General features: G+C 44.1%; 4 protein-coding genes and 2 pseudogenes across 12 annotated transcripts; 2 read left to right on the top strand and 4 right to left on the bottom strand.

The window, feature by feature from the left end:
- Positions 1 to 17,016: 17,016 nt before the first annotated feature.
- Positions 17,017 to 17,354, bottom strand: LOC123453574 (annotated as a pseudogene).
- An 8,020-nt stretch (positions 17,355 to 25,374) lies between these two features.
- On the bottom strand, positions 25,375 to 50,973 carry LOC101607270 (myosin-3). The gene is made up of 39 exons (XM_004663127.2): positions 50,770 to 50,973; positions 48,880 to 49,023; positions 47,775 to 47,931; positions 47,080 to 47,107; positions 46,584 to 46,692; positions 45,640 to 45,732; positions 44,861 to 44,924; positions 44,682 to 44,780; positions 42,100 to 42,203; positions 41,880 to 42,018; positions 41,347 to 41,465; positions 41,113 to 41,262; positions 40,299 to 40,469; positions 39,904 to 40,210; positions 39,725 to 39,795; positions 38,741 to 38,828; positions 38,539 to 38,656; positions 38,061 to 38,184; positions 37,833 to 37,969; positions 37,496 to 37,751; positions 36,523 to 36,765; positions 36,257 to 36,433; positions 36,001 to 36,146; positions 35,833 to 35,923; positions 33,965 to 34,354; positions 33,752 to 33,878; positions 32,435 to 32,553; positions 32,075 to 32,271; positions 31,502 to 31,685; positions 30,698 to 30,863; positions 30,301 to 30,425; positions 29,126 to 29,434; positions 28,803 to 29,006; positions 28,601 to 28,726; positions 27,220 to 27,390; positions 27,024 to 27,128; positions 26,765 to 26,860; positions 26,536 to 26,673; positions 25,375 to 25,412 (listed from the first exon to the last, which is right to left on the bottom strand). Exons 1-39 carry the CDS (start codon positions 50,971 to 50,973, stop codon positions 25,386 to 25,388), a joined length of 5,823 nt encoding a protein of 1,940 aa, XP_004663184.1. The 3' UTR covers positions 25,375 to 25,385.
- Positions 50,974 to 74,513: 23,540 nt separating this feature from the next.
- On the bottom strand, positions 74,514 to 96,695 carry LOC101614608 (protein SCO1 homolog, mitochondrial). Its single transcript, XM_004663075.2, has 7 exons — positions 96,679 to 96,695; positions 94,343 to 95,018; positions 91,703 to 91,793; positions 87,769 to 87,966; positions 87,057 to 87,149; positions 83,826 to 83,941; positions 74,514 to 75,351 (listed from the first exon to the last, which is right to left on the bottom strand). The coding sequence occupies exons 1-7, from the start codon at positions 96,693 to 96,695 to the stop codon at positions 75,217 to 75,219; spliced, it is 1,326 nt and encodes a 441-aa protein (XP_004663132.2). The 3' UTR covers positions 74,514 to 75,216.
- LOC123453662 lies at positions 77,728 to 77,916 on the top strand (annotated as a pseudogene).
- Adprm (ADP-ribose/CDP-alcohol diphosphatase, manganese dependent) lies at positions 94,677 to 111,308 on the top strand. 8 transcript variants are annotated; one of them, XM_045130701.1, is made up of 6 exons: positions 94,677 to 94,772; positions 95,260 to 95,311; positions 98,583 to 98,925; positions 106,322 to 106,763; positions 107,807 to 107,923; positions 110,910 to 111,308. In XM_045130701.1, exons 3-6 carry the CDS (start codon positions 98,848 to 98,850, stop codon positions 111,209 to 111,211), a joined length of 939 nt encoding a protein of 312 aa, XP_044986636.1. In that variant the 5' UTR covers positions 94,677 to 94,772; positions 95,260 to 95,311; positions 98,583 to 98,847; the 3' UTR covers positions 111,212 to 111,308. The 8 variants fall into 8 exon arrangements, with proteins under 8 accessions (XP_044986636.1, XP_044986630.1, XP_044986631.1 ...); XM_045130695.1 differs by having other exon boundaries at positions 106,137 to 106,763; XM_045130697.1 differs by having other exon boundaries at positions 94,695 to 94,772; positions 95,260 to 95,337; positions 106,137 to 106,763.
- Positions 111,309 to 116,008: 4,700 nt separating this feature from the next.
- Tmem220 (transmembrane protein 220) lies at positions 116,009 to 127,471 on the bottom strand. 2 transcript variants are annotated; one of them, XM_004663073.2, is made up of 6 exons: positions 127,356 to 127,471; positions 126,037 to 126,066; positions 124,600 to 124,660; positions 122,081 to 122,204; positions 120,987 to 121,046; positions 116,009 to 116,974 (listed from the first exon to the last, which is right to left on the bottom strand). In XM_004663073.2, exons 1-6 carry the CDS (start codon positions 127,446 to 127,448, stop codon positions 116,839 to 116,841), a joined length of 504 nt encoding a protein of 167 aa, XP_004663130.2. In that variant the 5' UTR covers positions 127,449 to 127,471; the 3' UTR covers positions 116,009 to 116,838. The 2 variants fall into 2 exon arrangements, with proteins under 2 accessions (XP_004663130.2, XP_044987360.1); XM_045131425.1 differs by having other exon boundaries at positions 127,351 to 127,438.
- Positions 127,472 to 142,710: the final 15,239 nt, after the last annotated feature.

The raw sequence follows: 142,710 nt of genomic DNA, 5'->3' as shown, positions 1-142,710 counted from the left end.
TTCAACGGTCTCTTAGAGCCCCCGACATGCACTTCGTACAACAATGCTGGGAAGGCGGGTAGGACCAGGCTTCAGGGTCTCACGGTGGGGCAGGATCATAGTGGGAAGAGAAAACATCATTCTCTCAAGGCTAGAAAACGTTCCCCTGAGGGGAGAGCAATGCACGATTTTTATTCCTTTTTCTTTTAAGTTTTTAAAATATATTTATTTATTTGAGAGAGAGAGAGAGGCAGATAGAAAGAGAATGGGCTTGCCAGGGCCTCCATCCACTGCAAATGAACTCCAGACACATGTGCCCCCTTGTGCATTTGGCTTACATGGGTCCTGGAGAATTGAACCAGAGTCCTTAGGCTTTGCAGACAAACACCTTAACCTCTAAGCCATTTTCACAACCCTCCTTTTTCTTTATTGATGCAAGCCCAACAGACTGGCCTTTTTTTTATGTGAGAGAGAACTGGTGTGCCAGGGCCTCTAGTCACTGTAATCAAACTCCAGACTCATGTACCAGCTAACGTGCATGTGCAACCTTACATCACTTTGTGCATCGGACCTACCTGGGATCTGGAGAGTCAAATATAGCATCTTAGGCTTCACAGGCAAGTGCCTTGATCACTAAGCCATCTCTCCAGTCCCCTTCCTCCACCCTTGTTTTTAAAAAGCAATGGGAAAATATAGCCTCTCTTTTTTCAAATTTATTGGTTGATTTTATCAATAAAAAGGCTGAATTCTTATATTTCCCTGCCCCCCGTACCCATTCTACTGTGATAGTCATGTGCCTAAGGTGAGTTATTCCTGAAAGAGAGGTTTTTCTGATACAGAATGAAGGAGTGTTAATAGCAGGTGAAACACAAAAGCCATGTGTACCATCCACTCTAGGAAAATATGAAGAGTCTGGAGAAAAGTCCTCCATCAGGGTGGCTGTCGGGGAGACAAGGCAGGGAAAACGAGCACAGGAGAACCGGAGAACAGGAAGAGTCAGAGACGCGGGAGACAGCGGTCCTCCATCAGGCCAGTCATGGATGCCGTGAAGCAGATGCAACCTTCATCAACCCCGCAGCACTCACCCACTCATCCTGCTGTGCGTAGGTCACGTCCTGAGACGGCAGAGCAGTAGCGCAGGAGGGAGACGTAAGCCTTGGCCCATGCCCTCACTGAAGGTTTTTCTGAGCCCCCAAAACTTCATGTACTTGTGGTTTGGGCAATCTATTGACTGCCTCCAAGCTTCGGGCTCATTATTTGTAAAACAGGGATAAGACTAGCACCTGTGCCCTAAACCAGACCAAAGGGGGGTGCAAGAGCATATATGTGAGGGACTCCATACTGTGTGGCGCACAGGAAGTAATCAGCAGACATGGCTTGGGTTTGGGATCATGCACGATGAGCAATCATATCTGGTAAATAGTATGATCGATAATATTGTTTCCTTAGACAGGGTTAATAGAGACCCAGGAGGTCAGATAGATCAGTTGAGGTCAGGTGATCTGATCAGTTGGTTTATGAGAACAGCCCTGAAAGGATTTGCAGCTCCAGCTCTATCTCTCAGCCAGATTCCAAGTTGGGAGGACAGGCTTGGCAGGCTCATTCTGTCCTCAGATTTCTTACCCCCTGGGGATCAAGAAGGGGGAGCCCAGGCCGGAGATTATAAAGACATTCTTGCATCTCCCTGTGTAAAATGATAATGCCAAAGGGCCCTGGCAGTAGGCACAGGAATGTGGCCTGTCCAAGGCTCCTTGTCCTCACACGATTACTGGGTGCCTGCTGATATTTGGCCCTGGTATCTATCTTAAAAGTCTTGTTTCTTCCCCCAGTTTTTTTAACAGCTGTGATGAACAAGTGGGCACAGTATATTTTTTCTGCCTCCTAGGAGAGTTTGTTGACATCTGAAAAACACTTTAATACATTTTTGTGACAGTTTCCGTTTCAAAGTAAAAGTCTCAGTCCCATGCCTGTCTGTGTCCATTCTTCCCCACTCTCAATGCCTACATCAACCCACCACCTTCACAGCACATCCTCCCCATCCTAAGACCCTGCTTCACGTTAGGGCTCACTCTTGCTGTTGTACATTCCTGAGACTTGCTGACTTGTTAGACCAGCCATTGTTATCGTGTCCTGACACCCGGGTCTCCCCCCACACCCAAGCATGCCCACACAGCCTAGTGGTGCTGTTAATGTGCTTTCAAATAACATGTTTTGTCAAAGAATGTTTGAGATACGGAGGATGGGAGGAAAGACAGTAGAGGAAACACCATGGGCTCACCCAGGCAAGTCCCAGCCCACCTCTCAGAAGCTCTGTGGCAGGTAGTGGCGATTCTTCTGGTAGAGATGTTGCTGCCTGTGGGTCTTTTCCTTGGGGTGCCCTCCCCACTGTACATATTCTAAGACCACATGGTGAGGTGAACTCCCATACCCATAGTAATAGGGGAAGGTTTGATTTTTGACATGGAAACCTCAAGAAAGGACTGGTACCATCCTGGAAAGCTTTCCTCCACCACTTAAGAGAACATTTTAATTGCTCTTGCAAAGTTCTCCTGAGGAAATCTAAGTCAGCCCCCAGCTTGTACTGATGGAGCCTTGTGGGAAAGGCTTGTCCCAGGAGCCCAGGGCAACATTACAATGTCCTTCCAAACAGGGACCCAAACAGCTGAAGGGCTCCAGTTACCCAGGAGGTGAGTGACATGGACACTTATTTTGCCAGTTGGAGAAAGGGACAGAGTGGGACAAGAGAGGTGGTAAAGGAAAGGACAGAGGAGAAAGGGCATCAGAAGGAGGGGGTGTAATGAGCCACAGCCGACCAACAGTCTGGCAAAAGGCAGTGGAATATCCTGGTCTCTGACCATGAACCCTGGGGGACAGGGATGGCTTCCACTTTGAATCTCAGAGGATTTTTGGTAACTTTTCAACCAAAGTCATGGACTCCCCCAGGATCATCAACATGCACTCACAGCAAGTGACTATTTTACATGAAAATATGCGTATGTGTGCTAGCATAAGAGCCTATCCTAAATCTTTGATTTGGGATTTCATCTAGTGTAAAGCCTGTTCCAGCTGAATTTAAAATGCATGCCCACTTGACATGCTTTTAATTTCACTTTGCTTTTGCTCGTTTGTGTATTTATCCAAGATGACTATGGATTGCTTTGATAATAGTAAAAATAAGACACTCTTAATAATGAAAATTAAATTAGTTTAAAAAATTTGCAAACATTATTTTTAAAAATTGGAGAAAGGAACAAAAGGATTCATGTGAAATTATTCCTTGTGGTTAGAGAATGGGGTGTGGGGCAGGAAGGATGAGAGATGGGAGTCCACTTCATAAATATTGCTTGATTTGTCAAATCAATGTATGTCGCATATGTTCTTTTTAAATTTTTTTAAAATTTATTTACTTTATTTGAGAGAGATGGAGAGATAGAGGCAGATAAAGAGAATGGTCGGGCCAAGGCCTTTAGCCACCGCAAACAAACTCCAGATGCATGCACCACCTTGTGCGTCTGGCTTACATGGGTCCTGGGGAATCAAACCTGGGTCTTTTGGCTTTGCAGGCAAGTGCCTTAGCAGGCAAGCCATCTCTCCAGATCCATTTGTTGTTGCTTAAAATAAATTCAGGAAAGAAAGGAAAAGTTAACAATTATTTATTTTTATTTTTTTATTATTTATTTATTTGAGAGTGACAGAGAAAGAGGAAGAAAGAGAGAGAGAGAGAATGGGTGCGCCAGGACTTCCAGCCACTGCAAACGAACTCCAGACGCGTGTGCCCCCTCGTGCATCTGGCTAACGTGGGTCCTGGGGAATCGAGCCTTGAACCAGGGTCCTTAGGCTTCACAGGCAAGCACTTAACCGCTAAGCCATCTCTCCAGCCCAGTTAACAATTATTTTGTCACATGTTTTTGAAAAACATTATGGAAAACACTTTATTATTTTATTATTTATTTTATTTTATTTTTTGGTTTTTCAAGGCAGGGTCTTCATGTAACCCAGGCTGACCTGAAATTCACTGTGTAGTCTCAGGCTGGCCTCAAACTCATGGCAGTTCTCCTATATCTGCCTCCTGAGTGCTGGGATTAAAGCTATGTGCCACCACGCCCAGCTCAAGTAAATGCCTTTTTAAAATGGCATTTCTTTTTTTTTAAATATTTTATTTATTTATTTTAGAGAGAGAGAGACAGATAGAGAGAAAGGGAGAATGGGCACACCAGGGCTCCCAATCACTGCAAACAAACTCCTTGTGCATCTGGCTTACATGGATCCTGGGAATTGAACCAGAGCACTTAGGCTTCACAGGCAAACTCCTTAACCACTAAGCCATTTCCCCAACCCTAAAATGGCACTTTCATTATTTCATTTATCTGCACAACACAACATACCAGGATCTCTTGCTGCTACAAACAAATCCCTTTCTGGCTTTACTTAGGTGGCTGGAAACTTGAACTCAGGACAGCAGGCTTTGCAGGCAAGTGCCTTTAACTACATAGCCATCCCCCATCCCCAAGGGAAACATTTTCTAAGTAAGCATTTTTAAATTGTATAAACACTTTTGAACTGAACTTTATTTAATTGGCTCTTTGCCAAGTCCCTTTCTGCCAATTCTACATTTATCAGGGCATGTGACAAAAGCTCAGTTATGCGTTCGTTTCCCAGTATGGACGATGCAGGCCTTGGTGTCACCAATGGATATTTGCATTCAAAGAATTCATTGAGTATTTTGGCTTGAATCTTCTTGTGAAGTTGAATCATGAATCAAGGTTCATCCACATAATTTTTATTTATTTATTTGAGAGACAGAAAGAGGCAGATATATATAGAGAGAATTAGTGTGCCAGTTTCTCTAGCCACTGTAAATGAACTCCAGATGCATAAGCCACCTTGTGCATCTGGCTTACATGGATACTGGGGAATCAAATATGGGTCCTTAGGTTTGAAGGCAAGCTCCTTAACCACTAAGCCATGTCTACAGCCCCATCTGCATATTTTTTCTAAGAGCAGAATTACTGGGTTGGTTGGGAAAACCTGTTAAAGTACAGAGGAAGAAAGGAAGAAATGGGTACCCTTAGGTTTTCTTCATGATGGCTGGTTTTGACAAAGATTTTAGCTCCTCTCATTGGAGGACTTCTCTAATACCTTTCATCCTTCTCCCAAATTTGAAAACTAGAAAATCTCATCAAAACTTGATTATGAACAATTTGTTGGCCAGAACTCGAGTAGCTAATTCAACCTGAAACCAAGCTGAGGGCAAGACTGGAGAATGTTATTTTTTCTCTCTTCTCAGAACATTACATGTCAATTTAGACCATGCTAATTAAGATACCAAGATTAATGAGCTTATTCAAAAATGAAAGGAATATTGGTGAAGTAGAAAGATGAAGGACTCAAAGGTGGCATCTAATCTAAGCCATGTTTCTGTGGCTACTTTATGAGTATTGTGGAGTGGCATTTTCCCCTCCTTCTAAGTCCAGCAGATTCCAGATGATGGAGAGTCAAATGAACCTTATTTTTTTTATTTATTTATTCTTTGGTTAGGGTGATCTGACTTTTCCAGAAGAGGTAAAACAAATCCTCCTATCCCTGATGCTTCCTTCCTCATTCCAACCCATCCCCCTGAGCTGAGCGCCATTGAGACCTGATGGACTCCATGAAGATCATTGCTGCCTGGTTCCTGTGGCCATCTGCTGCTGGCTCAGCTGCTTCTGTAAGCCGCTGCCAGCAAAGGGCTGCACCCGGTTCCCCAGGCCTTCCCAAGCCTTCCAGTGCTCACAGGACCTGGGCCCATGTGCCCCCATCTGCCACGCAGGCCCAGCGTGCGACATGTAACTGTATCAAGGTGGTGGATGGCTAAACCAGTTGTATTTAGTTGTTATTAAATTTTAACTTCACAGGTTTTATTGCCAAGGACACACCTTAAATAGTGTTAAGTTAGAAGTTATATTTTAGAGGGCTAGAGAGATTGCTCAGTGGTTAAAGCACTTTTTTGCAAAGCTTAATGACCCAGGTTCAAGTTCCCCATACCCACATAAAGTCAGGTACGCAAAGTCACGCACGTATCTGGAGCTCGTGGCAGGAGGCCCTGGTGCTGCACCAGACTCATTGTCTGTCTGTCTATCTGTCTATCTATCTATCATCTATCTACCATCTCTTATCCATCGATCTATCTCTGTTTTTCTCTCTCAAATAAATAAGTGAAAATATTGAAAATAAAAGAGTTAATCTTTCAAGAGTATTAGGTATGTAGAGGTGCATGTGGCTATGAAATGTTATGAAGATCATATGCAAATGGCATGACTTAGGAGACATTGCCTGGAGCGAAGCACAGTCCACCATAGAGTGCCGTGAGCCATTGGGACTTATGTGAGCGTTACATAAAAGGAATGCTACTCTAATTCGACCTTTGGGTTCCTTGGGTTTCCATTTATTTACCTGGCTAGGTCAGAGCTTATGAGTCCTGCCTTCACCTGGACAGATTTCAGGAGAGATGGTTGGTGTCTCCAAATCAGCTCAATGAAATCCTGGGGGACTGCACCAAGCATCAGTATCTTTCAAAATTTTCCTTCAGTGATTATAACGTGCAAACAGAATCAAGAGCCACTAGAGAAGGTGATGTCTGAAGTTCCTCTCAATATGACTGACTGATTCCCTGATCACAGACCACGAGTGAGGAGTATGGATTTGCTGACAGTGCAGGAGGCGCACTGGCCCCTTCAGGTGTAGAACCCACGAATACGATGATTACCTGTTGATCAGGCCTGGATTGTCACTGGTCTGGAAGCTTCCTGCGAATATGTCTTTCCAGTTCCTACCCTAGTGCTTTATGTAGAGTATGTACTAAATAAATGTTGAATTAAAAGGTTATAGATTATAGTTCTGGAATGTGATTTTTATCTGGGCATCTAAAATTAGTCAAGTGAACAAAAACTGGCCTATTCTATCCAAAGTCACAGAAGACTGATTTTTGTTGCCAGAATCCCAGTTTACCTGCATGTAAGGGGAGCACCTCTGGCTTCAAGAAGCAGAACCAGTCTCTGTTCCAGAACATTCTTTGCCTGGCAAATGACATCAGAAGATTGCTTGGGCATTAGTCAGCTTTCTGCAACTGTATCAAATGCCTGAAATAATGAATGTAGAAAGATAAATGGTTTACAATTTCAGAGGTTTTGTTTTTCTATTTTTCTCTTTAATTGGGTGTAGATAGATGTATGTATATGTCACGTGTGTGCCACAGCATGTGTGTGAAGTTCGGAGGACAGCCTTAGAGTGTTTCTCTTCTCCTTTTGCCTTGTTTTTGAGGTAGGGTCTCTCTTGCTACTGCTACTTGCAAGCTTTTCCTGCAAGGATTCTCCTGGCTGTGCCTCCCATTGCCATGGGCCTGTTGAGATTAAGATGCGTGTGTCACTTGTGCATCTGATTTTACATGGGCAAAGCTCAAAATCAGGTTGGCAGGTGAGTAAATAAGTGCCCTTAACCATGGAGACATTTCAGCCCCAATTTCAGAGGTGTTAGCCCAGGATTGGGACAATCCATTGCTGTTTGTCTTCTGTTGTAGGAAGGGGACAGCACATCATGACCCGAGCACATGGCACACTAAACAGATCATTGTATGGCTAAGATGCAGAAAAGGAGTCGAAGGAGAGGCCAGGAGATTACAGTCTCTTTCAAGGGGCACAAATGATTCGCAGTCACTGCAAGACCTCCCACTGGACCCCACCACTTCAAAACTTCCCCATTTCCCAGTAGCTACTGGGCTGGAGAACAGGCCTTGCTTCGTGCGCCTGTTGAGGCCATTTCAGATCCAAATGGCAGTCCTTGGTGTACAGAGAATGTAAGTTGGGAGTTCTTATGGGTAATTTTCACCAAATTCTTGAACACCTGATAGTTTGGCCTCTTTTTTTTTTTGTTTTTGTTTTTGTTTTTTGAGGTAGGGTCTCACTCTAGCACAGGCTGACCTGGAATTCACTCGGTCAGGGTTGTGACATCCTTTTTCTTAAGGTCATTCTCCTGGAATTATAGTGTCTCTTGGGCCTCCTGGAGTCACACTGAAAGATTGCATTTTCATTTCCTAACTTCCCCTCTACATTCTCCAGCGACCACCCTGAGTTTACTCTCCCAGTTACCACAACAGTCTCTGAAGCATCGGGTTGTTGGGCTACTTGCCAGTGGCACACAGGGAGATGCGCGTTACTATCCCCAGCAAGGTTACCCTAGATCACTCTGCAAGACAGGACTCTTCTGGAAAGCTGCCCTGTGCACAGCTAATCCCGTCCTTCTTGCAGGCTTGACTTACGGAGGTGGCATCTGCTGACCTTACTTTTTGAGGGCTGTGGTGCTCTGCTCACCGTCTACAATTACCACAACTAAAAATACCTTGGAGAGTGAAGAGTCTTCAAGGGGACTTTGTGCTCTGGACCGTACTCCTTGTGTTTTGGTGCTGTGTTCCACAGCAACAGCCTTGTCCCCAGGCAGAGATGCCCATCCCCTGCCAGCTCAAGGCACCACTTCCCACTTGACCAGTCAACCTTCAAGATGAGCAATGTGTTTATGTTTCCTCACACCCCTTTCAAGATGAACCTGATGGTAATTTTCCTGATAGCACTATCACCACTTAGACACCAAAATAGCCATCTTCCCAAGGCATCAGACCAGGCATGACTCTTTTCCATGACTAGTAGGCTTCCATCCCCACAAGCCAGTAATAATCTTCCCACAGGCATCTCTACCTCCCACCTCCAGTGCTGTGACTTAGGAGCTTCCACAGTTTTATGCTTAGGACAGGGAACTTGAGATCATTATGTTAATTAAAATAAATCAGACACAGGAAGACAATTGCCATAAGATCTCACTCCTATGTGGAATTTTTTAAAAAAGAAAACCCTTGGCCAGGCATACTGGGGCATGCCTTTAATCCCAGCACTTGAAAGGCAGAGGTAGGAGGATCACCATGAGTTCGAGGCCACCCTGAGACTACATAGTTAATTCCAGGTCAGCCTGGACACCTTGGGAAAAAAAAAGTCCTTAAGGACTGGAGAGATAGCTTAGCAATTAAGGCACCTGCCTGTGAAGCCTAATGATCCAGGTCCAATTCCCCAGTATCCACGTAAGCACAAGGTGGCGCATGCATCTGGAGTTTGTTTGCAGTGGCTAGAGGCTCCTGTACACCCATTTCTTTTTCTTTCTTTCTTTCTTTCTTTCTTTCTCTCATTCTTCCTCCCTCTCTCCCTCTCTCTCTCTCCCTCTCCCTCTCTCTCTGTCTCTCTCTCTCTCTCTCTCTCTCTCTCTCTCTCTCTCTCCTGCCTCTTTCTCTCTCAAATAACTAAATTTTTTAAATTAGGCCTTAGAAGTTGACAGTACAATAATGGTTACCAGAGGCTAGGCCAGGAGAAGGGATGGGATGGGAAAGGTTAACCTATGGGCACTAAGTAATAGTTAGGAGCAAGAAGTCCTGGGGTGCTGTTGCATAGGAGGGTCATTACATCATTACAGGTAACAGTTACATACAATTACAGGTAACAGTCTCAAAAAGCTAGAAAGTAGGATCTGGAGGGTTTTCACCATGCAGGAATCATACATATGTGTGAAAGTAGATAGGGTTAGCTGATTTAAACACTATACAGTATATGCATACATCAAAACCTCATATGTAACCCCAGTGATAAATTCATGATTGTGTTTGTGAGTCAATTAAAAATAAACTAAAAGCCTAGGATCAGAGGAAAGGAGGCAGTCGTGCTGCTTGGGAACCGGGAATTGCATAGACTAGAAGAAAGTCACTACAAACATGGCTGCCACTTATGCCATTGGGAACCAGGATGTATCACTATCACTGAGATGCATTCATGTGCGAGGGGATTGCTAGCCTCTGATTTCAGGAATGAACTTAACATTTCCTAGTGGGTTAAAATAGAAGGGAGCACTTTTACTATAAAAATGTTAGAGTAACATCGAGGATGTGCACATATGTTAAGGAAGCCTTTCCTGAAAATTAATTTATATTTTTCTCCTGCACCTTTAGTATCACTGAACTGCTGTGTGTGTGTGTGTGTGTGTGTGTGTGTGTGTGTGTGCGCGTGTGTCCATGAATAAAACATTTATGAGGGAAAGCATGGGAACCCAGAAACAGTGCTTTATTCAAGGATCAGTGTTGATGAACTGAGGTACAAAAGAAACGATTTTCATTCTCAAACTTCTTATGCTATTTTATATTTTATTTATTCATTTGAGAAAGACAGAGACAAAGGCAGAGAGAGAGAGAATGGGCATGCCAGGGCCTCTAGCCACTGCAAACTAACTCCAGACACATGTGCCACCTTGTGCATCTGGTTTATGTGGGTGCTGGGGAATGGAACCTGGGTCCCTAGGTTTCACATGCAAGTGCCTTAATCACTAAGCCATGTCTCCATCACCTTTTATGCTGCTTTAGACTGCTTCTTCATCCATAAAATAAGAGATCAGATCTGAACAGTCACATGACCATTGAGTGCCTTAAGAGTCGATAATTCTACTGAGCTGAGTGTGAGCTTTATACGTTCTTCCTCTGATCTCCCCACTTTGAATTTACCCATGTTGGTGACATAAAAACACTCCATTTTGCAACATTGCCTGAGAACAAAAATTTCCACACTGTGGAATTCTCAGGCAAATGAATTTAATCCTTTCATATTGTGGAGGTCTGGAGTCACTTCTAATGGAATATTTATAGGTTGTATCACACACCTCCCTGCCCTCTTTCTTTGGAGCTTCATTAAACTATATTTCACATGCCATAACATGCACCTATTAAAAGTTCAGGTATTTTAGTGTATTCACAGAAATGTGCAGACATCAGTGGCTCTCTACTTTTAGGACATTTCCACACTCTAAAACAAACTCCATGCTCATTGAAAGCAGCCACCCTCTCACGGTTCCCTTCTCTCACCTTCTGGCATCTACTCAAGACTTTTCATTCCTGTATGCTTACCTACTGTGGACAGTTCACATAAATGGAATCGTATGCTCTGTGGTCTTTGGTTCCTAAACAGAGCACAATTCACATTTGCCTGACCTGGTTGCTTTAAGCTTAGTATTGTTGTTAGCTGGCCATACTCGGGATGACTTCAAGAAGTATTTAAATAGGTTGCTGTTTGCTTTGAGATCTCATGGCCCTTTGGGTGCATGCAAGTTTGTCAGGGCTTTGTTGCTGGACCATCAAGTGACTTCTTGAATACTCTCTAGTAGTCCTTAACTCTTGTCTTAGCTACCATTTCCCTTCTAGACCCCCTGTTTTGCATACCTGGTAGAATACGCACTACATCATGAGATCTCATGCCATCCCTTAACCAGAGTCATGATGAGATTTCATTGTGAATTTCTTTGGTGTGTTTCTGTCTTCCTCTGGAGTGATGAGAAAGAGCCAAAAGCCTTCTCTTCTTCTATTGCTATCTTGAGTGTCTTGTATCGTTCACTCAGCTAAATTCCATCTTAGCAGTAAATCCCCCATCAGGATTTTATGATCTCTCTGATTTAATCGGTGTCAAATCCTTTGATTCCCTGTATCCTTCCTCTCCCCTTTCTTAAAATAGTCTGAAGCACTCATGGCAGGGACCCCATCAACTTCCCTTCCTCTAAAATTCTATAATCAGACAAGAACAGATTTTTGTTCTCCTTGAAGAGCACCAAACATTCTTTTTTTTAAAAAAATTTTATTTATTTATTTGAGAGCGACAGACACAGAGAGAAAGACAGATAGAGGGAGAGAGAGAGAATGGGCGCGCCAGGGCTTCCAGCCTCTGCAAATGAACTCCAGACGCGTGCGCCCCCTTGTGCATCTGGCTAACGTGGGACCTGGGGAACCGAGCCTCGAACCGGGGTCCTTAGGCTTCACAGGCAAGCGCTTAACCGCTAAGCCATCTCTCCAGCCCGCACCAAACATTCTTAAATGCTGGCCTCTAGATAGGGTTTAGACAGCCCTGTGTCAGTGGGGCACGTGTCTGCCAAGTCCAGGGCATTTAAATGCTTGGTAGGGAGAGAGGATGTTGATATATAGACTGTCCTGGAAAGTAAGTCCTTGTAAGTATTTTTATTTTATTATCTCTTCGTAGTCACGGGATGATGGAAATGGAAGAGTTGAATTTAGGACATTGTCACAGTTCTTACTGGCTGAGCTTTGAGTCAGCATGGCAGTGAGCGGAAGCTATCTCAGATCTGAGTTTGGCTGAGGAAGGTCCAACCTAGACTGTGCTGTGGGAATTTGAGATGTGAGAGTTGTGTCAGGAGAAGCCTGGAAGGGAACCCTTGCTGAGCACGGCCTGGCCGTTCTGAGTCTGAGAAGTCACAATCGCTCAGTCTGTGTTAGAGAAACCATCCCTTTGTGAAGCCTGCCTCTGAATGAGGAAGGGACAATGTGTCAAATAGTGCCTGGTTCACAGCAGGAAACAGCGGCAGAGTGACCAGATCTCTGGTCACTGAGCCTGAGCAGTTGGTGGCGGCACTGGGAGGGTTCCCAGGCTAGACTCGGTAGGAAGCGCTGCACTGACGATCGATTCCACCACCACCCCCACACACACACACACAGGTGCGGGGGAGAGCGCAGAAGGGAACACAGCTACATGCCGGACCTGTTGTGAGATGAGAGCACAGAACCCAAACAGAAAGTGGTCCTAAATTGCAGACTGGCACCAGAAAAGAGTTTGTACGCATCTCCCTATGAATTACCTGACAGTAGGGGACTTACACGCCGACAGACGAGCAGATAGGACAGGCCCAGGCTCCAGCCCAGGTGGTTAGAATGGAGGCAATCTTCATAGCTGCTATGCTTGGATCATGAAGTCGTCCCTTCATAAGTGGCCCGGCACTGCCCTCTGATGGCGATCTCTATAAATGCAGCTTGGTTTAAAAGCGCGGGAGTTGGTGCCTGATTTTATTCACCAACATGGACCCAATCCTGCTGTGTGGGATCAAAATGAGCAAGGAATTTCAGCGCAGTTCAGGCCTCTGTCTGGCTCCAGCAGTTGTCTGAGATAATTCAGCTAGCCCTTGTGAACTGCCATTTCTATCAGACGATATTGAGCTAGGCTATTTGTGCTGTAGCATTAATACACAAGGGAAAGCCCAGCAGTTATTCACCTAGGCTCAGAGATGACATCTAATTCTTGACATGAAAATATGACGTTCAGGGCAGATGAGATGGCCCAGTTCATGCCGTGCAAGCATGAAGACCTGAGTTTGGGTTCCCAGCACCCACATAAAAGCTGACTGTGGTGGAGTGCACCTGTAATTCCAGCGTTGGGGAAGCAAGACAGGAAGATCCTTGGGACTGAATCCAGGTTCAGTGAGAGATCCTAGCCTCCACACATAGTGCATTACCACACGCGCGTTACCCACATACTACACACAGAGAAAAGCAAAGAACATGGCATTGGGTCGGGGTGTCCCCCGTCTGTTACTGGTACGTCCCCATCCTACTCCCAATCTGGACCAGTGGGAAGGAGAGTAGAATGAACAGGGCAATATGTTTTTAAAATGTATTTTTTTTTTATTTTTATGAGAGTGAGAGAGCGAGAGAGAGAGAGAGAGAGAAAACTGTTACGCCAGGGCCTCTAGCCACTGCAATCGAACTCCAGATGCATTTGCCACCTTGTGCACATGTGTTATCTTGTGTGTCTGGCTTATGTGGGTACTGGGGAGTTGAACCTGGGTCCTTAGGCTTCCCAGGCAAATGTCTGAACTGCTAAACCATCTCTCCAGCCCACAAATATATATATATTTTTTAATGAACACATATTACTTTTGTATTTTTTTTTAATTTCAGGTTTAATTCTGGGTGCATTGCCCTCTCACAAATGGGGATGAGAACAACCAAGAAGAAGGAAGCAGAGCACAAGAACAGAGACTCTCTCACCCTGAGAGGCCACAATCTCTTGTGAATACGGCCTCTGACTAAGGGGCTCGGAAGATCCCAGAGGGCACTTTCATTCCAAGTGTGGCTTCATGACTGGTGCTCTCAAGGTGGTTTTCAGTTGCTGGTCAAAATTCCTTGTGGCCTGGTGGATGTAGTTGGCTAATGTGAGCCAACACCTCAGGCAGCTGGTGGCAGCACCCACTCTAACCCGTAGGTGGCAGCGTCTCCTCAAGCCTGGTTTGGGTGTCCTGGTTCCCAGGGGTTGGAGGTTGTTTCCATCTGGAGGTTTGGAAGTGTAAACTACTAATACCTGAGGGCTGGGCCTCAAGCAATCTCATTTAATTGGTATTGGGTATGGCCCAGGTATTGTTTTTGATCTTGTAGGGTGTTTGGTTGGTTTTTATAAAATATTTTATTTATTGATTTATTTATTTGAGAGAGAGAATATGGACTTGCCAGTGCCTCAAGCCACTACAAATGAACTCCACATATGCACCACCTTATGAATCTGGGTTCTGGGGAATCGAACTCTGGGCCTTAGGCTTTGTAGGCAAGCGCCTTAACTGCTGAGCCACCTCTCCAGCCTGGCTGTTTATTTCTATTTTTTTTTTTTTTTTTTTTTGAGACAGGTTTTTGCTGTCGCTCAGGCTGGTCTCCAGCTCCTGAGCTCAAGTGATCCTCCTGCCTCAGCCCCACATGCTGAGAGTCCAGGAGCGTGCAACTGCCTCAGCTGCAAGCTTCTCCCCGGGGCGCTGCTCTGCCAAGGTGAGGAGTGAGCATTGGTAAACCAGGACCTTCGGATTCCAAGGGTAGTTTGTTTGACTTCCTGTTCTCCCCCTGAAGTAGGGCTTGGGTCCACAGAACGACGGTGGAAAGAGGTGTCAGCTGGAGCTGTGGAGAATGCCAAGTTCAGATGGAGAGAGAGCCCTTCTCAGAACAATCCAAACACAGCAGGGCAGCAGTGACCGGCGTTTGTCCCTCCAGAAAAGAGTTAAGACCCGCAGAGGGCAGGGAAATGCTCCAGAAGGTGAGGAATCCCGCCCCTTCCACTAACTGGGCAGCAATGTATGCAGGGGTGGCATTGTGGGACTCAGGGCTCTTTGGGGACCTGGCGGTGCCAATTGGTTCTTGCAGCTGCCCGACCCTTCCCAGGGCTTGTACAGCTGTCCTGAAATCCGCCCCAGCCCAGGGCCGCCGCCTCACAGGCCGGGCGGCAGAAATAGCTGGTGCTTTATGCCTCAAGACTCTGGGCACAGAACCCACTGCTGGGGCCCAAGGCAGGGTACAGGGGAGCCATGGCGGCTCCCCCTCGCACACTAAATTTAGGAGTCCAGAAACGCAGATTATACTGCATTGCAAGTATTGCAATGTTGGTTTTTAATCCATTTAAATTTAAAGCCCCAAATTCCATGATAGACAGATTTTTAAATTAAGATAGGATCTCTGTCACCAGGTATTTCCTTTTGCCTCCACTCCAACCTACAAGGGCAGCGCTCGGGGTCTGCCAGCGAACGCAAGCAGGAGGGGCACGGAGATCTGCACCTTCCACCACACCCTGCCAGAGCCACCAACCCACCTTGGCACCCTCGGAAACGAGAAATGTTAGCACTTCTGATGAGGCCCTAATGGGGACTACGTGCCTGGTAGACCAACAGTGCCACCTAGTGGAAGGTTCTAGGCCCAAGACACAAAAGATGATGCCAGCCACAGCAAGAGAGGCCAGGAGCCTCGGGGTAACAGAGCCTGGGAAGCCGTTTGAGAACTCACAGGGTGGCAGCTGAGGTGGGGCAGCAGGGAGATGGGTCAGGTGGCAAGGGTGCTGATAGGCTAGGTGCCACAGGGGCAGAAAGTTCCCGTGACCCTGGCGCAGTCCCTCACTCTCTACATCAGTGTAGAGGTAAGAGCGATGACACGGGCTGTCTCTAGCTCCCAAACTCTTCATCTTTCAGGCCCAAGTCTAGTTCCGGGAAGCATCTGAGAAAATCAGCCTCAAAACAACCAAGCACTCCCGTCAGGAGCTCTTTGGTGGCTTTGCAGGAGACAGTCCCAGGGGTAACGCCTCTAACCAGGGCATGAGCAAGCAGAGGGGCACTCCTATCTCAGTTCTTCCTGCGACTTCTCCAAACTGTGTGCATGTGCACATGCTCACGCACACGTGCGTGTTTAAAAATATAATGTACTGGGATGCAAAAAAAAAAAAAAAAGCAGTGAGACAGTGGCACCACTCAGGGAGAATGAAAGCAACTTGAAAAAGTGCCCCTTGTGGCATAGACCTGTAATTACAGCTACTGTGGCTGGGATGAGGGTGGAACTCAATGCAGAAGACCCTAGGTTCAATCCTCAGGACAACCAGGAACAGTGGGGGAGGAAGTGCCCCCTAGAAATGTATACAAAGCATGGGGTGGCTACCAGTGACTGGGAAACATCCTGAGACATCTTGGGATTTCAGCAAGTGGAAGCGACAGGGAGTGGGGATGGGATAAGAGTCATATTTGGAGGCAAGAGTGGAACCCAGGTTGCATGGCAGATTCCTTTGGTAGAAAGAGAGGCCACTGCTTGTGGCTCAGCAGAGCAGTGACAAATCATCCATGTTTCAAACAGACCCGAGAAAGCCTCAATTATGTCAAGTAATCCGGATGGGCTGAGCTGTGACAAGTTTGCCTGGACAGTGTACAGACAGCTCCTGAAACACTATGGTTCACTTCCACCATAAGAAGAAAGCAGAGAGCATCCAGTAGGAGCCAGACTTGGACTTTGAAGCTGGGATCTCAGCCTTGGCCAGCCCCATGCTGTTTGATCCTCCCTTTGGATGCTGGACAGCAGCCAAGAGCTATAGCTCCCAGTCCACACTGTGGCCATGAGGGGAAATGACTGACTTTACAAGTGTTCTGTGTGGCCAAGCTAGGATTCACTGGGTCTGACTATTAAATGCATGTTCGACTTCTGCCATTTTCAGTTTATAATTGGCAAAGCCATCTCAACCCCCTGGTGAGGCAAGGAGCACTTGTGTGCTCTTTTAAAAAAAAAATGTAACAATGTCTTGCATTAGCCATAGGGCTTTTTAAAGTTTCTCTCTCTCTCTCCAAGTATAGGAAAAAATAAGTGAGTCATTTATGGGAACCTACAAGCTTATTCATTACCTAGAGAAGGGAAAATTATCCCAAACAATCTTGACCAGGAGGCCAGTTCTTCGGCCGACCTCTGAGAACATGGAGATGAGTGTGACAGACAGACTGTCCCCATCAGCGCCTTCATTCACCACCATTCAATAGGCCGCGATCAGCAGTACATTTCTTGCCAACAATCATTAAATATCCAAGACGCCGGTCAGCCTCGAAGATAGTCTTGGCTGGGATTTCCTTGTGGATGATCTTCCCAAAGATTGTGTCGCTCCAGGCAGTGTGATCTGAGCCTTAGTGATTTCACTCACCACCTTCTCAGCCTCCCTGCCTGCTAAGCGGGAAGCCTCAGGGGAAGTCCTCAGAACCCACATAAAGTCAGAAAGTGGCACATGGGCCTCAAATGCACTTGCAAAGGTAGGAGGCTCTGACATGCCCATAACTCTATCTCTCAAATAAACCATATACATATACATATACATATACATATACATATACATATACATATACATATACATATGTAGTTTATTATATAATTTGAAAGAGAGAGAGGCAGGTAGAGAGAATGGGCATGCCAATGCCTCTAGCTGCTGCAAACAAACTCCAGATAGATGTGCCACTTTGTTCATCTGGCTTTACATGGGTCCTGAAGAATTGAACCTGGCTTTGCAGGCAAGCACTTTAATCACTAAGCAATCTTTCCAGCTCTAAATATACATACATACATACATACATACATATATACATATACATATACATATACATATACATATACATATACATATACATCAAATCTAATACATATACCCATATGAATCACACGTATTGCATGTGAGACTCTGTTAACATGGGGACGCTAAACCTCAGGCTGCGTTGGGAAGAGCTGCCTGTGCTCCGTCTTCCCAGTGACTTGACTCCCCTCTGTTTTTGTTTTGTTGTTGTTGTTGTTGTTAGTCGAAGCAGGATGTGATTAAAGAGAACATGACTACACTTCTTTTTTTTAATTTGTTTTTATTTTAGACAGAGTGAAAGAGAGAGAGGAGAGATAGAGAATAGGTACCAAAGGGCCTCATCCACTGCAACAAAACGCTAGATGCTTGAGCCACCTAGTGGTCATGGGCAAACCTGCACTTGCCTCACCTGTGTGCCTCTGGCTAACCTGAGATCTGGGGAGTAGAATGTGGGTCCTTAGGCTTCACAGACAAGCACCTCAACCACTAAGCTATCTCTCCAGCCCCATGACTACACTTCTATCAGCACAGAGAGGGACACATGTCTCAAACCTATCATCTTCTCAGAAATCTTCACATCACCTGCGAGAGGAGGCTTGGATGCCTGGGTTTGGAGGGCCCCTGCAGAAAAGGAGGAGTTCATGTGTTTCTAGTTGAAGACAAGTCATTGGAAGAAGGGCTTGTGTCCCTGGGAATGGTGTTTAGAAGACCTCAAAATCACATCCATGTGTCAGTGGACTGTTCTGAGGTCTTAATACCTGTCCCTTGGGACAGAGACCCCAGTGCAGTCTCTGTAGCTATCCATCTAACCCAGGGCTGCGGCTGGGCCATAATTAGAAATTTCTCTCCTCCACCCCCCTTTCTGACCTCTGTACTCTGAGCCTTGAGGTTTATGACATGGGGGCTGGAGAGATGGCTTAGCAGTTAAGCGCTTGCCTGTGAAGCCTAAGGACCCCGGTTCGAGGCTCGGTTCCCCATGTCCCACGTTAGCCAGATGCACAAGGGGGCGCACGCATCTGGAGTTCGTTTGCAGAGGCTGGAAGCCCTGGCGCACCCATTCTGTCTCTCTCCCTCTATCTGTCTTTCTCCCTGTGTCTGTTGCTTTCAAATAAATAAATAAAAAATGAACAAAAAAAAATTATAAAAGACCCCGGTTCGAGGTTTATGACATGGATTTCTCTCTCTCTTCCCTTTCCTTGTCTCACTTTCCTGAAGATTTCTGCTCCCGTTCCCTGATGCTTGATACATAGTAGACAATGGGTAAATGACAGATACATGGAAACACAGACCTGAAACCTCCAGCAGCCAGCCGTGCAGGGTAGAGGCTCTGGCCCCCAGACCTCAGGCGCTGATGGTCCCCTGCCCTCCCTGCCAGCACCTTGCGCCGGATGCCCTTCTCTCACACACTCGATCCTTGCACACAGCTATGCCCATGCCATTGTCTGAGAAAGCCAAGGAAATCAAGTTCGTGGTTAGGACTGCTCCCGGATTTGTAAATGGCTTGTACTGTCTCTGTTACTGATATGTGGAAGCAGAGCTTGATCTCCTAAGGGCAGCACTTTACTCTACCGCTTAATGTTGGCTACTAATAACTGGATTCAGCACATGCATTGAGTGTTGGTTGGTACCTCGCCTGGCTCATTGCTAACGCCATTGTCTTTCTTTTGGTCTGTGACCTTAAAAGCCTGTCACCTAGTCGCAGTCTTCAGTTATCCGCTACTTCTAGAGCTTTTTGTTTGATTTTTCATTTCCTCTTATTTTTCTGTGTGAACTTATACTCCTGTCGTTGTATCAGTGGGCCATACATATAAGGTCACTGGGGTTCCTGTGAGGTGACAGCACTCCTTTCCCTTTATCTATGCTACGTCATCTCGCAGCAAGCTGGTGTCAGAGGTTTTCCGTGAAAGCAGCCTGGGGGGGAGGGATGCAGTCTGTCACCTGCTTTCCTAAACTTCCTTCAGGATCCCCTGAAAAGAGGTCCGTGCCTCACTTGATAGGATTTGGAATAGACTCATAAGTGCCCAGAAGTTGGGGCTTATTGCTCCTTGCTGTCATGGAAAGCATGTACCATCTTGGATAAAAATACTCAGTGCCATCCTGGGCCTCTGACGCCGGGTGGCCTACAGCCAGGGGCACAGGAGCCTCTGGAATGTCTCAGCAGAGCTCAGGGTAACCAGATCGCTGCTCGGATACAGAAAGAACCCTCTGAGCCTCTCAGTTTCAGCTGTTTTTAGCAATGGGATTATTGAGAGAGAAGTGCAAAATAGACCTTCATGTTCTGTGAGGCTTTCTTCCCCCTCTGGCCCCCGCCACACACATAGTCTGAGGCACACTTGCCTGATTAAAACTCTCATCTGTCACAGTGACCCAGGCATGGAGAAATGAAAGGCTGCCCTCACCAGCTGCTGGTGGCTGCAAACAGCAACCCATTTCCCCCATAAGGACATATTACTCCTATTAGAAATTGTGTCCCTCAGGTCCTTAAGAGGGGGGCATCTGCCAATCATAAATCAAGAGCTCATCTCTTCCAAATAAAGAAGTCTGCCATCCCAGCTGGCAGGCCCCTTATAGTTGACAGGCCTTTCTTAAATCCCATTCTTCAGCATGGAATGTGTTTCTTGTATAATTTTTAAATATAAAAGGTAATAAAAATAGAAGAAATCCACTGCTGGGAAATTTTAGACCCAATAAAGAACTCAGCAAGCCTGAGGTTTCCATATTGTATGAGGATTGTATGAGGAGACAATAAATCAATCTTTTGCCAGAAAAAGAAAGTAAGATAAAAATGAGGTTGTTTTTATTTAAGAAACAGAAAGTAAGTAAAAAGGTTTGAAGACAGTGAGATCTCATTCAAAGAAGGGAGCTGGGCAAGGAGAAACCTTCAATCTTTCCCCAGCCTGCTTTGGAGCTCACAAGTACAAGAACCAGTGGACATAGCAAATTGTTGAAGGTCACCCACGTCCCTACTGATTGAATGGCCTATCTGAGGTAGACTCTCAAAGATAGAATAGGCCACATTGATGGGCAACAGAAGGTTTATAACAGAATGGTGGGGGACAGAAATAGTAAGCAAAAAGAATAGAAAAGCACACTTTGGGTTTTATGAGCCCGGTCTCAACACACCTTACTCTGTGCTCTTCCTCCTGAGGGATTTCTCTAGGGAACAGTGGGCTGCCCAAGTGTGTAGGCTTTGGAGGGCAAAGCATCTGAGAATCCAAAGAGAATCCCAGAGCTACAGTTTTGACCTTAAGCAAGTTGCTGTGCTTCTTCTTCTATAATAAGCAAGTATATTAAGACCTATCTCATCATGAAATCTTTATATGATGATGTAAGATAGTGCACACTGTAAGGTGCAGTAAATAGTGGCTGAGTTCATCTTCTTCCTCCTCCCTATCACCAGAGCAAACTGCCCCTTGCTGGCTAAAGTGCAGAGCAGCTCCTCATTTGGAAGGAGTCTCCTGCTTTCTTTTTGCTTTCATCAGTAACAGAACTTGTGCTTTTTTTATTTTTAATAATCATGGGCATGCTTTACTTAATGGGATAGGCATAAGTAAAATTTATCATAATAGTAACTCTTAGGAAATGGCTTTTTTTCTACACTTACAACCTTTACAGCCTAACAAAGATGGTTATGCATAGCTTCCAGAACCAAACTGCTTCATTGCCTTTGGGTTGGCTGATAAGTGATGTCAGGCCCCATAGCCTAAAAGATGTTCAGGGCTGCAGAGATGACTCAGTGGTGAAGGCACTTGCCTGCAAAGCCTAATGACCCAGGTTTGATTCCTTAGTACCCACATAAAACCAGATGCACAAAAAGTGGCACATGTATCTGGAGTCCATTTGCAGTGGCTAGCAGGAGTATACATTCTCTCATTCTTACTCTCTCTCTCCTTGCAAATAAATAATAAAAATATTTTTTAAAAAAGATTTCCAAATTTTGGACCTTATTCTGTATGAAATATGTTGGCAGAAGCCTCTTATTAATTTTGTAAATCTTAAAGTCTTTAAAACAAGTTATCTTGAAAGATAGCTTGCTCACTTGGCCTTCCTTTCTCATTTGTCAATATTATAGCATGGGCTTGTGAAAATAAAGACTGGCTTAGAAGCAGAATCACATTATCTCATTCTACTTTAAAATGAACAAGAATCCCTTATCACTATTAAGTTGTTTTCAAGTCTCAGTAAGAATTTAGCCATGCATTTATGTTCAACACTCTTTTGTACCAACCAGAATCCTAACAAGTTCATATAGTATAGTTGGTGCATAGGCTTAATAAATCTCATTTAATCTATAGGTCCCCTTCCTATTTCTTCTGTATTTTTATTTACTCAAAAAGTGTATATAATTTGTTCATATGAGCTTCCCACACTGTGAATTTTACTGGTTAGATCATATGTCTCTGTTGCAGTTACCTTCATGTTTATGGGACAAACCATCCAGACAAAAGCAGCTGAGGGGAGGAAAGAGTTTATTTCAGCTTACAGTCTGGAAAGGAAGCTTCATCATGACAGGGAAAGGATGTTCGAGCAGGGGCTGCGCATCACTTCTTGCCACAGCAGCTGGCAGAAAGTAGCAGCAGAGTGAGCTGAGCTCTGGCAGCGGGGAGCTGACTATAACACCCCATAGCCCTCCCCCAGTAACGCACCTCCTCCAACAAGGCTCCACTTCCCAAACTGCTACAAGCTGGAGAGCAAGCGTTCAGACCACCCGAGTTTACGGGGGACATCTAAGTCAAGCCACCACAGTCTCTATGCCCCAGATTACCTACAAATTGGTCGCCGTGAGTCGCATCTAAAGACTTGATCAGACCGGAGGGTGTGCAGGAACTTGTGGCAGGTGGTGGTGTGCACTTCTTTCTGGAGGCACATACTGTCTGACTGCTTACATTGTCTAGTAGTAGTGGTTCATGAAGAGCTCTTACTTCATAGGAAGACAGCGATAGCCTATTGTTTTGATCCTTCTTTGCTTACTAGCTGGGGTTGGTAGAGAAGAAGACTTCATTTGCTGTCTCTACTGCACACTTCCTATGGGAGGCAATCTGTGGTAGTCCTCCTAACTGCTGAGAAAAACTAAATGGCACCGGCCCTGTGGGCCCCACCTCAGGCCTGAGCGCACATCAGACTTAATGCCTTGATTTTCTCTCAACAACATGCTACTTCTTAGTCCTAGTGTTCTCATGAAGTATTGAAGGCAAGTCAAAGCAGTGAGGACTTGGAAACAAAATGATCTGGAGTCCCCAAGAGGTCAAATATGACATGGGTAGTGGCCTCCTTCCTTTCACTGTGGCCACTCCCAGGAGCACGGAAGAGAGCTCTTCTTGACTCTACTTCCACCTCAGTCAAATTAGGCTTCTCAGAAACTTCTAGATCTGAGTAAGGAATGGGACTTGCCAACAGTTTCTGGATGGGTTTAATCATGGCAATGATCAAATGGCCCCAGGTTTGAAGATACTAGTCCAGTGACCAGTTATAAAGATGGTTATTCTCACTTTCTGATGTATTTTTTTTTTCTTCTTCTTCAGGTAAACCAGGTTAACCTGGGTAATAGGTTTGCTTGTGTAGCTCTGAAACAGAACAGATTACACCAAAATAATAGGACTCAGTGGTAGATACAGACTAAGTCCTTCTTTGTATTTTCTTAACTGTTTTTGATTCTTTTATACTTTTTTTATTTTTTCAGAGAGAGAGACAGAACTGGCACACCAGGACCTCAGCCACTGCAATCCAGATGCTTGTGCCACCTAGTGGGCATGTGCGACCTTGCGTTTGCCTCACCTTTGTACATCTGGCTTAAATGGGATCTGTTGACCACTAAGCCATCTCACCAGCCCTTGATTTTTTTTATATAGTTCTGGGGGTTGAACCCAGGACCACATCTGTTGAGGCTAATACCCTACCACTGGGCCACATCCCCAGGCCCTGAGTTCGTGAAAGAACCAGACATTATATTCATTTATGTATTCCTTGTATCAGTGCTTACATGATCAGCTGTTGTGGTGGTTTGATTCAGGTGTCCCCCATAAACTTAGGTGTTCTGAATTCTAGATTCCCAGCTGATGGAAATTTGGGAATTAATGCCTCCTGGAGGGAGTGTATTGTTGGGGACGGGCTTATGGGTGTTTTAGCCAGTTTCCCCTTGCCAGTGTTTGGTACACTTTCCTGTTGCTATTGTCTACCTTATGTTGACCAGGGGGTGATGTCCACCCTCTGCTCATGTCATTATTTTCCTTGCCATGGTGCAGTGCAGTTTCCCCTTGAGCCCGTAAGCCAAAATAAACCTCTTTTTCCCACAAGCTGCTTTTGGTCAGGTGATTTCTACCAGCAATGCGAACCTGACTGCAACAGCTGTCGAACAAGTATTTGCTAAATTCCAGATACATTTCCCAACAGAATGTAGAAGAAAGAAATCTAGTTCCTTGCTTTATAACCCTATCCAACTTGAACCTAACCAGGTGTCCCCCTCCTGTGAGATTAATAGATAACTTTTGAAAATGTTCCCTTCCACACCTACCACAACAATGGTGAACCTAGAGCATTTATTTTTATTATTTATTTTTTTTAATATTTTATTTTTTTATTTTTCTTTTTTTTAATTTTTAAATTTTTATTAACATTTTCCATGATTATAAAAAAATATCCCATGGTAATTCCCTCCCTCCCCACCCCCACACTTTCCCCTTTGAAATTCCATTCTCCATCATATTACCTCCCCAGTACCATCATTGTACTTACATATATACAATGTCGACCTATTAAGTATCCTCCTCCCTTCCTTTCTCTTCCCTTTATGTCTCCTTTTTTAATTTACTGGCCTCTGCTACCAAGTATTTTCCTTCTCAGGCAGAAGCCCAATCATCTGTAGCTAGGATCCACATATGAGAGAGAACATATGGTGCTTGGCTTTCTGGGCCTGGGTTACCTCACTTAGTATAATCCTTTCCAGGTCCATCTATTTTTCTGCAAATTTCATAACTTCATTTTTCTTTACTGCTGAGTAGAACTCCATTGTATAAATGTGCCACATCTTCATTATCCACTCATCAGTTGAGAGACATCTAGGCTGGTTCCATTTCCCGGCTATTATAAATTGAGCAGCTTTCTTTCTTTCTTTCTTTCTTTCTTTCTTTCTTTCTTTCTTTCTTTATTTATTTATTTATTTATTTATTTATTTATTTATTAGAGACAGAGAGAAAGAGAGAGAGAGAGAGAGTGAGTTTGATAATGGGCATGCCAGGGCCTCTAGCCACTGCAAATGAACTCCAGATGCATGTGCCACCATGTGCATCTGGCTTACGTGGGACCTGGAGAATTGAACCTGGGGCCTTAGGCTTCCCAGGCATGCACCTTAACCATTAAGACATCTCTCCAGCCCCCTAAAGTGTTTTTTAATACTAATGTCAAATTTAAACCAAACTAAACACCACACATACCAATCTAATTTACCAAGCCATCTGCCTACTGGGATTTCAACATTTGACATAAAAATCACCAAAGGAGGAATTTCTACATGGGTAAGAGAGAAGCAGAAACAATAAAACGGCCTCAATGTGAAAACAAGACAAATTATTTTATTGCATGTGAAAAGGATTCACATGGAAATAAGTATAACGGCCAGGAGCTGTGAAAATACACATTCTGCATATCTTCTGTCTATCCTGGTCCTGGAAGCCTCGCTCATTCTTCGCTCTCGTGGACCACCATCTGGAAAGAAAGTGGGCACCCTTAGTCAGGTCAGGCAGTAAAGACACATTTCCTCTACTCCCTATTTCAGTTTATTTGTATAGTTCAGTGAGATACAGGATATTTTGGAAGCTTAAGGGAGTGTATGATGGTCCATGTGAAGTCACTCTATAGCCTGAGAAACTGGCCATCAGAGAGAGCAAGCCCCTCCTGCTAGGAAGCAACCCTGCTATCCACACAGTTACTGCAGACACCTTCAGGGGGACTCGAGGACACTTCTGCAACAGCCTCTCATACCGGCAGGGGTCGCCCGAGAGCAACAGTGGAACACTGGTCCTTCCTTTCAGAATATATATATATTTGAGAGAAAGTGAGAGAGGGAGGCAGAGATAGAGAAAATGGGCATGCCAGGGCCTCCAGCCACTGCAAACAAACTTCAGACACATGTGCCATCTTATGTTGCTGGCTTATGTGGGTACTGGGGAGTTCAACCTGGGTCCTTAGGCTTCATAGGCAAGTACCTTAACCACTAAGCCATTGCCCCATCCCAGGATTTATTTTTATTGTGACCTGTAGACCTGGCATCTAATGGGGCTCTAATAGGTAAGTGACTGTAAGCAAATCTCTTTCTGAGCTTGAGATTCCCCAGCTGGAAAGCTCCTTCCAGCTCAAAAGTTTCTGAAGTTACCATGGTTGTACTGTGTAGAAATTTCCTCCAGATGGAGACATTTCATCCTGGAGGAAAGTTCATGAAGACTCAGGAAATTCCTGAAATTTGCAAGATTCAGAAGACCCTTCCCAAGGTGATAAAAAAGAGTAGGAACTGCTTGAGAGAGACTGGCTGCCTGGCCAAGCCAGCTACATGCAAACCGGGCAGCGAGCACCAGAGATGCAGAGATTCTTTGGGGAGTCGCCACTTATGTGGAGGTGGGCATGGGGGTGATTCAGCTGCCTTTGAGTCATCCATGTTCCCGTAAGTAGCCCCTCACTCATACTCTTGTAAGTAACCTCAACAAACTCATTGGTTTGTTGTAATGATTTCTTGGGTCTGTGGTTGGTGCCCTAAATCTGGGGTGAACAGACATTTGCTCACATGCCCTCACTTCGAGTGTAATATAACAGGGCACCTCCCAGGTCCACTTACCCTGCTAGAGGTGAAGTCCCGGGTCTTGGCCCGAAGCTTATTGACCTGTGATTCTGCGATATCGGCACGTTCCTCAGCCTCCTCCAGCTCATGCTGAGCTTTTCTGAACTTGGTGAGATGAACATTGGCTTGTTCATCCTAAAGGCAAAGAACCCAGCAGGTAAGTTCAGCATGCTCCTCTCTCATCTCACCATGAGAACCGGGCCGGGCCATGCACACATCGACTTACAGCCTCCTCAGCCTGCCTCTTGTAGGACTTGACTTTGACTTGCAATTTATCCACCAGGTCCTGCAACCTCAGCACGTTCTTCCTGTCCTCTTCACTCTGCACTTAGAAAAGTGGGAACGTTGCTAGAGAAGAAGGGCAGAGCTGCAAGAGGGCTAGGCCAAGTTTAAGGGCAGAGCATTCCACATGGCTTGGGATGGGGGTGCAGGGTGACGTGTGCACCTTACTGAGAACATGCCCAGCAGGTCTTCTTTGCCCCCACCTGGTACGTGAGCTCCTTGACCCTCCGCTCGTACTTCCTCAGGCCCTTCACAGACTCTGTGTTCTTCTTCTGTTCCCCTTCCAGCTCAAACTCCAGCTCTCGGATCTGGGGGAAATGGTGGAGAAATCAGTCTGAAGCTGTGGCCTGATGAGAGCCCGGGGAAGCTGGCGTTGGCCGGGGCTCCTCCTGCCAGTACCCTCGTTTCCAGTTTCTGGATCTGCTTCTTGCCGCCCTTCAGCGCCAGCTGCTCGGCCTCGTCCAGGCGGTGCTGCAGGTCCTTGACCGTCTGCTCCATGTTCTTCTTCATGCGCTCCAGGTGGGCGCTCGTGTCCTGCTCCTTCTTCAGCTCCTCCGCCATCATGGCAGCCTGGGGAGCAAATTGTGCAAAGCTTGCCCTGTGGAAACCTCAGTGTCCCTGGGGCCAGGGAGCATGTTAAAAAGACAATGGCAGTGACCTTGGGATGGCTCGGAAGGTACCATGGTGCTGAAAAGAAGTGACAGAGGAGTGCTCAGCACTGCAATATCTCTATCACACCTTCCAAGGCTCGGGGACCATTGCGGAAGAGGTGGCAGGAAGAATGTAAGAGCCAAAGGAAGGGTAGGACTGCTTACAACGTGCTCCCCCAGACACAAAATGTCCTGGATATCCATGACCTCACAGTGCCTGACACTACCTACACAAGACCAGCATAATGGGAGGAAAAGATGATGACATCAAACTAAAAGACAGACTGATTGAGAGGGGGAGGGGATGTGATGGAGAGTAGAGTTTCAAAGGAGAAAGTGGGGAGGGGGGAGATTACCACGGGATATTGTTTACAATCATGGAAGTTGTCAATAAAAAATTAAAATTAAAAAAGAGAAAAGACAACAAGTAAAAAAAAAAAAATGAGCGAGCACACCTCCCACACTGCAACAGGACACCCAGGACATAAAATATACAAAATGGACCCTTTCTTTCCTGAAACTGGTCCCCTTGATTCTCCCCACCCTAGGGAGTCTCTTTCTTTTGTCATCACCAACATATATTTTGAAGAAATTCTGACACTTTAGACCTACTTGATATACAGTATCACCAACTTAGTGAATAAGAGAAGGGAACTGGAAGGGACTGGAGAACTAAGGGTGTGCACCAAAGGTACAGGAAAGTAAAATAGGTTTGAGGTGTCTTTCTCCCACCAGGCAGCAGGTGGCGCCATTGGAAGAAGGCTTCAAAGACCCATGAAGATTTAGAAGGTGAGAAGAGGTACATGCTGGGGCAGCAACATCCCTGGGTTTCATTCCCACACGTGGAAGAAGCCAGATGCTGAAGAACACACCTCTCCAAAGGAAGAACAGATAATATAATTCTTCCTGCCTCCCCCACCCCACCCTGCCTTTCAAGGAGGCAGGATGGAACAGCAGAGCTAGAGGGGAGGTGGGCGAGGTTTGGGAGTGGCATAAACACCATGTCTATGACGGGTGTGTGTGTGTGTGTGTGTGTGTGTGTGTGTGTGTGTGTGTGCCTTCTAATGGTTATGTCTGGGGGCCAGGGGAAGGGTGGCCATGCAGGAGGGGAGAGCAAGAGCCTCACTCACATCGGTGATGGCCTTCTTGGCCTTCTCCTCCGCGTTCCTTGCATCCCTGCTGGCGTCCTCCACCTCGCTCTGGAGCTGCGTGAGGTCTGTCTCCAGCTTCTTCTTCGTGTGGATGAGGCTGGTGTTCTGGAGAGGGGGCGGGGGTGTCACGCAGATGTCTCTGTGACAGATATATCCTCGCACCCCTGCTCCTTGCCCTCACCTGGGTGTGCAGCAGTTGCACCCTCTCATTGGAGTCCAGGAGCTCCTGCTCCGCCAGCTTCCGGGCCCTCTCCGTCTGCTCCAGTGTGGCCCGCAGCTCCTCCACCTCGGCCTGCAGCAGGTTGGCCCTGCGCTCCACGATGGCCAGCTGCTCCTTCAGGTCCTCCTGGCCCCGGAGAGCATCGTCCAGGTGCAGCTGGGTGTCCTAGCCATGGCAGAAGGGAAAAGTGTTTGAAGGGGGAGGCTCAAGGACCACGGGCCTCATCTAGTCTTGGCTTATTTGAAGCCTGATGCAGTGTCCCCCACCCCGGGGACCCCCTCCACCTTCAGCTGTCCCTGCACGCTCCGCAGGTGCTTGAGGGTCTCCGCGGCCTGGCGATTGGCATGACTCAGCTGGATTTCAATCTCGTTCAGGTCGCCCTCCATCTTCTTCTTGAGCCTGATGGCCTCGTTCCTGCTGCGCACCTCGGCGTCCAGGGCACTCTGCATGGTCTCCACGGTCCTCTGGTAGTTCCTCTTCAGCTGCTCTATCTCTTCGTCTTTCTCCGCAATCTTTCTGTCAATCTCTGATTTCACCTGGGTCAGTTCAAGCTGGATGCGCAGGATCTTGGCCTCCTCGTGCTCCAGAGCTGCCTTGAAAGGACAAAAGCCAAGCAAAGGTTTCTGTGCCGGTACGGAGCTGACTACACAGCCCCTGGACCCGGTGCTCCAAGGGGATATCCCTAAACCTAATTCTTAGAATAATCTGTCATGACCTTTAAATAAAACCTCTAATTTACCTTCAGTGCTGAAAGAAAATGTCTTTATTTATTATTTACTTGGAGTGTATGTAGTGTGTTTCTGTGTGTATGCATGCTTGGATGTGAATGGGCTCACACATGGGTACAGGTTTATATGTATGCATGTGCACATGGGAGGCTGGCAGACAACCTTGGGTGATATATCCTCCGGAATGCTGTCCACCTCTTTTGAGACCGGACCTCTCATGCTTAGAGCTCACCAATTAAACGAGACTAGCTGATCAGCAAGCTCCCATCCTCCTGTCTCTACCTCCCAAGCTCTGGGGAAACAGACATGCACTACCACACCGAGCATTTTCACTGGGTACTGGGGGGTCCTCATGTTTCCAAGGCAAGACACTTTACTCAGTGAACTACTTCCCTGGTCTGTTATTTATTCCTGAGTATGTAATCAAACACTAATAACATTTAAACTATCATCTTTATTGTGAGCAAGAAACACCTTGAGATATTTTACATTCAACTCCAATTTTGTAAAATTTCATTCTTGGACCTACTTTGGTGTAATGATTTTCTCCAATAAATTCAAGATAACTCACAGGTATTGTCTCAGTCAATTTCACAGTTATGGGAAAAGCTCAAGCATTTAGACCATGATTTCACAAAGGCAAAACGAAGGGGCAGAGCAAAAACAGCTCAACCCCCAGGATCCCACCATCACCTCTGTGCCTGCTTCCGGCTCCCTCCACACATGCTCACCTCTGCTTCCTCCAGAGCCAGCTGGATGTCAGCCTTCTCCAGCTCCATCTGCTTTCTAGATTTCTCCAGCTCATGGATGGTTTTACCATTCTCAGCAATTTGTTCTGTGAGGTCCGCTATCTCCTCTGCAATGAAATAAGTCTCCATGGCATTTAGACACCTCTACATGGGTCTCTAGGTATGCAAAACACTAAGATGGTGCTTATCCCTCCTTTACTGTAACAAGGACTCCTGTTCCCTAAAGATGGGATACTGTGAGGAGAAAGAGACCTTTCTGAAAGTGCATCAACAGATATGGTGAGGGACCTGAGGACTGGATTCATGGCCACCCCAGTGCACTCTGGCCATGGCAGGCAAGAGAAGTCAGACCATCTCAGACTGCGTGGAAATGGCTTACGCTCTAAGTTCTTATTTTCCCGTTTCACGGTTTCAAGTTGATCCAAGGCTTCCTCGTAGGCATTTTTCAGTTTAAAAAGTTCGGTGCTCAAGGAGCGGGACTCCTTCAGAGCCGCTTCCAGCTCTGCCTGGCTCTCCTCACACTTTGTCTTCCACTCGGCTAGCACCTGCAACACCAGGGAGGAAGGGGTCTGCTTACAAAGCTCCCCACCAAGCTTTCAGGCGAACATCACCATTGACGGAAACACTCTCAGTTAGGTCTACGGTCAGTGACTCTGTGTCGGCTCCTTGTTCTAGATGATTGGACTAGGTAAGAATTCACTTTGTACATTTACTCATGATATTCAGTAGCAACTACCATCTCTAAAAAGCAAATGGAAACTTGGAGAAAGAATTAGCTATGTATAATAGCCCATTTCCTGGCATGGAAAAAAAAAAAAAAACGGCCATTTCCTTCACTTACACTGTTCTGCCATACTGAAAGAGGAACATCCAATAACCTTTCCGATGAGGCCTAGGTTAGAGTCCCACAGGTCAGCCTCCTAGACACACTAGCAGTATGGAGGAAGAAAAGGGCTTAGGGCCGACCTGCACTGTGGAACAATGTTTAGAAGAGACTTCTACTCCATTCCATCTCTATTCCATGTCATAGATGAGGCAAATGCATCCTAGTGATGTTCTAGGACTTTTTTCAGTGCCATCTTGGTAGAGAGGGGTAGAGCCAAGCATAGGATCCAGCCTCCACCTGTGGCCATTACAATTGCCCACACCACAGCATCTAGCCAACGGGCAGCAGACCCCACACCTTGTCAAAGTTCCTCTGCTTCTTGTCCAGCGCAGCAGCCAGGGAGTTGGCTCTCTCCACATCCACCATCAGGTCCTCCACCTCTCCTTGCAAGCGCTGCTTGGTTTTCTCCAAGGAAGCACATTTGGCATTCACGGCCTCAACCTGCTCCTCTGAATCTTGAAGGCGCTGAGCAAGTTTTTTCCTTCGAGAATGTGAAAGAAAAGCAGATGTTATTTAAGTGTCAGACTTCTTGAACATCATTATTCATCAAGCTAGAATCACAAATCTGGGTAATTCAAATGCCTCTGCGCTTGCATAAACCCAAGCGAGTTCCCTGTCTGCTCAAAATCTGTGGTCAATAACCTGCCTCATGTCTAACCAAGACCCAAGTTGATGTCTTAATGAAAGATGCCAAAGCCAAGTTCCTATAGTGGTCCTGAGCTGCATTCAAAAAAGCATGTGCTGGGGAAACACGCAGGAAGAAAACAAACAGAATAGATTCATCCCACAGTCGCTCTGAGGCCAAGTGTACTCAGTCATGTGAGCAAGGAAGAATTCCAAGTTCATCAAGAAGAAATGACAGTCGCCTACTTGGCCTCCTCCAGCTCCTCCGTGCGCTGGATGGCGTCCGTCTCGTATTTGGTCCTCCACTGGGCTACCTCGCTGTTGGCCTTGGACAGCGCCCTCTGCAGCTCGGCTTTGCCCTCCTGCTCCTCCTCGTACTGCTCCCGCAGCAGGTCACAGTCGTGGCGGGCGGACTGCAGGGCGTGGGCCAGCGCGTTCTTGGCCTGCAGAAGTCAAAGTGGATCGGTACCATGTGTGCTGCAACAGGAATGTTCCTGCTGGCAGCACCAACAGAGTGGAATGGCATGTATTTTCTAGACTGTTTTGTTGTTATGTTTTGCAGATGGTAATTGAAAGTTAGATCAAAGAAACATATGGAAGAGTTACCTTGCTCTCTTCCTCCAACTGCCTCTTGAGTTCTTCAATTTGTTGGGTGAATGCTTGCTTGCTCCTGGAAAGCTGGGACACAATGCTTTCCTTTTCTTCCAGTTGACGACTCAGCTCCCCTGCGTCCAGGAAGACATATTTTATTGATTCATTCACTCACTCAAAGAGTCCCTCTTATAAGTCACTGTGAAAAGGAAGACCCGAGGAGAGGACAGATAAGATGTGGCCTCTTCTTCGGGGAGAAACGTTCATGAAGGGGAAACAGTAACCGTATGATACCAGAATAGTATTAACTGCAGGGTGCTCAGGCGACCTCTGTATGTGGAAGCCAAGAGAACTATTGTGAGTTTAACATCACAGGGGCACCCAGACACTCTCACAGACCTCCAGTGGCTGGTGTCTCCGGCTGTATCATGATGGGACTTTACCTGACCTGCCGTTTGAAATTAGACTTGGGTGAATGGCATAGGATCTCGTTTATATGCATATATGAATGAAAGAGAGAAGGGGGAACTTGTGAACCCAGAAGAAAAGTCCCCAAGGTATTGTTAAACTACACTTCTCTCCCTTTTCTTGCCTGTTGCTACAACAGAGAACTGGTTCACTTGCGATGAGGGGACACCAGTACCAGATGCAGCCACATTTTTCTAAGTGAATGTCCCAAGCAAAATCCCCTTACACCATTACTACACACCCAGAGCCTATGCAAATTAGCTGCCTCTGTCTTTATTCTCTTAAATGCCAGAATGCAGTTGGTGGATAGCAAAAAGTAGAAAGATCATGGTTCTTTGCTTCCAGTGCAGCTAGATTCTGTCAGACACAAGTTGATATAAATGGTGGAAGAATGAAGGTAGAGCCATTTTGAGTTCCTTCTTTCTGATCACTTCTTGTTTTTACTAAACTTGGTGTTTTTTTTTCTTTTCTTTCTTTCTAGCTGAGACTGCAGACTGACCTGGAACTCATTCTGTATTCTCCCACTGGCCTTGAACTCACAGTGATCCTCCTACCTCTGACTCTTGAGTGCTGAGATTAAAGGTGTGTGCCACCATGCCTGGCTGCATGGCCTCTTTTTAGATAAAATTTTTATTTATGTGTGTGCAATGTGTATGTGTAGTCTATGCACATGAGGGTGCATTTGTGCACACTGTGCACTTTATGTGGGTGCTGGGAATCCGACTCAGGTCCTAAGCCTTCTCCCCTGCCCCTGGACAGTCTTGTCTGTGGGCTGCCTCATTGCCTCCATGTGGAAAACACTTTTAGGAATCATCTCCCAAATCCTGCAGATCCAGATGGGTGCAGGTGCGTTTGGACGCTCACCTGCCTCTGTCTGCAGCCGGGACCTGTGTGTGGTCAGCTCACTCAGGCTCCTCTGACACTCCTCATTCTTGCCCCTGGCCTCGCTTAGCTGGTCCTCCAGAGTCCGGCACATCTTCTCCAGGTTGACCTGGAGGGTTGGCCATGGGCGAGCAGTCAGTCTGGCCCTCCCCTGGTATCCCTGCGGGAGCAGCAGAGGCCAAGCCGCCCTGGTACCTTGGACTTGGACACGCTCTCCACGCTGCTGGCGAGGTCGTCGATCTCCATCTTCATCTCGCTCTTCTCCTTCTCCAGCTTTTGCTTCACCCGCTGCAGGTTGTCGATCTGCTCCCCGAGCTCAGCCGCGCTGTCGGCGTGCTTCTTCCTCAGGGTGGCCACGGTGGCCTCGTGCTGCAGGGTGGCCTCCTCCAGGTCCCGGCGCAGCTTCAGGAACTCGGCTTCCCGCTTCTTGTTCAGCTCGATCTGGGTGGACGTGACGCCGCCCGCCTCCTCCAGCCGCTCGCTCAGCTCCTCCAGCTCCCGCGCGTAGTCACTGCGCTGCTTCTCTGTCTTGGCCCTAGTGGCCCTCTCTGCCTCGATCTCTTCTTCCAGCTCCTCGATGCGAGCCTACAGGGGCAGTCAGTCATCACCCATGGGCAGCCAATTCCCACAGAGACCGTCAGCTTTGCTATTCACAACATCTAGCATGAAGTCAGGATAGGTGCTAACAACTCATGAACGTATGAAGAAAATGTAGTTCATATGAGCAGTGGAAAGTTACTCAACCATAAAAAGACTGATGTACTGGGCTGGAGAAATGGCTCAGCAGTTAAAGGCATTTGCTTGCAAGACCTGACAGGCCAGGTTTGGTCCCCCAATACCCACATAAAGACAGCTGCACAAAGTGGTGCATATGTCTGAAGTTTCTCATTTGCACTACAGGGGGCCCTGTTGTACCCATATTCATTCTCATTCTCATTCTCTCTCTCTCTCTCTCTCTCTCTCTCTCTCTCTCTCTCCCTCATAAAGGTATTTTTAAAATAATGTTTATTTATTTGCAAGCAAAGAGAGAGAAAAGAGAGAGAGAGAATGGGCATGCCAGGGCCTCCAGCTACTGCAAAGAAACTCCAGACACATGTGCCACATAAATCTGGCTTTATGTGGATACTGGGGAATCAAACTTGGGTCATTGAGCTATGCAGGTAAATGCCTTAACCACTAAGCAATCTCCCCAGCCTCAAAGTATTTTTTAAAAATATTTTATTTATTTATTTATGACAGAGAGAAATAGGAAGAAAGAAAGAGGGGAGAGGAAGAGGGAGGAAATGGGCATGCCAGGGCCTCCAGGCATTGCAAAGGAGCTCCAGATGTATGCTCCCCCTTGTGCATCTGGCTTACATGGATCCTGGGGAATGAAGCCTGGGTCCTTTTGCTTTGCAGGCAAGCATCTAACTGCTAAGCCATCTCTCCAGCCCTCAAAGAAGTTTTTAGAAGAGAATTATGTCCTGTCATTTGCAGCAAAAATGGAGGACATGATGTTAAGTGAAATACACTAAATATAGGGGAGGCATGTTCTTATATGTAGTAGATATTTTACAGGTCAGATTGAATGTAAAACAGCAATTACTAAAGGCTGGGAAAGAGTGGAAGTGGATAGTGGGAGACTGGATGTATAGGGGCACACTGAATGCATGTGTTCCAACAGTGTATGGAACCTCAACAACATGCTAATGAAAGAATAGGCTAGGTTCCACCCTACCAGATGAGTCTATTCCCAGATGCTTCCACAGACAAGCATGAACATAACTCATGTCCTTTCAAATGGATGTTGCCTGCACCAATATGGTCATTGCCCTTGCAGTGACCCACCCACGATATTTCTCCATTCACCTTAATGTGGAACCAAATAGTTTATGCACTTTAGCCCAAGTTTGGGGTACAATGTCCATCACTACCAGCTCAGTCTGATAGAGAGCGACGCCGTGAGGACGTCAGCCACATGGTCCTGAGCACTTGCTCTCAACAAGTCTGAACCTCCACCCAGGTCACTGAGCAACCCACGTGTGCAAAAAACAACAAAAAGTATTTATATAAAGGCCTCTTACTTGTAACTCTTTGATTTTCTTCTGAAATTGGAGACCTAGCGTCTGCTCATCTTCCACTTTGCTTTGCAGCTGACTATATTCAAAGTCCTTCCTGTGGAGAAATGTGGGGTGTGAGGATGGACTACCCAGCAGCTCTTGGTGGGAGCCCAGCAGGGGGGCAGGTCTTACTTCTTGAGCCTCTCGTCCAACTGCTGCTTGTCATTCTCCAGATCCACTATGGACTCCTGGGCGAGCTTCAGGTCTCCCTCCAGCTTCCTCTTGTTCCTTTCCAGATCCACACGCAGCTTCTTTTCTTGTTCCAAGGAGCTTTCCAGCTGAAAAAGGCATCATTTTCCATTGGGCTCAAATGCTCTACAAGGGTACCACTGGGGGCTCTTCCATCATGAAAGTCTGGGGCTTTGGAGACGTAACACTATGTGCTTACATCATCTACTTGCTGCTCCAGCTTGCTCTTGATCTTGCTCAGAGAATTGACTTTGTCTTCCTCAGCTTGGAGATCGTCTAGAGCTTGCTGGTGGGCCTCTTGGAGAGCCTTCTTCTCCCTGGTTAACTTTGCAATAGTTTCATCTAACCCAGCCAGTTCCTCAGTAAGGTTTTTCACCTATGAAGGAACCACAAGCAATTATAAGAAGAAATGAAGCCGAGTTCATGAGTGCATCAAGTTGAAAGTCCCACGAGGAAAATGATTACCTTGTTCTCTGTGGCATGCTTCTCCTTCTCCACCTTGGCCAGGGTCAACTCAAGGTCATCAATGTCTTTCTTCAGTTCTGAACACTCATCCTCCAGCTTCCTCTTCTTGGCCGTCAGCTCAGCATTGATCTCTTCCTCGTCCTCAGCTCTCTCAGTCACCTCTTTGATTTTGGCCTCAAGCTGGAATTTGGCTTTGATCAACTGGTCACACCTTTCCTCTGCATCCAACAAGTTTTCACTCTCCTTTGAAAACATTAAAATACAAAGAGGGCTGTGAAGACCATTCAGCAATTAAGAGCATTTACCACTTACACATGAGAGGCCTCTGAGCCAGAGACTTCTGTGTTTGATTCCTCATAACACACACAAAAATCTGGGTATGCCAGGCATGGTAGTGCACACCTTTAATTCCAGCAATTGGGAGGCTGAAATAGGAGGACTGTTGTAAGTACAAGAACAACCTGGACTACAAAGTGAGTTCCAGATCAGCCTGGGCTAGAGTGAGACCCTGCTTCAAAAAAATAAAACAAGCTGGGTGTGGCCACACACCTCTGTAACATCAATTCATTTAGGGATGGTGGAGACTGGAGAATCGCTGGGGCTCACTGATGGATAGCAGTTACAGGTTAAGAGAGACCCATCTCAAGGAAAGGCACCAATGAGTGATAAGATAAGGACACCCAGTATTCTCCTCTGGTGACCACATACATGCATATGGGAGGATGCACATCTGCACACAGTGCATACAGCACACATCACACACCATACCCCACCACACGCACATAATAAAAATGAGAAAGAATCATAATTCCCTTTAAGGACCTATGGTTTGAGACAGTCCAGTATTTTGGTGTATGTAAGGTGTGCTATGAAGTATTCCAAGTACAAAGCAAAACACCTCCCCATTAATGCAGCTTTCCTAAACACAAAATCAAACCTAGGATATTTAAAAGACAGATCTCTGGACACATACAGCTTGTACTTGGAGCTGCAGGTCATTCTTCTCTTGTACCAAGGTCACCAACTTTTCCTCCAGCTCCTTCCTTTTCGCCTCCGACTTGGCGAGCTCATCTTTGGTTTTCTGGAACTCCTCCTTCATTGTGGCCATCTCCTTCTCGGTCTCTGCGCTCTTGAGCAGGGGCTTGATCTTGAAGAAGAGCTTCATCCAGGGCCAGTGCTTGACATTCATGAAGGAGCGGATGTTGTACTGGATGCAGAAGATGGACTCCCTGAAAGCAAAGCATAGCTTATTCCAACAAGAGCTTCCTTCTTACCCCAAAGCTCACATTTGAACAAAGACCCCACTCGACCTCCTCTGCACCATCTTCTGGAATTCCACACGCATAAGAAACCCTCTGCACACAGCTTGTGTCCGAGTGATCAGCTTTGCCAGGCGATCATCCCGCATCTCTTCCAGGGTTCCCAGCAAGCCAGCCTTGAAGAACACCTTAGAGAGGACAAGAGTAAAGAGTCAGTGGTTGGAGTTAGTTGCATTAGGAGGATGCAAAAGCTACTGTAAGTCAGAATTGATGTGTTACCTTAGTGTGTCCAAATTTGTACTGAGTGTGGTCAATATCAATGGATGCCAAGAGCTTTTCACAAGCTTTCTTGCTGTCAATGAATTGCCCCTCTGGGATAGCACTGGCGTTCAGCACTCGATATCTGCCATAGCAGGAACAAAAGTAATCATAGGCAATTGTCAAAGACATAACACTTGGAGAACAATGAGGCCAGAACTTTCTTCCTACAGGGGAGAAACCTAAGCCCCTGAGAGGACACTTCCAGATAGCATCCTGGAAAACAGACTTTGACACTCAGGGCAGTACTTTTACTGCTATACAGTACATACAAGTTCCAAAGGAAAGTGGAAGAAACAAGTGGTCGATTGTTTATTTTACATGGAAGCCCACAACTGTTCTTTTGAACTGGATCTTTTCATACCAAAAGTCCTTGTCTAAGATTCCATTCCAGGCCTTATACATATCAAAGGACAGTCCAAACATTTTTATGACTCACCTTTGTTTAAAATCCCCATAGAGGATCCTATTTGGGAATCCTTTCCTACAGATGCGAATCCCTTCCAGGACACCGTTACACCGCAGCTGATGGAGGACAAGGCTGTGTTCCATAGCCCCTGAGAACAGAGGCAAGACAACTCAGCTTCACACAGAGGGCCTTAGAAACTGAGCACCAACTAGAGAGTTGGCACATGACTCACCTGGAGTCTTAGACTCATTGGGAATTATACAGCGTACGAAGTGAGGGTGAGTGGTTCTCAAATTGGACATCAGCTTGTTCAGGTTTTCCTAAAAGAAAAAAGATGAAATTCAAAATCCTGTAGATCTTTAGAAAGCTAGAGGCATATGGTAATGAGAAACAAAAGTCTTAAACTTACTAAGAATTTTTAAAGATACTGAAATAACTCTGTTTACTATTAGCCCTAAGGATGGAGAGCTATAGAAATCTGACACATAGGTTGGACATCCCTCACCTGAAAGTCTGAGGTCTGAAATACTTTAAAATCTTCAACTTTTCACTTTTTCAAAATCTGATTTTTTTCAAATATCAACTTGATACCCAAGCAGAAAATTCTATTTCTGACTTCATGTGACAAATTATGGGTAAAACACAGGTGAGCTATGGTAGAAAATTACCTTGAGGCTATATATGAACAAGATATGTATGAAATATAGGTGAATTTCTGGTCTAGACTTCAGTTTCATTACCAAGAAATCTCATTATGTATTTGAAATATTCCAAGAAATCTGAAATAGAAAACACTTCTAGTGTTTTCTAAGTACTTCAGATAGAGAAAGTCAACCTGTTGTCTTGGCCTCCCAGGGAGCAAGGTGTTCACCAAGTACAAAATGGCTTCTGAAATCAACACAGGAGCTGTATCTGCATCTACCAGGACCATGAAACATCATTGTTGGTGTCCTTTAGTGTAAATCGGAGGGTTGAATTTGGGACCCCTCCATGGCCAGTGAACATAGCTAGTTGCAATAGAAAATAGAAAAACTCTGGTGCCATGTGTATTGGCCCATTCATGTATTATCATGTTGTCAGCAGATCACACTAAGTGACCTCAATCAGACTCAAGATGTATCGCTGTCCTTGAATAAATCTAGTTTAGAACCTTCCCCTTGCCCGTTTCCATACGGCTTGAGTGCACCACACACAGATGAGCTTGCATCTCTCTTACCCTGAAAAGTGCAGAGACTGTCTGGAAAGAAGACCCTTTCTTCTTGGCAACTTTCTTCTTTCCACTGTCAGCTGCAAGAAACAAAAGAGGAGAGGTGCTGGTAGTGGCTCTACCAGGCCCTGTGGGCACTGAGGGACAAATGGATGGGTGATCACCCTCATAGCTGGACAGTCTGTTACCATCTGTTGTTGCGAAGGTGGCGTAGAGGTGTGCCAGGAGCCTGTTGGAGGACTTCTGGTACAGCCCCACAACGGTCTCGTTCAGGGGGTCCTTGTTCTTCTCCAGCCAGCCTGAGACGCTGTAGTCCACCGTGCCCGCATAGTGTATGAGTGAGAAGTGGGCCTCTGCCCTGCCTTTGACCACTTTGGGTTTCTGGAAGTTGTTGGACTTGCCCAGGTGCTGGTCATACAGCTTGTTCTTGAAGGAGGTGTCTGTGGCCTTGGGGAACATGCACTCCTCTTCCAGGATGGAGAAGATGCCCATGGGCTGCATGAGAGGCAAGACAAAAGCAGCTAGGTAAACGTGAGGGGCAGACTACGTGGGAAGAAAGCACGGAGCACATGGAGTAGGAAACCTTCTCGATGAGCTCGATGCAGGCGGCCAGGTCCATCCCGAAGTCGATGAACGTCCACTCGATGCCCTCCTTCTTGTACTCCTCCTGCTCCAGCACGAACATGTGGTGGTTGAAGAACTGCTGCAGCTTCTCGTTGGTGAAGTTGATGCACAGCTGCTCCAGGCTGTTATACTGGCACCAAAACATGACATTCACGTGAAAAGCTAGACTTCCTCAAAATAAGACTGATCAGCATTTCCTCCTCATGGCTTCATCTCTGCTTTCAAAGCTGGTCTTCCGACTTCTACCTAGAAGAGGTCTCCCTCCCCCCCCCAAATTCTTGTGCTCCGGGTATCCCTCAAATATGTTATGGTTTCTCTTGTGCATGCCCTAGAGACCCTGTCTGTCCTCAACTAGACTACAAGATCACCTTGTTCCCACCTGCATGTCTGCCACCTGGTAGACACCAAATGTACTCTCTGATGACTGCCCATGTGTCCTTCTAACTCAGAACCAGCATCATTCGTTAAAACAGTGCGTGATTGACTTAGTATCAAATTCTCTGCTTCTCTTTCTGGCTCTCCCCACATCACTAGTGTCATGTTATTCTTTCTTTTTCTTTCATCCATTTGGTCACATCCTTTAAAACCCACTGGAAGGAAATCTTCATTTGTGTTAAAATAATGAAAACCGTCCCAATGTGGTACTTCTCATCTCCCTGAACCATGTCTGGTGTTCCTACAAGGTAGCCACTTCAGGTCCTTCCCTTTAGGATTATGAAGACCAAGTTTCCTATGTAAACATGTATGCAAGTACAGAGATAAATAACGCAAACCTCAAAGATCTCAAAGCCCGCAATGTCCAAAACACCAATGAAGTGCTGCCTTGGCAGCTTTGTGTCCAGTTGCTGGTTGATGCGAGTGACCATCCACAGGAACAACTTCTCGTAAACAGACTTAGAAAGGGCGTTCACAGCATGGTGAACCTATGGGCAAATGCCGGAGGGTGAATAGGAAGGCAGTGACCATCAGGGCCCTTGGCTCCTTCCCAGCAACAAGGCTTTTCTTACCTGGTCCACCGTTTGACCCTTCGTAACATACTCATTCCCAACTTTCACTCTTGGAAAGCACAAGGCTTTGAGGAGGTCTGAAGAGTTGAGGCCCATCAAGTAGGCTGTTTTGTCCGCCACTGGTTGAGGAGGAAGGAAGGAAGGAAGACCATGCTCAGCCAGGTAATAGCATCACTTTGAAAAGCTCCCAGGTTTTTCCGTTTGGCTAAGCTCCTCTTGGAGTCTTTTATTCCACACTGCTTATCTAGGCCCAGTGGAAGCCACATCTCTCAGGAAATGTGACTGATTGTATGAACCAGCAGGAATGGGTTCCAGAAAACCCTGGCCTCTTTGAATTTTATCTGCAAAAGAACCTTTCAAGAGGTTCAGCAAAAGTGGGTGGTGATGGTCGCTGTAGACAGCAGTGCCCAGGAAAGGGTAACTCACCTCTCCTGGGGTTGGGGGAGAGGATTAATTGTCTTCTCAAGAGGCTCCAAATGGCCCTGGGGAACCAGCGTCCCTGCTCTGGCCTGAGCCCACTATGAACACTTTACCTTCAGTCCCATCTGGCTCTGCCTGCTCCTCTCGCTGCTTCTGCTTGAACTTCATGTTCCCATAGTGCATCACGGCCCCTGTCAGCTTGTAGAGTCCGGATTTCTCCTCTGGGCTGAAGCCCAAGATGTCTATGGCACTCTGCAGTGAAAAGAACAGCCCATTGGTCCCTTGCCCCAGTCATGGGTAAAGAAACCCCACCTTTCTTTCCACCCCATTTACATCTGTAGCCAACAGCTCCTCTGCATCGTCGATGCTGGCCACCAGGATTTCACCCTGGCTGATGAACGGGTAGTCATAAGGGTTGGTCGTAATCAGCAGTAACTCTGAAATGACAAGTATTTGAGAAATGTTACACACATGCAATAGAATACCCATCTACTGGATTTGGGCTTCCACTCCCTGGGCTGGGATTTTAACAACTAGAGTCAAAATTAAATTTAGAGCTACAAGTCTCCAGGCAGCTACACATTGCTCAAGGTGTGATTGAAAGCTAGTCCGCGGGACACTCTGCCATCTCTCATTCCATGTAGGTTAAAAACCTACAGAGAGGGAGCTGGAGAAATGGCTTAGTGGTTAAGGCATTTGCCTGCAAAGCCAAAAGATATCAGTTCAATTCCCCAGAACCCACAGGTGGGGCATGCATCTGGAGTTCATCTGCAGTGGATGGAGGCCCTGGCACACCCATTCTCTCTCTGAAATAAATAAATAAATAAAATTATATATATATACATATATATATATGTATGTATGTATGTATGTACACACACACACACACACATACATACAGCACCAGGCATGGTGGTGCACACCTTTAATCCTAGCACTCCAGCACTCAAGAGGCAGAGGTAGGAGGATCACCGTGAGTTCAAGGCCACCCTGATACTACATAGTGAATACCAGGTCAGCCTGGACTAAAGTAAAACCCTGCCTTGAAAACCCTACCTCAAAGCAAACAAATTTTTTTTAAAAAAAACTACAGAGATGAAGCTGGCAAGATGGTTCAGTAGTTAAATGTGCTTGCTTGCATAAGCCCACTGGCCTGGGTTTTATTCTCTACTACCCAGGTAAAGCCTGATGCAAGGGCTCAGTTCCCCAGTACAGATGTAAAGCCAGATACACAAAGTGGTACATGCATCTGGAGATCATTTGCAATATCTCTCACTCATAAATAAATTAATAAAGGATTTTTAGAAAAAGAACCACATGGCTTAGTAGTTAGGGTGCTTGCCTGTGAAACCTAAGAACTCAGGTTTGATTGCCCAGTAGCTACATAAGCTAGATGCACAAAGGTGGCACATGCATCTGGAATTTGTTTGAAGTGGCTGGAGGACCTGGCATGCCCATTCTCTCTGTCAAACAAATAAGTAAATAAAAGTTTCAAAATATGGCTGGAGAGATGGCTTAGTGGTTATGGCACTTGCCCGGGAAGCCTAAGGACACATGTTCAACTCTTCAGATCCCATGTAAGCTAGACACACAAAAGGTGAGGCAAGCACAAGGTTGCACATGCCCTCTAGGTGGTGCAAGCTTCTGGAGTTTGATTGCAAGGGCCAAGGCCCTGGTGCAACAGTTCTCTCTGTCTCCCTCTCTTTCTGTCGCTCTCTCTCTCTAAAATAAAAATAAATAAACAAAAATTTGCAAAAACAGGCCTGGAGAGATGTCTTAGCACTGAAGGCACTTGTGTGTGAAGCCTAAGGACCCAAATTCCACTCCCCAGAACCCATGTAAGCCAGACACACAAGGTCACGCAAGCACACAAGGTGGCGCATGCATGTGGAGTTCAAATATATAGTGGCTAGAGGTCCTGGTGTGCCAATTCATTCTCTCTCTCATAAAATAAATAAAAATTAAAAGAACTGCTAGGCATGGTGGTGCACGCCTTTAATTCCACCACTTGGGAGGCAGAGGTAGGAGGATCGCCATGAGTTTGAGGCTACCCTGAGACTACATAGTGAATTCCAGGTCAGCCTGAGCTAGAGTGAGACCCTACCTTGAAAAACCAAAAGAATAAAAAGAAGAGAAAAAAATTAAAAGAACCACATAGAGTATTTAAAATTTTTCTGCCTTTGCAAAGTAATGCTGCATGTCAGCATAAATTGGGGAAGGTTAACAGAGAAAACTGGCTAAGTGTGAGTCAGGACAGGAGCACAGGCCTAGGGGAAAGCCTAGGTGGTTTGGCTGAAGTCTGCTGTAAATGCGTAGTCTGTTTGCAGGCTGGGAACCTGATGGCCCATCCAGTACAACCAAATAGCACAGCAGACAGTGGGCACAGAGGCCCTGCTCAGGTACAAAGCCACAGGCAGCGCCTGTCCATTGGTTGGGTTGTTCATCTGACTGCACCAGCCTCACAGCCTTGTAATGAAAGCTTGGTTTTGGTGGCTAAACGCAAGAGGGCGCTCCAGGACAACTAAGAGCCCAGTTACGCCAAGGCAAAATAAACTGTCCTTGAATTCAGTCGTGAGTGGATTAGTCTCCCATTACTGTGCATCTGAACAGACTGTTTGTTTTTTGATTTGTATCTCAGGCTGACCTTGAATTAACTATATATAGTCTCAGGGTGGCCTCGAACTCACGGTGATCTTCCCACCTCTGCCTCCTGAGTGCTGGGATTAAAGGCGTGAGCCACCAACCCCGGCTTGAGCAGACTTTTCAAATTGGTACAGTCTCTGCCCAAATAGCCACAGCCCATGTCTGATAGAAATTTCCCCTGCTGACTGTCGAATCTCCACAGGGCAGCTGTGGTACAACTCTCCCGGATCTAGCGGCCCAAGAGCCCCCACGGTGGCTTCCCAGCCCCTCACCTATGAGCTCAGGCTTCTTGTTGGAGAGAATCTGGTAGAAGATGTGATAGCTTCTCTCAGCCTTCAGCTGAAAGGTGACTCTGGATTTTTCCAGCAGATCTGGAAGACAAGGGCAGGCCCATCCTGCGAGCTGCTCTCTGTTGCCCAGAGACCTCACCCATCCCAGTGCACATACTTACAAGTTTCAATATCTGCTGAGGCCAGCTTCCCGGTGGTACCGAAATGGATGCGGATGAACTTGCCCTGTGCAGGGGGAACAGCAAGGCCAGATCCTAGCACAAAGGTTCCTCTAGACTCCTGGGCACCGTTGTAGGAGCCTTTCCTTCTATAGGTTGTACTTGAGGATGTCTTCCCTCCTGTCCCTTTTCCTTTCTTGTGCTGTTTGCTTTTCACTGTGTCCCCCCCCCCCAACCCATGTCTCATCAACAAAGCAACTGGTGGATGTTTGTTCAACTTGTAAGTCAAGCTGTGTCCTCTGCCTGCTTATGCGATCCTCCATGAGCTTCCTGTTGGACTTAGTAAAATCCAAACTCGTTTTTATGACCTGTGAACTCTTAGGTGATCAGGTCCCCTCCTCCCTCTTCTATCTGGTCTCCTAGGATCTGCTCCCATTGCCTCGTGGGCCCTCTGCAGGTCTGCTCAGCACACCTCAGGGCTTAAGTACTCACTCTTCTCTCAGCTCCTCTCCCTCCCTATTTTTTCATTCTGATACTCCTCACCCAGCACATCTTCGTTCACAGCCCACATGAGAGACTCTCCCTGCCCACTCTGTTTGTTGAAGATCTGGCTCCTTGTTCGCAATATGCACCCAGGTTCTTCAACTTCATGTGAATGCTTCTTGCGTATTTGCCCATTCTTCCATTGTTTTTCCCCCACTAGTCTCTAAGCTCCCACGTCGCAAGCATCTGGACTCTCTTGTAGGCCACTAAGATCCTATCACAACCAACTGCCAACTCACAAAGCGAGAGGAGTTGTCATTCCTCACGGTCTTGGCGTTGCCAAAGGCCTCCAGCAGTGGATTGGCGCTGATGATTTGATCTTCCAGCGTCCCCTAATGCAAGAAATCCATGAATGAAAGACAAAAAAAGAAAGAAAGAAAGAAAGAAAGAAAGAAAGAAAGAAAGAAAGAAAGGAAAAGAAAACATTTTTTAAAAATAGTTTATTTATTTATTTATTTGAGAGATAGAGAGAGAGAGAATGGGTGTGCCAGGGCCTCCAGACTCCAGACGCATGCACTACCTTGTGCAGCTGGCTTACATGGGTGCTGGGGAATCAAACCTGGGTCCTTAGGCTTCACAGTCAAGTGGCTTAACCACTAAGCAATCTCTCCAGCCCCAAGAAGACATTTTTTGCAAGCCACAAAATGTTAGTTTAAAAACAAATGGCCACCAACTCTCCCTTTGCTGCCTGCCTGGCTTCTTGGCTGCCAGACCCTCCATTTCTGACTTGCCATCGTGAAGACCAACCAGGCAGCACTATGACCCCTCAAACTATTGCTGCCACTCGTGTTTGGTAGTCACTGGGACACTCATTTAAATCCCAACTCTCCAGTGAGTTGGGTGGTTTTCTTTTCAGACCACTGCATACATTTGTGCTAAAGGATAAGTATTTGCTACAAAGGTCTCAGGTGGCTGTGATTCTAACGCAAAAGAACAAGCTCTCTGACATGTCTCCACGTTGACCCTTCTTAGTAAAGCCTTCATCTAAGACATCACAGGACCCGATTCTGCAAGGTCAGCCACCGACTGCTGTCTAAGAAGGCCCATGTCTGTCGAGCCCTTACATCTTAGCCTGCCCCAACTGCCTTACAGAGAGAGTGGTGTGCGGTCACTGACTCCTCCCTCTGAGGTTGAGGCAGAGGGCAGAAAAGTGCAGCAGAGAGAACCCCACTCCCCTCCTCACCTTCACTTTGGAGTCCTTCTTCTTGGCCAGGTCTCCAGTGGCTGCAATTGTTGCAAAGTACTGGATGACTCGTTTGGTGTTCACAGTCTTTCCTGCCCCGGATTCTCCGCTATTCAGAGGGATGGAAAGAGAGACAGACCGAAATGAGTCATGTTAGTATGAACAGGCTCTCCAAGAGGTCCATAGTAAGTCTCTCTCTCTCTCTCTCTCTCTCTCTCACACACACACACACACACACACACACTAAATAAATAAGAACAGCCACGTGGACAGGCTGAGACCCCAGAGGAGACCTCACAGCTACTTGCTTGGTGGACCCAAGGATGGGTAACTTCAGTGTTCTGAGGACTTAAACACACTTCTTGCCCAACCTCAAACCTGCTTTCTCACCACAGACTTTGCTCCAAACATTTTCTAGTGAACATATTAGAACATGTGACATCTTTGGCCACAGCTATGAATCCACTCTATGCCTAGGACACTCAGGGATACTCACGTGATCAGAATGGACTGGTTTTCACGATCTGCCAAGAAAAAAAAAAGAGCTGAAGGCAGTATTTAGAAGCTCCCACTTCTATTCCATTTCTCAAGTAATCATACTTGAATTTCTCATTCATTTTCCATTTATCTATCTATCAATCATCTATTTTATTCGGTAGTAGATAGGAATTTGAAGAGATTCTTTTTTATAAATTTTACTGGGAACTTTCATATATGAACACATTGCAAACTGGTCATATTCCCATCAGGCTTTTGTCCCTATTCCCCACCACCATTTCACCAAGGACCCTCCTCAGTAGGGGTATTGGTAATCACTGGGGTCATGAAGGCCCCCCATTGGTTCCTGTGGGGAGGACAATGCCTCAGACTATGCAGAGAGATTCTGGAGAATGAGACACATAGAGGTTAACCACCTGCTGAAAAACCATGGCTTCCTACCCTATGAGGTTGAGCCATCAACCTTTGCTTCTGATCCACAAGATTGTTTCCTGTGGTTTAGCCAATATTTACATTAAATGCAAACTCCTTAGGATGGTCCCCAGGTCCTAAAGTTATCTGTTTGTTTCTGCCTTATTTGCCCCTTTCCTCCTGCATGGCTGCAGAGCAGGGAAGACCAGAACCGCAAGACAAGCAGCCTCAGGCCTGCTTAGTGCCTGGTCTCCTCTCCATGCTTCCTCCCCAGAAACTCACCGGTCAGCATGAACTGGTAGGCGTTGTCAGAGATGGAGAAGATGTGGGGCGGGGCCTCCTGGCGCTTTTTGCCTCGGTAGCCGTCCACCACCTCGGGGTTGTACACCGGCAGCCACTTGTAGGGGTTGACGGTGACACAGAAGAGGCCCGAGTAGGTCTGTGGGAGGAAAAGATACAGATGTATGTCACTGTGTGCCTTGTCTTTATTATCTCAGGTTTCTTCCCATAAACTTATAGAAAAGTGCGGGATAATTTCTACTGATGAACATTGTACCTGAAAGTCAAAGAAGAGAGTAGACAGACCTTCCACAGGAAGTGAGTGACACCCTGACCTCAGCTGTAAACTAGATGTCCTGTGCTCTCCAATCTCCTCCCAGCCTCCTTCCTCAGCCTCTCTTCTTCTTATCTCTTTCATCTCTTGCCTTCCCACTTGTTTTTTGTTTTTTTTTTGAGGAAGGGTCTCATTCTGGTTCAGGCTGACCTGGAATTAACTATGTAGTTTCAGGGTGGTCTTGAACTCAAGGCAATCCTTCTACCTCTGCCTCCCAAGTGCTGGGATTAAAGGCATGCACCACCACACCTGCTTTACCTTCCTTTTAAAAAAAATATTTTGTTTATTTATTGGAGAGAGAGAAGGAGGCAGATAGAATGGGCACAGTAGGGCCTCCATCCACTGCAAAGGCACTCCAGACGCATGCGCCACCTTGTGCATCTGGCTTATGTGGGTACTAGAGAATTGAGCCTGGGTCCTTTGGCTTTTCAGGCAAGCATCTTAACTGCTAAGCCATTTATCCAACCCCCCTCCAAATATTTTCTTCCTTTTTTTTTAGAGAGTGTGAAGAGAGAAGAGAGAGAGAGAGAGAGAGAGAGAGAGAGAGAGAGAGAGAGGGAATGTGTATGCCAGGGCCTCAGCCACTGCAATCAAACTCCAAATGCTTGCACTACCTAGTTTGCATGACCCACCTTCTTTCTTGCTCCCCTTTCTCCATCCCACCTCTCTTCTAGTCCATAGCCAGTCAAAAAGGAATCTTTCAAAGGCCCACCTCCCACCTCTCCTCTGCACCCATAGCCGGTGCCCCGGGAAACCTGCTGGCAAGTCACTCACGTAGATCATCCAGGAGGTGTAGCGCTCCTTGAGGTTGTACAGCACCGCGGGCTCGTTCAGGTGAGTCAGCATGGCCATGTCCTCGATCTTGTCGAACTTGGGGGGGTTCATGGCGTACACGTCCTCGGGCTTGACCACCAGGGTCTGAAAAGGCAAGATGCATGAGGCTTAACGACTGCTTCCCGGGCCTTTATTTGGCTGCTGCCAGTGTCTGGCAACCTCAGACAAGCTTCAAGCAAGCAGAGAAGACACCCGGTTGACAGTGAGAAGAGAGGACTGGGGCACAGCTCTCGGGGGTTCGTTTTTACTTCTCTCTCTCTCCGATGAGCCTGGGGTGAGGGGGGTGGTGACAGAAACGACTAAAGAGGACCTCTGTGGACCAGCCTGGGGCTGGTGAGAGGAAATTGTAGACATTTATCTCTGCAGGGCTGATTGCCTTCAAATCTAATCTCAGTAGCTGGTGGCTCTGTCCTACCTACTCCTAGAAAGAGGTGTGTCCACCATCCAGTGGAAGGCCTGAGCAAGGAGGTAGAGAATAAGGGAAGTGGCATGGAATCTCCAGGCTGGTACCCACAGGATCTGCCAACATTTGGAGGTCTCGAGAAGCAGCTGTCTAGCCTCCAGATTTCCCAGCTTGCTCCCTTCACCACCCCCCTACGTAAGTTTGGGAAAGAGCTGCCCCACCCTTCTGTAGACAGAGACTAGAAGCCAGTTCAACCATGAGCAGATTCCGTGGGGCCAAGTAAGGGCACCCAGCACTGGTGATGCCTTTTTTTGGCATCTAAGAGGAAGAGTCCTGCCTGCCCCAGGCTGTCAGGCTGGGCAAGGCCACTGGAGGGCCTGAGGCCCTGGGGTGAGCTGCTGTCTGCTGTCCTACCCCACCTTCTTGTCTAGAGGGCATAGTTTCTAGTTTAACCCTTTGATGATTCTTTCTTGGCTCTAGCCTTCCTTCTTTCATTCTCAGCTACTCTTTGTGTGTGTGAGTATACGTGTGCAAGTTTATGCTCATGTATGAGTGTGGGCACCTGCGTTCCACAACACACCTGTGGAGGTCCGAGAACAACCTTTGGTATTACCTTCCACCTGGTTTGAGGCAGGGTCTTGACAGAGGCCTGCCCCAGCTTTGCACTTTGGAGCTTGGAGAATCTGAACTCAGGTACTCACATTTGCATGGAAAACACTTTATCCACAGAGCCAACTCACCACATGGAGGATGTCCTGCCATTTTCCTTCATGCTTTGCTTATCTCTTGGTCAATCTCTCTCTCTCTCTCTGCTTTGCTTTCTTTCTCTCGCTCTCTCCAGATATTTGCACATGCTACACAAATACTTTACTGCAGAGCTATACACAGTCTTTTTTTCCTCTTCCACCTCGAACAATTCCAGTTTCATAAATTCCTGAAGCCCAACATTTCTGCCATCCCTCTACAATGGCTTGAACCAGAATGTAGTAGACCCCAGTGCCCATCTCTTTCCTTGTTCAGAGTGGCTGTTACTTGACACTGACCTTGTGATCGTTTGGGGTCCCATACACATTGTCCTTCCTTTCTTGATCAGATGCCTGTTGCTAGAACCAAGGGAAACCTAGGCTACCAGTAGAGAGTATTCTAGAAATCCTCCACTCTTGAGACCATTAAGCTGGTTTTCTGGCTCAGAGCAATGCGGATGCTAATAAAAGTACTTAGTCAGGTTCATTTCCCACCCTGCAAAGGAAGCCAGTACGCATTCTGCTTTCTGCCAGGGTGCTTGGAAGCCTAGACCTATTTCATGTGAAGCATTCCAGGGCCAAAGCCTGGGTCTGGGAGTTGCTGGAGGAGGAGGAGAGATGGGTACTAAGTCAAAGCAAGTATGTGGGGCAAAGGGTCATTGCATAGGAGGGTGAGAGCCTTACCCTGTTGTCTTCAGTTTCCACAGTGACCTTCCCATCTTGACTACTCTTAATTTTCCCCTTGGCGTACTCTTCCTTTGAGTCAACCACAAAGCAATAGGTTTTGGCATCAAAGGGCTGGTTCTGAGCCTCGATCCTCTCCTTTTCCGACTTCCGGAGGAAAGGGGCAGCTATGCCAAACACTTCCATCTCAGTGTCGCTACTCATGGCGTCAGCTGCAAGGCAAGCCCTCCAGTGAGCCAGGGAGCTGGTGAGTCCCACTGAACCTGCACGGGGCCACTCCCACTACCCCACCACCCACCTGCCACCCTCACAGGCTGCCCAGTGCCCAGCAGAGCTCCAGTCAAGCTTCAGCACTGGGGAACTCAAGCTGGCACATGCTTGTTGAGTTGCTACTGTATGGCAAGGGCATGGATTCTCTGTAACCCAAGAGCCTCGGCTCCTTCGGCTTAGTGAAGGAGTTTCGAACTGCCACTGGCAAGAACTCACTTTCCTCTTCTGAAAAGCCCAGGAGTAGCCAAAAGAATATTTAAAAAAAAAAACATGAAAAAAATAAAGGCACTCTTCAAAGATGGTGCTAAATGACAAACAGTGAAAACAACCTGAGCCATTTTGAAGCCACCTTCCTTGCTAAGAATTGACAGAAGCCCCTGACGGCAGCATCGATGTGGAAAGGATTCTCCTCTCCTAGCCTGATGTTACATTCTGCATCTAAGCTCTCTAACTCCACAGAGCCACTGGGATGAAGAAGCAATGGGCGACCTGGGTCCACCCGTAGACTTCCAGAAGTCCAGGGCTATGGGCTGATTCTCACCTGAGTCACACTTGCAGGACAGCAGAAGGTAGCAGTGGCTGTAGAACTAAGGGACCTGCACACAGAAGGAGAAGATTAGGGACAGGTGCTTCTGCTCTGAACCTGTTCTCAATGAAACTCAACCTAAAAAGACAAAGGACTAGGAATGTATGGAGCATGTCAGCCCAGAGCCAAGCTGGAGGAACAGACAGGCCATGGACCACAGGGGGACAACTCTGGCACTGCCTTGAGTCTGCTTCCTCCCAGCCACCCTGGCACCTTCTTCAGTCTTCAAGGCCTTCCATTTTCAATGGGGCAAGGACTCTAAATGGACAGAGTCCCTGATACAAACCATGTGTCACCAGCTGGGGTCAGGTCTCCTGTTGTCTGAAAACAGGAGAAATCTCCTCACTCCATACACATTTACACTTGATGGCCACAACCAGTATGAACTTGAGGGGATGGAATGCCCAACAGGAAAAGAGTCCAGGTAGGTAAGGCAGAGCCCCCTAGCCCACAGATAAAGAGAAGCAATAGGAGAACATCAGGCCATTGGAGGCAGGCCCACCCAGTGTCCCCACCCATGGGTGTACAACAAGATCCTGCCCAAGACTAGGACAGAGAAGAGTGGGAGGTGGGAAGAGCCCATGGATCCTGGTTCCAGTAATGTGCTAGAAGCACAGGGTAGTCAGGCATCGAGGCTCAAACCTCACTCCATACACATTCTATGAAAACACCTGGAAAAGAGAAGTGAGGTACCAACCACCCTAAGGCAGGGCCATAGCCCAGAGCAGTGGGCCACACCACTCCTAGCAGGGGAGCCATGTAATAGGAGTGCTGTGACTTACCTCCACCCACGACAGAGCGAGCCACAGAGGGGCAGCCTTGCCCCTGGGCTTTTATAGGCCACCGCTAACCCTCTCAGCTCATTCTTTCTCTATATTTGGAAAGAGAATGCCCCACACCACAGGCTGAGAACCAGATCCTTCCACACGTATTTTTGGTCGTTGCCAGGGGAAAGGTGTATATATAGAAATGAGCAGGATCCATCACCATGTCTCCAACAGTAGAAAGTTGGGAATCTGAGATGCCTTTCTCTGAACTCAGGCCTGGGGCTTCCCCACAAGATGCGATGGGACTGCCTCGCTGCAGGGGCCCATTGGGCAGGCCTCCCCTCCCCGGAAATCACTGGAGGCCCTCACCTCTTAGGAACAGTCAGTCAGGCTATTTGCTTAGTAATGTCATTATGTACACAATGAATAAAACGGAGGGCAAAACCATTGAAATCCTACTGGAATTTTAAGCAAGACTTTTGCCTGGCAGGGTTGTTGTAAGTGTAAAACTTGTGCCAGGAGGAAGGATAATTAATAATTTCTCCTTCTCACTCACCTCCTCTTCCTCGTCTTTCATTGTGGAACTTTCTGTCTCATTAGTATCATTATTAACTTAATCCTTTCCTGAGCACCAGTAGGACCAACAAGTAAATTAATGACAGGGAGCGATGCTGCCAGCCAGCGTTCACAGTGACAGCTGCTACAAAGCCTGTTGTTATCAAGATATATTGCCAATTAGGGAAGACCAGCTGCCAGCCTGGATGGGAGGGTGAAGGGATGATGGGGGCCTGCAGAGAAAGGGAGGGTGGGTGTTGCTAACAAATGTGGTCATTTCTAAATCAGGATTAGAACATTCAAACCTTAAGAGAAGAATAGGGATGCCTTTGAAACCACTGTTCACTCCCATTCTATTACTGTTTATTTCCCAACTGCATCTTAGGATGTATAGCTTGGTTGGCTTCCCACAGTTGTTGTTGCTGTTTTCTAAAATGAACTGCTTGTTAACATGTTCCTCTTAAGAATAAGGACTGCCTCCTTCGTACTCCGCTCAGTGGGAAAGGGGAAGCAGGACTAGGGCGCTCATGCTGAGCATTTATTAAATACCCTCAAGATTTTCCCCTCTATCCAGGGCAGTTTTTTGTTTGTTTGTTTTGTTTTTCAAGGTAGGCTCTCACTCTGGCCCAGGCTGACCTGGAATTCACTATGTAGTCTCAGGGTGGCCTTGAACTCATGGCAATCCTCCTATCTCTGCCTCCCGAGTGCTGGGATTAAAGGCGTGCACCACCATGCCCAGCTATCCAGGGCTTTTTGAGAAGACAAATGCAGTGGAAGACTTGGACAACTTCAGACCAAAGCAGCACACATTCATAAAGCGTTCTGTGAGGGCAGTCAAGGAATGGGGTTGCCCAGCAAGGATCTAGAGCTCGTTAATCCTTGTGCCCGTTCCACCAGCTCACTGTGGAAGCATCCCTTCTCATTGACTCTCATGCTCCAAATGGACTGAAATGTCCACGCCCCTTATAGCACGAGCACTTTTAAATCATCCATCTACCACCTAAAAGGGAGTGGTCTCCCAAGGCTCTGTCCTGCCTACCCAGTGACACACTGGCCCACGCTGTCATGATACTTGCTGGCCGGCTCCTGGGGAGACCTTAGAAGGATAGCCATGGCACAGCTAGTGTCACCTAGGGGAGCAGAGGTGTTGGCACGAGGCATTGACAAGGGACGAGGGACAGTGCATGAGGTCCTGGATATATTTTGGACAGTGGTGTACCCCAGTGGGGAGATGGGTACCCACAGGTTTTACTTAATCATCCAGAGTCCTTGAGGGGAGAGACTTGTCCTAAATGAAATGTGGGCTAGCTCTGCCTTTTCCTGTGTCGTCACTAGCTCATCCATCTGTTTGTGCGACCACAGCTGTGTGGACTTCAGGATTCAGGAAAGAAATGCTTTGTCAAGTTGCTTTGAGTTCCTTGTGTCATACCATTGTACCTTGTGTAAGCTACAAGTACTGGTGGATTTTCACCTTAGCAAACTCACCATCCTTTCCGCTCTCCACCAGGCCCCTCCCGTGTTCTCAAACAGACCTACGTGAACCTGAGAGAAAGCATGGTAGAGTTTCCAGCATGTTCTGTTGAGAGATCGCAGAGGTCATTTGCAAACACTCTTCCTTACGTGTTTCGAAGGAGGCAGGAGCTGGAAGAAACTTTGGGGCTCCTGGAGATAAACTGCAATGGGAACAGAGGACAGTTCTTAAGACATCCTGAGGAAAATGGGGTGTCAGACACAACAGTTAAAGACAGTGTCAGGAATTAAGTGTCTTGTCATTTGGGAAATTATCTGTTGTAGTAGGGAGAGCAGAGCACAGAGCGGCAGTGGCCTTGGTCTACAGCAGAAAGAACAAAACTAAGAGTCAGGTAGACCTGTGTGACACATTACTCACAGCTCCCAAACCATAGGATAGGACATTTTCGCCTCTCTGATGGAGCCTGTTTCTCTTCTCATCCGTGAAATGGAAATGATGTAACTGTCTCATGCACTAGGTATATGCATTCGGTAGGGTGTTAAAGTATTAGGCGCACCATGATGTGCTTGGTACATACTGTTTATCAAAGGTAAAGTTGTCTTATCTACCTGCATATATTACCGGGCAATAGATAACTAGCTTTTGTCATAGCAACCATGAAAGGATTTTTTAAAAATATGTGTTTAGTGAGTTGAAGAGAATATTTAAAAAAAAAAAAAAGTTGTCCATCCAGGGCTAGGCAGATGGCCCAGTGGATGAAATGCTGACGGTACAAGCATAAGGAACAATCCGAGTTTGATCGCCAGCACCCCTCGTAACAGCCTGGCAGGGTGGCATGCACCTATACTCCCAGAAGTGGGGAAGTAGAGACAGGCAGAACCCTAGGGCCTGCTGGCCAGCTAGTCTAGCTTATATGGTGAGCACACACAAAAGAAGTCCATCCAAAACGAAAATCTTAAAATGGAGATCTTTCTGCTTCCAGAGGCAACTTTCATGGGTAAGCTGGATGCTCGCCTTGCATGGATAAACAGGTGACAGATGACATATTGGTATATTATTAGCTGTCTTTTGAGAACAGAGGAGCCCTTGTTCTTTGAGCCATCACACAGCCAGAGCTAATCCCTACAGCAGAGCTCAGAGCTTCATTTATCCCTTATGACCTAGGGAAAAAAATGTATTGTGTCTCAAGAATGCAGGCTAACTTGGGAGGCCAGGAGCTACCGGCCCTTTGAGATGCCTGGCCCTTCCACTCTGGCTGTTTTCCTCTTGTTTGATGTCTTGTCCCACAGGGTGGACACTGGGGCTCCAGGCCATGAAGCAGCATTCCCAGGACTGCTCTGTGCCAGGGCATAAAGTCTTCTTCCATGAGCGCATGCCTCCTGGATCAAATGCCTTCTCCCCATCCCACTGTGATGGGGATTAGGTGTCATTGGAGACGAGGATCTGGGTTATTCTGGGCTAAGATTGTGCTCCAGTTCTGAGGTGAAGGGTGGAGGTCCTGAGCCAGAATGCCAGGAAGGAATTCAAGCAAAGAAAGGCCATCAATCTCCACTTCATTCAATACTGTGCACCTTCTCTGATTTATACATGTACAGTTTCAAATGTACAGGTAAGTTCACACATCATACATGGCCACACAAATCCACAGGTGGAGGCTGCTAATGCTCAGCTGGTTTGCTATCTCCCCTCTGTTCTCTTCCCCACCCTTTTCTTTTGATTGCTGGTCTTAATGTTTGAAAGTCAGTAGCAAGCATGAAACGTTATAGTCCAGAAAGGGTCAATTGACACAATGTTATTTCCTTAATAAATTAACAATAATTTGGTATTATTTCTTTTTTTATATTCATTTATTTATTTAACAGATATGGAGAGAGAGGGAGAGAGAGAAGGTATGTCAAGTCTTCTTGCCTCTGCGAAAGAACTTCAGATCCACGTGCCACTTTGTGCATATGGCTTTACACGGGTAGTGGGGAATCAAATCAAATCCAGGCTATGAAGAGTTGCAAGCCAGTAAGTGCCTTTAACCATGAGCCATCTCTCCAGCCCTTTGTATTATTTCTTATTCAGTTCATATTTAAATTTGTCCAGTTCTTCTAACAACTGTAGAACTGGGTTCCCTCCTTCCTTAAATGGCTACTGAGTCTAGTTTTAGAATTACACTTGGGGTTTATATCTCTTTAGTTTCATTCAGTTTAAATTCTAAAACATTCTTCCATGTCACTTTTGTCTATATTTTAGTGATATAAACAAGCATTGAACATCTTTTGTGTGCCAGAATCAGAAACAAGCACCATAAGGGAGATAAACATATAGACAGATATTGCTCTCTTCAAGGTCTCTGTGTCTAGGAGTAGGAAGAGGTGTGCTGGAAAAGATGAAAAAAAAAAAAATGACCAGCATGAAAAGGGCACCTGTGTCTACAAGTCAGGCTGGGGCATCAGGGAGGCCCTACAAGGGCTCAGTGCAGAGGCGTCAGAGCCACGCTGTGGACAGGGCCAGCACAGGAGACCGCTCTTTCCAAGGTTGCTGCTACTCCACCTAATACTACCAGAGGATTTGTCAGAACTCTTTTATTTATTTTTTTTTTGAGACAATCTCTACAACTCACCATCCTCCTGCCTCAGCCTCTTTCAGTTTTTTTTTTTTATTTTTATGTATTTTATTTATTTGAGAGAGAGAGAGAGAGGCAGATAGAGAGAATGGATGCACTAGAGCCTCCAGCCACTGCAAACAAACCCCAGACGCATACACCATGCATCTGGCTTTCATGGGTACTGGGGAATCAAACCTGGGTCCTTAGGCTACGCAGGCAAGCACCTTAACCACTAAGTCATCTCTCCAAGCCCCTGCCTCAGCCTCTTGAATGCTGGTGTTACAGGTATGAATCACCACACATGGCTACTATGGCTACTATTGGACTTTTCATAAGAGAGAAATAACATTCGCATAATTTTTTGAAAAGTTTACTGTTTTAACCTTATTTTATTAGCATTGCTGTTAATCTCATCCTGTATCTAGTTTGAAAGTTAAACTTTAACACAGGTGTGCACATACATAAAAACACAGCATACTGGGTTTAGTACTCTCTGTGATTTCAGGTATCCCTTGGGGTTTTGGAAGTACCCTCAATGGGTAAGTGCTGGGGGCGGAGCTATCACTGTAAAGAGGAGGCTTCAGGAAGGTGTTCAGATGAGAACAGTGAGGCCAAAGCCAGGGGGAGGAAACTTTTAGGGAAGAAGAAGAAGTAAACGGGTGCCCTGTAGGCTGTAGTGCAGTGGAAGCAAAGTCAGTGTGGTAGTTTGAATGGATGTCCCCCAATATATTCAGTGTCTTATGAGTTTGTAGTTTGGATCTGCGGCCACCTGGCTGGAAGAGGTGTCGCTGGGTGGATCTAAAGGTGCAGTGGTGAGTTTGAAATTCCAATCTAAAGACATACAAAGTTCCACCTGGAGTTCCTGACGTGTGCTGTGTGGCTTTTGGCTTTGGGTCTTGTGGCTTCTCTCTCTGCTTGGACCTGTGAAGCCAAGCCAGCTTCTTCTGCCATCATGGAACTTCCCCTGCATCTGTAAGCTTCAGCAAATCCCTTCCTCCATAACTGTATGTGGTCTGGAAGCTCATCTCAGGAACGTGAAGCTGTCTGCTACAGTCAGTAAGCAGCAGCTATCTACAGACTCCTCAGGATTTCCTTGCCTTTGGGGACACCAGACAGCTGAAAGGATAGAGCTTGTATTTTTAATAACTTTTGAGCTATGTGCCTAGCCTTTCTATTATCTATTACAAAAATTAACCAAGCTCTCTCTGGCTTTCAATCTCTCTCTCTCATAAAAAGGAAAAAATTAATTAAAAAAGTAAATACCATAAAAATCTTTCCTATTCTTCCAGTAGAAAAAAAAAAATCTAATCCCTTCTCTGCCTTTAAAAGAGGGTCATGTAGCCTACTGCAAGTAGGTGTGGAGGAAAAGATAAAAGATGATGATTGGCATGAAAAGGGCACCTGTGTCTATGGCATTCAAAGTAGGTAGAACTGACTTCTAGGTGAATAGTCAGGGAGGGGCATCAGGGAGGCAATACAAGGGATCCTATTAATATAATACTATTAATGCAAGGGTAAAAAATGCCAGCACTTTTAAATCTTTGTTGAGAACTACTTTAAAGATTTTGCAAACATTAGTTCATCTACACCTTAAATGAACTTTGCAAGGAAGCCACTATGATGAGCTATGATTACAGTCAAGGAAACCAAAGCCCAAGAAAGGAAAGGGGACATGCACCCAGTGAGGGCAGGGTTGGAATTATAACACAGTTCTGTGGGATGTCAAAGCCATGCTATGAACCACCTCATTAACGACATGAAAGGAGATCAGTGGCAGATGGTTCAAAGATTATGGCACAAACTAGGGTACTTGCAGCTAGTCAGAGGAGCCTTCTGGAACATGTCAAATCTTAATCTGTGAAAGACAGAGCTGGTGTTGAACAGTGATCAGGCAGGTAAGGACGTGATGCCACATACTGGGGAAACACGGCTGGACAAGAAGGTGCCAATCAGATTTATGACATTGGGCTGGCTCAGAGGAGATGACAGCTACTGTCTCTCACAAGCCTCCACTGCTCTCAGGTGATTGATGGGGCTCATGTGGCTGGGGGCATGGAATACCATGATGGAAGCAGAGAAGAATGCATTAGTAGGACAGGAGAAGACAGGGATTCTAGAGAAAGGAGCTTGCAAAGAGGTAGGCATGGTTGAGGGTCTTGCCAGGGGATTTGGCAATGGGAGTGAAACAATGTGAACAGTGCCACAGAGAAGTAAGCAGATAATTTAGTCCAGGGCATTGAAGAGATAGGTCAGAAATCACCAACAGGTTACAAAGTGATGGATTGGACAACAAATGGCCTTGTGACAATAGATGCTGGAAGAAATGTGGTCGATTTAGAGGGTAGAAGGTTTTTGTTTTTGTATTTTAATTTTTATTTGTTAAGAGAGAGAGAAGAGGCAGGTGGAAGAGAGAGAATGGGAGCACCAGGGCCTTCAGCCACTACAAACTCCAGACCTTGTTCATCTTGCTTATGTGGGTCCTGGGGAATCCAAGCTGGGTCCCTTGGATTCCCCAGGCAAGTGCCTTAACCGCTAATTGAGGTCCCCAGCCCTAGAGGGTTGAAGTTTTTAAGAGTTAAATCATAACCCTTACTTTAAAGGATAACACTGATTTTTCACTTAAAGCAGTGTTGTTTCTTTTTCTTTATAAAGAAACTTTAAGTTCTTATCATCTAGTTCTTGTGGGCAACCAAGAGCCTTGGCAATTGCCTGTATTGTTTTGGGAACTTTAGGGGCCTCACTGACCAATACCTCACTGGGAGGCATCCCAACCAGGTCCAGAAATTTTCCTGTGACAACCTATGGCTTCTGGGCACAGTATTTATACCCCTACAGGTTACTTCAAAGCAATGTTTTTAAACTGATTTATCCAGGTTGTTAATAAAATTGATCATGTTTTACATGATCAATCAGAACTTAGGACCACATGGAACAAAAGACCGAAGCAACAGATACGATTGAAGAAAAAACTTTAAAGAATAAGCTGAGCAAATATATGTAAAAGCTGAAAATGCTATTAGAAGACACAAAAGTCTTCAGACAGGATATTCAACATCATAAAGTTGTAAACTATGCCCCCAAATTAACATATTTAATTCCAAGTAGAAATCCAAGTCTTTGCCTTCTGCATCTAGATAAGTGATTCCAAATCCCAAGTATGTATGATAATAAAATCCTGAATAAAGACAAACGTCAGGAAGGCCATTCAGGCAGTCATTAAAACCACACCCTACAGTCCACATACAACGAAAAGGATTGTACTGGAGCATGAAGAGACAGACTGACCGAGCACAATAGAAAGTCCTGGAAGAAGCTTTATCAAGGTCATGGAATTACTTATGTAAAGTTGATGCATAGCATTTTTGTTTGTAAACAAACATAGACTCTTTAACTTGCAGAAATAATGCTCTGGACATGTTGCAAAAGATGAACTGTGAATGTATCTTGCACCATACAGCAGATTAAATAACAAATGTAAAGAAATGAAACAAGTGCTCAAGAAAACCTGAGGAAATCCCTTGTATTCCTTGCTTACTCATAGTGTCGAGCAGGAAAATAATTGATAACTTCTGAGGCAGAGCTATTGTCATGTTCAGAGGATAAGACACAAGGGACCACCTGTCAGTCCTGCATCAGAGTGTAAAAGGGACCAACTCACTCCATCCTAACCCTGCTACTCCCTCCAGGAGTCCTCTCTTTGAGTTCTGTAGGATTGACTCAAACTGCTACCTCTTCTCTCTCTCCCACTCTCCCTCTCCCCTGCGTTATCTTGGAGCAGGAACCAAATATTATCATTTAATAGTTAGACCCAAGGTGAGGATACGAAACAGTTTCCAACAGAACCTTCCTTCCATTTGACACTCCAAAATTCCCAGCTTCCTCCATGATTAGGGCCATGGTCTTGGGTCCCTGGAGGGAAGACGAAGGGCCTTTAGTTTAAAATCCAAGGAAAGGGCACCTTCTTCCTTCCTTCCTTCCTTCCTTCCTTCCTTCTTTCCTTCCTTCCTTCCTTTTCTTTTTTAATCTCCAGCTCATGGAACACTCTACTCAGAATTCTAAAGTCCTTGGATTTTTTCTTTGTTTAATTTGACCTCTCTACCACCTACAGGTCACCAGCACCCTCCCATAAAAGAATTGTAAAAGTTGATCACACGTTTTACTCTTAAGGGCTGGGAGGATTGATTGCTCAACCACTGTGTTGGTTTGAATAAAAGATGTTTCCCATCACCCAAGTGTTTGTGGCCAAGTGTCATACTTAGTACCCAGCTGGTAGAACCATGGCGGACGGGGGTGGGGGGTGGGGGTTGAGTCTTAAGGTTTATAGTGTAGCCCACAGAATGTCAGAACCAGCACGTTTTGCTGTTGACGCATAAAGATGTGAGCCTGCTCTGCCATGCTTTCTCCACCATGTTGAAACATCCCCTCAAAACTGCATATATGAAATAAAACACTTCCTCTGAAAAGCTGCTTCTGGTTGGGTGTTTTGTCCCAGAAACTAGATAGAAGGTGACTACTACAAAAAACTGCTACCAGAAGTGAAGCTGTTGCTGCAAGTAACCTGGTCACATAGTTTTGGTCTTTTAGAACTGGTTTGTGGGAGGAATATGGAAGAATTTTGAACTGTTGAGCTGAGGAGACTCACAGTGCTTATAAGCAGAGTTTGTTGGGCCATTGTGGTGAGAGTTTGAAACCCTAAATGAAGAGAGATATGTGAACTATGAAGGCTTCAATTTCATAATATTTCATAAACATAAAATTTCATAAGCCTCATGGTTTCAGAGGGAAAAGAAAGGACTTTTCAGAACCAAGCTGGAGGCAGTTCACCTGATGTTCTAACAGAGGTTGGGTGCATTCTGCCTATGTCCTGATAACTTGGATAAAGATTGAATTTAAAAGTAATGGACTGGTATGTTTGGTGAAGGAAAATACAGAGCAAAAGGATGAAAGTTGTAAGTTTAGCACAGAAAGAAATGTGAGCAAGCATGAAGTCCCAGGCACAGAGGCTGACTTTAGGCCATTTAAGCTTCAACTGTTAAAGAGAGTGCCATCATTAAGGACAGGCTAGCTGTTCTGACCTGGAACAATGGGAAAGATATCCTGAGAGTAAAATTTAACCATGACGGGTTCAAGCTAGTAAGAATGCAAATTCTTGGAGCTGGAGAGATGGCTCAGCAGTTAAAGTACTTCCCTGAAAAGCCCAACAACCCAGGTTTTATTTCCCAGTACCCACGTAAAGCCAGATACACAAAGAGGTTGATACATTTGGAGTTCATTTGCAGAGGCTAGAGGCCCTAGCATGCCCATTCACACTGTCTGCCTCTCTTCTCTTTATTTGCAAATAAAGAAATAATATTTTTTAAAAAGAATGCAAATTCCTGTGAAATATCTGAGGGAAGAATGATGAAGGAATTTCCTGCCTGACAAGGTCAAGCTTCACCCCCACCCCCCACCCCTGGATTTGCAAATTTGATGGCAACATCCATCTGGTAATGGCTTTGGAAGCTTGACAAATGCAGGAAAGAGTCATGAAATGTACATAGGTGTGGGGATAGAGGATATGTGAAGTCTGCATGAAGACTCCTACAAAGCCATTATTAGGAACTGTGGGTTACAATGAAACCCCCAAGATTTTGGAGATGCCAAGACTGAGGGATGCCTGTGTAGGAAAACTGATGGCTCTCACTGCTCAGGTGGGTCTGTCCTAGGAGCAAGCACCACAGCTGAAGGGGAAGAGATGCCAAAGCCTTTTGGAGCTCAAATTCCCAGATGCTTCCCATGGAGCTATAGGATTTGATGTTTGCTCCTCGGGTTTTTCAATCTTGAATTATTCCAACCTTCCCTTGCTATGCCCCCATTCCTCCTGTTTTAGAATTGGAATGTTTGCTCTCTGCCACAAAGTGTTGGAAGTTTGTAATTTGTGCTTTGATTTTATAGGGCTCATGGCTAAGAGACTCTCTTGAGTCTCGGATGAGACTTTAGACTTTTGGGTGTTGAACAGTGTTGGGACTGATAAAGACTATGAGGAATTTTAAAGTTTGAATATAGTTTGCAACCTGAGATGACCATGAGTCTAATGGAATGTGATAGATTGAATGTAAAGTGTCCCTCACAGCCTAAAGTGTCTGTGACTAAGCCTTATGCTTATGCTTAGTCCACAAATGATGGTGCCTGTGAGAGGTGGAGCCTTGCTGGAGGAGGTGTGTCACTAGGCGTGAGCCTTCAGGCTTACAGGCCAGCCCACTGGTTGTTCAGAGCCAGTTTGATCTTCCTATGCCTGCCCGGCTGCTAATGCATGGCAATCTGAACTGGTTGCCTGCTCTGCCATGCCTTCTCCACAATGATAAAACTTTCCCTCAAAACTGTAATCCTGAAATAAGCCCTTGCTTCTCATAACCTGCTTCTGGTGAGGTAGTTTTGCTCCAGCAATGAGAAGGTAACTTCTATAACCACTGTTCCACAATTCTGACTGAGGATGGGTAGCGGTGGGGCACTACCGTAGGGGTCAGGTTCTTGTAAAGGGGAGTGGAGTGAGTAGAACTTTGTGGGATCTATGCCCTTGCTTACCCCGGGAGTGAGATCAATGGCCCCTGCAGGCAGAGATAGTTGGATGGGGCACAGCTGGAGAGCTGAGTGACCTATATTTATAGCAAACAAAATTGACAGAGTGAAATGACAAATGACAAAACAGAATAAAATATTTACTAGACACCTCACCAAATGTAGAATATAGGAAATGGTAAGTTGGCATTTGATGATACATAGAACCACTGAAGTTATGGACAGATTGACATGATGATAAGGCAGATGCTGAATCCTGTGGCAGACAGCATGCAAACCATCTGAACTGCTTATACAAGAGATGTACATGCAGGTGGCCTTTACGTGCGAAAATGCTCTTTGTTCCTTCACTCTCTTCCTCCCTTCCTTCCTCTTTCCTTTCCTTCTTTGTTTTTCTTTCTTTGCTTGTTTCAGAAAAATGCAAGTTAAAACATGCCTAATTAGGCTGAAGAAAAGATAAACAATTGGCAACTCATTTATAGAGGGGCAAACTGAGAAAAAGAAAACCTCATTTATGCTTCTTTTATTTGGTAAAAATTGCACAATTGCTCTGGAGGAGAATTTGAAGAAATAAGCTGAAGCATTTTAAAGAATACAGTAGATACGCAATGTCCCACTGACCCAGAAAAACCACCTTGTATCCTACTCCAAAGACACATTTTCATAAATATGAAGACATGGTAAGCTCAGACTGTTGAATGTGGCACTACTTCTGACAGTAAAAGATGACCAGCAGCATGAGAGTGTCCCTCTGTAAAGGTTTCACTATCTCCCAATACTCCCACAACCTCCAGAGAATGACACAAAGCAAAACATCACAGCCATAGACAGGAGGTGATAACTGTTGGCATTTTATATTGTTAGTAATACAAAGACAAATAGGGACCAGCGGGGTAATGGACAAAAGGTCACAGGAGTGGAGAGGGGACCACCTATAATCCTTCCCATGCCATTTGCTGCCAGAGAGCAAGATAGTGCACGTTGCACATTGCTGTAGTCAGGTTCACATTGCTGGCAGAAATCACCTGACCAAGAGCAGCTTTTGGGTAAACAAGGGTTTATTTTGGCTTACAGACTCAAGGGGAAGCTCCACCATGGCAGCGGAAAATGATGGCATGAGCAGAGGGTGGACATCACCCCCTAGCCAACATCAGATGGACAACAGTGACAGGAGAGTGCGCCAAACACTGGCAAGGGGAAACTGGCTATAACACCCATAAGCCTACCCCCAACAATACTTGGCCTCCAAGAGGCATTAATTCCCACATCTCCATCAGCTAGGAACCTAGCATTCAAAACACCTAAGTTTATGGGACACCTGAATCAAACCACCACACATGTCTATGTCAAGTGACAGATAAGTTTGGTGTGGGAATCAGAGTGTCATGAAATAAAGACAGTATTTCTGGTTGGGGGAAGATGTGATATGAGACTCTGTCTTAGAATTGCCATGTAAGAAAATGTCTTAGAAACCCTACTGAATGTGATCCAGGCCCAGCTGGGCCTACATCCAGGCCTGGGTGTTGAGATAGAAGTTGAGAAAGTTGTTCTGCATAATCAAGGAAGGGAATTTTCTTTTTTTTTTTTTTTTTTTGGTTTTTCGAGGTAAGGTCTCACTCTGGTCCAGGCTGACCTGGAATTAACTCTGTAGTCTCAGGATAGCCTTGAACTCATGGCGATCCTCCTACCTCTGCCTCCTGAGTGCTGGGATTAAAGGCGTGAGCCACCACGCCTGGCAGGAAGGGAATTTTCACTTCCTCATTTCCGGTACTGTGTGGCATCTAGAAGATGGGAAAGTTGGCATATCCTCTTCCCTCTCCTTCCACCTTTTATGAGAGGCTCAGAAAACATGCGGCGGGATTTTCATGGGTAGTATGAAGTTTTGCATTCATACCAGCAGGCATGTGGGTCAACAAAGGTGGCACTGAGGGGACCAGGCTAGAGAGGCCTCCTGGAACCACTGCATCACCCTGGGCTGAGCTGCATCTTTCCTTATACAAATCAGAAAAAGGAAAGGGGGGGGCTGGAGAGATGACTTAGTCGTTAAGCGCTTGCCTCGTGAGAAACCAAGAGGCTTGGCAATGGCCCAAGAAACCAAGAGGCTTCACAATGGCCTGTAATGTTTTGGGGACATGAGGAATGGATGGTAAGACCCTCTATAGCTGAGGACTCCACATGCTTGGGCTGCAAGATCACTGGGAAGTCTTGCTGGAGCTGAGCTGAAAACTTCCCTGGCCAACAACTCACTGGAAGGTAGCCTGTCTCTGGCACTGAAAATTTTTCGTACAATAACAATCTACGGCTTCTATGTGTACCATTGTCCAAAAATGTAGGTTTCTATATGTCTTAGTCATACCCTCGTAGGTTTTGATTAACCCTCCCCCACCTTTTACTCAGTCTTTTCCCCTGACCTCCCTTAGGCCTTTCCACCCCCAGTAATCTGTTCTACTTACATATATACAATACCATCCCCTGAAGTCCTCCTCCCTTTTCCCTCCCTTATAGCCCCTTTCTAGCTTACTGGCCTCTGCTACTGAGTTTTATTCCAACTCACATACAAGTCCAAACATTTGTAACTAGGATCCACATATGAGGGAGAACATGCGGCATGTGTTTTTTGGGGCCTGGAATATCTCACTAAGTATAATCCTTTCTAGGCACATCCAGTTCCTTGCAATTTTCATAATTTCATTTTTCTTTATCACTGAATAGAACTCCATTATATAAATATGTCACATCTTCATTCTCTACTCTTCAGTTAAGGGACATCTAGGCTGGCTTCATTTCCCAGCTATTGTGAATAGAGTAGCAAAAAACATGAATGTACAAGTATCTATAAGGTAGTGCGATAAGTCCTTAGGATATATGTCTAGGAATAGTATAGCTGGTCACACGGTACATTTGTTGTTAGCTGTCTCAGAAACCTCCATACTGATGTCCACAATGGCTGCACCAGATTCCATTCCCACCAACAGTGTTGAAGGGTTCCTCTTTTCCACATCCTTATTGTCATTTGTTTTCTTGATGCTAGCCAATCTGACAGGAGATGGAATCTCAAAATAGTTTTAATTTACATTTCCCTGACATCTAAGGATGTAGAATATTTTTAAGATGTTTATAGGCTATCTATATTTCTTCTTTTGAGAACTCTATATTTAGTTCCATAGCCCATTTTTTTTAATTGAGTTGTTTTATTACTTGTTAAGTTTGAATTCCTCGTATATCCTGGATATTAATCCTCTGTCAGATATATGGCTGGCAAAGATTTTCTCCCATCCTATAGGTTGCCTCTTTGCTATATTCAGTGTCCTTTGTTGTATAAAAGCTTTGTGATTTCATGAGGTCCCAGTGGCTGATTAGTGGTTTTATTTTCTGAGCATGTTCAGAAAGTTGTTGTCTATGCCAACATGTTGAAGGGTTTCCCCTATTTTTTCCTCTAGCAGTATCAGGTCTTATATTAAGGTATTTGATTCATTTTCATTTGATTCTTGTACATAAAAAGAGATATGGGTTTGTTTTCATCCTTCTACATATAGATATCCAGTTTTCCCAGCACCATTTGTTAAAGAGGCTGCCTTTTCTACAATGAATGTTTTTGTTGAAAATCAGATGGCTGTAGCTGCCTGGACTTAGATCTGGATCGCTAGTCTATTCCATTGATCTACATGTCTGTTTTTGTACCAGTATCATGCTATTTTTGTGACTATGGCTCTGTAATATAGGTTAAATTCAGATATGGTGATATCACCAGCCTTATTTTTGTTGCAAAAAATTGTTTTTGGCTATTTAAGGTTTACTGTTTCTGCCTTCCTCTATGTCAAATAAGCAAAAATATTTTTTCTTGTATTTGTCTTCTATCAGAGTGAAAAATATTTTTTTCCCTCTGAGTAGATTTATATAACTATCTGCACCCTTGTCTATGTATCTTTGCACATTTATCCAATCATTTTCTAGATGTTGGTTCACTGATTCCACTACTTTGGGTGCAGAGGTGGATCATATTGATCTATTTATGGACTTATTGATTTCCAATCCCCCACCTTCCTGATGTTCTGTTCCCCTCACAGTGAAAGGCTTTATTTTCCTGTATCTTTGCCCACTCCTCTCTCACTTTTGCCAGTTTTATAGGTCAAAAAGTATAATTTATTGATGTCTTAATTTGCTTATCTTCCTGGTAAGGTTAAATGTCATAAATGTGCTTGTCAGTTTCAGTTCTAGCCTGCATATCCCTTGTCCTTTTCCATGTGAGATGTTTTTTTTTCTATTTTAAGATCTTTCATATGTCAAAGATTTTAGTAATCTCTCCTAAAGATTACCAATGTTTTCCCCATTCGTTCCTGATCTCACTTGAGCCTTGCCACAATCCCGGGGAATAGACCCAGCAGATGGACTTATCCCCACTGACTGGTGGGGAAACTATGACTCAGCAGGGAGTGCTGCTCAGGGAGAATGGCTGTGGGAAGGTGCTGGGTTCCCTGCTCTGAGCATGACACACTCACTGTCTTAGGGCTTCAACGGGGATACAATCTTTTTGGATTGTGGGAGAAACATTTTTCCTGTACAGATTTTTCTTTTAATTAAATTTCTTACAGAAATGTCTTTTCTTCTCTGTAAAAACAACAAAACTAAACAAAATATGGGGTAGAGGTGAATTAGGTGACCCCCTTCAGCTCTGAGACTTTCTGACTCTGTCACTTAAGGGACAAAAGAGAGGTGCACTTGGGCGCAAGTATTGTGTCTGTCCTCAAGGTCTACATGTGTATAATGTTCCCCAGGTTGACTGCTCATGACAGTATATGCCACCAGAGACAGGCATTTCCCCTCATCTTCCCCAAGCTGGGCAAAAGGAGCCTGAGTCCTTAAATACTTCTGTCTAATCAAAAGTAACCAAGAACACAGTAACAGTAAAGACCAGCATCTCAGTGTCGTGGCTAGAGGGGACTAGTTCAAGGTAGATACCACCACTTTCCACAACCCCTACACAATAGATCACAGCACATACCTGCTCATGACCTCACAGTCCCTTCAGTACTATCCTTGATTAAAGTCAAGATAGGGACAAACTATGTGTTTTACTTAATTTCAACTATTTTTCTTAGTAATGATTACAAACATAATTGATGCTCACTTGGACAGGTTAAGAAAATAGATGCTCACAACTTAGAAAATAACCATCTCTCCCAGCACTCCTGAGTGCTGGCATTGAAGGTGGCACACACCTTTAATGCCAGCACTCAGGAGGGCTGCGGGAGATGGTTCAGTTAGTAAAGTATTTGACATGGAAGCGTAAGGGCTTAAGTTTGGATCTCCAGCACCCACACAAAAGCCAGGCATGGTGCATACCTATAAATCCAGCACTAGGAAGTGAAAACAGGAGAACCACTGAGGCTTAATGTCTAGCTAGTCTAGCTGAATCAGAGCTCCACGTTCAGTGACAGGACCTGTCTCAAAAATCAAAATGATGGTTGGAAAGAAGGGATTCAGTTGAGGGGGGGTTTCAGGAGGTGGGAAAGGGAAGGTGGTAGGATGAGATTATGAAAGAAGGGGAGTGGGTAGTAACAAAAAGAAGCACGTGGAACAGGAGTTGCTTCAAAAATAGACACTTTTAAAGAAACAACTATATTAAATATATATAATATATAAATATATATAACAAAATAATAAAAAATAGTAAAACAAATAATAAAGTGGAGAATGAGAAAGGCACTCAACATGATACCTGACCTACACACACATGCACGCACACACATGCACGCACACACATGCTTGCACACATACACACACCAAAAAAATTAAAAAATAAAAATTTGTGAACATTTAGCATGGTTAGCCACTGGTATTTTTTTTGTGGGTATTAATACAAAAAAATGAGATAGAACTTTGGCTGCTTACTTACCCAAGGAATGTATTGAGTATCTATCTATACCCTTGACTAATAACTGATGGTTCTATTTCATTTATTTGCTTAGGTTATTTAAATTTTTCTTTATTCTGCAGACCTGGGCTTGAACTCAGGTCCTTGTACATGCTAGGTAAGTGTTCTACACCTGAGCTACAGACACTTGTTTGTTGTCTTTTCAAATTTATGCTTTGTTTCATTTTTGCTTTTGCTCTTTTGTGTAAGACCTACCCTTGGCAACCACCCATCAAATAAATATATCTGGGCAGTGATAAATGTATGCGATGTTTCTTAAACAAGAGTCTTGCTCTATAGCCCAGGCTGGCCTCAGACCAGGATGCTTCTGCCTCTGCCACCTAAAGTGCTGGGTTCACAGATATGAGCTACCACACTTGGCTTGATTTTGAAACATTACAAACTGTTGCTCAAAGAACTTCCTTTCTGTGCCTGCTTTCCCACTGTCTAGTTGTTTCTCTTAGTTCTACCCATGCTTCTTTGCTGATGGGTTTAAATGCATCCTTTCTGTTTTAATGTGGCTCATCCTGGTTGTCCCTGCCAACTTTCTTCAACTTCCTCTGCTGATCATCCAGCCTTTCTCTGTTCATATTCCAGAGAGGGGGTTTGATCAGTTCAGCCCAGGAAATGGCAAGCTCTTGGTGTGATTTCATGGCACAATGCACAGGTAGAGCCCCCCCACAGCCCCAGGAACAGGTGTCAGTGGGTACTCCCCCAGGAATGTGGGCCAGGCATGCTTTCTTCTGGAACTAAGAGCACCCTTCCTGACCTGCACTACTAGGGGGGAAGAGACTATGTTTCACTAAATAATGTCAGCCGTTCTTTGCAAAAGGGCACACACAGACCAAATGCTTCTGTTTACTTCAGTTCAGTATTTCACCCAAGTTGAACCACTGCACTGAGGCTGGATTAGAACTCACTGGCCAACTGAACGTCATCTTTTTTCTTTGCTGGAATTATATCAACTCCATGGAGTGATTTGGTGCCCAGTGCTTAACCGTTCTAACAAGGAGCAACAGGTGACTGATTTAAAAAATTAATTTAGTTTTTTTTTTTTTTTTGAGGCAGGTTATTACTCTAGTCCAGGCTCATGTAGAACTCACTCTGTATCCCAGGATGGCCTTGCATTCATAGCAATCCTACCTCAGCCTCCCAAGCGCTGGAATTATAAGTGTGAGCCACCATGCCCAGTTTAAAGTTTTGTTTAAAAAAAAATGGGGGCTGGGTGTGGTGGCACATGCCTTGAACTTCACCACTCTGGAGGCAGAGGTAGGAGAATCACTTTGAGTTCGAGGCCAGCCTGAGATGACAATGAATTCTAGGTCAGCAAGAACAAAAACATATGGGGAGTTAGAGAGATGGCTCTGTGTTTAAGGTGCTTGAATGCAAAGCCTAAGGACCCAGGTTTGATTCCCTAGTACCCACGTAAAGCCAGATGGACAAGATGGTAGATGCATCTGCATTTGTAGTGGCTGGAGGCCCTGGCATGTCCATTCTATCTCTACCTGCCTCTTCTCTCTCTCCCAAATGAATAATTTTTTAAAAAATAAATGGGGCTGGGTCTTCTTATATAACTGGACATGCTGGGATTACAGGCATGATCCTACACACATGGCCAAAGTATAGATATATATTTTTTGTTGGGGATCAAGTCTAAGGCCTAGTAAATACTAGAGAAGCACAGTACCATTGAGCACATCCGCTAGCCTGATTTAAAATTTTAAATGAAGTGATAAAATTATTAGAAAATGGAATTTTTTACTTGTCTCTTCATACTGTTTTACAGAAGCAAAATTCATTGAGGAGCTTCCTGGTCAAGACAAGACTTTAGTGACCTTTGCTTTTTCCTGTTTCCTGCCAGGAAAAATATGCTCAGGGACACAGCCAGGTGTGGAGGGAGCTAACATGTATAGGAATTACTTGGGGATCGGGTTACAATCAGATTCTGATGGAGGAGACCAGAAAGGGAGCTGCATATTTCTAGGGTGCTCCCAGATGGTGGGAAGCTGCGGTCCAGCAAGGTGGGGCTGGTTCTAGTGACAGCTTAGTCCAAAACCTGCCAACTAGTCAGTCCCACATGGGTCTTTCCTCCCACATCCACAAGGAAACTCCTGATCCTGTGCTGACAGAATAGAATGACTTCAGAGTCATCATGACATCAGAGCCCAGCAGAAGCAGAGGTCAAGGCTGAGACTGGAGGCTCTCACAGGGCTGCAAAGCTCCACCTTGGCCCTTGCCTTTGTGTCACCCTTGGATGGAAAATGCAGACTGGACTGCCAAGTGCAGACGCGCCCAGGAGTACTTCAGAGGACTCCAGTGTAAGGGCAGTCAGTGTGCAAAGCTTATTCCCTATAGACTACACACAGGGTCGATGAAACAGTCACTCTACTCTGTTGGTGAGAACTGAAGTGTAGTGATGAGTGCATCAAGTTCATTACTATTCTGAGTATACTGGGGTGGGGGGAAGGCCAGGCGTGGTGGTACACGCCTTTAATCCCAACACTTGGGAGGCACAGACAGGAGGATCGCTATGAATTCAAGGCCATCCTGAGACTACATAGTGAATTCCAGGTCAGCCTGAGTTAGAGCAAGACCCTACCTTGGAAAAATAAAAAGAAAGAAAAAAAATCCCTCCAAGATGTCAATTAAACAGCCACATCCATGTTTTAATGAACTAGTACAGGGCAGAGTGGGCCACTTCAGTGCCCTTATAAGGGGTACAGCATCCTCAGCTTTCTAAGTGATCAGAACAGTAGTTACAGTGGGTCCTTGGGCTGATGGATCAGGTCAGGCTCTTACTCAGTCCTTCCAGGACTTTTGTCAACACTTATACAGAACCAAAGTGCCCTGGCCCTATGCTCTATGGCTTCCAGCTCTCCAGCTCCCTTCCCACAGCTTTCCATGACTGTCATGCTGGGTTCCTAGGTGAGAAGTGAACTCCAGCAGTCATTGAGACCTCACATTAGCTGAGGCTTCTGCAAGAAAGGTTCCCCTAGATACAAGACTCGCTTTCATTTTTCCATGGTTACCTCCTGAAGAAAGCCTCGTGCCTGTTTTTAGAAGAAAAATACCAGATTGGTAAATTATTTTGTAAAAAGGTTTATTTTGACATACTTTTATGCCCACTATATTAACACATTTTAATTTCACATAAATTAATAGAATTAACTAAAATATTCTATCAAGGTATCCATAGCGGCATACTGTCCTACTCAAGACTAGGCGGGAAGGTAGCCCGGACTTTTCAACAATCAAGGCTGTGTTGGTGGCAGTGGAATCCGCAGTTTGTGTTGTACTCACAGGGACTCCATTGGTGTGCCACAGCAGAATAAGCAGGGACCACATGAAAAATCTGGAGCCAAGTTCCATACCTTAATAATGTGGGGCTGTCCCTGCATGCGCAAGGGGGATCATCCCTGAGGCCCCTTCCCTGCATCTGTCCTACTTCTAAGCCTTTACATTTGACATGAAGAGCAAATACAAGGTTTCTCAAAGGCTGCTGCTCCCTTTCTGGATCTTCAAACAGGCTCCAACTTGCAACAGCTGAGAATGAACGAGAGCTTTCTATGAGAGGAGCTGAGCCACACAAATGTGTGGCTTTAAACAGACCATTTTTTTAAAATGCCTACCATTTCTCATACTTGGTATCTTGTTATAAGAGACTATTCTTTCATAAGTTCCTGACCAAGTCACTCCAAACTAACCAGTTGTGAGGTGAATGAAATCTTCCAAAGGAACAGGAGATAGTATTGTTCTGCTAGGGTTGCCTTAAAAAAAAAAAAACAAAAAAAAAAAACAGCCGGGCATGGTGGCACATGCCTTTAATTCCAGCATTCAGGAGGAAGAGATAAAGAAGATGGTCATGAGTTTGAGGCCAGCCTGAGACTATGTAGTAAATTCAGGTCAGCCTGGGCTAGAGCAAGACCCTACCTTGAAAAACAAAAACGAAATTCCCCCAAACCAAAGAAGAGAGAGAATTTTAAAAACACATTTATTTTCTTACAGTTCTGAAATTTTGAAGTCCAAGATCAAGGTGTGACAGTTGGTTTCTTTTGCACACCTCCTACTCAGGCTTGTGAATGGACATCTTCTGTGGTATCACTAGGTCACCTGTATCCTAATTTATTCTTTCAAGGACACCAGCAATATAGGTTTACAGAGGGCTTATCCTAACTGCCTCATTTTAATTTAGTTACATCCTTAAAGACTTCTCAAATTAATGGGGTTAGGTCTTAGACATGTGAACTGTGGAGAACATGATTCAGCCTATAACAGTATTTTCTTTCATGTTCATATAAATACTTATGATAGGGTTAATGTTAGGTATTGAGAAGAGAATTTACAAACCACAAGAAAATACTGCACCATGGTCACATGAAAACATAGCTGTGTATGAAAGAATGTTTTCCAAAAAGGCATTGTATCTGTAGTGTCTTAAAATTTACTGACAAACTTTGGGAAACAGCTCTAGGGCAGCAAGTTCAAGTAGGCAACATGATAGTCAAGACCAGGTGATCCACTCCATCACTCAACAACCACTTTATTTTTTATTTTTAAAAATATTTTATTTATTCCTTATTTGAGAGAGAAGGGTGGGGGGCAGATAGAGAATGGGTACGCCAGAGACTCTAGCTACTGCAAAACAACTCTAGACACATGTACCACCTTGTACACCTGGCTTACCTGAGTACTGGGAAACTGAACCCACATCCTTAGGCAAGCACCTAAGTGTTAAGTCATCTCTCCAGATCAACAACCACTCTCTTGACCAGCTATTTAATCACCACCAACTGGTTCAAATTACTTCTCCATGAACATTTTATCCAGGTGTGGTTACAGATCACTAGCATCTCAGTCTCTTAAGAATGAGCAGGCCTCTGAATCTCACTCAGATTTAGAGCAGCTCCAGACCTGGGAGTCTGCATTTTTATAAGCACCCATCTCCCCATCCACACCAGTCTGGTTCTTTGTCCTGAGAGCTGTGTGCCTATGCATCTAATCTTCAAAGAGAAAAGTCATGCACGTCCAAGTTACAAAACTGATCATATATTTATTTTATATATAGTACAATCTGACATACAAAGAAAAATACCATACCCACAATCAGTATCCTCTTTGTATCACTGCATACCTGGCAAATCATCTACCTGTTAAAAACATACAAGAAGATCTCTACAGGAATTAATCTAACAGTTAACCCCAAATAAAAGACTTCCTCTTCAGCAGTCAAAGTGCATGTTAACTGGGAAGGAAATGCAAATCTGACAGTGATATTCCCTTTCAGGAAGACTAAACTTCAGCTTTCAAGTATAAAGATTAATCAAGCACTCTAAGTGAAAACAGCAAGAGCATTAGAAGTTACATTTTTTCTGTAGAATTTAGTCCCAATTTGTGGGAGCAAGGTCCAAGACACCGGTGAGGCAGAGGCTCTTCTCCAAGGGAAGATCCCCAGACACACAGCAGAGCAGTCTCCCTGCTGCTCCTCCTGTGCGGCCTGTTCTCCTCTGGCTTCACTTACCCTGGTACTTTGGATTCAGGTAGATGCTCAGCAGACTTTGGGTTATAATCTTCACAGTCCCAAATCCTGGGGGAACCCAGGAATAACATCCTTTCTACACAGATGTTCTCAAGGTATGAAGGCTATCTGAGTTGCATTATATATTGGCTCCTATGGGAGACAAGGCTTCCTTCCTTTTTTGCAAGATAATTCTGTGTCCAGCAACTCCACTCTGGCTACCTCTTTTTCATGTGTGTCCTCATATGTACAGCAATGGAACCAGCGATTTCTGCATTCTTTTTGTTCTGGCCAAAATAATCTACGAACTCTCCATCTGGTCCAACTAAGTACATTATAATTGTATGATCCACCTGCAAAGAAGACAGAGAGAGAGGCACATGTAATACAAAGATTACTAATGTAAGCTGCTTCTCCTACTGAAGAAATGCTGCAGGGGAAAAGAACTTAACATTTATGCTTAAGTAACCACTGTTAAATGTGCCTCAGCTTATCTTAGCAAATCAGTGATGGACTGTCTGAATCTTTGTGTTTCATAAATCTGTACTGGCTATTGCTTGCTAGCAGAAGCTGAGAATTCCTTTTTAAGTATTTTAATTTTGAGACAGGGTTTCATGTCTTTCATCTCATGTGTACTTATCATGTAGCTGAGACTGACTTAAATTCTGATCCTCCTGTCTCCACCTCCCAAATGATAGGACAACAGGCACGCATCACCATGCTGCTTTATGTAGTGCTGGAGATCAAACCCAAAGCGTCGTGCGAGTCAGGTGACCACTCTACGAACTGAACCATAGGGCTCACCCACCAGCTTGAAATTCTTTGATTTGGTTCTGTACATACTCACCAATACAACCTCCAAGAAGAATCCCCCTTCTAAGAATGGCTGCTACATGCTTGTGGAACAGCAATGCTTATTTGGAAACATTTTATGTTTCTGAATAAAAGTCTCTCACCTGACCTCTTCTCCATATACAAGAGAGGTCACGTGGGCAAACGTGTTGGTAAAAAGTACTTTCCTTAGTAAGTGTGTAGGTGCACTCCTTACTGTTTAAGAACTGACCAAACTCTACTCACCATATTTTACGAGAAGCCAGAAAACTACTAGTTTGATTACATAATCTACAAAACTTAATACAGCAACTTGGTCCAGATATTAATACTTCAAACAAAACACAAAGATGTTTTTCTCCACTAGGAAAGTTTTATATGCTATGCTGGTTGCATGATACAATTTTTTTCTGAAGCAAACCACTTGGAAACTCCCCAGCAACTAGAAGCCTTCTTCAATCTATCGTCTATGCCTGACACAGTTCTTAAATGTTCCAGCTCCAACTTAACTTTAGATTAGCCATCAATCTTTTGGGTTGGCCTCTTGCACAAAATCCAATTTTAAGAGAGTAGATTTGGTGCCATAAGTTCTTGGAATTTATTGCAGGCTTGATGACTGTTTGGCAGGACAGGAAGAAGGACAGGAATGTGACCACACATACCAAACTGGAAACACTCCCTGAAATATACCCCAACCCACATTATATGCCTGTGAGGTTATTACCTTTAATACACACACATTCATGAAGACATAGCAAATGGAAAGAGCCACTTGCCTATCCCATCAGGAAAGAATGTCACTAAGAGCTCAGACAGCTGGCGACTTCATGTGCCGTGGAGAATTTACGGCAGGAACCAGACAGGGCTCAAAATGTGATAAGAGAAATTAGAATTAACTCTTCAGTTCCCCTGTAAGCCTTTATAGTTTCTTCCTTCACTGCTTCCCTCATCCCACTTTTTTCTGTGTTCACTCTCTCTTAAAACTGATTCAGGGCTAGAGAGATGGCTTAGTGGTTAAGGCTCTTGCCTGAGAAGCCTAAAGACCCAGGTTCTAGTCCTCAGGACCCATGTAGGCCAGATGCACAAGCTTGTACATACATCTGGAGTTCTGTTTTCAGTGGCTGTAGACCCTGGTGTGACCATTCTCCCCCTCTCTCTCTCACACACACATACAATTAAATAAGTAAAAGCAACAACAAAAAAATATTAAAAACAAAACACAAATTCACAGTATGTTAGACTTACTTTCTAAGTATTCTCAATATAAACAATAAACACATTCTTCTACCCTTAAGTTGTCCAATTTGTCAGTGGTCACTTTTCAAATGAAACTTTCAATTGCTTACACATCCTCTCATGTGACACCTCAACCCTGAGTCAGGTGCCCTCCTCTGCCAAGGACAAACAGGCTGGAGAGGACAGGTTATAAACCAGTAAGTACTAGATCTGACAATATGACCTAGCATCTGTCAAAATTCAAGTTCACATTTTTATTTTTCTCTTTTGGTAGGTGCATATGTGTTCATGTGTGAGTGCACGTAGAGACCAGGGGTCAATGTTGGAAGTCTTCCCAATAGCTCTCCACTTTATTTTTAAAACAGGGTCTTTCACTGACCCTACAGCTCACCAATCTGGCTAGACTAGTTGGCCAGTAAGGTTTCTCTTGTCTCTACCTTCTCAGGGCTGGGAACATAAACAAGCATTTCCATACCCAACATTTTACACATGTGCTGAGGACCTGAGCTCAAGTCCTCTTGCTTACTGAACTATCTCCCAGACCTCACAACTGTTATCACTATATTTTCATTATTTCTACTTGTACTGCAAAAGTAGAAATATTTCTTTTTAAAAAATATTTAATTAAGCTTCCCTTCCTCAGCCACTCACACATCTGGACCATGGAGCTTTGAGAATGCACGTGCATGTCTGGAGGGATCTGCATCTGTGGAGACAACTGCAAATGTACAACTTGCAACTGTAAAACATGTCGCAAAAGCTGCTGTCCCTGTTGTCCTCCAGGGTGTGTCAAGTGTGCCTGGGGCTGCATCTACAAAGGGGGCTCAGACAAGTGCAGATGCTGCCCCTGAAACCCACCCATGGTGCTGGGAGAGATCCTGAGATGGGTCTGTACAGTGAAAGAGTCAAGAAGTTGAAATGATTGTAAAATAAGCTGTGCTTTTTATATATATGTTCAAATGTGATGCTGGTGACATTCATGTAAAGTGCTGAGAGCAATAAAGTTTTCACTGTGGCTGTAAAAAATAATTATTTATTTGAGGGAAAGAGACAGAGAGAGAGAGAGAAAGAGAGAGCGCGCGTGTGCAAGTGAACAAGCCCAAGCCAGGGCCTCTACACTGCAAACAAACTCCAGAAACATGCGCCACTTTGTGTATCTGGCTTATGTGGGCACTGGGAAATTGAATCCAGGTCCTTAGGCTTTGCAAGCACCTTAACTACTAAGCCATCTCTCCAGCCCAGCAGAAATATCTCTACTCTTTTTTTTTGTTTTTTTTTTTTTCAAGGTAGGGTTTCATGCTAGCTCAGGCTCTCCTGGAATTCACTATGTGGAACTCACGGTGATCCTCCTCCCTCTGCTGGGATTAAAGGCGTGCGCCACCACACCTGGCTCTCTACTCTTAATACGTGAAAGGGTAAATGTGCATCTTCCACTCTGGACTTGTTTATGGGTACTCAGTTCTTCTAAGAGGACTACTGTTGCTAGCTCCTTCCATTTCTTCAGTGTGTCCTGTGTTTACTACTCTGTGCTCATACTCACCAGCCATTTACCACTACGCTAAGTGACAATGCAAAATACTCACTGATGGCTGGGCGTGTTGGTGCATGCCTTTAATCCCAGCATTTGGGAGGCAGAAGTAGAAGGATCACCATTGAGTTCAAGGCCACCTGAGACTACATAGTGAATTCCAGGTCAGCCTGAGCTAGCATAAAACCCTACCTTGAAAAAAAAAAACCCTCAAAAAACCAAGAAAAAAAAAAAACACCCAAACCATACCAAAACAACCCTCACTGACTCCTTAATAATAACATTGTAGGTCATTGCTCTGCATCAGCACAGACATAGTAACTTTCACAAGATGATCACTTGGTTTTCAATCTTTTCCTTTACAATACTCTAAGGTCCATCTGCAAGAGAATTCCTAAGTAGAACCTGAGTCCTACAAAACAGTTATAACTTTAGACGTTATTAAATACTGCCAAATTGCCCTCTGAAAGTGTATCCCTTTAATGACTATCAACAATGCACAAAAGGACCTGTGGTTTCAATTCCAACATCACACTGCCTATTTCTCCAATTTGACAACAGATTTTTACACTTTCTGGTCACTACTTAACAGAAGAAAATGGCTCTATCACTAAATAATTCACGTTTCTTCTGTCATGATGCCCAGTATCTTTTCTTAGGTTTGAAAGCCATTTGCATTTTCTCCCCCAAAACGTTTTCTAACACACACATATAATAATGTGACGTGTGTACTAGTGATTTGCAGATTTATATTTGCGTGAACCCTGGATGTTTGACACACCCATTTTACATATTCTAGCCATTCTAAGAATCCTCTCGAAGGCAGTAAATTTACCTTCTATTGCTGTTACCTGAGATTATGAAAATGTCATCTTACCACATCTCAAGATCAATTGTTAAGCTTCCTCCTTTCTGGCTGGTCCTTAAATCTTAACCTATTTTTCCTATATCACCTTGTGCACAGAAATCTGTGACCTCAACACATAAGAGGTCATACTCATGAAAACCCAAGAAGCTGGAGAGCATCTCCCCCTATTGGTTGATTCAGCAAATGCATGGCAACAAATCCACTGATTATCAAAAGCTCAGTTTTGTTAACAATACAACAGTTTCCATAGGAAAAAAAGATGTAAGACGTATTCTAGAAAATCAAGAAAATATCCATAAGATATATATTTGCATTTAAGATAAAATAACCATATTCAAGATTATTAGTTTTAAAAGTACAAATTTCAAAGTGTTTGGTTTTGCTTATCATTGGCTCCTAGCTATCCACTGTGCTGCTAAGTCCAGGAAGGGAACATGAACATTTTGTATTTTTGCTACAGCAAAGGAAACCAGCCAAGATCAACCATACAAAGGTTCCTGTGGTGATTTGATTCAGGTGTCCCCCATAAACTCAAGTGTTCTAAATGCTAGGTTCCCAGCTGATGGAAATTTGGAAATTCATGCCTCCTGGAGGTGCTGTATTGTTGGGGGCAGGCTTATGGGTGTTATAGCCAGCTTCCCTTTGCTAATGTTTGGCACACTTTCCTGTTGTTATTGTTCACCTTATGTTGACCAGGGGGTGATGTCCACCCTCTGCTCATGCCATCATTTTCCCTGCCATCATGAAGCTTCCCCTTGAGTCTGTAAACCAAAATAAACCTCTTTTTCCTCCACAAGCTGCTATTGGTTGGGTGATTTCTACCAGCAGTGCAAATCTGACTGCAATAGTAAAGTGGTACCAAGGAGTTGGATTGCTGTTATACACATGACTGTGTGGCTATGGCCTTTTGGAGTTGATTTTCAAGAAGAATGTGGAAGGATTTGAAATCTTGGCCTAAGAGATGCCTTGCAGTGCTGTACGTACAGCTTAATGGACTATTCTGGTCAGAGTTAAAGACCTGATTGCAGTAAGAAATACGGACTGTGAGGTTTGGCTTATGAGGGTGAGAAAGAGCTTTGCTTGGACTGGGCTAGCAGTTTGTGTGAGAAGCTTGCTCTTATGCCGGTGTCCAGAGAAGTTGCAAAGAGTTGCACTGCATAGAAAAGGACTGGTGTGAGCAGAGGGATATGGCAAAGAAAAGATGAAATTTTGGGGCCTAAACTGCTGCCTGTTCACCTGCAAATTGTTTGAGAGATTACATCCATTGAGACTGGGCCAGCTGACCTGCACTGGGGCAACAGAAAGAATGTAGACTCTTTTGAAGGGGCTGAGTGCTCAAGGAGTGTCCCATTCTTCAAAGTCTGCTTTATTCCCCCCTGTATTAACAAATTGGCACCCTACCTGGTATTGTGGAGTATAAGAAATGCTGGAAAGAGGGTCATTGAGTTTGCAACATGGTCTTGTGTTTTGGAAATGGCCATGGGCAGTGTGAAGCAGGTTTGCTGGTTGCCTGCATGGAGACCACATGGGGCCATGAGGATGAACCGTGGATTGCAGTGGAGATCCAGTGGGGATGCCAGGACCATGAGATGGCTGCTAAGGAAAGCTGCCAACCCCAATGAAGTTTTCTAGGACTGTGAGTCGCCTAGCTGGAAGGCTGGAATTGGAACTCCAGAGACTTGCTACTTGTTAGAATTACTGAACTTAGAGATTTGTCACTGGCTAGATTTGTTGGACTTGAAGCTACAGTGTTTGACTTTTGCCCTATTTAAATCTTGTATTGGTTGAATATTTCTTTGCTATGCCCAATGCCATCTTTTGCAGTGTGAATGTGTATTATGTGCCATTATGGGTTTTTTGAGGTTATTTTTTGGTATTATGGCTCAGTTAAAAGACCTGATTATGGGGAATTGATAAAAAAAACTATGGAGACTTTTAAAGTTAGATGAATGTACTACATTTTACGTCACATGTGGTTATCAGTTTATGGGGGACAGGGATGGACTGTGGTGGTTTGATTCAGGTGTCCCCCATAAACTCAAGTGTTCTAAATGCTAGGTGCAGATTTGGGAATTAATGCCTCCTGAAGGCAATGTAGTGGTGGGGGCTGGCTTATAGGTGTTATAGCCAGCTCCCCCTTGCTCATGTTTGGCACACTCTCCTGTTGCTATTGTCCATCTTATGTTGGCCACGTGGTGATGTCCACCATCAGCTCATGCCATTGTTTTCCTTGCCATCATGGAGCTTCCCCCTTGAGACTATAAGCCAAAATAAACCTCTTCCCCACAAGCTGCTATTGGTTGGGTGATTTCTACCAGCAATGCAAACCTGACTGAAACAGTTCCCAAGTATTTAAAAGAAAACTGTGGAAGGAAAGTTAACAGTGTAGGTAGATAGCTGGATGTATCCCATACAGACTTACCCAAAATGCACAAGCACACTAAAGCAGAACTTTTGGCTTTAGCAAAATTGTGACTTTAAGGGAATGTTTTAAAGTTTTATCAGCTACTTGGGTTTATCTGTAAAAGTTCTATTTGACTTCATAATTATGAAGCTTTAAAGACCAGATTTCAGGAGTATCAATTAGCTACTTTAGGACTATATATTTACATAATTTAATCCAATGCATTTAAGGCTGGAAGTTAAACTGACTAATTGGTCTGCTCCCACAGTCATTCTCAACCAGGCACTATATCTGTTAAAATACAAAGGTCCTTTTGTCATGGCTTCTACTCTTGGCTCCCTTTTGCGCTTCTCAGTTTCTTCTCATGCTGTCAAGAACAGCAAGATGGAAGCACAGGAGAGTCCATCAACATTCTTTCTTTAACGTTAGGGCTTAAGGAAAAAGTTTTACTTTTCTCTTGTGCCTTTTCCCATGAATCTAAGTTTAATGCTATGGGGCACCAGACATGGAAGTCATGTGTGGGCTTAATTAAGGTATCTGGGCCAGAAACTGGTTTTTAATTTAGGCCACAGGCTAGGGGCATACAATGTGCTCCAACCTCAAAAGGAATAGAGAAACCACAGTGGGTGGTAGACAAAGCACCTTAGTAAGATGCCCCTTCTGCACACTGCTCTAGGGATAGGCCATGGGAAGTAGCACTCAGTTACTCAGGGATTCCCAGCTGTTTTTCTTTCCACAAGGTCAGCTTTGCTGCTGGAAAGGCTCTTAGGATTAATCATTTCCCCATATAATACTGAAGAAAAGTTAGAGTATGACAACTGGACAAAATATCAGCAAAATCACTACAATATATCAGCTCTTAAAGTGATGGGATCAAAACAGTCATCCTGAGAAAAGTGAGCGCTCCTGCATCACTATCAAACTACCAATAAGGAAAAGGGACCATTAACTCGGAGGCTCTGGAGCAGCACCAATGAACATGAAGACTGATCCTTAATGTAAGATCCGCTGAAGGACTTTGTTTCTCATTACTAGAAAGTCTATTATATTAAACTGTGTGAGGCAGAGTTAATAAACCTTACAGATAAGAGTCTCTCATCTTTTCTCTTGATAATAGATTCTCATTCCATCAGAAAAAATGTGATTCCCCAGGCTTAAACTGCTTATAAAAAGCAGCCTATTTCCTATGTTTCTTCATCAAGGACACAGGGGGAATAAACTAATAAACTAAAACTGAATTAAGCATTGGCTCACATGACTCCATTTCCAACACGCTACCCAAGTATCTGATTGTACACACCCTGATAATCTTATGTGTCTAGATAAAAATCAGTTGCCTCCTACTCTTAAATTATCTAAAATTTCCAAGCAATTTAAATAATCTACGGGTTTCAAAAAAATTTTTGTTTATTTTTATTTATTTATTTGAGAGCGACAGAGAAAGAGGCAGATATATATAGAGAATGGATGCGCCAGGGCCTCCAGCCACTACAAACGAACTCCAGATGCATTTGCCCCCTTGTGCATCTGGCTAACCTGGGTCCTGGGGAACCGAGCCTCGAACCAGGGTCCTTAGGCTTCACAGGCAAGCGCTTAACGGCTAAGCCATCTCTCCAGCCCAAATAATCTCAGTTTTTTTTTTAAATTTTTGTTCATTTTTATTTGTTTGAGAGTGACAGAGAGAGAGAGAAAATGGGCACACCAGGGTTTCCAGCCACTACAAACGAACTCCAAACGCGTGCGCCCCCTTATGCATCTGGCTAATGTGGGTCCTGGGGAATTGAGCCTTGAACCAGGGTCCTTAGGCTTCACAGGCAAGCGCTTAACAGCCCCCTCAGTTTTTTTTTTTTTTTTTGGTTTGTTTGTTTGTTTTGTTTTTCCCCTCTTGGAAGCCAGTCAGGTATATAGGATTTGGGACTTGGGAGCCAGGCCATGGGTTCAAGGCTAAAAATTTACTTACTATGTAATCTTCATCTTCATCCTTAGGCCCAGGGCTGTAATACACTCTGTATGCTCTGGCCACTCGGTCAATCTCTTCTTTTGTGCCAGTCAAACCAACCAGTTTTGGAGAAAAATCTGAATTAAAAAAAAATGAAAGATAGTGAAAAATGGGAAACATGCAATATAACCATCACCCCTTAAAACACTACCACTATGACCAGTAACAATAATGTTTATATTGAGGTGGGAAGATGGCTCAGTCTTTAAAGGTGCTTGCTTGCAAAGCCTAACAGCTCAGTTTCAATTCCCAAGCTGTCAATATAAACCAGATGCAAAAAGTGGTGCAAGCACACAATATATTTGCAACAGCAAGTGGCCCTGACGTAGGTGGATACACAGAGAGACAGACAAACGGACATATACACAAATAAATACATATTTTTAAATATCAGTACCACTATAAAGCAGCTTAGTTGTCACTTTTTTCCTGTGAATATATACTTTTTTTTCACAATTTAAAGGACAGAAACTGGCAGCAAACAATTGAAAATTCTCAATATTTGTCAGACTGCCAGGCATGGTAGTGTATATACCTTTAGTTCCAACATCAGAACTCTTGGCTAAGGATAAATTCCCCACAAAACCTATGTGCTATTCAGTTTCTGGAATTTCAATCCTGGTGGATGTCTCTTAAAATGCAAAGTTCACCAGATTACTAAAAGCTAACATTTAAAAAGCACCTTTCAAAGGTATGTAGAAACCTGTTTTTGTTTCTTGGGTGAATTCATTCTAAATTGAGAAATAATCCAAGTACTAAAAAAAGCAGGATAGCAGGGTGTTTTTTTTCACATGCTTTGAGTTAATCTCAAGGTGGCCTTGAACGCACAGTGATCCTCCTACCCCTGCCTTCCAAATCCTGGGATTCAAAGTGTGCACCACCACGCCCAGCTAGCTTGTCTTTTAACCACTTTCCACAAGATGCAATAAGTAATATGTGTATAATTAACATAAGGTTTTTGTATTTCAGCTAGGCACAACTCAGATGTCTATCCATTCTGGATTATTATGGTTTCGTTAATATTCCACAAAAATATTTCCAAAATAAAGTAAAACTAAAAAGTTTCCAATTTAACCTGTCAAGTTAGTGATTGTGTATTACCCAGTAAGTTCATTTATAAGTACTATGTCTGCACTGCTATAGGAAAAATGCATGCATTGTCCAAATTGTGGACAAAAATTGCTTTATGAATACATAGATAAAAATGAAAAAGAACAAAACAAAAAACAAACCTTAAGAAAATATAAACCTTGTAACCTTGGGTCAGGCAAAGATTTCTTTCTTTATTTATTTTTTTTGGTTTTTCGAGGTAGAGTCTCACTCTAGCTCAGGCTGACCTGGAATTCACTATATAGTCTCAGGGTGGCCTTGAACTCATGGCAATCCTCCTACCTCTGCCTCCCGAGGGCTGGGATTAAAGACGTGTGCCACCACGCCTGGCCTAGGCAAAGATTTCTTAACTAACCCCTCTCAAAAAATAAAATAAACAACAACACTAACAAACTTGGACTTAATTAAAATTGAAGTATTTTCAAAAGACACAATTAAAAGAAAGCAAATTAAGGCCACAGAATGGGAGAAAATATTTGCTGGACAAATAATAAAAAAACATATATCAAAATATAAATAATACATACATGCATGCAAAAACAAACTCAAAAGCCGGGCGTGGTGGCGCATGCCTTTAATCCCAGCACTCGGGAGGCAGAGGTAGGAGGATTGCCATGAGTTCAAGGCCACCCTGAGATGACAGAGTTAATTCCAGGTCAGCCTGGACCAGAGTGAGACCCCACCTCGAAAAAACCAAAAAAAAAACCTCAAAAAACATGTGCAAAAATCTGAGTACACAGTATACCAAAGACATATGAGTGGTAAGTACACGTGAAACAATGCTAAACATGAATTATTAGAAAGGCCATAATTACAAAGATTGTTCATACTGAATGTGATAGAGATGCAGAAAAGATGAAATCTTCCAAGCTAGTGGTGGTAAAAATGCACCACCCTTTTGGCAAATCTGTCATTTCTTTAAAAATGGAAAGGAAAAAACAGCCTAGGATTCAGCCATTCCACATCTAGGTCTACTCAAGAGAAATGAGCCAGTCGTGGTGGTGCACACCTTCAATCCCAGCACTTGCGAGGCAAAGGTGGAGGACTGCTATGAGTTCCAGGTCAGCCTGAGACTACATACAGAATTCTGGGTCAGCCTGGGCTACAGCCAGACCCTAATTAAAAAAAAAAAAAAAAAAAAGAATGTGACCATCCAAAGACAAATAGCAAGTTATTTGTTAATAACCAAAACCTGGAACAAAACCAAATGTCCAACAATGGACTTTCTATGCAGCAATAAAGGACAGACCAGACTGCTAATGTTATAACATAATATATATTATAATGTAAAAGGATCTCAAAGTAATTAGGTTTAAGGAAACCGTTCAAAAAGAGTAAATACTGTATAATTCTTTTTTTGTTGTTGTTTTTCGAGGTAGGGCCTGGCTCTAGCTCAGGCTGACCTGGAATTCAGTATGTAGTCTCAGGGTGGCCTCAAACTCACAGCGATCCACCTACCTCTGCCTCCCAAGCGCTGGCATTAAAAGGCCTCACCACCACAAGTGGCTTTTGATACTGTATAATTCTACTAACATAAACTTGAAATGCAAACTTGTCAATATTGACAAGAGACAGTTTTAGTATTTACCTGGAGATGTAGTAAATTTTAAACAATTTTAAATTCTACACTATATGCATTTGAATGAGTCACTCACTATAACAGTCAAGTTTTAGATTTCTAAAACCTGTTATAGCTGGGTGTGATGGTGCACCTTAGCAACCCTGGCACTTGGGAGGCCGAGTAGAAAATCTGCTTACATTTAAGAATTCATGTTTAATTTCACAACATACAGACTCCTGGAATGTACGTTTCTCTTATCTTTACAAAAAAGATGAGGTGCATTTAGAAACAATGTGCCATTATTCCAAATTTAACAGGTAAGATATAAAGTAGAAATGCAAATCCTCCTTCTGTGCCAATTAGTCTGTCACAACCCTTAAGCTTCATCTTTCTGTTTGCCTGTGAAACTTGTGATAATACCATTGTCCTATTTACTAGGGCACTGTTAGAAGTCTCAAACGACGGTATTTCAAAAACTGTTAAGAACTAAATAGGTATACGTTATTATCAGTAAAACACACCTTTCACATAATTCGCAATGGCTTCTTTTGTGTCCCTTTCTGGGTCAATGGTGATGAACAGTGGAGTTAAATTTGGCAGAGATGGAATACTATCTGAAAGAAAGTTCCAATTAGTCAACATCCAGAATCTAAGGGGGAGACAAAGAACACTAGTGATGATGGAAGAGTGTGGTAACACAACAAAGTGTGAAGGAAACAGGCAGCATAACAACATTTGAGTGCACACGGAAGGGGATGAGATACCCTGGGAGAGAAAATCTGTACACCTCCTGTGCTGGAAACAGATACTTTATCAGATACCTGTGTTGGTCTTTAAATATCATTACCCTGGACCTTATCATGAGGATATCTTATGTCCTAATCCAATCTCATCTTTGTGGAATTTCCCTAGGACATCTCAAAGGTAAGGAAACAATAAAGACTGAAGATACTAAAACTTTAAGGAAGAGGCACCATTCCTTCTACTTGGCACTAAGAAAATATCCCTGACTCCAGGCTCCCTGATCTAACAGTTATATCAGTCCCTGTTGAAAGACTCCAGTAAGAAGAGGCTGAGGACACAGTGACATTTAGGGGTCAAAACAACAAGCAAGCTGACTGTTGAAACATCATGTTCTTCCAGACCAAATAATTACATCCAACTACCTAACAATATAGGAATGTAAAAAAGTAACAAATAAATATAAACAACCATTAGTGATAGCTTTCTTACCTATTTCATCCACGACTTGAATCATCTTTTCTAGTTCTTCTGGACAGATATCAGGGCAATGAGTGAATCCAAAATAAATCAATACCCATTGACCCAGGTAGTCCTTGTCAGTTTTGGGCTCTCCAGTGTGAGTTGTGAGGGAAAATGGTCCTCCAAGCAAAGGTTTTCCGATGCTTCGCTGCCTTTCCTTCTCCAGCTCTTAAGAGAAAACCACACATTAGAGAAATTAACAAAAATACTTTCAGAAAAATGAGCATGAAATAAGAAAACACAAATACTGTAATATGTAAGCACTATACCAAAGTGGCAAAAATACTTTTTCCTCCTCAGAACAATTCAGTACAAAGCCCTATAGTATGGGAAAGGATCCACAGTGTCCTACAGATGATGCCTGAGCCCAAGTGGGGTGAAGGACTATGAAGTTGTGTATTGAAGGGCACACACAGGAAAGGTCCCAAGTTATGCATGGGGGGACTGATGATGAAGTAAGAAGAGTAAGAAAGTTACACATAGAAACTGTGGAAGAAACTAGAATAAACTCTAATATTAGAAAAGAAGTGCAGGAACTGGTATGAGTACATGGATTCAATATCTAGGGTTTCTCCAACTCAAAGGAAATAGAGGAGGCAGAGAGATAGCTCAATGGTTAACAGCACTTGCTTATGAAACCTGTTGGCCCAGCTTTGATTCCTTAGTTCCCAGATATAAAATAAAATAAAACCAAATGCACAAAGTAGCATCTGTGTGTTTAGAGTTCGTTTATAGTGGCAAAAGGCCCTGGTGCACACATACTCACTCTCAAATAAATAAAAGTATTTTAAAAAAGTAAATAAGGAATAGAGAGATCACTCAGTGGTTAAAGGCACTTGCTTGCAAAGCCTGCTGATACAGGTTCAATTCCCAAGTTAGTCATGTAAAGCCAGATGCACAAAGTGGTACATGCATCTGAAGTTCATTTGCAGTGCAAAGGACGCTGGCAGGCCTGCCTAAAGTCTCTCCGCTCACAAAATAAATAAATAATTTTTTAAGTTAAAATCATTTATTTATTTATTTATTTATTTATTTATTTATTTATTTATGGGCAACAGAGAGAGAGAGGAGAGACAGAGAAAATGGGCGTTCCAGGGCCTCTAGCCACTGCAAACGAACTCCAGATGCATGCGCCACCTTCTGCATCTGGCTTACATGAGTCCTGGAGAATTGAGCCTCGAACCAGGTTCCTTAGGCTTCACAGGCAAGTGCTTAGCTGCTAAGCCATCTCTCTAGCCATAAATAAAAAATTTTAAGCTAAAAAAGAAATGAATGAAGAACATGAGTGTCAAATTTCTGATTTTGATAGTTACAACTATATTTGAGAATATCTTTTTTGTGGGACATAAAAAATAAAGGGTGTGAAGATGATGGTGTATCATGTCAGCAAATAAAGTCAAATAATCTTAGAACTCCTTAAAGATTGTCTCAGCCTATTTTCAAACCAAAAAAATATTATCAAAGGTGAAATTCTAAACTAATGTCAAAAGAGGCTTACATATTTTAAAACTATGTCATTGCTTTCCTAGCTTTTCTAAATTTGAGAAACTGTCTCCTTTTGCACCTAAATGAACTTACTAATTAAAATATGAAAACTGTATCACTAAAATACTCTTTGTTCAACAATTGGGTCATACCTTGTATGAATTCTTACTACCAGATTTAAACATTTCTCTTTGAATAATGACATTAAGACACTTATGTTAAGAGTTGAATAGCAATTATTCTAAAGATTTATCTGAAACTTCTATACCAAAAAAGTCCTCCTGTAACAGCCACTATGATGGCTTATATTGTCAACTTGACATGACCTAGAATCACCTGTGAAGAATTATCTACTTGGTTAGCCTCTAGGCATGCCTATGAGAGGTTATCTTGATTAGGTTAATTAAGGTGGGGAGACTCACCTTAACTGGGGGCAACACCATTCCATGGGTGGAGTTCTAGAGTGTATAAAAAAAAAAAGAGAGCTGACTGAACACCATTCACTACTCTCTGCTTCCTCACTGTAGACTCAAGGTGACAACCTGCCAGGTAAGAAGCTCTTGCCGCCATGTCTTCTCTGCCATGATGGACTATAACCTTGAACTGTAAGATGAAATAAACTACTTCTCCTTTAAACTAGCTTTTGACATTTTCTCCCAGCAACACGAAGGTAATTAATAGAACTAAATTATAAAGGTGTTTTTTTTCTTAATTCTATAAACATTTCAAGATGATATTTCTTTTTCAGTTTCTTAATACCTTTTATTGGCAACCTCCATATAAACAGATAACTCTAAGTCCTCCCTCCACTAAATTCCTTCTTCTTTTCAACTAGTCTCTCTTCTGTTTTGATGTCATCAGCCACTGTGAGATGATGAATATCAAGGTCACTTTGTGTCTGGGAGACAGTACTGCAAAGCACTTCTCCCCTTCCTCTGGCTCTTACATTATTTCTGCCACCTTTTCCACAATGTTTACTGAGCCTTGGAAAGTATGACAGATGTCTTACATAGTGCTGAACACTCCACTGTCATTTCTTCTCAACATGTTGAGTTTTGAGTCTCCCCAGTGGTCATTGTTTCAAGATGATATTTCAAAGTGGTGGCTGACTATCCTCCAATCACAGCCAGCCTTGGGCCTTACCTATTACACCACCCACTGGTCTGCAGATCTACTTACACTGCTCTCTATGCCTTCTCAGTCCCAAGGTTGGACATTCCTCTGGTCCTCACAGCATCCTGTGTTTTCTTCAGACCTAGTAGAATGTCACCTAGGGAAGCTCTTGCTTCTTTGTGTTTCCCTGTCAACTGAACCTCAATGCTTTAACTGCATCTCAATCATATTTGTACCATCTAGACTTCAAACTGCCTATATTCCAACGTATACTGAATAACAGAGAGAGAGAAAAGAGAGGAGGGAGAAAGGGAAGAATAGGTGGGCTAGAGCCACCTGCCACTGCAAACAAACAAACTCCAGACACATGTGCCACTTTGTACACCTGGCTTTACATGAGTACTGGGAACTGAACCCAGGTCATCAGGCCTTTTTTTTTTTTTTTTTTTTTTTTTTTTTTTTTGCCTTAACTGCTGAGCCATCTCTCCAGGCCCCTGAATAAGTTTTTAAAACTGTTCAACAATGTTATTTTAGATTTCATCCTCAAAAAGTTAAGAACATTTTATAGAAAAGTGAAACCCACATTAACTGTATTTTTTACTGAATTATGCCAAATGGGTAAAAGGTAAATTGGGAAAATTCTATGTCATTTTTGCAACTCCTCTATAAATTTTTAATTAGCTGGGCATGGTATAACATGCCTTTAATCCCAGCACTCAGAAGCCTTATTAGGAGAAGCACTTTGAGTTTGAGGCCAGCCTGGGGTTGCAGAGAGAGTTCCAGGCAGCCTGGGCTAGAATGAGACCCTACCTTGAAAAACATCAAAAACAAAAAATCTAAAATTATTTCTGGGCTGGAGAGATGGCTTAGCAATTAAGGCATTTGCCTGCAAAGCCTAAGGATCCATGTTTGATTCCCCAGTACTCACGTATGCCAGACATACATAGTAGCATATGTGTCTGGAGTTTGTGTGTAGGGGCTAGAGGCCCTGGCATGCCCATTCTCTCTCTCTCTCTCAAATAAATAAAAACTTTAAAAAATTATTTCCAAGTAAAAAGTGTAAAAGCAAAAATGATGCTAGCTAATGGGAGAGAAAAATGGTGTCAAAATAGAAGAGGGACTAGTTGAAAAGAAGGGATTTAGTGGAGAAGATAGAGGGGGAAGAAGGGAAAGTGGAAGGAGGGGATTATGATCATGGTATATTGTCCATATGTATAGTGGTTGTCAATAAAATGTTTAAAAAAATGATGTAATCCCACAGCCAGGAAGGATTTTCTTCAGACCTGACCAAATGATATCTACTTACTCTCTGTCTTTTCTTTCTTGAAGTACTTCATTCCAGCCAATAAAGCTCCTCCAATGGCAAATGTGACTGCTAACGACTTCCAGGTAACAGGCTACTAGGCAGAGATTTCAAAAATAAAAATATCAGTGAGATGCAAACACTTAGCTATGCTGTATTTTCAAGTAAATTTATACATACAGGCCATGATTTTGTTATTTATAGAATGTTCCAGGTTATTTTGAAAAACACCCCGTTTCTGTAGATGAGGTTGCATCTGTTACAAATGCACTCCAGGGGAAATTTACCAAATTAGTTTCTGTTCATGTAAAAAAAGAAAAAAAGGAAAGAAAACTCAACCCAAAGAAACTCACCACTGGGCAGAGGTTCACTGAGAGTTCAAGGCCAGCCGAAGTAGGATGACTTCCTATGTGTGACCTGGCCACAACTACTGATATAAAAACCAAGTACAGGGCAGGGACATGGCTCTGTTGGTTAAGGGCCAGACACATGTAAGCATGAAGACTTGAGTGCAAGGACCTCAGAACTCCATGGAAAAAGCTGTGTTTACCTATAAATCCAGCACTAGGGAAGTGGAGACAGGAGAATCCCAGGGCTGTGTCCTACCTAATCTAGCCAATTTGGTGAGCTCTGGGTTCAGTGGAGGAGACCCTGTCTCAAAAAAAAGTAAATAAATAAAGTAAAAGGCTGGAGAGATGGCTTAGCAGTTAAGGCACTTTCCTGCAAAGGCCAAGGACCCAGGTTCAATTCCCTAGTTCTGGCATAAGCGAGATGCACAAAGGTAGTGCATGTGTCTAGAGTTCACTTGCACAGGCCTTGACACACCCATTTTCTTTTGCTCTCTGCCTTTTTTTCTCTCTCGGAGAATCAATAAATAAAAATTAAAAACAAATATGGCTGGGTGATAGCTTAGCGGTTAAGGCACTTGCCTGCAAAGCTTAAGGACTCAGGCTCGATACCCCAGTACTCAGATAAGCCAGATGCACAAGGTAGTGCATGCGTCTGGAACTTGTTTCCAGTGGCTGGAGCCCCTGATGCACCCATTCTGTCTCTCACTCTCTTAAATAAATAAATAAATAAATAAGTCAAAAGAGTAAAGTGGAGGGCTGACTTAAGTGGTTAAGTGCTTGCCTGTGAAGCCTAAGGACACCCAATCAAGGCTCATTTCCCCAGGACAAACGTCAGCCAAATGCACAAGGGGGCACACGCGTCTGGAGTTCGTTTGCAGTGGCTGGAAGCCCTGGCGCACCCATTCCCTTTCTTTATCTGCCTCTCTCTCTCTCTGTCACTCTCAAATAAATAAATAAATAAAACTGAATTAAAAAAAGAATAAAGTGGAGATAGACTGAGGAAGAGACTCAACATTGAACTTTGGCCGCCACAGTATGCACACGTGTACCCACATACATACAAAGATATGTACATGCACACACATAGGGGAAAAAACCCAATTAGGGTCTGGAGATGTAACTCTGTTGGTACAGTGCTTATCTAGCATGTGTGATCCCCTGGGTTTAATAGCTAGCATAAAACTGGGTGAGGTGAACTAAGCCTGCAATCTCAGCAACTAGGGAGAGGGCAGGAGGTTCAGAGTTTCAAGGTCATCCTTCCCTACACATGGTGTTTGAGGACAGCCTTGGTTACATGAGTCCTTGCCTCATAAACAAAACAATTACTGGGTAGTGTTAATACTGAGATGAAGTAAAATGAATACAAGCGGGGAGGGACTTGCTCTGGCTTCTCGAAGTAACGGCTACAGTAAAGACATCTAAAATAGTGGCACTTCCTGCAAAGTAAATGGAGATACTTCTTTGTATTCTTTCAAGATCTAAAACAAGATGTTTGTGTCATCTAGGCCTAAATCGTTAAAATCTCCCAGCTCCACAAAACCCTCATCACTTATACGACAAGGTCAGAACTAGACTGGGGGAGAGGGGGCATACACACTGTCAATTTACACACCTACGGCTTTGTTTCAACTTCAAATTATATATGTAAACTTGGACCAACTACAGTAAGTTCTCTGACTTTTCGATCATGGAAAATAGCTGAGACCCTTAAAACCTACAACTGATTCTTGGAACAAATGTTAACTTATAATATGTGCCCAGATATACTTGGAGAGGGTGTAGATCCTCAAAGTGTCTCAGAAGCAAACCAGGAAGAAGCCACAAGACAGGTGTGCAGGCCCAGCTGAGGCCACTTTCAGGCTGAAGGGTTACTGACTTTCCCTGAAACGAAGAGGCCTGGAGAACATCAGAGGAATTCAGTTCCAGACAAGCAACTTTCTTTAACTCAGAAGCCCTTGAAGGAACAGAAACCATCTGGGGGCATCCTGCCATAGACAAGCTCGCTCGAACAGTTTCTGATTCTTGCAGAGCAAGGCCACAAACAGCTACACAACTCCAACCAACTTCCCTTAGACCTGCACCTGCACCAGTGCGTTTTCCTCAGGGTCCTCCTGATATGTTCAAACCCCAGCTCGGGGGTTCCGCCTCCATCCCGCAGGAAGGTTGCAGCCCCTCGCTGTGCTTAAAGCAACAGTCTCTCTCACGCACACTCTCCCTACACAGGCTGAGTGTCTTCTGAGGCTACGACGACCACAGCGTTTGCCGAGGCCACCGACTCGGGGTGTGCACTCACCCCAGGCTTCGTGGTGCGCGAGGGCGCCCCGCCGCCCTTGGGCTCGGGCCCGGGCCCGGATGGCCCCGGAGGCGGCGGCACGGCCGAGCTCCAGGGCCGGCGTCCCTGGCCGCCGCTCGCCGGCCCCGAGGCCCGCCGCAGCGAGACGCCCTCAGGGCCCGAGGCCGAGCCGCAGAGCCCGAGGCCGCGAGGGAAGACACGCCAGAGCAGGCCTGGCCGCCAAGCCGCCACAGGTCCCCGTACCAGGCCCGCCATGAGTTTACGGACCGCGCCTCCTCCGGCCCGCCCCGCAACACCGCTTCCGGGGCCCACTTCCGGTGTCGCTTCCGCTTCCGCCGGAAGTCGGCGGCGGTCGCTCTTTCCGCTGCGCCAGCTTCGGCTACCGTGGCACGGCCGGTCGTCCGGGAGCCCAGGGGAGACCCGGAGTGCGGTAGGTGGTTTCCGGCGCCCTCGGGGAGCGAGTCTGAGTTTGGGCCGTCGGGGGGCTGTGGGGAGGCGGCCCTGAGCGCCCCTGGATGCTCGCTCCGGAGGTGTCGGCCTCCTGCCTTTGGACTCTATGGCTCCGAGGAGAAAACACCGCCCTGAAGCCGTCTGGCTGCTCCATGTCCCGCCACCCTCGTCAACTCTTTCAGCCCTGTCTGGAAACCACCCAAGTGGAACGACAAGGTGGCTGACCCTAAAGTAGAATGCGTGGTACAGCGTGTTAGTAATCCTTGATTCTAAAAGAAAGTACTAACGAGGCTGAGTACCTGGAGTGTACCTAGCATTTGACATTTCAACCAGTCTGATTATAAAGAAAGCCCTGTCGAGGATACACTGTGTATCATCCAACCTTATCTTAAGTCTCCTGGGGCCCCAGAAGCTCCGCTTCACTTTTTGTGATTTATTTTATTTTTTTATTTTTATTTTTTTGGCAGGGCACGGGGAGGTTCCAATCTGGGACTGCTGTTACTGAAGGACCAAACCAGAGTAAGGCCATAACAGGCTTCAGAGTGGTTAGTAGGCCCAAGTTTCTGTTTCCTGGCAAGGCCTACGTTTTCTGTTAAGACATAACAGCTACTGGAAAAACCACAAACTGCCCCCCTCCAGTAAGGGCCAATTAGGAAAGACCAAGTAGATGTAATACATTCTGGTAGTAATAGATAAATGTGCTTAATGTTTCTTAACTGTAATATAACCAGTCAGCTTACAACATGTATGTTCTTGCTAAATGTCAACCAATCCATGTAGCTGCCACGTTGGAAATTACCGGACCAAGTACCTCACATTGTTGTAACTGCCATGTTGGAAATTACCCTTTTCTTTATTTAGTCCCAATGAAAGCTCCCAGACACCATTAGGGGCTCTCAGACGGACCCACTGCCTTAGTAAAGTGAGGAGTCCGAGCTTAAGCCCTAAATAAAGCTCTTTGCTGTTACGTATGTGTCCAGCTCTCTTGGTGGTCTTTGGGGACTCCGTGATCTGGGCATAACATTTTGGGGCACATCTGGAATTCCTAAGACCCCTAAGACCCCCGACACATTGAGCTGAACCACTAGCTGGTGTCTGTGTTTTGACTTTCAGTCTGTGTAAAAGCAAGCTTGCCCTGTAATTCTGATTTTGCTCTGTGATATGGTGGAGGCGCCACTGGTGACCACCCTGCCTGGGCTGTGGGTCCTGGGTGCTCCAGGCCCACCTGGAGGGGATTCAATCCTCTTAATGGATTTACAGAGAGGAAGCAGGCCACTCAGCTCCCATGGTGTGGCCAACTAGTCTAGCCAGATTGGTGAGCTGTAGGGTCTCACTTTCAGTTTTGCCTCCAGTGGCCAAGAGGATTTGTTCTTTTTCTGTGTGTATTCATTGTGATTGTCGGTTGAGTCGTGTTTGTGACAGTGACTAAAGAGATGGGACGAATGCAGGTGACACCCCTTTCTCTCCTAGAGGACCATTTCAAAGAAGTCAGGAACTGTGCTCATAATTTGAGCATAGAAATTAAAAAGGGACAGTTAAATGCCTTTTGCAGGAGCAAATGGCCAACTCCTAATGTTGGGTGTCCAACACATCATCTTTGGCAGACCTGGCCACCAAGACCCACCTTTCACTGTTGTTTGGCAAGACCTTGTTGAAAATCCTCCTCCTTGGCTAAAACCTCTTATTCCCTCTCAGGCCAGTCCTTCTACTGTTTTGATCCTAGAAGAAAAGAAGAACCTCCCCCCCTCCCCCCGCCCACCCCTCTCTATCCTGTTTTACAGGGGTCCGGGGAGACGATCTTATTTTCCCTCTACCCTATCTCCAACCTGACTTCCCAGAACCTCCCCAGGAACCAGATCAAGGGGGACAACCACAACCCCTGTTACCTGGTCAGACGACCCATCCCCCTTTGGGCAGTCCCCCACATACTTGACAGTAGGGTCCAACGGAGCCAGCAGGCTGACTCTACCCAGGCCTTTCCTTTTAAGAGTTTTGGGGCCCACTGACCAATATGGCAATCAACCTTACCACTACTGGTGTTTTTGTCACTAGTGATATTTACAACTGGAAGTTGCAGACCCCAGAATTCTCTGAGAAACCTGGGGATTTAATAGATTTATTAGATCCTATAATTTCACCCACTTGCCAACTTGGGATGACTGTCAACAGCTTTAGCAGATCCTCTTTACTACAGAAGAAAGAGAAAAAACTCCCAACTGAAGCTCATAAGCTAGTCCCAGGGGAAGATGGGACCCCAACCAACAACCAGGCTATAATAAACGAGAGCTTCCCTTTGACCAGACCTGACTAAGGTAAGGAGAGACTCCAGGTCTACTGCCAGACTCTAATGGGGGTCTCTGAGTGGCCACTAGGCAGCCCACCAATCTGGCCAAAGTTAGTGATGTGCAGCAAAGAAAAGATGAATCACCTTAGAAAGGCTTATAGAAGCGTATTGAACATATACAACCATGGACCCAGAAAGACCTGAGAATAAAACTGCAGTCATACTTAGTTTTGTCAATTAGGTGGCACCAGATAACAGGAGAAAAATACAAAAGTTAGATAGGTTAGCAGACAAGAGTTTGCGGGAGCTAGTCGCCTTGGCAGAGCTAGTCTATAACAATAGGGAAAGTCCAGAAGAGTGTCAAGCCCGTGCCTTGGCCTCAGCCAATGAAAAGAACACTCACAATTTGGCCAAGATTCTTCGGTCAGCCAAAGAAGTGGGACACTAGGTTAAAAACTGTCCTAAGAAGCCTCCACAAAGAGACTGGAGCATGGACCATATATGAGTCCTACATGGAGGAATTCAATGTTTAGGAGGGACAGGGTTCAGCCCCCAAGCCCAAGTAACCCTAAAAGTGGAGGGGATACCAATAAGTTTCCTAATAGATACTGGGATACAGCATTCAGTGCTGACAGAGCCTCAAGGCAAATTGTCTACCAAGAAGTCCTGGGTGCAAGGGGCCATTGGTATGAACCAATACTGATGGACTACCCAAAGAACAGTGGACCTTGGCTCGGGCCGGGTCTCCCACTCCTTCATGGTCATACCAGAGTGCCCCTACCCCTGCTGGGGAGATATTTACTCCCATCTGGGAGTAAGGAAGACAGAGGACCTCATTAGGAATGCTTATCTTAAAATATTAGATCTAAGGCCATTGCTTGAGGGCATCTCTAACAAGTGCTTGAGATGTAAACTCAATAATGCTGACAATAAACCTAAGAAACAAGGAACTTGGCTGAGAGGCTCCAGCCCATTGGGAATTGGACTTTACTCAGGTAAAACCAGGAAAGTACAGTTATAGATACCTTCTAGTTTTTGTAGACACTTTTTCAGGGTGGACTTACGCCTTCCCCACCAAACACGAGACAGCACAGGTAGTAACCAGGAAGATACTTGAGGATATTCTCCCCAGGTATGGCATGCCAGCTCTCTTGAGTTCACATAATGGACCAACCTTCATTTCACAGGTAACTCATGAGGTAATTAAGATGCTGGGGCCAAATTGGAAATTATGCTGTGCATATAGACCCCAGAGTTCAGGACAAATACAGAAAATGAACAGGACCTTGAAGGAGACCCTTACTAAATTAACCATGGAGACTGGCAGGGACTGGGTGGCTCTCCTCCCCTTTGCCCTTGACAGGGTGCAAAATATACCCTATATGATGGGACTAACCCCTTATGAAATTATGTTTGGTAGACCACCCCCTATCTTGCCTAACTTAAAAGCAGAATTAATTGCTGAGTTTGATAATAAACATTTGCTTGATTCCCTTGAAACACTAGCCCAAGTGCACAAAGAAGTATGGCCACACTTGCAGGCCATCTATGAGACTGGACCGCCACCGTTAACCCCACAACTACTGACCGGGGGATTGGGTCTTTGTGCGCCATCATCACCACGAGACCCTTGAACCTCGTTGGAAGGGATCTGACATTGTCATCTTAACCACCCTCACGGCTGTTAAGGTCGAGGCATCACCACCTGGATCCACCACACCCACGTCTGCCTAGCAGATCCCCTGGCTCAACCTGAGGACTACAAGCCACAATGGAAAATCGACCAGGAACACAGCACCCCGCTCAAGCTCCAACTCAAATGCTCCTGATCCTGACCATGCTCCTAGCTGTATGTACTACTAACCCTCACCTCCCCCACAACATTACCTGGCAGATTATCACCCCTAGTTCCAATCAGGTGATAATACAACGTTCAGAGGCCCATCCCCCCGGAACCTGGTGGCCCAATCTGACTGTGGACTTATGTTCCCTCTTCAGACAAGACCCTTGGCATGAAGGTAGGATAGGGATCCCAGGGTGTGGAACTCAGACCTCCATGCAAGAACTACAGAACACCTGCTTTTATGTGTGCCCAGCCTCTACAGATAACAAAAGGGCCTCAAAATGTGGAGGTTTGACAGATTTTTATTGTAAAGCCTGGGGATGTGAGCAGACTGGGACCTGTCATTGGATAAATAAGCTATCGCCCTCAGGCCTCATCAAGATCCAGCAAGGCAAGGCCATTAAGTGTACAGGCAACCCTAAATGTAACCCCATCAATATTTCTTTCACTGAGACAGGAAAGACAGAGACAAACTGGGATGTGGGGTTTACTTGGGGATTGCGACTCTACCAGTCGGGGTATGACAATGGAGTCCTGTTTACCATTAAGCGTCTTGAAAAGTCATTAGGCCAACCTGAGAGTCTAGGACCCAACAAGGTCCTTATCCCTTTACAACCCAGTTCACCCCCTAAGCCAAAACATAGCCCCCCACCCCAGGAATCCCAATCGGCGTAATTGGGACCAACCCACTGTTAAGATCCCTAAGGCTTTTGGTCCATCAAAAGACCCTCTTCTAGAGGTATTAGAATGATCTTTTCAGGTTTTAAATGCCTCCTGGCCTGATCTGACTGATTCCTGTTGATTGTGTTGTGATATAGTACCTATAATCAATCTTCCAACTCATCCCAATGTCACTGGCAGCAGAAAGTTAAACTAACTCTCCAGCAAGTGTCAGGGCAAGGCTTATGTGTCAGTGACATGTCAACAGCCTCTTGCTCTCCTTTGTGTAATCGGACTGTCATTATCAACATCACAGTCCCCTTGTACCTCATTCCCTCTGCATATTCTTGGTGGGCCTGTTCTACAGGACTGACTCCCATGCCCATACTCATGTCCTTAATAGCACCCAAAGTGTCTGTGTCCTAGTACAGCTAGTTCCTTGGTTGATCTACCACTTGGATAAAGAAATGTTTCAGAAGCTAAGCAGAGACATGACACAGGCCAAAAGAGCGCCAGTCACCACCCTAACCTTGAATGTGCTCCTTGACCTGGGGCTGGCAGGAGCAGGAGCAGGAGTAGCATCTCTGGAAATGCAGAACCAGCATTATTCTAACCTTAGAGCAGCCATTGATATTGATATAGAAAGGTTAGAAAGTTCCATATCTCATCTATAAGAATCTCTGTTCTCTTTAGCTGAAGTAGTTTTGCAAAACCGTAAGGGCTTAGATTTCATTTTTCTCCAGCAAGGGGAACTATGTGCAGCTCTTGGAGAAGACTGCTGTTTTTATGTGGATCATTCCAGAGTAAAGAATCTATGGCAAAAGTGAGAGATGGACTAACAAAACGAAAAAGAGAACTAGAAGCCCAGAGGTCAGTTTGAGTCCATATTTAACTGTTCCCTTGGCTCAACACTTTGATCTCTACACTGCTTGGCCCATTATTCATAGTACTCTTGCTGCTTACATTTGGTCCCTGCATATTAAATAAATTAATAGCTTTCATAAAAGAAAGGGTGGGTACAATCCAGCTTATGGTTCTTAAGTCACAATATCATCCCCTAGGGCCCGTTCCCTAACAAGGGCCCATGATTGGGCTCCTTTCATTACTAGAAGAGGGGGGAGATGAAGGACCAAACCAGAGTAACACCATAACAGGCTTCAGAGTCATTAGTAGGCCCAGGTTTCTGTTACGACATAACAGTTACTAGAAGGACCACAAACTGCCCTCCCAGTACTGGCCAATCAGAAAAGACCAAGTAGATGTAGTACATTCCTGTGGTCATGAATAAATTTGCTTAATGTTTCTTAACTGTAATACAACCAATCAACTTACAACATGTATGTTCTTGCTAAATGTCAACCAATCCATGTAACTGCCACATTGGAAATTCCCCTTTTCTTTGTTTAAACTCAATGAAAGCTTCTCTCAGACGCCATTCGGGGCTCTCAGATGGACCCACTGCATTAGTAAAGTCTGGAGCCTGAGCTTAAGCCCGAAATAAAGCACTTTGGTGTTGCATACGTGTCCGGCTCTCTTGGTGGTCTTTGGGGACTCAGTGATCTGGCCTAACAGTTACAAAAAAAAACAACAAAAAAAACCACTTCCTGAAGTTATGAGCATTGGTAGGGCATTTTGTATTCCTTGGGAAATGTTAAAATGCTTACCATCTTTTTCTTTTTTTGTAATGGTGCTGAGAATGGAATTCAGGACTTGCACATTCCAGGCAAATGTTGTACGACTAAACTCCATCCCCAGCCTGTCATGTGCATTTATGTCTCAGTATCTGTAGTCTTCACCCCCCCAGCCACACCCCCAGGTTTGCATTAGATGTGCAAAACTGGAGAAACAAAGATCACTCTTTCGCAGTCTTTTAATGATAGATTTGACCCTTATGTGACACCCCCCCCCACCCCCCAGGGGGACTTCTAACTATTGCTCCACTGATTGTTGCATTGGAGCATGGTTTTTATCTCTAGGTTTGGCTCCACTAGCCAGGAGTGCTGCTTCCCAACCCAGTAAGTGATGTTGTAGTTTAGTGTTAGTGTTTCTTTATTCCTGAACTGAGCTTTAATATGTACTCAAAGCTGGAATTCTTTTTTTCTTTTTGAAGCAGAGTTGGAGTTTATTGAGGTTTTTTTTTTTTTTTTTTTTTTTTTTTTTTTTTTTTTTTGCTGTTTTGTTTCATTTTGTTTTTGAGGTAGGGTCTTCATCTAGCTCAGGCTGACCTGGAGTTCATTATGTAGTTTCAGGATGGCTTTGAACTCATGGCAGTCCTCATTCCCTCTGCCTCCTGAGTGCTGAGATTAAAGGTGTGTGCCACCAGGCCCAGCTATTGAGAGTTGTTAACATAGATTTAAAACACAGTGGTTAATAGAGAAGAATCCAAGACCAGGAGTGTGAGCTTCTCAAGAAAGAGTCACACTTATGTCTTTATAATGTGATTTTGGTGGCTTCTGAAGTTATGTCTCAAAAGCCTGACAAGGTTTGTTTTTGTTTTTGTTTTTGGTAAATAAGGTTATATGTTGGATCTTGATGCCCTAGATAAGACAGGGCAAAACCATAAAACAAGGGTTGCACAACAAAGTTATAGCTCACTGTCATTGTAAATGAAGAATCTAGTCTTGTTTATAATTGGTGAGATTCCCAGAAAAATGGTAATACCACAAATGGTTTATTGTGCTTTTAACATTTTTTTTGAAGTCTCTTAAAAGAAATAATTGTCTGTATGTGAGCAGTCTTCACAGTGAATATCAGTTGTTTTAGAATCCTTGACTGGTGAGAGACTTCAATCAACTCTGGAATAAGGGCATCCTTTTCCTGCTCATGTCCTCATAATTTTCTTTCTATTTCTATCCTGCCTCATTTTCTCCCTCTAAACCTTGATCCCTTAATCTTAAGGGTTGATGATGAAGATCAATGGAACAGAGACATAGACTGTGCCTATCTGATCCAAAGGGGACATGGGAGTATGAACTTGAAGTGGTTGATCTTTCCATGGCAATGGAAGGGAATATCAAACCACATAAGGCATGCAGATGATTGTTATTCCTGGTCCTAAGATTCATATCAAAAACAGTAAGGCATTTTTATCATGAGGTGCTTCTTGGTATATTTATTTGGTACAGGAGAGAGAAAATGCTCTTGATATTAGAATGCTATTCCCCTTTTCTCCACTGAAGAATGCCGACTTGTTGCTTTTTTGCCCAGCCTTATTCATGACCCTGACCAGCTGTCTCTGAATGTAGACTTGTCTTCCTTTCTTGCCTCTTACCTTTTTCCTTAGCAGATCAAGGACCCTTGTGAAAACAAGAGAAAAGTTGATTCTTCAGCTCTCAATACTTGTTATCCAGTGAAAGTAAAGTGCCTGTCTTGTCCATAGTGTATGGAATATGCCTGCCCCTTACCCACTATCTTCTTAATCTCAAGAGAAAAAGGCCACCAGGTTCAGGGTGATTCAGTGATAAGTCCAAACATGATCTGAGCATTGATCCATATCTTACCCAAGGGAAAAATAATCTATGATATAAGGAAGAGATTTTTGTAAATGACATCATCATTGTCACTGGACTCTTGGGTTCTGTTTCTATTTTTTGCTGCTTTACTAGAAAAACAGGGACAAAAATTTATGGAAGGAAATGTGTTTATAGAAGGCCTGCCTTGAGGAAAAGAGAAATTTTTCTGTCCCAAATCTATTTTTAAGGAAGTGATGGGGTGTAAACATGTTGAGGGCTTTTAATGGAGTACCAGGGATTATACTGAGAAAATAGGTAGAATACCTCTGCTAGGAAATTTCTTTTAAAGTAAGTCAAAAGTTGACCCAAGACCTTCCCAGGGTTGGTACCTGTATTCTCTTTCTTGAGGCTTTTCTGCAAGTTAGCTATTTCTTAGCTAAGGAGAAGGAGTAATATTACAGATGCCTCTCTTTAGAATTGAGAATACCATGTGAAAAGGTATGGGTCTTTAGCTAATTGGAGGAAGGATTAAAGAAGCCAGGTTCTTGCTCTGTGTATATTACAAGTCTGTACAGATAAGGGAAGCCAGGCTTCTCTTATGGTATTTCCCTAAATGAGTCCTAATTTTTAGGACCTGATTACATCATGACTAATGAAAAATTATCAGACCCCAAATCACTCCCATAACCCAGTAAAAGGGCATGTACTTTCCATTGGTTTAGGACAGCCTCAATTTCTTCATGTTCACTTCCCCTTCTTAGCCTTTTACCTTTCACCTGAAGTTTTTGCCTGAAAAGCTCACTAGATCGTTCCTTAGTTTACTACTGAAATGGAAGATCCCTCATGCTCACTTTTGGCACTTTGAATTTAGGTTTGTTTTCCAAAATGATTTATTTAATAGCAAGAACTCCAAGTAAGAAGATGAATTTGCCCAAAGGAAAATTGGAATGCTGTTCCACACAGAACAGGAAATGAATGCTGGGTTAGTGAAAATGACAATTGTTAACTGGAGAGAAGATAATATTAATCAAGATTAAATAAATCTAAGGGATTCACAAAACATTATCACTTAAAGGTTCTGAGTTTAAATATAAAAACAGTCAATCAAGGTCGTCTGGCACAGCAGTAAGGGCATTCCCAGAAACAGCTTTGGTGATCATGCTCATGTGACATATTTGATGAATTCCTCCTGGCTAAATCTCCTATTAGTCTGTACTTGGAACCAAGGGAATTAGAGATTTTCAGTTGACTGAAATGAGGCTTATGTTTCTTATAATTGTATCTGAGTTTACCTTTTAAATCAGGTTTTCTTTGATGTATAAGACAGTAAGGAAAATACTACCTCATCACACATGTTTAGTGACTTGATACCCAATGGAGTGTTCAAGTGGATACTACAGGAAGAAAGGCAAAGATTTTTTAAAAAATACTCAACATATTTTTCAAGATTTCCATCTTTTTTCTGTTGTTGCTGATTGGGGTGAGAGAGAGAAAGGGGAGAGGGAGAGAGAGATGTGGTGAGTGTATATATAGCCACACTACAAACACACTTTAGGAATCCAGGCACTTTGCATTTCTTTAGGCTGGAATTTCAAATCTACCACCACACCTTTAGGGCTAGAACCTAAGCTCCGCCCAGCAACACCTCCAGCCAAGTGGCTGCAGATCTAAAATTACAGACTTTAATAAAATCCTGAATATATTGGGGGCCATTCATGCATACTATCTCACCAGTGAAATTCAAGAAGAAAACTGAAGTTCCTCATTGGGCAGATTACGTGGGGATCGGATCGTGCAGTCAATGACAACAGTTTCAGTTTTCGGGGAGCCACTGAGTTGTCATAAATAAGTCTAGTTAAGGTCTGACCACTGTGCTTGTTTAGAAGATGGATATGCTGAATATGGTGGTGTATTCTCTGTCAGTATTAGAAGTACACTTAAAACTGGGATTTCACATGTCTATGGAGGATTAAGTAGGAGCTCTCTAGTTATGTTGAGCCAATGACTAGAGATCAGAAGTCAAGGTAATTTTAGAAAGTGAAATAAATTTTAGAAACAATTTAGGTTTTCATAAATTCAGAAAGTACCATGGTAGTTTATTAGTGGCTATCATTGTAATAAGAATTGGTGATAATTTAGGACCTTGGTCTTCACTTTTTGTCATAATCATTAGTGCTCGTGGTTCTTTTAATTTTTTGTTTGTTTGTTTGTTTTAATTTTGATGTAGGATCTCTAGCTCAGGCTGACCTGGAATTCACTATATAGTCTCAGGGTGGTCTTGAACTCATGGCGATCCTCTTACCTCTGCCTCTCAAGTGCTGGGATTAAAGGCAGGTGCTACCATGCCCGGCCTGTTCTTGGTTCTTTTAGAATTATAAATAATCTATTAACATCATTTAAATTTCTTGCTGTTGGCCAGTGAGTCAGGGCAGAGATCACATTTAAGATGAAAAGATTGTATGTTTTGAATCTGGGATGGTGGTGGGGGGGGTTAATACTAAGAGAAGAAATGCAAATCTGGTTCTGATTAGATCCAGCTGTTTGCTACTCATGCCAGGGAAATACTCTCATTGGTGTCATGGTTTTTGTGCTGGGTATTTTTGTTTAAGATTATTCCTGCTTTCATCTTTACTCTCTTGTTACTTCAGATACAAAAGATGAGAAACTTATTTTAATGAGCTACTCATCAATGAGGAGACAATACCCAGCTTCTAGAGTAGCTCATGGTGGGATTCAGAGATCAAGTTTTGGTTCTGGGATGGGTGAGGGCATAAGGAAGTGTAATCACCTCAAATCCTGAGGCTTGGTGGAGTTATTTGATCATTCAATTTGAAACTAGTTTCTCACCTCTCCAGCCCAGAATATGATTTGTTAACATGATAGCACCCTTTTGTGGGTAGTTGCTCCTCTGAGTGATCAAAATTATCAATTTTACAGGGGAGAAAATGGAAGCATTTCAGAGGTCTTATATTTTAGAGCTAAAATATTGATTTCTAAAGCCCATAACCCTTTTTCCTGTTTAGTGAATTTATTACTATACTTATTTTCTTCAATCCAATGAGAATATGATATTTTTAACTTACCTGTCTTTTTCACTCTATTTAGCTTATTTAGAGACCTCTTTGGAGGTTATGGCTGAGAAGCTGAATCCTGACACCCAGACTGATGGCTCAGAGCACCTCTTTTCCTTTGGTGTCATAGCAGACATTCAATATGCTGACTTAGAAGATGGATACAATTTCCGGGGAAATAGGCGGAGGTACTACAGACACAGTCTTCTTCACTTGCAGGGAGCCATTGAGGACTGGAATAAGGAAGGCAGCATGCCCTGTTGTGTCCTCCAGCTTGGCGATATTATCGATGGCTATAATGCGCAGCACAGAGCTTCAGAAGCGTCTTTAGAACGTGTCATGAACACATTCCACATGCTGAAAGTCCCAGTTCATCATACATGGGGGAACCATGAATTCTATAACTTCAGCAGAGACTTCTTAACAAACTCTAAACTTAACACAAAGTTTCTAGAAGATCGGATTGTCCATCACCCTGAGACCATGCCTTCTGAGAGTTATTATGCTTACCATTTTGTGCCATTCCCTACATTTCGATTCATTTTGCTTGATGCTTATGACTTGAGTGTCTTGGGCATAGATCAGTCTTCTCCAAAGTACCAACAGTGCATGAAGATGCTAAGGGAGCATAATCCAAATGTGGAGTTGAATAGTCCTCAAGGTGAATTATCCCTTTGAGCTGAGAATCTAATGCTTTGTCTTTAAATTCAGCAGGAAGATGGATGATTAAGGTAAAAGTACATTGTTGATGTTGTTCAGGGTCAGGATTTCTCCAAGCCTGATGTCACATGGATTGATCCTAAGTACTGGTTCAAGCTTCATTTATTTAACAGACACTTGACATCTGTTCTGTGATGGGTACTTTATAACAATTTTTTAGTGGGAGGAATGAAGGATAAACAGCAGGTGGGCAGACAACAATATATTAGCTTTCCATCACTGACAACATATCTGAGATAATCAATTTAGAGTTAAATTTAGCTCATGGTGTGGAGGGTTTTGTCCATAACTGCTTAGTCTTGTCTTTGGGTGTGCAAAGAAATAGAACATCATGTCAGGATATGGTAGTAGCAAAGAAGAAAAAGGTGGTATGCAAAGATGGCCTGAGCTCCCATATCCCCTTTGAGGGCTTATTCCCAGTGACTTGACTTCCTCCTCCTAGGCCCTCTCTTAAGATCCTACCCACTCTCAGTGGTACCATGAACTGCTGACTGTGTCTAAAACACATGGCCATTGAGGAACATTTCAGATCCAAACTACAGCAATAAATAAGAGCAAGATTATTTCCATAGTGATAATAGCTACCAAGAAAAGAGATTGTGTTGTAGAAAAGGTCTAGGGGTAGCATTTTAGATTAGGTAAGTAGAGAAAGCCTCTCTAAGGGAATGAGTTAGTAAGCCATTATTTAGATGACAGGTGGGAGGGGAAATGGGGGATGGGCTAGCAGAAGTCCAAGAATATGTAGTAGAGCTCAGTGGATACAATACGGGGGTTATATTTTCTTTTCAATATAATGGACAACAAGCAAAGGAATGCCCAGGATGAGTTTAGGTAGAGTGTGACATTTATAGACCCTACATTTTATGATTTCCTATGTTGAGTCAATTGCTAATCAAATACCCAAAAGAAATCAAGTGTCCTTTCATTAGTGAACTTGAATGCCCAAATGATATTTGGCAGGTCTAACTTACTGAATTCATTCAGGACTTTGTGAGCCCCAGTTTGTCCAATTTAATGGAGGATTCAGCCAAGAACAGCTGAACTGGTTGAATGAAGTTCTTACGTTCTCTGACACAAATCAAGAGAAGGTGGTGATTGTGAGTAAGTATTTGTCTTGTTTTGTCTAGTCACACTGACAGTTTAGAAATCAGGAAGTTATCTTTTAAAGAAAATATTAATGATACTTATATTTTGATATCTTCTTTCTATAAAGTGGTTACTTAGTTTAAGATTTTTGTTGTTGTTGTTGAAACATACCCTACATCTTAAGTTTAACATTTAAGAATGAGCCAGGAAAGAATGGTAAAATGACAAAAAACAGCTTAACATGTTAGTGCCTCTGAATTTCCCTTGGAGGGTTCAAAGCTGAGTTTTCCAAATGAAGTGTATTTACATAGTAATTTTTTATCCAAGAAGTACCCCAAGTCTCAGCCCCAGAAGCCTGGCCAGCAGTGAAAGGCACTGCTACCCTCATGAAGCAAAGCTGTCATAATAAGAAACACATGCGCTAGACTTGGGGCAGTAAGTGCTGTGTTCTTCATCAGCCACAACATCCCATAGAAATCAGTTTGTGTCATCTTTGAGGCAGTTTGACAAGCTGTCATGAGCGATTATAGAGACCTGGGAGTGCGTAAAACATGTGTGCAGACTCATATGTATGAGTCTTTATGTAAAGAACTAAATTTGGATTTGCAGTATAGATGGTAGAATTTGGGGACTGACATCACAGCCCTTTTTTAAAACTCAGACAGAGAAGACTACATCAAAAGTGAGAGGATGGGGCTAGAGAGATGGTTTAGTGGTTAAGGCACTTGCCTGCAAAGCCGAAAGATCCAGTTTTTATTTCCCAGGACCCATGTAAATCAGATGCACAAGGTGGCACATGCGTCTGGAGTTAGTTTGCAATAGCTGGAAACCCTGATACACCCATTCTTGTTCCTTATGCCTCTCTCAAATAAATGAATAAAATATTAAAAGAAAAGTCAGAGGAGAGAATGCCAATCTGGCTCCATCTGTATGAACTGTGTGGTCCTGGACAAACACTAAATCCAAGAGCTGCAGTTTTCTCAGCAAATCATAAATATGAAAAGCCTTTTTAAAATGTTAGGCTATTCAGCAAACTGATAATATAAAATTACATTTCTGTCTATAAAGGCAGTTTTTACCTAGCAGTCTAGCTGTGATGAAAGAAAATCTGACTTGAGCAGGAGTGTTTCTGCTGCCATTTGACTGTCAGTTGTCAGTCTGCCCTCTCTAGTAAGTGGCCTCTGAAATGGATACTTGTGTCTCCTTTTGGTTTTCTACTACTGGATGGAGTGATGGAGCTGAAGAACATAGGAAGCATGATGTCTAATCCTACTTTTAAGTAAAGAAACTGAATCTCCAAGAATTTAACCATGTAGCTAGTCACACAGCTGCTGATCTAAGTGAGACTGATACCCACGTTTTATGTCAAGTCTCTGGCTCCTCTATCCTATATTCTCCCCTTTGCTTCTCAGTGATTGCAGTGTACTTGCCTGCCTTGGTAAACCTGAGTTATCTTATTTGCTGTAAGTTTAGAATCTAGATAAAGCAAACGTTTAAATAACTTCTCAGCTTTCTTTAGTAAGTTTAAACGTTAAATAGAAAATTCCTTTTGCTTTTTAATGTCATCATTCCTACTCAGAGGTCATTTTGAGTAAGTTGAGTTTGGCCCATGGACTTGGAAGGATGGAATGACTGTTGGGTGGGAAAGACTGCAGATGACAATGGCAGGTACAGCGGGCTGGGGCTCAGGTTTGGAAGTACTTAAGCTCAGGTGTATATTAGGTAACTTGTCTTCATAATACATTTCCTGTGATACTGAGGAGTTACTTCAGGCATGAGTTTTAAGTTCAGAATAGAGGTTTAGGCTGGATATAGATGTGGGAATTTAAAGAATATAAATTATCTTTAAAGCTTTGTAAATCACTAAGGTCACCATTCAGGCACTCCTGATGGTGCTGGGTAGCAGAGGAGAGAGCAGCAAAGGATATTGGAAGCCAGTGGCCACTGAGCTTGGAGGCCAACTAGGAAGACTTCACTACAGAACTGGTGGCTTCCTGGAGCCAGTAACCTCTAGAAGAAAGGGGTAACCAATTGTACTCTTTGACACAGGCATCAGTGATGACTTATGTAGTGCTGTCTTAAGCCTGCTATAGCTGGTGTTGAGTAGAGGTAAGAACATGCACAGGTGCTCAGGAACATACGCTTCCTTCTGTTTTACGGGTCTGTTAGCTACTACCACCCATCTTTAACTTGTAATATAAATGAGTGCATACTAAGCAGAAGCTTAAGAATACAAATAAGCAATAACAGGAAAGAAGAAAGCTATTAGAAGAAGCATAGCTTGCTGAGCTGTGGTCCGTGGACTTCAGAGTGAAACTGGCCTTGTACGTGGTATTGGGTTCATAAATGGCATTAGGGATTTAAAATCTCCTGACTTTTCCTCAGCATATTTCCTGTGGGGCCCAGTGTCAACCTTTTCTGCTTTAATAAGTTTTCCAATCTGTAAATTGCATATGGCTACTCCTCATCTCCTGGGATTGACCAATGTCTCCTGACCTTATTTCAGTTCTGTGGCATTGCTTTTATAATGACACATAGTCCATGGCTACTTCCTGTGTGTGTAACATTCCTACTTTAGGAAATTGATGAGAGTGGATTCCAGCACAGCATGTTTGAGTCCTGGGTCCCTTTGCAGATACTCTGCACAGGTGTTCTTGAGACTCTAGGACTCAGCGATTGCTACATTGCCTCTTTAAGTTTCATCTACCTCATATGTGAACCATTAACCATCCATTTTGTGCACCAGAGATGTGGCTGTAGATTGCCTACTAGGTAGCTCAGGCTGACTTCTAACTCGTGATTTTCCTTGAGGTGCTGGGATTGACAAGAGTGCATTACCAAGCCCGTGGCCTACTTTGTCTTATGAATTTTCTTGATCTCAGCCCATTTGGATGATATGTTAGATGTGTTTTTTTTTCCCCCTGAGTACTAACTTAGCTTTTTATCTTAATGAAAATGAGATGTTGTAAGTGACTCCTAACTTCTTTTCTTTAACTGACAGGCCATCTTCCCATTTACCCGGAGGCTTCAGACAGCGTGTGCCTGGCCTGGAACTACACAGATGCCCTTGCAGTCATATGGTCTCACAAATGTGTGGTGTGTTTCCTTGCTGGTCACACTCATGATGGTGGCTACTCTGAGGACCCTTTTGGTGTGCACCACGTCAATCTAGAAGGAGTTATTGAAACAGCTCCGGACAGCCAAGCTTTTGGCACAGTTTATGTCTATCCTGACAAAATGATACTGAAAGGCAGAGGCAGAGTTCCAGACAGAATTATGAATTTCAAGAAGGAACATTTTTAGTCTGGTTATCTATAGTTTGCCTTTGTAGAAAGAAAATGACTTTGTGTTTTACGTCATCACACAAAAAGGAAAATAAAAATAAAAATTCTCAGTCCCATTCTTTAGTACTCTGCTTGCATAACAATATGTATTTGTGGTTTCAGTGTGCATTAGTGAAGATAAAATACTAAGAAATACTGTTTTTGAATAACATATGCAAGTGCTGAAAGATGAATAAACCAAGGAGACTACAGTGTAGGCATAATAGTCCTGATAAGGGACTTGAATTTTCTTTTTACTTTCTACAAGATAAAGATATTTTTGTGTTAACTATATAGCTTAAGAGTCATTAAAAATAATAAAGTTCAGGTATGCCTGTTCTAGTCACCTTGCAGTATGAAATGCACTTTGGACAGTTTTGTTCAAAATACCTGTACTTGGACTTTATGGGCAGTCTTCCCATTTTTGCAGAAAAAAAATCAGAATGTTTTATACTGAGTACTAACTTTTTGGTACTTATCTTAATGAAAAAGAGACCAAAAAATCCCATCAAAATGTTTTTTTACAAGTGAAGTGTTCCACATCTCTCAACTTTGCAGCTGTATGATTGCCATTGTGGTCTGTGTGAGAAATCTAGAGCTATAGAGATCATAGTAGGTAAAGGAATGTAACCTTGACTCCTTTCCTACACAAATGGAGCATGTTTAACTCAGCATACATGACAAGGCTTATCTGCAGAAACAAATGCTTATCTAGTCAGCAAATGAAGACTGTTCAAGTGTACAGAGTTTTGAGTTAGAGCCTAAAAAAAAAAAGAAATGCTAGTCCACATAAGGGTGCCTCTTGAGTATCTAGGCCTTACAGGGATATGGAGGTATATTCCTTTTCTGTGGCTGTTGTCACAAATTCCTACTTGATTGTCTCCCACATGTATTTATTGATTTGTTCTCTGATAATTATAAAGGTCAGCATGCCAAAAGAATTTTTGCTGGGATGGAACCAAGGTAGCTTGGTTTAGCAAGTTCCTGACAGAATTCCCTTTCCAGCCTCTTGAGTTCCACTTTGGCATTACTTGGCTCACATGAATAATCCAAGGAATCTCTATCTCAAAATCCTTAATTCTGACCATAAAGTCCCCTTAAACAATACTGGCTGTTGCCGTTGCTCCTGATTATCTACCAAAATACAATGGAAAGTCCTTATTGCTGAAGATACAACATGCTTTGGTTGTAGAATGTAAAGAAACCATAAAACTGAGCTGGAAGCTTCCTCCCTGCCAGCTACCTTCCCTTATGCCAGAATTCTGCAAACTGCTGGGGAAGAAAAGTCAACAATCTGTGGACTTTGTTTACTTCACACCTGCAAGGCAAGATGTGTTCATTGGTGCAATAGTGACAGGAAAGGGGAGTAACCAGCTGCTCTTAGATTCGTTCTGAGGCCCACTCCACAGGAGGGAAATAATTCCTGGTACTGTAAGTATGGTCAAAAGTCTATGGCTAGAGACATGGACCTTAGAAGGTAACCCTTTATTGTGGTTCTGCTAAATGGAAAGAATGTCAAACTGCCTTCTTTTTTCCCCTCATAGATTGGTACAGCTTCCAGCCCCAGACACAGAAATTTGTTTATGCAAAAGACAGAGGGACATACAGTGATGCAAAGCCAGCAAAGTTACTTAGAATTAGCTAGGCATGGCGGCACCCACCTTTAAACCCAGCATTTGGGAGACTGAGGTAGAAGGATCACCAAGAGTTGAAGGCTAGCCAGCCTGGGCTCCAGAGTAAGTTTCAGATCAACTTGGGCAAGGATGAAATCCTTTTCCAAAAAAAAAAAAAAAAAATTAAAATAGTTATAGAAAACAAGTAACTAGTTTGTGCTCAGCCCTAAACATGGCATGTAAGTCACAAATCTAAGGCAAACCTTGCAGAAGTGGGGGGGGGGGGGGCAGAATGCTAAGAACAGGAGGGTGGGAAGTAGAGCTGTAGAATGCTGTTTGGATACAGTTTGTTGCACTCATGAACCCATGGCAGATTATATATAGTACATATATAAAATGGTTTTTTGCACAAAATTGGGCCTCTCATTATCAGAGAAGGGGGGGAGTTTTATGAGACCCCACACCTCCTAAAATAAGTAGTGGCAACTGAGGATTATTGGGAGAGAGTATAGGAAATAAAATGGCTCACTTTCAAATTAAAATGCCTTAACAGACGAATCGTAAGGAGACAAACAGGCAACAGACACTAAGACCCCTGCCTTGCCACAGCAGCTGGCAACCACTTTTCTACATTTCTTTATTTTAACTTAAAATGGAAACTTGGACAGTTAGATGACTGAACACATGCATGGTTTACTTCAAGGGCTACAGATGTTGTCAGAACACAAACTCAGACTAAGTAAAACGGAACGAAGCAGCCAACACTTCAGGGCAGGGAGCATGTTGGACAGCTGGGGAGATTGCCCTGCTGGGTATTCAGCCAGTGCAGAAAGGACGGGAGCTGTGCCTTGGGGTGTAAAGGTAACTTTCGTGGTCAGTGTGTCTGCCCTTTTGTGCTGGACTGGTGCCCAGCCTTGGAAGATCATAAACTGTTTCACTTTCTCTGCTCAGAGTCAGTCTGTTTTATATTAGGAGAGATGGGCATTTTCCTCACAAGGGGAGTTAAGCCCTTTAGTGCTACAGACAATGGTGTACTTATTCTCCAGTAAATAACCTCCCACCCACTATCATGTAAGGAACCCTGCTGGAACTCAGAGGGTCAAAAAGGAAAGCCCACAAATAAGCAAAAAGGCATGAAAGTTAGATAGAAAAAGAAGGGTTTAGGGTTGGGGGAAGAGATATAATTGGCAGAAGTGGGATTAAAATGTATACGTGTATGAAAGTGTCAAAAAATTAAATTCTTAAGCAGAACAAGAAGAAAAGGACCCTGAATCCCATGTGCCAAGTCCATCTTGTGGTATAAGGCAGCATAGGTTCCGGGGATCGAGACTGCATCTTGGAGGGCTATTACTCAGCTAACCACACAGGACTGCACTGTACTGCATTTACAGACCTCACCATGAAGGAAAGAGACAAACTCCACAGACACACTGTGAAGTTTGCTGCCACACAAAAAAAGACTGGGAATATAGAAACTTAATTTTGTTTGAAGAGACAAGGGATGACACGAAAGAAGATGGTTTAGCTGAATGGGGAAGACCATTTCCAGTCACATACTGTAAGCAGAGGCATCAGAGGAGAGTGGTAAGAGGCAGAACAGGATAAACTAGGGCTATGTTGTGACTAGCCTTGAATGAGGGGCCTAGTGAGGATCTCTTGGTTTCTGAAGGCCTAGGCAGAGGTAAAGTGGATAATTGTGAGGGCTTGGGAAAGATGTACAGGATTGAGATAACTAAGTTTACTGAGTTGAGTAGAAAATAAGGAGTTGTCTGGCATGGTGGTATACATCTGTAATCCAGCACTCAGGGCTGAAGCAAAAGGATTACTGCCAAGTTCAAAGCCAACATATAGAAGACCATGTCTCAAAACAAACACAAGGGACAACTATCCCACAAGTGTGTTCTATGCTTCACTATGAAGATGCAGCAGAATTCATGGCCTGGTATTGGAGACGTAAATCCCAGGAATATGCATTTGGGACATTATTTTTGTTTTTCCACAGAATCAAGCCTGGACCTCAGTTTGCAAATGAGTCAGTTTCTTTGTGACTTTATTAGTAATCCTAAAAGAATATACATGCTAAAGGACACTGGAGAACTCAGATTCTTTACATGTTTTCGTTTTGTGAGGTAGGGTCTTGATGTAGTCCAGGCTGGTCTAGAATTCATTATGTAGTCTCTGGGTGGCCTTGAACTCATGGCAACCCTCCTATTTCTGCCTCCCCGGGGCTTGGATTCAAGACATGTACCACCATGCCAGGATCATGTTTTTGTTGTTTGGGTTTTTTTTTTTCTTTTTATACATGTATTTTTATATATAAATCTTTTACATGTAAATCCTTTGCATTTTATTAACCCTTGAACTAAAGTACCCTATAATTGCCTTAATAATATAAATTAGATTCTTTTCCATGGTAATCTCTGACTTCTACTGCCACTAGGACTAAAATAAGCACAATGCACCACCCCTCCCCTTTGGTACTTACAGAATTAGTGGGAGACAAATTATCAGACTCATCCCACACTCTGGACATGTGGTTAGGACTCATTCTGTTTATGCGAAGCATTTCATAAATGTCATGTAATGAAATCTGGCTCAAGTTTGACTCCAACATATAAGTTACCATCAAATGTCCAACTGAAATGCCGTACAAGCCACTGAGCTGAGTATTCAGGCCTCACATGAAAAAAAAAAAAAAAAAAGCAAGCAGGGCTGGGGAGAAGGCTCAGTGGTTAAAGGTGCTTGCTTATAAAGCCTACCAGCTTGGGTTCAGTCCCCTAGTATCCACATAAAGCCAGATGCACAAAGTGGTGCATGTGTCTAGAGTTTGTTTGCAGCAACCAAAAGTCCTGGTAGGCCCTTTTTCTCCCTCAAATAAATTAAGAAATTAAGTAGAAATGATTTAAAAAACAACAAGGGTCAATAAAAACAGATAAACTTTTCTTTAACCCAATATCTTAATATTTCCAATATGAAATTAGTACAAAAATATGTCTTTTTAAATCTAGTATTCATTTTACATGTGTATCCCATCCATTTAGGCACTAAATTTTTGTTGAAAATATTTGATCTATAGATATCAAAATCTGGAATTGAAAATGTTCATACATCAAGTTGTCCAAGCACATTATATGTTTTCTGACAAGTAAATATCAATCCATGAATAAAAATAAGATGCAAAATTTATTTTGGTACCCACATTTCAAGTGCTCAGTAGCAACATGTGGTTAGCGGTCACCATACTGGATTACTGTAGTCCTAAAATGCTCTTCTGCTCAAGGTTATTTTGGACATACATTAAAAAAAAATAGGTGCATAGCTTTTGCCCTTATTTAGAATAGTGAGAATTAATAATCCCTATTCCTTCCTGATTGGTCCCAAATTCCATTTTCCTTCTCATCTTCCCTTTCTTTCCAAGACATGTCTATTATTGTTATCTCAAGTCCTCATTTAACCCATGCCACTGTACCAGTTTAATATAATGGGATTAGTTTGGGGGCATAGTCCTTGAACCTACCCCTATTTAGTGTTATCCACACTCTACTTCCATTTTATTTTAATCTCATGCAGCCCTTGGTAATCTTCAAGCACTTTACATTTTCAGAGTGACTTCATATTACCTAGTTTGGTTGTAGTAACAAGTAAGTAGGAGACAAAAGAAACAATCTACCAGGAAGTTTCTATATTTGCCTATGTCACATGCATAGTGGGAAAGCTGAATCAGAACTCCTATTTCTTGATGTTTGTTCTAGTGTCTTTTTTTCTGCTACACTGGCACAACACCCTTTCAAATAGGCAGCCAGAGAATGTCAGGCCCCACCTCTTATTGAGCCAGTCTTAAACAGTATTGCAGGCAGCCTTGAAAGTTCTCAAAACCCTCAAATCATCTCTAGCATTAGCTCATCTCCTGAAATAAATTGAGAAACTATTCTATTAACTATAATATTTATAAAAAATTGAAAGTGCTAATTTAAAAAACAATTCTTGAATCCCTTTAAATTACTGTCTTGCAGTGAGTTGGCCAGGAGGACCGCATCTCCTGGTTTATGTGTACATAAATCCATAAAGTAAGTGGGAAAAGAGTGAGGATGACAGCCATTGCCAGTTGAATTCTTCCGCCAGTTGGATTCCTATAAGACACACAAAATCCACTATGAATAAAAGTCTGTTAAAAATATAAGGCTGGAGGGATGGCTTAGAGGCTAAGGCATTTGCCTGCAAAGGCAAAGGACCCAGGTTCAATTCCCCAGGACCCACATTAGCCAGATGCACAAGGGGGCTCATACATCTGGACAGTGGCTAGAGGCTGTAGCACGCTCTCTTTCCCTCTCGAACAAATAAAAAGAAAATATTTTATATACATATATATGTATGTATGTGTGTGCATGCGTGTGTGTGTGTGTGTGTGTGTGTGTGTGTGTGTGTGTGAGTGAGCCTGGGCTATGAAGTAAATTTCAGATCATCCTGGGTTAAAGTGAGACCCTGCCTCAAAAATTTTTAATAAATAAATGAATGAAATATGAGCCAGGGATACAACTTAATTATAGAGCACCTGTACTTGCTTAGCACACAGGAGGCCCTCAATCTCATCCCCTGTGCCACTAAAAAAATAATAATAAAATAACTTATTGAGAGAGAGAGAGAGAGGCAGGCAGAATGAGTATGGGTATGATAGGGCTCCTGCTGCTACAAATGAACTCCAGGTGCAAGTGCCAGTTCGCGCATCAGGCTTTGTGTGGGTACTAGGGAATTGAACCCAGGCTGCCAGGCTTTGTGAGCAAGCACCTTTAACCACTAAGCCATCTCTCCAGCCCCAAAATAATTTTTAAAACTTGACAACTTTATGCCATTAAATTTGAAAATTAGATTATCAAGAAATTGCTTGAAAATTTAATTGACTAAAATTTACACAGGAAGAAATAGATTATTTCCAAGTTTAATGGCATAAAATTGTTCATAATATTCATTTTATAAAAATATTTTATTTATTTGAGAGCGAATGAAAATAAATGGGTATTCCAGAGCCTCTAGCCACTGGAAATGAACTCTAGATGCATGTGCCACCTTGTGCATCTGGCATTATGTGGGTACTGGAGAATAGAACCCAGGCCCTTAAGTTTTGCAGGCAAGTTCCTTAACTGCTGAGCCATTCTCTCCAGCCCAACACAATATTCTTTTATGATTAAAAGAATCCATTATGGGCAGCCAACTAGTGGTTGAACTATGGTCAAAATATGCTTTGTTGGATTTTAGTCCTTTGAGATGCATAGGGGCTTATTTTTATGGCTGACCATTTATCTTTTTGTACATAATATGTATGTGAGAACAAAGTGGATTCTGCCATTCTACTTAGGTATCCCATCAGTGAGCTACGAGATCAAGTATATTATTGTGTGGTGAAAATCTGCATCACCATTAATTTTTTGTCTGCTTGCTATATTGATAAATAGAAAAATGTGTTATTGCCTTGTAAAATAATTATGGATTTTTCCTTTTATTTTTTTAAGCTCTGTCAGCTTTTCTTTGTACCTGTTTTGAGGTTATGTTATTAATAGTACATACAGAGTTAGAACTGTTGTCCTATTGATGAGCTGATGATTTTGTCACACAAGTGTCTTTTAAGCTGGGCTTAGTGATGTACACCTGTCTTCCCAGTACTTGGGGTGGAGGCAGGAGGATCAGGAGTTCGAAGTCCTATTTCCCTACATAGTGAGTCAGAAGCCAGCTACATGAGCCCTTATCTCAATTTTTTTTTTTGAAGTGTCTTTCTTTGGCATCTTAAATTCACTTTTTAATAACTGGTGTCCAGAGCTCAGATAACCAAGTAATCCTTATTACTGTCTCTCCAGGGTAAATTCTAGAGATTTTCTTGACTTCTTTTTTTTTTTTTTTCCTTTTCTCTCACTCTCTTATTTATTTATTTATTGGTACTGAAGATTGAACTCAGGGCCTTGAGTGGCAAGTGGTCTACCACTGAGCCATGTCCCCAGGATTTAAATAAAAAAATCAAAACTATCCATATGTTACAAGAAAACATATAAGTTACTTGACAATCTGAAAGGGAAGCGTACTTTTCTAACTATGACTGTAAATGCAGAAGCAATTAGCAAAAGGATGGGGAAATTCAGCTACTTTAAAGTAACAACAAAACCTTTCTTCCAGACAGAGTATTCTGTTTGCAAAGCAAAGAGGCAATGACAAACTGAAAGCATCTTCCCGGCTTGTACTGTGAAGGACCACTACGTCTGACTCTAGTTTCTAAGTAGAGGTAAGACCAGCCACTTGACAACTGAGTTAAACCTGGAAACAAAGCAGCAATTCGTACAAAGAGTAATGTACTGCCGGGTGTGGTGGCGCACGCCTTTAATCCCAGCACTCGTGAGGCAGAGAGAGGACCGTGAGTTTGAGGCCATCCTGAGACTATATGGTGAATTCCAGGTTAACCTGGGCCAGAGAGAGACCCTACCTCAAAAAACAAAACAAAACAAAACAAAACAAAAAAACAGAAAAGAAAGAGAGAGAGAGAAATGTACTGCATGGCTGTTTACATGGCTGCTAATCTTAAGAAGATGTGCTTATCTTTCTTTTCTCCTTCCCTCCACAAGTACTTCACCACGCAGCCCCTGGCTTTGCTCTACTAAGAGAAATGAAAGTTAAAACTCACCCTTTCTCAACTACCTGATTATTAAATATTCAAAAACGACAATATATTCTGTTAGCAAGGCCGCAGCAAAATAGGTACTCTAATTTGTTGCTAGTGAGGATATAAAATACATCAATCTCTGTGGAGGGGGATTTGATTCTACACTGAGATATTAATGACGCAGTTATGCTTTGATTCAGCAATCCCATTTCAAGGAATTCACCCCAAAGACACACTAGTAAGTCCATGTTAGATAGATGCATGTTTATTAACTGCAGTACTATTTTTTTTAGCACCAAAAACTGGATATCATCTAAATGTAATGAGCTCCAAGGTGCATGTGAGAGAAGCAAAGGGAATATAATTGTATCTAACAAACTGCCACTTATTAAGACAGGCAGGAATTCAAATAAAAACATATTTGCTCCACTAAGAAACCATGGGGTGAACTATAAAACTAAAGGTTTTGCCTATAGGGAAAGGGACGATTTAGGACCCAGGGGTAGAAAAGACTTCTTTGGATACATCTTATTTTTAGATTTGGCTTTGGAGCCATGTAGATATTTTACACAATTATAATATCAGTACATTTTACATGAAATGACCCTTAGCAGTAAATGAGCTGGTGTATTCATATGGCTCATTAGCACAGAGGACAACTACTTCTAGGAGTGTGCTGACAGAACCTTAGTGGCTTCTCCCCTAATGGCAAGCACACAAAACACCTATGTTCAGTAGCAATACTCTGATTTTGAGAATTGGTATTAAAATGCTATTTTGGCAAGACATGGTGAGCAATGCCTATAATCCCATCACTGGGGAATCTGAGGCAGGAGGATTACAAAGTTGAGGCTACCCAAGGCTACACAGTAAGATCCTGTCTCCAAAAAAAAAAATTGTGCTATAGAAATGCTCAGCAGTTAAGGCACTTGCCTGCAAAGCCTAATGACCTGGCTTTGATTCCCCAGTGCCCATTAGATGCACAAAGTGGTGTTTGCATCTGAAGTTTGTTTGCACTGGCAGGAGGCCCTGGCATGCCCATTCTCTCCCTCTGTCTCTCTCTCTCTCTCATCTCTCTCTCTTGCAAATAAAAATATTTTAAATAAGAAATGGCAACATTAAAATAAGTATTTAATAAAACTATTTTTTTTTAAATTCTATCATAATGTAGGGTAATCCAATGAGCTGTTATTAAGTCTTTGACAATAGTGATTTTGCTAAGATTAAAATGAGATACAAAAGACCTCTGGTAAGGTTAAGGAATACTGGTATCCTTGAATTTTAATTTTATTAGTGATAATCAGTATAAGCTCTTTATCTATCTAGTTAGTCTATGTACATGCATAGGCACATATATTTGTGACATGATATATAATTATAATACACACACACACACACACACACACACACACATAAATTCGCACACATTGGAAAAAAAGCTGATTCCAGATCTGAACAATATGACATAAGTCTGGGTGTCACATGAGGTGAGAACTTACTTTGCTGAACTGTGGCACAATGTCATCCATGCCATGATAATCACCAAGCCAGAGAGCTCCCTGGAAAACAATGTGCATTTCCTATGAAATGACTACAGTCACTCATTTCACATCACTGGAGGAACAGTTCAACCTAGAAAACCAGCCCAGATTTCACTGGCCACTAATTATAATACTCCAGGGGCATCAGTGTTGGGCAGGATGAGCCTGACCCAATACAGTTTGAGCACATGCTACAGGAGTGTGGGCGATTGCAAGGAGTGAAATGCTTGTGGCATTAATCAGACTAGTAGTGGTGTGGGGGTACACTTCTAGAGGTTTGTGTTATAAGCACATAGCTTTTATGCTGAATAGTCATATTCAGTCAGAGCCATAGGAAGCTCCTCATATAGACCACTCTAATTCCTGGCCTTTGAACCAGAAGTAATTCAACCCATTTGGTCTATTGAACCAGCCAGGTTGGCTTCAGTTTTCTATAGCTGAGGGTCCAGAGAAAAGCACTTTCTCACTGATGCTAAATTTGCAAGTCTGTGAAGCTTGGTGTTATCACATGGCAACAGAGGGGCACAAAAATGTTGGCATCTGCCAGCAGTAGGGAAAAAAATCAGTAAGGTCAGGAGCAAAGAGTGGATGGGAGCAAAGTTAGAAGGGTGATAAAACAGTCATAAAATTTTTATGACAAAAAAGGAGATGACATGTGACATACCAGAACAAGGTTGCTAACCTCGGAAGTGGCTGATAACTCTTAAGACTTTGCCTTATAGCTGACTCAGAATGCTGACAGTTATCAGCTCATTAGAGTGGACCGAATTACTGTATCATATAATTACCGGTTACAGAGAGGCCCAGGTTCAATTACCTGACAGTAATATAATGGAGTGAGTAATAATTTCTGGTAGGAGTAATCTTGCAATCTGATAGGCAGTGCTGGGTTTCAAACTCAGCTCCACCATTTTCTTGAAGACTCTAATACTTCCTCTGTTCCTAAATGGTGCATTCAGAGGAGTTAAATCATCATTGTGTGAAGATAGGTTGATGTTGCAAACGACTTCCTCTCTACCCCACCCCTCTGAAGAGCAAAAGGCCCTGCTCACCTGCCTTCCTCCTCCTGTAAGATACTCTGCTGTGCATGGAGCAAGAGGTAGTGTGCCAAGCGGACAGCCCACACCACGCAAAACAGCATGTGGATAGTAGACACACTCTTCCAAACAAAGTTACCTGGAAGTACATATATTCCAGTGCTCATAACCATCATCAGATAAATCCAGAAACAGAAACAAGATAAATCCAGAGGGGCTGGAGAGGTGGCTTGGTGGTTAAGGCACTTGCCTGCAAAGCCAAAGGACCCATGTTCAATTCCCTAGGACCCATGTAAGTCAGATGCATAATGGGGCACATATGTCTGGAGTTCATTTGCAGTAGCTGGAGGTCCTGGCTTGCTCGCTCGCTTGCTCTCCCCACCCCACCTCTTTCTCTCTTTCAAATAAATAAATAAAACTAATTTTTTTTTTTAAAAAAGATAAATCCAGAAACATCTCTGGACATGTTTGTCAGAATGTGCTTTCAGGAAAGGCATTAACAAAAAAATTTTTGTTGTTGTTTTCAAGGAACAACAGAGGTTAGAGCATTAATTAACAATTTCAAGTGGATACATTCTGTTTCAGGTGCCCACAATTCTTCCCTTCTTGTGACAATTGCCCTCATTTTCTTTTTGGGGGCTCCACCCTTTCCCATGGCTAGTCCCTGTGGGCAGCAGCTGTGCGGCTAGTCCATTAGCAGCAAGGACATCCCTAGCCTTTATTCTGAGGCCCCTGGGAACTTTAAAACCTTACTAATAGTTGTTTTAAAGAAAGCCTTAACTTATTAGGATATGCCAATAATGAAGATAAAATATACTTTTTCTAGGACTTTTTTTGAGAGGTTTTTCCTTTTTACCAAAATGTTTAAATTAAGTTAGCTTGTGAAGTGATGGGTTTCCTAGGGAATGTTTCGCTATGTGCCGTACTCTGTTTTAACTCATCCCTTTGAGGGTGTTTTGGGCTACAGAAGGTGAAGCTACTGTGCCCAGCATCGAGCTGCATAGCTATTTTCTTTGTTTAAAACTTAAAAAAATATATTATTTATTTATTTAAATTGATAGAGAAAGAGAGAGAATAGGCGTGCCAGGGCCTCCAGCCACTGCAAACAAACTCCAGATGCCTGCACCGCCTTGTGCGTCTGGCTTACATGGATCCTGAGGAATTGAATCCGGGTACTTTGGCTTTGCAGGCAAATGCCTTACCACTGAGCCATCCATCCAGACCTGCATAGCTATTTTCAGTGAAGAGTTAATGTGTGTACTCTCCCAGGACACACATGTAAGAGGTTCAGTGCAGGAGAAAGAATGGATGCATGAGCAAGCCTGATGTATAGTCATTAGTACCTGTAACATAGCCTGCCTGGTGGTGTTGCTTGGGACTGAATATTTGTGTCCTATGTTGAAATCCTGCCCACTAAGAGATATTAAGGGATGGGGCCACTGGGAGGTGATCAGTTTATGCAGATGGATCTATCATGAATGAAATGAGTGCTCCTACAAGCCAGGCCTGAGAAGTCTCCCTTGCCTTCCTGGACTGTGAAAGGACACAACCGAGGTGCTACTGGGGCTGGGAGGGATCTTGAGCTGGTAGCACCAAGTGACTGAGATGGGACTTTCTATACTCTTGGGATGTAAATTAAGTACCAAGTCAAGGTGGGCTGGTTACTCTGAATGTCTGTGTGGGATCCTGATATGCTGATGCGTTAGACAGGGGGCTGGTTACTCTATGTGTAGACTGTCCTCCTGATGAATCAGCATAAGTCAGGGCTTTTGACCTTCTGGATCTCAGTTCTCACAGTGCTTTCTAGTATTATAAAATCTCTGTGCTTATTGGCTCTGTGAGACTACACAGACAATTGCTTATTCTTTTTTTTTTTTTTTTAATTTTTTATTTATTTATTTGAGAGCGACAGACACACAGAGAAAGACAGATAGAGGGAGAGAGAGAGAATGGGCGCGCCAGGGCTTCCAGCCTCTGCAAACGAACTCCAGACGCGTGCGCCCCCTTGTGCATCTAGCTAACGTGGGACCTGGGGAACCGAGCCTCGAACCGGGGTCCTTAGGCTTCACAGGCAAGCGCCTAACCGCTAAGCCATCTCTCCAGCCCAATTGCTTATTCTTTTTGGTCCTGTACCCCTGACTAGCTGCCTACAAAATGGGAGCTACCTTACTCCTAATCCCTATCATTATGATTGTTTATAGGGAGATACCAAGAGCCATATATAATAGTGAAAATGAAGAAATCTTACAGACATTATAAACGTTTTGTACAAATAAGTGGCAGTTCATATATACAGGTTCAGTTGTGTAACTATCCTTCCATGTCATCAGCCCAAAAGGTCTTGGGTCCAAAGGCAAGACCTTGGGAAGTTTTTTTAAAGATGGGTAAGGATGATCCAGATTAAAATGAAACACCTCTTATTAGAAGTGAGAAGACATGTTTAGTGTCTTGTCTTGGGAGGTGGGAAAACAGATTCTCATCAATGTAGGAAAATCTGATTTGTTGATCCTCTATCCAGAGCCCGACATTCATACCTGTGACAAGAGGGTTACATCCAACAAGCAGGGCCAGGCCTGCAGGGATAATGTACACCACCTGTTAGCGAAGACAGAAATGTGCGGGTTAAGGAGTTGTGCCCAATATTGGGGATGCAGCTCAGTGGTAGAATACTTGCCTAGCATGTATGAGACTCTGGGGTTCAGCCCCAGCACTAAAATCAAACAAAAAAAACAGTGTTATTGGTCACCAACCTCCATAATTCTCCTTTAGTAGTTTAGTAGTGGGTTTTAGCAGTCACTAGGGAGTGCTATCTTGTGTAACTTACCATGCAGGACTACCATGTCGGCTGTAACTGTACATCCCTCCCTAGCCCCCAAACTGTTGGCAATTTCAGGAAAGACTCCTTCATCTTCAAGCTCTAGTACTGAGCAGAGTCTGGTTTAAAAAAAAAAAGCCAGCCTCCCAGTCTCTCCCAGGCAACTTCCACACCCCATTTGCATAAAAGAAACATTCTCTGCAAAACAGGGCAAGAGCAGTCATGAATCTAGCTAGATGGGCCTGCTTGGTTAGATCCAATGGACCATGTGGCCCAATACTCCGTATGTGAAAGTGAGTCCACAGACAGCTTCCTGATGATGTGTGGGTCTGATGTCAGGCCCTAACTCTTGGAAAGTGCTAAGTTTGTCTGAAGTAGGAAGCTTGGCACTAGAGAGGCCCTATTCCTGAGCCTCATTTGCAGCAAGCAGGCTGTGGCCATACCAGGTGTGTGTGCCGTGGTCAGCAGAGTATAAGGAAGAATAGGCTCATAAGGAGCCTGGAGATGTTCCAAGGACTGTGGCTGCTTGACCATACCAATTGCAGTGCTTATAAACCTTGAGTTTACTTGGACCTTTTCTGTGTTTTCTTCCGAGTTCCATCCCAAATGATGACTGGCATGTCAGCCAGTGATGATATGTGCAGGTCAAGTCGTACCTGACAGAGGGGCATTCATGCTCCTTAGGCACTCAAAAGCAGTTGTGGCATCTATCTACTCAACAGGATTACAGTTTCCCTTGGTATCCAGGGAAGGCTGTTTCCAGGACTGTCTTCTGGGGTCCAAGGACAAGAATTGTAGATGCATATGGTTGATGCATATCTTTTGGTTGGTTGTTATAAAGACTACCGATAATATGTGAAGTGACTAGGACATTGTTGGCCTTTCCTAAAGGACAGGTATTTATAATGTTATTATGTCTGGCATAAATTAAGATGACCTCTCTTTATGGAAAGACTTCTGTGTCTCCAGAAATTCTAGCATTCCCTCTTTCCAGGTTAAATTACCAGTCTGATTTTCTCCTCCAAAGGGGGCGGGGGGAAGATGAGGAGAAAAGAACTTACAAAGGTTTGTGTTTTTAAGTTCTTGTGTATATGAAGCAGAATTGGGAGGCAATTATCTGTGAAACGGAGGGACGTTGAGGAAGCAGCTTACTTACCACCCACAGCTCTGCGTCTGGATCGTTGACCTGCAATACCAGAATTTCAAGCTATTAGCAGACAACTGTCCTGTCCATTCCCAGGTCTGCTCTGTTCTTGTATTCACTGTTCATTTGCTAAGAGCAAGTGCAGCAGCGGGGCATTGGGGTTTGGGGGTGGGGGGTCGGCGGGCAGATGTGTGTGAAGCAGCACATCAGGACAGCAGAAGGGGCAGAAAAGAACTATTTTGGATTTCTGAAGAAGACACACCAAACTGGAATAGGTATAATGGGTGTACTGATTGTTAACTTGATCTAGAATCACCTGGAGGATGAGTCTCTGGCTATGCCTATGAGGGACTCATCCTGTGGACAGCACCATTCCATGGGCTGAAGTCTCGGAGTGGATACAGAGAAAAGCTAGCTAAGCACTAGCATTTTTTTTTTTTTTTTTTTTTGAGGTAGGGTCTCACTCTAGCTCAGGCTGACCTGGAATTCACTATGTAGTTTCAGTGATCCTTCTACCTCTGCCCTCCTGAGTGCTGGGATTAAAAGCATGTGCAATTTTTAAAATTTTATTTAATGAGAGAGAGAGAGAGGAAGAAGGAGAATAAATGGGTGCACCTGGGCCTCAAGCACTGTAAACCAACTCCAGACGCATGTGCCATCTTGTGCATGTGACTTTACTTGGGTACTGGGGAATCAAACCTGGGTCCTTAGGCTTCCCAGGCAAGCTCCTCAAGCACGACTCTCTGGTTCCTCATAGTGGACATAATGGGAGCACCGCCTTAAACTCCTGCTGCCTAGCCTTCCTGACCATGGTGGACTGCAACCTTCGACTGTAAAGTGAACTAAATCTAAGTAGCTTCCTGTCAGCCTCAAGCATTTGGTCACAGTAGAGATGATACATACAGTGACTGATAAATGGTTATCTTAAAGACCCTAAGTCTCAAGAACTACTATGTGAACGACCCTCAACCTAGAAAGATAATGATGCTGCCAAGGGTTCCGGAGTTTCTCCTCTTTTTGGTCTGCCCGAGCGAGGTTGGAGGTTCTGAGCGGTGCCAGGGCTGCTCACTAAGGTCCCTTGCAAGCTCGCTGGGCCAGCTCCCGCCTCCCGGGGTGGAGGCCTGCCAGGTCGGGTTCGGGGTGTGGCTCAGAGAAACTGTGAGGGATGGGGAGCACAGGGAGGGGTTCCCCTCCACCTAAGCTTTAATTCTCCAACCCGTGAACTGGCCGCCACTGCGACTGCGGGCCGATCAGTTCCCACGGCTGCCGGGCCCGCGGGCAGCGCCCGGAGCCCGGAGGTCCCGCTCCCCGCCTGCCCCAGCCCACCTGACCTGCACCACCGCGGCCAGCGCGAAGAAGGCGGCCATCAGCGCGTTGCAGGCCCGCCACAGGCTGCGCGCCCACCAGCCCCGAGCCGGAGCCATGGCTGGGCAGCCCCAGAAGCGGGCGGGGCGGGGCCAGAGGAGCGGGGGGGGGGCAGGGGGCGGGGCCAGATGATGGGCGCGGCCAGAGGAGCGGGGCAACGGGGCGGGGCCATGGGAGGGGCGGGGCCAGACGATGGGGCGCGGCCAGGGCGGGACCAGACCAGGGGCGGGGCCAGATGATGGGCGGGGCCAGAGGAGCGGGGGAGCAGGGGGCGGAGCCAGATGATGGGCGCGGCCAGAGGAGCGGGCAGGGCGGGGCCAGGGGTTTAAGCCCTGAGAGGCGGGGAGGGGCGGGGCAAGGTCAGACCGTTCCTTCTGGACGCTTTGCCCCCATCGGAATCACCTCCATTGGGGTTCGTCTGCTTGACCCTAGGGGAGGAGCGAGGCGAGGCGTGAGGCTTAGTGGTACTGTCCTTTCCAAGCTGGCGAGGGTGAGAGGCGGAGTCTCCTTGCCACAGATGGGCAAGGCCTGAGTGCCTCGCTGAGGTCACCCAGCTGGTGGAGGTGGAAGGAAGTCGGATTTGAATCCTTATAGGAAGGTCAAGCTTCCAAGCCTATCTCCCCTCCCGCCCCCCCAGGCTAAGACTACTTTCTCACATCAACCAGCAAGAAAATCATAAATAAAAATATTTTGGAAAAAAAAATCCAAAAGAAAATGCACATAAAAGAAAACCAAGAAACAAAAACCAGAAATGCAAATGAGTGGAGAAGAAAGGAAAGGAAAAGGCGGCACGTGTGTTTTCTGGGTAGTATTTATGCACGTCTTTCTAAAGCAGGAACTTTGAAAGCCCTGTAAGCATTATGGTAATTTCCAGACTGAGTTGAGGACAGATAGATTAACATCTTATATTGCATATGGCTTTTCAGCAGACAGCCTCATTTATCTTCATGGGCTTTTTATTATAAAAGCCATTTACATATTATACATATTTACAATTCTCTCCCACTAGCAAAACCAACAAAATTTTCAACACACATTATTCACGAATTTCCTGTGAAAGACACTGAAACATTCACTGGGCTCCCCTCACTTAGCTCACTCTTTTTCTGTGTTCTAATTTGCCCATCTGATGAGTTCTTCCCTGGGCTTATTTACACATGCATACAGAGGCCTCCTCATGTTTTATTCTAAATTGTCTGCCACTTCAAATCATGAGCGGGGGGGGTTTTGTTCCCCTGTCCTTTTAGCTACAGCTCTTAAAACAGGTTAGAAGGTTCATTACTTTTAACAAACTCCCTATGTCAAAAATGCCAATTATGGGTGCCTGGCGCAGCGCCGGAGTGGAGTGGCTATGGCTTGTCCAGGAAGGGAGCTTGGTGACATTCCAAAGCAAGCACACACATTAGCAGAGATGTGACAGGCTGCACTCTTCCTGGTGTTGGGTGTGGCTCTTCTCCAAGCTCCACTATAATCCACACTGGCCTGTCCCCTACCTGTAAAGCATAAAGGAGATAAAGCAGAGAGGGAGTATCATGGGTGAGCTGAATTGAGTCCCCCACCCCCCACCAGACCTCTGACTCTCATCCCAGACCTCACAATGTAACTGTGTTTGTAGCTAAGACTCTTTAGAAAGGTGATTTCTTTAAAATGAGTGCACGATGGTGGACCCTATTCCAATAGACTGGTGTCTCTATAAGAAGTGACCAGAACGCAGGCACACAGAAGAACCTGTGCAAAGAAACAGGAAACCAGCCATGCCAACATCTTGATCTTGAGTTTCCAGCCTGTTTTGAGGGAAAACGTTCTGTGAGCTGGCCTGTCTGTGGGACTTGTTATAACCCAGGGAACAATTTTAGTACTACAAAGAAAATGGTCTGAAGATGCTTAGAAGCCCTGATGTTCCATGTGTGTGTGTGGTACTGAGGATTGAGCCAAGAGCCTCCAAAACGAGCCACACCCCCAGCCCAACCTTGGAGTTTTCTAATGTTCACTGTTGTCTGGAACTCTTCCAGAATCCTCCAGGCCAGTTCAGCAAGGTCCAGTCCCCCTTCTTCTAGGGCCAGTATTTTGATATTGGGATAGCCTCATCTCTCACTATTGGCACTTGTGGGATACAGGACCATTCCAGGAATAGGCAAGTGACCTTAGGTTGCTATCCAGCATATTCCATTCTCTTGACCACTGTGACTGGGTGTCAGAACATGGTCCAATTTCACTGATTCAATCCTAGCGGCTATACGGCACAGATACTTGACAGGCAAAGTATGCGATGCCTGGAAAAATTTTGAATTTCATTTTATTTTTAAAACTTTTTTTATTGATAACTTCCTATAAGGAATATTGGAGGAGACTCAGGACAAAGCCAACTCCTTTTAGGCAGTTTCAGTTAAGGACAGGAGCCCAAAGAGAAAAACTGAAGCTTCTACCCCCACCTTGGCAGGAATGGAACTCTTGTCTGATCCAGTTTCATCCTCAACAGCTGTATGGTTGCCTCCAGTCTAGCACACTACCTAGGTGAGCTGACCTTTGGGGTCAGCCCTTTGACTCTGCAAACCAACTGGGTCTTCCCCTTACTTACTTGAGTCTGATGAAAGAATGCATTTTCAATTGATTATAAAGGTTTGTCCATGCTGGTCTCTGCCCCTCTCTCTGCCCTGTGATCTCTGTCTGGACACACGAGTCTGCCTTTCTGGAAGTAATAAATATTGTTTTCTCTCCTGGGAAGTTTTCTGCTTGCCTCTGATTTATACGTTGGGGTAACTTCTCACTTTAATTACATGTATGATTTTCCTCTGATCTCTGAGTCTACCATGTGTATATTTCCTTTATACCGTAGATCAGGGCAACCATGGGTATAACTCTCTTTATTACCTACTTCTCATCTGAATTTTCTGGTTTCTGCTTTGGTATTTTCTCTTCGCTATTCTCTCTTAAGCCATCACCATTTGCTCTCTTAACTTTCTTCCATGGGGAGGCTCAGGGTAGATGCTTTCTACATGAGCTTGTGTTTCTTCTAAATCTCCTTACATAAGTTCCTAGGTCCTATCCCACATATTTATAGCTCTGGCCGAGCCTCTTCCCAGATCTTCATTTCTCCTAAATGAATCTCATGAACTATGCTGTGCCTTGCACATGACTGTGTTTTCTATCTTCCATGTGCTGGTGACTCTACTCCAGCTTTTTCCTAGGCCCCTTAACTAAACCCCACAATTTTTGATTACTCCTTAAATAGGTAAGTTTTGGGAGACACCTCCTGAACCCCAGAAATCTTGTATCAATATGATATGATCATGATTCCCGCCCACCACCCTCCTTTCCTCCTCTCTTAAATCTCCCCTCCACTAAATCCCTACTTCTTTCCAACTTTTATGTCTTCATTTTTTTTTCTTCCTATTATGCAGGTCTGGTGTAGGTAGCATCAGCCACTGTGAGGCCATGAATACCACCGCCACTTTGTATGTGGAAGATAGTTTTATAAGCATGTGTCCCCTTCCTGTGGCTCTTACATTCTTTCCATCACTTATCTGCAATGGTCCCTGAGCCTTGGAAGGTCTGATAGAGATGTCTCAGTGCCAAACACTCCATCCACTGTCACTTCTCAGCACTTTGGTGAGGTTTTAGTCACCCCAGGGGTCACCAGCATCTGAAAAGAGAAACTTCTTTAACAAAAGTGATAGTAGCATTAATAGATGGGCATAAATATAAGTATTTAGAGGGCAGTTTGGTGGGCATAATATATCTGTTTAACCATACTAGAATATTACTTTCCACCCCTAGGGCTTATAACTGCCCAGGCCATAGGCTTTTCATTCAATTTTCAGTACCAGGCAGAAATTCCCTTCTGTGGAGTGGCTGTCATATCCAATCAGAGAGAAGTTGGTTTCCCCCTAAAACAGACATGCCACCAAAATTTTAATTTTAAATTAATAAGATTTTTTAAAGTATAAATGTGCTAAATCTTATAACCTAATATAGTCATTGCCTTCTTGTTGTTGGGGAAAAAAACACCTGACCAAAAGCAGCTGAATGGAAGAAAAGGTTAATTTTGGCTTATAGTCTTGAGGGGCCGTTTCATCATGGCATGGCAGAGCAGCAGCTGGGCATCACATCTTGTCACAGCAACTGGGAAGTAGCAGCAAACATAGTGAACGCCCAATAGGGCTGGAGTAATAAACCTTACGGTCCACCTCCAGTGACACACCTCCAAGAAGGATCGACTTCCTAAAGTCTCCTCCAGCTGGGAAATGAGCATGAGGCTTAATCACAAACACATGAAGCTTTGGGTAACATTTCACATTCAAACTACCACATCCTTTTTGTTGTTGCTTTGTTTTTGCTGAAACAAGGTCTTGTTGGCCTTGATCCTCCTGCCTCAGCCTTCCCATTGCAGGGGTTAAAGAGCACAATACCAGACTTTTCTCTCTAGCTGGACTATTAAGGAGAAACTGCTTAAGCTAAAGGTGTTGAGCTGCTCCAATGTAATCCTGGGGTTGGTTAGAGAAAGCCTTTCTGAGGTGAGGCCAATATAGAGGGAGCAAAGCTGAGAGATAAAGAAATGCTGCGGGAGCTTGGTGGTGTCACTGGAGGTTCCGGGGCAGCTATGCCTGAAGCTGGAACTGTGCTTCCACTCATCAGTTTTGTGGGCTAAGTCCATTATTTACATCAACCAATGGGAATGGGATTTTTTTGGTCATTTGCAACAAAGGATGATTACTTGTCCATTCAGTAGTCAACGCATGAGATCCTTTAAAAATATCCTGTTGGTCTGGGCATGGTGGCACATGTCTTTAATACCAGCATTCAGGAGGCTGAGGTAGGAGCTGTGATTTTGAGGCTAGCCTGAGACTAATTCCAGGTCAGCCTAGGCTACAGCAAGGCCCTACCTAGAGAAGCCAAAATAAATCGATCAATAAATAATCCTGTTGGAGCTGGAGAGATGACTCAGCAATTAAGGGACTGGCCTGCCAAGCCTAATGACCTGGGTTCAATTCCCCAGTATCCACATAAAGCCAGATGCATGAAGTGTTAAATGCATCTGGAGTTCATTTGCAGTGGCTAGAGGCCCTGGGAACTTTCTCTCTCTCTCTTTTCTTTTGTTTTTCTTCCTCTCCCAAACAAATACTCTGTTATAGGTTTGTCCAGAGTTGGTATAGACAATGACAAAAGGCTTCATCTTGGAAATGAGAAATAAATTTTAAATTAATTCATCACCTCAGTTCTGTCACTTTTCTTTGGATGAAAAACAGTGTCACTGTATTGCAGAGGTGATGAGATTATGAAGACAGTAAGGGCATGCAAAAGATGGTGTGGTGGTTTGATTCAGGTGTTTCCCATAAACGTTTATGTTCCCAATGCTAGGTCCTCAGCTGGTGGCAATTTAGGAATTGGAGCCTCCTGGAGACAGTGCATTGTTGGAGGCAAGCATATGCGTGTTACAGCCAGCTTCCCCTTACCAGTAGGTGGCAGTCTTTTCCTGCTGCTGTTGTCCACCTGATGTTGGCCAGGAGGTGATGTCCAGCCTCTGCTCATGCCATTGTTTTCCCTGCCATCACAGAGCTCTCCCCTCGATTGTGTAAGCCAAAATAAACACTTTCCTCCCACAAGCTGCCTTTGGTTGGGTGCTTTCTTCCAGCAACAGAAGTTGACTGCAACCTATGGCTTCTGTCTGCAGTAGGGACAGCCTGAATGACCTGTGATGATTAGTCTTCATTGCCAAGCTGTCCAGATTTGGAATCACCAAGAGACCCGCCTCTGAGTGCATCTTTCAGGGTGTTTACAGGGAGGTTCACTTAAGAAGAGAAGACCTCTCCTGAATGTGGGTCCCATCCTGGGCTGGATATAAAGAAAAAAAAAAAGTACAAAAGCCAACTGAACATCAGTACTCATCTCTCTGCTTCCTGACTGGGGACAGCTCCTGTCACCAAAGCCAGGGCTGCTCCAGCTGTCATGGTTTCTACCCTCAACTGGGAGCCAGACTAAGCCTTCCCTCCCTTAGGCTGCTTCATGTCAGGCAGTTAGTCACAGCAATGAGAATCGTAACTTTTGCAGAATCTTTCCTCCTGATGGGCGCGCTCTGGCCTCCAGGTCAAGAACAGCATTGACAAAGTAATGAGAGCCATGGCTCCGGGCCATGATGATTGGCTTGTCCTCCAGAACCTCAGCAGGTGGACGTCTGTGCTCCTCTGAGAGGTTGGACTTGGAGGTGCTATTTCTTCTTGAATGGATGAAAGATCCAATACCGAGAGATGGAGCCAAGCAGGCGGCCTCACACAAAGACAGAAATGACCTCCAGGGCTACCAGGTGGGTTGGGGTGGATGGGGCTGACAGCTGCATCACCATATATAAAAGAAGAACGTTGGGCTGGAGAAATGCTCAGAAGTTGAAGGCGCTTGTTTGCAAAGTCTGATGGCCCAGGTTTGATTCCCCGGTACTCATGTAAAGCCAGATAATAAAGTAGCTCATTCATCTGGAGTGTGCAGCTCCAGGAGGTCCTGGAGGGCCCATTCATTCTTTCTCTCTCTCTCTCTCTCTCTCTCTTTCATATAAATAAATAAATAAACAAATGTTTCTTTAAAAAGAAGAATATAAGTCAGGCATGGCGGCACACACCTTTAATCCCAGCACTTGGGAGGCAGAGGTAGGAGGATCACCGTGAGTTCGAGGCCACCCTGAGACTACATAGTGAATTCCAGGTCAGCCTGAGCTAGAGTGAGACCCTCCCTCAGAACCCCCCCCCAAAAAAAAAGAATATTGCAGTGGGGAATGGGTGGGTTGTAGAAGCCCAAACACAGGTGCATTCAAATGTGATCTGGAAGTTAAATGTAGGCCAAACCTATTCTCACACAGGTCAGAGGGACCATTTAGTTACTTATTTTCAAGTGGAGAGAGAGAGAGAGAGAATGGGTGCACCAGTGTCTCCTGCTGTACAAACAAACTTCACACACATGCATTACTTTGTGCATCTGGCTTTATGTAGGTACTGGAGAATCAAACACAGGCCTTCAGGTTTTGTATGCAAGAGGCTTTAACCACTGAGCAATCTCCCCAGCCCACAGAGGGGCTAATTTGCTCTGTCAATGTGAACCCTCAGGTTTCTAGGGTTAGGTCAAACTCATGGGGCCCATGTGTCCTGGGAGGCAGTTCTCAAATTTCATACCTTCTTTTTATTTTTTGTTTTTTTTTATTTTTTTATTTTTTATTTTTTTTTACTTTAATTTATTAGTTTTCTTTTCAGTGAATACAGGCAGTTTGGTACCATTATTTAGGCTCATCTGTGATCTACCCCCTCCCATTAGACCCTCCTTGTTAATGAAAATGGGTCGTGCATTGTGGAGTTAGCCCCCAGTTATTAGTATGATAAATATCTCTGCAAATCATGACCCAACATGTAACTCTGACATTCTTTCTGCCCCCTCTTCCGCAAGATTTCCCTGAGCCATGTTGGGTTCATTTTTGGTCTGCTTCAGTGCTGAGGTGTTGGGGGCCTCTGAGGCTTTGGCTCTCTGATTTGGTAGGAGTTGATTTTTCTTTGTGTCGATCTCCTTCCCCTTTGTGCTGGTATCCGGCTCACAGGAAAACATCACCCTTGCTTATTTCACCAGTTGTCCTTAGTTTCAGTTGGGCCCCTTTTGAGGTATGTTGGGGCAGCTCTCTTCTTAGGATCTGCATCTATCTGGAAAAGAGAAGCAGATTCTCCAACGGAGAGTAAGTTAGCACCCGGAAAATTGAAATAACACTTACTTTTTTGATAGACAGTTTGATAGGTGTAGGCCCTCTTATACCCCGTGATTGATGGTAGCTTGATATTGTAGAGTGGGCTTGTGTTTGGGTATGTTATTTTTTGGTTTTTGAGGGAGGTTCTCCCTCTAGCTCAGGCTGACCTGGAATTCACTAGGTCGTCTCAGATTGGCCTTGAACTAGCTGCAATTCTCCTACCTCAGCCTCCCAAGTGCTATGTTTAAAGGCATGTGCCACCATGCCTGGCTTATATCTTCTTTTGCCAAGTCCAGAGAGCTTGGCAGCCATCATTCAGGCTCCTCAATATGGAGTGAAGACTTTGGTCTTTGTACCCGTTATCATGGAGCCAGGGTTACTGGATGTTCTGGTATATTGCCATTCTTGCTCTCTACTAAGATTCATTTGTCCCAGTTATCTGCCTGGTCAGTTGTGGTCAGCTGTCTGGTAATGGGGTGTGGAATAAGAAAAGTCCAAGCAGGATATTCATTGACAAGTGGGCCCTCCTCCTGGCAGGGTGTTCAAAGTGCCTGGGCTGGTGACACTCAGATGTCATGTTTGGAAAACAAAACCGGCAGGTATCAGGAACCCTGAGCTGTGCCTGAAACCGTCCCATGCCCCTTTCTCTGTCCAGCACACTCATCAGCAGAGGCCAGGCCACGTGCTCCCTAGAACATCTTGCTTGGCTGGTTGGTTTTTTTTAGCTTGCAAGATCCACTCCTTATTCACACTGTTTGTAACTTTTAATCCCCTAGCAGTTCACATGGTGCTTTCCAACACTGAGAGTTAGCTGGCAGGGAGCTGGTTTCCATCCCAAAAGATTCTATTTCTATTTTTATTTTTTTAGCATGTGTAGATGATGTGTATGTCTATGTGTGTACATGTTCATGCGTGTGCACGTCCCATGGAGCACGTGTGGAGGGCAGAGGCCAATTTTCAGGCGTCTGCGTCTGCCTTGTTGGAGGCGGGGTTTCTTTTTTGGTTTTGGTTTTCGAGGTAGGGTGGGTCTCGCTCATTCTAGCCCAGGCTGACCTGGAATTCACTATGGAGTCTCTGGGTGGCCTCGAACTCACGGCAATCCTACCTCTGCCTCCTGAGTGCTGGGATTAAAGGCGTGCGCCACCATGCCCGGCTAGGGGCAGGGTTTCTTAGTCACTGCTGCATTAGCCAGACTAGCTGGCCGTGAGCTTTAGAATCTCCTGTCTCCACCTCTCTTCTCACCAAGTAGGCACTGGGGTTACAGGGATTCGTGCTGCAGTATCCATTGTTAGCTGGGTTTTGATGCTCTGAACTCAGGTACATGCCTGTATGACAAATGCCTTGTCCACTGAGTCTCCTCAGCCCCACATGAGAACTTCTTATTCTTACCTAACTATGACCCATTGACTAAACTTTCCCCATCCCTCCTCTCTTATTCTTTTGTATAGTCAGGATTCTCTAGAGCAACAGAAATCATAGAATGAATTAGTATTAAAAAGGGAATTTAAGCTGGGCATGGTGGCACATGCCTTCAATCCCAGCACTTGGGAGGCAGAGGTAGGATGATCGCCATGAGCTCGAGGCCACCTTGAGACTCCATAGTGAATTCCAGGTCAGCCTGGGCTAGAGCGAGACCCTACCTCGAAAAACTAAACAAAACAAAACAAGAGGAATTTACTGAATTAGATTTCAGCAGTCCAACAAAGGCTGCTTTCACGCCTGAGAGTCAAGGAAGCCGATAGCTGCTCCGTCCCGGTGGCTCGATGCCTCAACAGTCCCAGTCCAGCACCGAAGACCCAAAGGCTTCCTAGAGAGTCTCTGGTCTTCAGACCACGTTGGAAAGCTGAGGAAACTTGGTTCCAATGCTGACAAAAATAGCCCAGCAGCACAGATGCACAGGAGAGTGAAGCACTTACCAGCAAGCAGCACAGGCAGCCGGGCAGGAAATAAAGGACTGTTTCTCTCAGTGTCCTTACATAAAGACCCCTCCCCGCCACCAGGGGCCACCTACTCTGGAGGAAGGACTTCCTCCTTCAGTCAATCCTTCCTGGAAGCAACCTCAGACACCCACTCAAGAGGAATGTCTATGGATTCTAAACCTGATAAAGTTGACAATAGAACTTAGCCATCACATCTTCTAAACCAGTTTTCAAATACATTGAGAAACACCAATGATCCCACTGTTCCAATCTCGTGAGTGAACTTTTATGGGGTTGTGAAAGTAGCAAATGGAATAGGCTGTCTCCTATGAGAACTAAGCATCTTACCAATTCTGCTTTCCTTCCACAAACTGGGGGGGCTTAAAGGGCCATCTGTAGACCCTGTTTCATTCACCAATAGCTGAAAGGACTACCCCTCTGGGCCAGCTGGCCACCATTTTGCTCACCTTTAGCTACTTAAGGACCAAGAAGTTTACCCACTGGTTCCTTTGCCCCTTAGCTCCATAAGAGACAGCGCTAGTTGGAGGTGGGAAGACAAATGATTTTTTATTCCCTTTTGTTAATTTTTATTTTATTTTATTTTAATTTTTATTAACATGTTCCATGATTATAAAAAAATCCCATGGTAATACCCTCCCTCCCCCCCAACACTTTCCCCTTTGAAATTCCATTCTCCATCATATTACCTCCTCATCTCAATCATTCTACTTACATATATACAATACCAATCTATTAAGTACCCTCCTCCCTTCCTTTCTCTTCCCTTTATGTCTCCTTTTCAACTTACTGGCCTCTGCTACTAAGTATTTTCCTTCTCACGCAGAAGCCCAATCATCTGTAGCTAGGATCCACATATGAGGGAGAACATGTGGTGCTTGGCTTTCTGGGCCTGGGTTACCTCACTTAGTATAATCCTTTCCAGATCCATCCATTTTTCTGCAAATTTCGTAACTTCATTTTTCTTTACCGCTGAGTAGAACTCCATTGTATAAAACAAATGATTTTTAAATCACCTTCTCTAACCTTGATTTTCAGGTTTACAGCTAGGCTGTTGAAATTGTGTATGTCCACAAGATGGCAGACTTCTGCTGGGAACCGAACTGAATCATGTGGATGGGAAAAGGATGGAGGAGGTAAATGGATCATGGCATCCCGTGGATCTCCTTAGACCTTTAGTTATGGATGTAGACTTTCTGGTTGTGTATGAAGTTGGAATCAGCAGCAGGTGAAGATGTACAAGTAGAGCTTTGTACCAAGAACTTTATATTCAACAGTGATGTTAAAAGGATCGAGTTAGGCTTTGCTGTGTTGTTGGCAGAACTTTAAATCTATTTGCTGTCCTGGCAGCCCAGGAAAGTCAGATAAGCTGGTGAGAATCAGTCGCCCCTTCTAACGTAGGAGTGTTCCAAATGTAATGATAATGATGATAGCTACCAGTTGCTGAGTATTCATGTGAGCCCATTGCTGGTCTTTTGTCTCCCTGGCCTCTTACCTCCACACTCTGGATTTCTACATCTGCATCCCACTCTTCCTCCTATTCCACAAGGCCTGGGCTCCCCTCTCTCCCATAATAATACCATTGTGTGGAATGTTGGCTGCTTAAGGCTGCCTTGGCAAATTATCATGAACTTGGTGGCTTAAAGTGGAGTAAGTGATTCTCTCACAGTTTTGGAGCCCTGAAGTCCAAAACCAAAGTGTCACTCCAAAGGCTCTAGGGTAGATTCTTACCCTGTCCTTTCCAGATTTTTCTGGCCACACCCTCCTGTAGCTTCTTCACTTTGCCTGCTGTGTGGGTATCTTCTTTGCTCTAGGCAGATTTATGGCATTAACCCACTTGGATAATCCAGAATGATCACATTGATCACATGTTTGTATCAAGTTAATTTAGAAACCTACGAGTATCCTTGCCAAGCCCGGCTCAAGATGCATGCTCTCTAGGTGGCCGTGACCTCGCTCATTTCCCTGCATCTTATCTTGTTAGGCACTGAGCTGTGAGCCCTCCTAGCCCTGCTGCCACCCACTAAAATTCATATGCTGGGTACCTAGAGGCAGGATTTTTAAGGAAACAACTAGAATTAAGTGAGCTGGTGAGGGTGGGGCCTAAACTGACAGGAGTGGTGTTCTTATAAGAACATTGTACATATCTTCCTCCCTGCCTGTGAGTGCTAAGGCAAGGACACACAAGGACACCATAAGAAGCAGACTGTCTCCAAGTCAGGGAGAGTCCTCACCAGCCATTAATCCCCGTGGCTCCATGGATTTCCAGCTTCCAGAACTGTAAAGCAATAGACATCTGTTATTTAAGCCACCTGGTCTACAGTGCTTTGTCAGGGCTTCCTGAGCAGACAGTGCATGTCTGAGCTTTCTACATCCTTTCTCCACATTGTAGTCAGTGACCTGGGCAAGGCACAAATCTCTGGATCCTTGTCTGCTTCTCTCTACCCCTTACTCTCCTTTCTCCTTCCATTGTTCTATCCTCAGATTGATCCAAGGCACTGCTCTGTTGAACAGAATAGACAGCCTTCACTTGACATTCCCATAAGAAGCTCTGGGATAAAGACCAGCACTTTGAAGAGTTTTCAGAGTCCAGCAAGGTTGGAGTACTGCCTAGTCTGCACTTGTTCCCTGCTGGCCTTTTGTGATGGACAACTTGACAGGATTTAGATAGGATTTGGCATGTCTGTTAGGGGGTTTCTAGATTAGATTAAGTTGGGAAAATCCACCTTAGGGTCTTCTGTTGGTGGGGGTCCTGAACTGTATAAAAAGGAGAAAGATAGCTGGACATCACCAGTCATCTCTCTCTACTTCCTCTCTTCTGATATGAAGATGAGACACAGGCTTCCTACTCTGGCCTGCCATGCCTCCCCCACCATGGTGGACTTCCCATGACTCTCTAAGCCAAAAACAAACCTTCCTTTCATTAAAATGCTTCTGGGTGGGCATTTTGTCCCAATAACAAGACGGTAAAAAACACACTGCCTTTCCCCAGAACTTCATGGTCACAATTCTGGCTCTTTGGCTATACACACCTTTCACTGTGCAGCACTCCTCCTTGTAGACAGCTTCATGGCATCACAGGCATCTTGTTGCCTAGAAAGCTTCCCCTTGGCCTAGTTAACTCTCTCTCCCATTTCCACTTGCAGAGTCCTTGAGCAACCCTGTCCTACTCTCAGCATCATTCACATCATTCTAGCAGCACTGATCACAGTGGTAATTAAACTGTGCAACCACTTGTTCACTGTTTATATAGCTCACCAGACTGCAAACCCCATGAGGATGATGCCTGTGTGTCTACTTTTTTTTTTTATGCCTGTTACTGTCCTAGGTTTAGCATGGTTAGAAACTAGCTGGTGCTCATGAGCTATTGTGACAGGAATGAGCTGAGGAATTAATGAGCCACTCTAATTCTAACAAGCATCTCACATCCTTTAGATTTTTCTGTAATATATATTAATTCAAAGTGAATTCTTGTTTTGACAGTCACCAAAATTGATATACTTAGGTAAAACACTTTTTGTGACAAAGTACCAGAGACTTGGACACATGTAAATCACTGAGAACTGGCACTAAAACCTATGACCAGACTCTTGAGGAAAGCTCCCACTGTTCTTTGACTAGAAGGAAAGGTTATGCTTTTCAAAAAGTTTTCTAAATGTTGTTTATGTTTATCCCCTTTGATCCATGCTGCTCTCTTTCTTGACTAGAGAGTCTGCTTTTTACAGATGGCAGTGTATATGGGGGACAACCAAGGCCATCAGGATGATAGGAAAAGAAAGCTGACTGCCTAGCACAAGATGAATCATCTCTATCATATCTGCCTGGGCCCAGGAAACATTCCATAGGAAAAGAAGGATTAAATCTAAGCACCGTTCTCACTGTCAGCCTGAGATTCTTCTCCAGGGAGATGGTGGTAGACACTGAGGAGACTCAAAACTCAACAAAGCAAAAAATCAGAGCTTCTGAGAGCTCCACACTAAAGGAAACTTACAACATACCCTTCAAGGCTTGGGGAACATTGTCAAAGAGGGGAGAGAAAGAATATAAGAGCTGCAGGGTGAGAAGGTATTTTCTTAGGCATTGCCACTGCCCACAGAGACTGACTGGTGCATTCTTGATGCCACACAAATATTGATAACCCCACTGAGAAAGGCCCTCAGTAGAATGGGAGTGGGGGAGAAGGAACATAAAAGTATAATCCCATGTGAATATATGACCAATATGCAATATATGTTCATACAATAAAGTTCTCATTAGTAAATAAATGAAAATGGAAAAACCCACATTATACGATAGGTTCTTGCTAGCACAATTAAGAAAATAAATAAAAGGTGGCTATAATAGACATTGTCTCCACAAAGCTTTTCTGCCCTGTTGTCATATTGCATGCCACAGTTGCTGTATGGCAATCCTCAGATATTTTTATTACTGGATGATGATGTGAAAAGAATTGTTGGGTAACTGGCCAAACGTCACCCAGTTTGAGATGAAAAATATAAAATCTCATAGCTTTCTGATGTCAAAGATCAAGTTTCTAAAAGCCAAGACTCAGATCTTATTAGCTTTAGCTGAGAGAGAATTCATTTTTTAATTTATTTTTAGTTATTTATTTATCTGAGAGTGATAGACAGAGAGAGGGAGAGGGAGAGAGAGACAGAGAGAGAATGGGTATGCCAGGGCCTCCAGCCACTGCAAATGAACTCCAGATGCATGCACCACCTTGTACATCTGGATTATGTGGGTCCTGGGGAAATTGAGCCTTGAACCAGGGCCCTTAGGCTTTACAGTCAAGTGCTTAACCACTATGCCATCTCTCCAGCCCCTGAGAGATAATTCTTAACAGAAAGAAGCACATCCTAACTAGAAACTTGTTAATAAGTGATAATGTTCTTTACTGAACAAGTATTGCAATCAACAAGAAAGTGGATGAACTATAACACATTCACATAATGGATTATTATCAATTAAAAGGAAGCTGAGTATGGTGGCACACACCTCTAATCCAAGCACTCGGGAGGCAGAGGTAGGAGGATTGCTATGAGTTCAAGTCCAGCCTGGGACTGAAGACTGAGTGCCAGACCAACCTGGGCTAGATTGAGATCCTACCTTGAAAAAAAAAAAAAAAAAGGAGGTCAACAAGTCAACTTCTACTTTACTAAAGACATACTTTTGCATCCCAGAAGTGCAAAGATTCTGCTGAGAGGAGTGGAGCACAGAAAAGCCCATGCAGGATTCTGTGTATGAGAAGTCATCTGTGGTGAAGCCCGTCAGGTCAGCCTTCCCCCTGGGAATGAGTGAGAATGAGCTGGGAAAGGTCACAAGAAAGCTGCTTTGGTGACGGCCTTGCTCTGCATCTTGAGGGGGGCGTCAGTTATCTAGTGCATGTTTGTACATCTGTACACATGGGATTTACCAGTTTCTGTGTGTAAAGTATCACATTAATATAGCACACACACACACACACACACACACACACACACACAGAGAGAGAGAGAGAGAGAGAGAGAGAGAGAGAGAGTGAGAGAGAGAGAGAGAGAGAGGGGGCTGTAGTTAATGATATACATGCTGCAGTATTAGGGGTGAGGTATACTGAAGGCTGTGGTTTAGAAAGAAGATGGAATGATGGTGGCCAGTCAGAAGAATGGATGGATAGGTTTGTTGAATCTTCCT

This window comes from Jaculus jaculus, chromosome 12 (assembly GCF_020740685.1).
Source record: "Jaculus jaculus isolate mJacJac1 chromosome 12, mJacJac1.mat.Y.cur, whole genome shotgun sequence".
Taxonomy (NCBI): Eukaryota; Metazoa; Chordata; class Mammalia; order Rodentia; family Dipodidae; genus Jaculus; species Jaculus jaculus.
The sequence above is the reverse complement of the archived record's forward strand: the minus strand, read 5'-3'. Positions and strand labels throughout refer to the sequence as shown.

Coding starts and splice junctions, on each gene's coding strand:
- LOC101614608 (XM_004663075.2), bottom strand. Junction 91,794..94,342: donor CGCGCACCACGAAGCCTGGG/GTGAGTGCACAC, acceptor TCTGCCTAGTAG/CCTGTTACCTGGAAGTCGTT. Junction 87,150..87,768: donor TCAAGTCGTGGATGAAATAG/GTAAGAAAGCTA, acceptor ACTTTCTTTCAG/ATAGTATTCCATCTCTGCCA.
- LOC101607270 (XM_004663127.2), bottom strand. CDS start 50,973: ATGAGTAGCGACACTGAGATGGAAGTGTTTGGCATAGCTGCCCCTTTC. Junction 36,147..36,256: donor TGGAGCAGCAAGTAGATGAT/GTAAGCACATAG, acceptor TGCCTTTTTCAG/CTGGAAAGCTCCTTGGAACA. Junction 27,391..28,600: donor CCAAGAAGGCCATCACCGAT/GTGAGTGAGGCT, acceptor TTTGCTCCCCAG/GCTGCCATGATGGCGGAGGA.
- Tmem220 (XM_004663073.2), bottom strand. CDS start 127,448: ATGGCTCCGGCTCGGGGCTGGTGGGCGCGCAGCCTGTGGCGGGCCTGC. Junction 126,067..127,355: donor CGCTGGCCGCGGTGGTGCAG/GTCAGGTGGGCT, acceptor CTGGTATTGCAG/GTCAACGATCCAGACGCAGA. Junction 124,661..126,036: donor CAGACGCAGAGCTGTGGGTG/GTAAGTAAGCTG, acceptor CTTCGCTAACAG/GTGGTGTACATTATCCCTGC.
- Adprm (XM_045130696.1), top strand. CDS start 106,163: ATGGCTGAGAAGCTGAATCCTGACACCCAGACTGATGGCTCAGAGCAC. Junction 106,764..107,806: donor GGAGTTGAATAGTCCTCAAG/GTGAATTATCCC, acceptor GAATTCATTCAG/GACTTTGTGAGCCCCAGTTT. Junction 107,924..110,909: donor AGAGAAGGTGGTGATTGTGA/GTAAGTATTTGT, acceptor TTTAACTGACAG/GCCATCTTCCCATTTACCCG.